At 35.0% G+C, this 144179-nt stretch overlaps 6 protein-coding genes, 2 long non-coding RNA genes and 1 pseudogene across 11 annotated transcripts in view; 7 read left to right on the forward strand and 2 right to left on the reverse strand.

Moving 5' to 3' along the window:
* Positions 1-10691: 10691 nt before the first annotated feature.
* LOC132619320 (uncharacterized) lies at positions 10692-11605 on the reverse strand. The gene is made up of 3 exons (XR_009574678.1): positions 11342-11605; positions 11090-11173; positions 10692-10914 (listed from the first exon to the last, which is right to left on the reverse strand). It is a non-coding gene; the product is annotated as an uncharacterized LOC132619320 (long non-coding RNA).
* A 21180-nt stretch (positions 11606-32785) lies between these two features.
* LOC132620242 (uncharacterized mitochondrial protein AtMg00810-like) lies at positions 32786-33142 on the forward strand. The gene has a single exon (XM_060334922.1). It carries the CDS (start codon positions 32786-32788, stop codon positions 33140-33142), a length of 357 nt encoding a protein of 118 aa, XP_060190905.1.
* A 632-nt stretch (positions 33143-33774) lies between these two features.
* On the reverse strand, positions 33775-53688 carry LOC132620243 (receptor kinase-like protein Xa21; annotated as a pseudogene).
* Positions 53689-58969: 5281 nt separating this feature from the next.
* LOC132619024 (probable LRR receptor-like serine/threonine-protein kinase At3g47570) lies at positions 58970-66003 on the forward strand. 2 transcript variants are annotated; one of them, XR_009574465.1, is made up of 4 exons: positions 58970-60244; positions 60596-60811; positions 63659-65648; positions 65744-66003. XR_009574465.1 is itself a non-coding variant. In XM_060334015.1 (3 exons), the coding sequence occupies exons 1-3, from the start codon at positions 59188-59190 to the stop codon at positions 64087-64089; spliced, it is 1704 nt and encodes a 567-aa protein (XP_060189998.1). In that variant the 5' UTR covers positions 58970-59187; the 3' UTR covers positions 64090-66003. The 2 variants fall into 2 exon arrangements, 1 of the variants encoding a protein (XP_060189998.1); XM_060334015.1 differs by having other exon boundaries at positions 63659-66003.
* LOC132620244 (probable LRR receptor-like serine/threonine-protein kinase At3g47570) lies at positions 64110-65420 on the forward strand. The gene has a single exon (XM_060334923.1). It carries the CDS (start codon positions 64110-64112, stop codon positions 65418-65420), a length of 1311 nt encoding a protein of 436 aa, XP_060190906.1.
* Positions 66004-88500: 22497 nt separating the features above from the next.
* Positions 88501-91987, forward strand: LOC132617923 (uncharacterized). 2 transcript variants are annotated; one of them, XR_009573869.1, is made up of 3 exons: positions 88501-89498; positions 89795-90001; positions 91672-91987. It is a non-coding gene; the product is annotated as an uncharacterized LOC132617923 (long non-coding RNA). The 2 variants fall into 2 exon arrangements; XR_009573870.1 differs by having other exon boundaries at positions 89818-90001.
* A 27761-nt stretch (positions 91988-119748) lies between these two features.
* Positions 119749-122506, forward strand: LOC132620245 (probable leucine-rich repeat receptor-like protein kinase At5g63930). The gene is made up of 5 exons (XM_060334924.1): positions 119749-120063; positions 120190-120585; positions 121241-121448; positions 121524-121739; positions 122439-122506. Exons 1-5 carry the CDS (start codon positions 119749-119751, stop codon positions 122504-122506), a joined length of 1203 nt encoding a protein of 400 aa, XP_060190907.1.
* An 8425-nt stretch (positions 122507-130931) lies between these two features.
* Positions 130932-137478, forward strand: LOC132616935 (shaggy-related protein kinase eta-like). The gene is made up of 12 exons (XM_060331713.1): positions 130932-131223; positions 132707-132799; positions 132912-132971; positions 133056-133328; positions 134069-134143; positions 134224-134280; positions 134950-135090; positions 135663-135713; positions 135788-135883; positions 136091-136174; positions 136284-136385; positions 136926-137478. The coding sequence occupies exons 1-12, from the start codon at positions 131209-131211 to the stop codon at positions 137016-137018; spliced, it is 1140 nt and encodes a 379-aa protein (XP_060187696.1). The 5' UTR covers positions 130932-131208; the 3' UTR covers positions 137019-137478.
* Positions 137479-143353: 5875 nt separating this feature from the next.
* LOC132617965 (uncharacterized) overlaps positions 143354-144179 on the forward strand; it is a 4123-nt gene continuing 3297 nt past the window's right edge. The window contains exon 1 of one of the 2 annotated variants that reach the window (XM_060333030.1): positions 143354-144179. This exon is cut by the window's right edge and continues 803 nt beyond it. The gene's annotated coding sequence lies outside the window, so the exon portion shown is untranslated. The other variant, XM_060333029.1, reaches the window with a different exon arrangement.

Genomic DNA, 144179 nt, shown 5'->3' on the forward strand with positions numbered 1-144179 from the left:
TTGAAAGTATAATTGGGGGTGGAGTTCTTTCTAGAAAGATTCTCCAAAATATCTTTTCTATCAATTTATCTAAGAAACCATTAGGTCCCTGTTATAAAAGTTGTCAACTTTATTTGTTCAACATCAACAATATTCCTCCATGATTCTTCATTTTTTCTGATTTATGTTAATCTACATTAAGTAATTCTTCCATAAGTTATAGGAGTAATTATTATGGTTTAAAACAAAGTTCTCCAATCACATTTATTATATACGTGACCTTTATTTCTTTATTGAAATACTAGCAAAACTTATTTTGTTATTACTTTTCTTTATCATTATCCGTGCATCGCGCGAGTACATATACTAGTTTTACTTATGAACCTTGTTCCAGAGCTAAAATAGGCTCATGCAAAACTCAATTGCCAAAACAAAAAAGACAACCTTTACATAAATCCACTAATTTAGCAAACATTTGCAACAAACAAGTGATTTGGAATAGGGACAAAAGTTTCCAAGAACATGCTCTAATCCGAATTTGTACCGCGTAAAGTTCATGTAAGGGGAAGCGCTCTCTATCGGAATTTTCTACATATAGGATGTGAACCCGAAATCTCTAATTAGGGGGAGGTATCTTATCTATCCCACCACAACCCTCAACACTATCTTTTGCTTGTTTTAGAGATGTTTTTATAAAAAAAAAATTCTTAAAAAGTACCACATGTATTTGTTTTGGTTGTTGTCTTTTGACTCTTCATTTGACTCTTCAGTTACTTGGTTCCCTAACTTATGTGGACTCCGAGGACTAAACCAACTTGCAACCCGTAATTAGTGCAAAATTATTCTGCTAATCAATCCTAAGATTGTGCAAGACTTCAAGAGTTCAAGTCAACCAATTCTTGCTTTTATTTTCTCAACAAAAGTGTGATGAAAAATAGTGATACCTGCCAGTAGCGGTGTTCACAGAAAACTGAAAAATCAAACCAAACCGAACGTTGAATCAAACCGAAGTAAAAAAACGACACTTTATGGTTTGATTTGATTTTGATTTCTAACTTTATAAACTGATAAAATTTAATTTGATTTTGATTTTAAGCAAAAAATAACCGAACCAAACCGATAATATATACTCACTCCGTTTCAATTTATATGAACCCGTTTGACTGGACACGAAATTTAGGAAAGAAGAGAAGACTTTTAAACTTGTTGTCCTAAATGAGTCACATATATTTTGTGTGGCTGTAAATCATTGCATAAAGGTAAAGTGTTTTCAAATATAGAAAAAGATCATTCTTTTTGACACAGACTAATAAGGAAATAGGTTCATATAAGTTGAAACGGAGGGTGAGTGTGTGTGTGTATCGTAAATATAAAAATTGGATTACCATAAAGGCAAAAATATAGATTATGAATCAAGAGTGCAAAAGGTTAATATCGTAAAATTTCAAACTTTTTCTAATTTTGTATTTACTTTCTAGTTTGATTTGTTATTTTTTATTTTGATACTTCTAAGACTCTATTTCTTATTCAAAATAACCTCTTTTTGAATACTTTAATTAATCATCAAGATATCTTGGTATATCACAACTAAATCTTTAATTTATTGCACAAAAATAAATTCATTGTAAGAATTTTTTTTTTATATTCCTTGAAAATGGCTAAATTCTTAAATGACGCATATAATTTTTTTTTTTAGAAAGTACATATATAACTTGATTACGTTTATATTTCTTTCTTTTCTCAAATAGGAATAATTGATTTAGTAGTGTTATGCTAAAAAATAGTCCATTTAGAGATGTTTTTATAATTTTTTGTTCTTAAAAAGTACAACATTTATTTGTTTTGGTTGTTATCATTTGACTCCTCCGCTACTTGGTTCCCTAACTTATGTGGACCCCGAGGACTTGACCAACTACTTTGGTTCCCTAACTTATGTGGACCCCGAGGACTTGACCAACTTGCAACTAGTAATCAGTGCAAAATTATTCCACTAATCAATCCTAAGATTGTGCAAGACTTCAAGAGTTCAAGTCAACCAATTCTTGCTTTTATTTTCTCAATAAAAGTGCAATAAAAAAATAGTGATACCTACCAGCTTGCGCATGATAATGTCCAAATTCATTCCAAAAAAAATATTTACACGGTTATATGCAATATAATTTATCAAATTATGAATCGGGTTGAATCAACAAGGAACAATATACTAGGAGTCAGGCAAGTAAGAAATTTTCGCTTACTAAGCTAAGACAAACACTTTTTCAATATTGATTTTTTTGGTTTAACAACTAACAAAGATAAAACTAACCTAGAAAGCAAGAAAAATGATCAATAGCCACAAACATGGATACAAGAAAAATATGCTCAAGTAACGATGCAACTTATTTCACGATTTCACAACTAAGAGAGAGTTTACGTTAATTAGATAATGATTTCTAAAATCTTATTGAAAGTCTTTCGATCAAATCAATGAATTTCACTTTAACCTTTTCCAAGCCTTACAGTATGATATCAAGCACAATCAACATAATCCCAAGTAACTTTTCTATTCCTAGCTCATGTTATTAGATGAGGTTTAAAGCCCTAAATTCTTGTTAATTAATTTTTCTCAATCTCAATTTTCCTCTTCGGAGCTCAAATTGAAGTGAATGGGCAGTCTTAGGGTTAGTTAATCCCTTAAGAAACATTAAAGAACAAGATCAATTAAAATAACATCAATTCACTTCATTAGCAATAAAAATCGTTCAATACATAAACAAAACAAAAGTTTCATCTAACACTTTAATCATAGAATATTTCCATAACACGATTCAAGTGAAGAAAATAAATACTACACACTTAGATATTCATTACAAAGCAAGGAATCAAAGAAGTTGAAAGAAGTTTAAGAAAACTCTTAACCCAATCTTCAACTCCAAAGGGTAGTGCAAAAACCATAACCTCCAAAACTCGTGTTTTCTGCCAAAGATGAAAATAATATTCCCCAATTCTCTAATTTGTAGCTCCACAATTTTCCAATTAAAAAATTGATGAAAATAACCCCCAACTTTTCAGATTTCAGATTTACAAATTTGGCCATTTTTTGCACTTCTTACCAATTTTTCCATTTACTTCATTTTAGCTCCTTTTGACTTGTTTTCACTTGGTTTATTCCAATGTTCTTCTCAAACATATAAAACCTATAAAATGGAAGTAAACAACATTAAATGCATAGTCTTCTCAATCAAAACATAGCAAAAATCTAAGATTAAAAAGGAGATAATTTGGTAATATGCCAACTTATCAAGCCCTCCAAACTTAAACCCTTGCTTGTCCTCAAGCAAATCAAAACTCAGAATTTCCTTCAAAGGACTCAACTCAATAGTGCACCAATATTATACCAAACTCAATAGTGCACCAATATTATATCAAGTCAAATTGGTCCACTTTAAGCACAAATACATAACTTTGATTGGTATCAACAATAAATCCAAGACATATGAATAATCAACAACTTCTCAAAAATTTCATTTCATTTCAAGTTCTTAAACACCAAGTCAATCAAAGTAGCAAATAAGTCATGACACTAAGGCTCCAAAAATTTGCCTCATTATCACAAAACAACTTTCTTTTGTTCATTCCTCTCACGACCCAATTTCACTAAGTCGTGCGGGCACTTACCTTTTCCATCTCAGTAGGCGAACTCTTAACCCAACATTCACAATTCTCTCTCTCTCTCTGTTTCTTTTTTTTTTTTGGTTTGGGGGTTGGGGGGGGGGGGGGGGGGGGGGGGGGGGGGGGGTTAAAGAGAACTTTTTATTAACTACCAAAGTGAACTTTACAAAACAGGCTCACACTAACCAGTTGGCCAATTTGAAATAACCTATGATCCTACTGAAGCTAGGAGCCATATAACTAGAAATTACTACTTCCTCCGTCCCAATTTATATGAGGGTTGATCTATTTGGAGAGTCAATCAATTTTTTTTTTTTTTTACTACGACTTTCACAACTCTTTTCATATATTTGAATTATTAATTATGGAGACTTATAGTACTTTTTATGTAGTTTTCAAAAATATGAATTTTATTATAAAATACTCAATGAATCTATGGAGCCATTTGGACATGATTTGAAATCATGTTTGGACATGCAATTTGGATTTCTTAAGTTGTATTTTTTCTTATAGACATAAAAACCCCACAAGTTGTGAAAACCATCAAAACTTTCCAAATTCTTATATAATCTTACCAAATGAACAAGTCATAGTTTGTAACAAAATTAATACGCTACTAGATGGTCTTTCTAAAATATAACATCAATTGATCAAACTTTAGTTAAAATAAAATAGAAAATTGCACATGAGTTGTAGTATAACTAATATTTAATGTCCATATAATGCATGATTCGGATTGTTGGTTTAAAATGAAGAGTTCTCTTGTTTCGGTCGCAATTGCATTTTTTCTCTGCTCGTTTCCAACTGTCATATAAGTGTAGTCAATTTAAGCTAACAGGGGTTTGGAAAGAAAAGTTTGTTATTTGCCTTTCTCGACTAAATAGGTACTTATTCTACTTTGAGAGAGCATAGAAAAAAAATACTCATCTTAGATTTATTTATTGATCATCAGGCTACCCTCCGATTCTTCTCTACATATATTAATGAGGTGGTTGGGAAGGATAGAGTATAAGAATATGGATATTCCTTGTCATTCTAATCTTAATAAAGTTCCAACAGGCTTATACTTTGACTCTCCTATAGATTATAGTATATTTTTTCCATCTTCCTGAATCCTACTAGGATAGGCATTGGAAAGGACATGCGATCTCTCTTTTATATTATTTGCCTATTTGTATTCACATTGTTAATTCCTATAACAATTTAGCAAAAAATCATTTTTGCTTGAAGATGGTTAATTTGGTTTCGTTAGGGGTGTTCATGGGTCGGTTTTGGGTTATAAACAAAATCAAACCAATCTAGTTGGTTTTTAAAATTATTAAAACCAAACCAAATCAGATATAATACATATCCATCGGTTTGGTTCGGTTTGGGTCAGTTTTTCAGTTTTTTTAATAAAATTAACGGTATTTCTCTTTTTCATGTTTTTTTTCCTACAATTAGAATAGAATTTTCTATCCTTTTCCAACTTATAATCCATTATTACCCTTTTATTGTGGTAGCTATAGTTTCTTGCATTATAGAGAAAATGTCTTAGGATTTATGATTTTAATTAAGTGAATAAAGTTTATAAGAAATACAAAAAATAAATCTAGACAAATCTCATGTAGTTGTTTCTTTGAATAAATGAGTTTGAATTCATGGATTTCTTTTTTAAAATCGGGTTAAGGTATAAGCTTCATTAGCCTATTAGAGATAAATAAAACTTTCCTTAAAAAGTATATAAATTATTTATAAAAATTAATATATTGTATATATAGAATCATAAAATTACGTATAAAATTTGTCGGTTCGGTTCGGTTCGATTTTTTCTTCGATTTGCCTTTTGTAAAACCAAAACCAAAACATACCTAACCCAAGTAAATATCGATTTGGTTTTGGTTTTCGGTTTGGATCGGTTTTTAACCAAACCGTGAATGCCCCTAGTTTTAGTTATTCAATTTATATTTACAATTTCCTCGTTGAAGGCTCTATAGAACTCTAAGTTTGAATTTAATACTATTACTAGTATTTTTGTGGATAGAATTTCTAGTTTGTAAGGATTTAGCTCAAATAAACTAAATGGCGAATCACCAAAGCCAAATTTATCTTGAACTGATGGGAGACAATAATCGAAGTCAAATTTGAGCATCAGACGAGAACTTCCTAGCTTTCATTCCAATGTTAACCAAGCACGGTTGCACTAACATTATAAAACACATTTACATTAGGGTTCCTTCACATTATCCGTGTAGTTAATTGCTAATAATTATACTTATCTTATTAATGTTACTGTCCAAATCTTGATTAACAAAGTGCAGGAGGAAAAAATATATCAAGTAATCTTGAAAACATTATTTTAAGAGGAAACAGTAAGTATAATTTATTTCAGCTAGCATTCATAAAGCTAAAACAGAATAATCTACAACCCAAGTGCTAAACTAAAAGTACATTCTTCACATCGAAACAATAATTTAGCAAACATTTGCAACAAAACAAGTAATTTGGAACAAGAGTTTCCAAGAACATGTCCAACATGCGAGAAGTTCAATCCTGATCTTCTCGAGCATCCCTACAACATCTTTCATATCATCCTTCTTGCAGGAGATTCAATACAACAATCTAATGCAACTAAAACATAGAAATGTCGTGACCTAGGTTTGCAACCCCTTAACCGCTACGCTAAGCCTTCAACTTGTGTTAAGGGGTGTCAATACTAGCATACATACCTATAAAACCAAAATTTAACCTATATATACAATGTAACTAGACGGCCTATGCCCGTGCTGCGCACAGGCCCAACACTTTAGATTATAGTGTATTTATGTGTATGTAGTTGTTTTTGAATAGTGATAATATATATATATATATATATAAAGTATATATTATGTTCAAAACACGATTAATATAACATTGTAGTTTGTGCTCCGTATCTAAAATTTTATTATATTAATGTTCGCTATGAACACAAAATCGACAAATTTATTAATATTTTTTAAAAGAGAAGACTTATTTAAAAGGAAACTATTTTCTTCTCTTTGAGATAAAACAATAGCAATATTTAAGCATCAGTTGATACTTTCAATTTTAATTTGATTAATTTAAAGGTGTAAAATACTTATTATTTTTTATCAAATTTTGATTTGGACAATTCTAATTCAAATTATTAAATTAATTTTACATGTTTAAAACGAAAAAAAGTAGAAATTTATTTTTTATTTAAACGAAGACATACTATTTTTTAATTTTTAGTAAATATTCTCGGTTTAGCTCATTTTACTTGTCATGTTGTCTTTTGCATGATTTTTTAAGAAAACGTCGATTAGAATTATAATTTGACTAATTTACCTTATTCATTATTTGATCTGCATTTGATATTTTTTTTACGACATTAATTTGTTTTCGCATTTATTAGAGTAAGAATAAAAATAAAAAAGTAATTAAATTCTATCTTATTTTAAAATATAAATATTTTAAGTATATTTATTTTAGTAAACATAACAAATAAATGACATGGCGGAATAGCAAATAAAACAGTTTAATATCTAGATTAGATCTCAGGCTAATATAAAAAAAGAAAGAAAATTATATGGTTTGACTACTTAACCTTTTGAAGAAAAGCAATTTCATGAATTGACACGCACGTGATAATGAATTCATCATTATTGACTTAATGAGATACATTGGAAATTACATGAATATTGTTTGATTTTTTAATAGAGGGTGCAACTTTTTTTTGGACATTATTAATTTGCACTATTTTTATGCATATATATATATATATATATATATATATATATATACACACACACACACTATGTTCAAAACACGATTAATATAACATTATAGTTTGTATTCCGTATCTAAAACTTTATTATATTAGTATTTACTACGAATACAAAGTCTGCATTTTTTTTGACATTATTGTTTTTTAATATGGGGTTCACTTTTTTTTTTATAGTACCTGATTTTGTTAATATGGAGTCAATTGTTTTTTACCGTGAGTTTGGAGAATGGTGGGATCCACTTTTTTTTTTTTTTTTTTATATTACTTGATGTCGTTTAGTATGGGGTCCACCCTTTATGGTGTGCACTTTTTTTTTTGGACATTATTAGTTTGTACTATTTTTATGCATATAATATATATACATATACTATGTTCAAAACACGATTACTATAACATTGTAGTTTGTGCTCCGTATCTAAAATTTTATTATATTAATGTTTGCTACGAATATAAAGTTTGCACTTTTTTTTAACATTATATTTTTTTTAATATGGGGTTCACTTTTTTTGTTTTTTTGATATTTCTTGATTTTGATAATATGGGGTCCATTTTTTTTTCCCATGAGTTTGGAGATGGTGAATTCCATTTTTTTTTCTTCCTTTTTTTTTATTGCCCGGTGTTATTTAGTATGCCCCCCCCCCCCCCTTTTTTTTAAGGGACAACAGACGACTTTATATAGTTTTTTTTTTATATTGCTTGGCGTTGTTTAGTATGGGGCCCACCCTTTTGGACATTATTAGTTTGCACTATTTTTATGCATATAATATATATATATATATATATATATATATACACACACACATATATACTATGTTCAAAACACGATTAATATAACATTATAGTTCGTGCTCTGTATCTAAAACTTTATTATATTAGTGTTTGCTATGAATACAAAGTCTGCACTTTTTTTTTGACATTGTTTGTTTTTTTAATATGGGATTCACTTTTTTTTTATATTGCTTGATTTTGTCAATATGGGATACTATGTTCAAAATACGATTAATATAACTTTGTTGTTTGTGTTCCGTATCTAAAACTTTATTATATTAGTGTTTTCTACGAATACAAAGTCTGCACTCTTTTTCTTTACATTGTTTGTTTTTTTAATATGGGATTCACTTTTTTTTATATTGCTTGATTTTGTTAATATGGAGTCCACCTTTTTTTTCCCCGTGAGTTTGGAGATGGTGGGTTCCACTTTATTTACTTTTTTTTTTTTTTTAAATATTGGTTGGTGTTTTTTTTTTTTTATATTTTAATATTGGTTGGTGTTTAATATGGGGACCACACTTTTTTTTTAAATGCTTAATTGGTTTGTGTTTTTTTGAATTTTTTAATATTGGTTGGTGTTTAATATGTGGACCACACTTTTTTTTTTAAAAGTATTTTAAGTATGTTGCTGTACAATAATTTCATTTGCTCCCACTAATGGGTTGATACGCATGTGGCAATAAATCCATCATTATTGATTTGATTTTTTGATTTTCTAAGCACTTTTGTATTTTAAGTATGTTGCTGTACAATAATTCCATGTCCTCCCTCTAATGGGTTGATACGCATGTGGCAATGAATCCATCAGGCTATATGGGCCCACAAATTGTTTTTTCAAAAATTGGAAAACAGATATATATATAAGTATTTTAAGTATGTTACTGTACAATAATTTCATTTGCTCCCACTAATGGGTTGATACGCATGTGACAATAAATCCATCATTATTGATTTAATTGTTTGATACGTTGTTGTACAATAATTTCATTTTCTCCTTCTAATGGGTTGATACGCATGTGGCAATAAATCCATCATTATTGATTTAATTGTTTGATTTTCTAAGCACTTTTTTTTTTAACATTGTTTGTTTTTAAATATGGGATTCACTTTTTTTTTTTAATATTGCTTGATTTTGTTAATATGGGATCCACTTTTTTTTTCCCGTGAGTTTGGATGTGGTGGGTTCCACCTTTTTTCTTCTCTTTTTTTTTTATTACTGGTTGGTGTTTAATATGGGCTCCACAATTTTTTTTTTTAAATATTAGTAGTTGTTTAAAAGTGAAACTTACATAAACAGCTACCTTTTAATAGCTTCTAACAATTTATAGCTACTTTTTCTATATTTACAAATCGTAGCTAATTTTTGTTGTATTTGGTTGTATTTCGCGTTTTTGAAATACAGGGAAATACACGAAAATACAAAATCTGGGAGAGTTCGCATTTTTGAAATACACTGAAATACAAAATCTGGCAGAGTAAAAATAGGCTGTATTTATGGAATAGATTCTCTTCTTTCATTTTAAATGGTAAGTCAAATTAAATCAACCATGTATGACGCATAACTGTTGAAGTTCCATAACAACCCACGTTTCTCTCTCCAAATTACTCAATTCCAAACTTTTAGAAATACTTCCAAATACAGAAAAATATACACTGAAATATGGTTGATTGTTTAAGAAATATAAAATTATAGTATGTGTATGTACAATGGAATACAATGAAATATATCAGAAACTGTTTCATAAATTAGAAATACATTGAAATACAACGAAATATACAACTGTTTCATTTCACTATTTCTAACCACCATCAATCATAGCTGTCCAACCAACATTATCACTATAACATTGTGTATCTATAGCTACGAAGTACGTTGTAGCTAATTATGAAAAATTTCGTGGCTAAACACTTTAGCCACAATTTTTTGTTCCGTAGCATTCGTAGCAAAATGTAGCGTAGCTAAAAGTTAGCTACAAACTTTACATGGCCCGTGGCTAAGGACTAATACTTATTGCTACAGATTTTTTTTGGTGTTGTAGCTGTAATGGTAAAAAACTTTTGTCACGAAAAATATACTTATAGCAAGTGATTTTATTCTATTGCCACGACAAATAAAATTTGTAGCTATCTTCATATTGTAGCCACAAGGTATTGTGTTGTAGCAAAATATTTAATTTATCTGCCACACAAACTCAAAATTTGTGGCTATTTTACATTCTAGTCTCGTGGCAATAGTATCCATATTTAGTTACGAATCAAGAAATTCATAGCTATGATTTGAAGTATTTACCACATACATTTTTATATTGTAGCTAAAAATATATACCTTTAGCCATGAAATAGATAAAATTATAGCTAAAATGTTTCTTCATTTGCTACGGAAGGTGAAATTTTATAGGGCAATTATAAATTTAGCTAGACACTCTACAATTCCATTATTACTACAAATTAAAGAATTTTCCACAATCATTGTTAGTAACAAGAATTTTATAAAAGAATTCATTTTTTTTTATTCCAAAACATTTTCAAGTTACAGATAATTGCACTTGATCCAAAAAAAAAATTAACTAATAATTGTATTTTTCTATTTCAACATAGTCATAATACACAATTTTTGTGACACCATTTTGTTTGAGTCCAAAGCTGCATAGTCTTCCTCTTTCTCTCCTTCCACGATCTTCAACTGCACCTTAACTTGATCAACATCTTGTCTTAGTTTGTTACTTATATGCTCTCATTCCACAAATCTGTCAGTTAATAATGATAAATTATTTTAGCACTCAGAAGCAGAAACAATTAAGTATTTGTGTGTGTACATAGAAATTCAAGCGAAAAAGAATGTCTTAGATAATTCTATTACCAAAAAATTTAATAGAGTAAAAAAAAGAAAAATGCAAAGCAAAAAAAAAAATGTATACAAACCTGCAGACTTTTTAACTTCTTAAAAAGATCTTCTCCCCAATATTGTATAGTCGCTTTGTTGTTGCAATCGACGAACTATGGCTCCTACCAGCATTATTACAACTTTAAAATCTTCAAAATCTCACTCACTACTAATAAAAAATAAGGCACGATATTAATAAAATTGTTGGAATAAGACTAAACTCAAAAACTTGAGTAAAATAGGTGTGAGCCAAGATTCAAAAATCTTAAAATATAAAGATATGAGCATACTTTGAATATAAAAGTGATGGATTCTGTCTTGCTTTCTTTTTATCTTTTTCATTATTCACTTTTTGGGACTTAAATCCGTAAATTCTCACGAACTAGTGGCCGTTGGGCCATCTAGGGCTTCAATTGATTTACTTTTATCAAGTGAACAGAGAAACCAATTGTTGAAGAAGGGTATGAGAAAGTGGGGAAGGGTATGCGGCTGGGGGGATTTAGGTTTGAGAGATTGGGCTTTAATTTGTGTTTCCTTTACCTTTCTTATTGCAAAGTAACGGAAGTAGGTAATAAAGAAAATCACCTAATGCAAAGTACTCCTAATTATGAATATATACTTTACTTTAAGTAAACGGAAAGAGTCAACTATTCATATGGAATAAATATTATTCTAATATATGTATTCCTTTAAAATTGTTTATAGTGCGATATTCAAATTTAATTAAATATACTTACAAGTGTATCTAAATTGTATTTGAAACTTAAAAAGAATACTTAATATGAATTATGATATACTAGTTAGTTTTTTTATAAACTCATAAATTAATCATATTAAATTATTTACTGTTTTGAAATAAATCCTAATAATACAAAAAAGTGCTATAAAATATCAAATTTTCATTTGTTAGATTCAGTGTATAATTTAATGTATGAAAATTAATAAGATAGTACATGACCATTACAGTGTAATTGGTAAAAAACTATAGTTGTTATTAATTAGATACATTCAAGCCTCTCTATAATGGCAGTGTTTTTCCGAAATTTCATGGCTGCTATAGTGAAGTGTTGTTATGTATGTGTACCGGCATCTGATATTTAGATCTCATTTAGCTGTTATAACCAAAAGCACACAAAAAATTATTTTTCTATATTTTTTATGTTATAAACGTAAACAAAATACTTGTTAAATTTAAAATCTCAATTGATTTTCATATTTCATTAATTAAAATTTGAAAAGACTAATAAATTACTAATAAATCCATAACTAGTTGTACTATACCAATAAAAAATTAAAATCTAAGAAACATGTGCATTTAAAATTAGTTGAAAATTTAAACATTTCAAGTTTGATGTAAGAATTCTACAATTGTAGGTTGTTTCTTAAATTTCAGTCTCTTAGTAATAATCTAATACTTGAAGTGATTTTAAAATTTTGTAAGACTAAACCAGATTACTGTGAGAAATATAATCTTTTTCCTTTTAGATATTCATACTTGAAATTTACTATGTGCATTACATCAATGATGATTATCATGAATATTTAAATATGTTATTTTTACACATAATATATTTCTTACAAAATATTATTACTCAATATTTGAGTATGACTATTATAGAGAGATGATTTTACAAAGAGTGTACCGCTATAATGAATGTCACTGCTGTTCTATGTAGAATGTTGTTATAGAAAAGTAAAATATAACATGAAAAATCGATTCCAGAGAAAATCAAGCCGTTATAGTCTGTTTTATAGTTAGAGATTCAAATTTAATTAAATATAACTACAAGTTTATCTAAATTGTATTTGTAACTTACAATCATTACTTTATTTAATATGAATTATGATATACTAGTTAGTTTTTTTATACACTCATATATTAACCATATTAAATTATTTACTTTTTTGTAAATAAATCTTAATAATATTAAAAAAAAAAAAGTGTTATAAACTATCAAATAATAGTCACAAGAAATACAAGATTATTCATTACATAAATCATATTAAATTTTCATTTGTTAGATTCACTGTATAATTTAATTTATGATAATTAATAAGATAGTGCATGACCATTATAGTGTAATTGGTAAACCGTTATTGTTACAACTAGATATAATTTATTGATTTTCAAAATTATAATTGGACTAACAACTACTATTTATTTAATAAGACTTATAATATAATTTGTTTTACTATTGCTTGGATATCAACCGTATTATTTCAAAATATTAATCTAAAATATGAATTCCTTTGTAGCTTTTTTCGTCCTCTATGATATTGTTGATTTTGTTATATACTCCCTTATTTTAAAATTTATGGTTAACTATGATATTTTATTATCTTCGACACTCTAAATTTATAGTTATTCATTTTGTCATGACAATTAATTGTAATTATTAAGCAGACTATTTTTCACTTTTATTCTCAAATATAATTTGAAGAAAAAATATTTTTAGCCACAAGATTTTGTTTTAGATATTTTAATGCGGCTAAAAGATTATTATTGTTACAGTAACTTTTAACTCGTAGTAAAAAATAAGGATTAGCTACGGAAATCTTAGCACAACATTGACCCTGTGGTTATATAATTTCTTGATGACAAACTATTGTAGCTATTAGTAGACTATTGCCACGGATGTTGGTACTCGAAGCAAAAATATTTATTTAGCTACAATAGTTTATTTAAAATAACTTTTTGTGGCTAAAAGGTTACTATTGCCACAATAAATTTCAACTTGTGGCAAAAATCAATGATTAGCTACGAAATTTTATTATAGCAAAAACTTTGTAGCTATAATATTTGACTATTGTCACACTTGTTTATAACTTGAAGCAAAAATATTTATTTAGCTACGACATATAGTTTCGAATAATTTATTGTAGCTAAAAGGTTACTATTGCTACACTAACTTCTATTGCGTGGCAAAAACTTATGATTCAGCTACAAAACTTTATTGTAGCAATTTAGGTAATTATTACCACGATTGTTAGCAATTATAGCAAAAAAGAGGAATTAGCTTTGTCAATTTGATTTTTATGGCTAAGAAATTTTACAAATTTGTAGATAGCCATGGAATTTAAATTTTTGTGGCTATTACTAGGTATTAGCCACGATTTTTGAATTCATGGCTAAACTTTCGTAGCTATATATGCCTTATGTTGTAGTGTATCCTTGGTAGAAACCAGACGAAATTCATCCATTGCCTTATTCACCAGCCCATGATCAAGATAACATGATATCGTAACAGTAGAGGCAACAATATATCTTTGAGGCATTTCATCAAATACCTTCTTCACATCATTATATCTCTGAGTGTCATACTTACTTGAAAAGATTGTAACTTGAGCATATGCATATCTTAACGAGAAGGAAAAAAAATATTAACAGGATTGAGATTGAGGAATAGTTGTCATTTGGTGCATTTGCAGGAGTAGTTGAGTTTCAACATATTTGAGTCGCATTTATATGTTGGTAATAACTCCAAGAAAAGTAGGGAATTGAAATCAACTTCTACTAGATCATTGAAACAGATATATACTGTGCAATCACAAAAGCTTAAGCTTTACGGTTGTGATGTTCATTATTCCAAATCCGATCAACTTGTTTGAAGGGAGCTCGATCTCAACCGATGGCAAGAGGAGAGAGAATTTTTTTCTGGCATCACCGACGGCAAGAGCAGCCTTAGCTGCGGTGGCACTAAGGAGATGTTGGAGCCGAGGCGGCAGTGAGGGGAAAGGGAAAGAGGAGAGAGAATTTTTTTAGGGTTTGGAGAAGATGATAAATATTAAATGTGTAGTGAGGGAGATCAAAGAGGTATGTATTTCAAAAGTTACTGGATTAGTTATGAAATGTAATTTTGGAAAAATAAAGCTACAAAAATTAAATTAAAAAATAAGGTAGTTATTATTCATAAATAAGTCTTAGAGGTAGGTATGACAGGTAAATTTTCCTGTTTAAAATATGTGGGCCCACAAACGGACGACGAAAAAGTGGGTGCCTGACGACGAAGAAGTGAGGAAACTCACTCTTCTATATAGTTAATAATTTTCCGGTGAAGGGGTGTCGCTTGACACCCCTCAAGCCAAGGTGGCTCCGCCCCTGACTATATGCAGAATAATGGTTGCCGAATTCCGTATGCGTAGGATAAAGGAAGCCTCACTTTTGCGGTAGATATCAGGCAGGAGGAGAACGGTGTGAACTTACACTGAAAGGGCATGACTTTTGAGTGTGTCTTTTGTCTTTTTATTAATTTTAAATCCAATACAGAATATTTAGATTGTGAAATGTCCAAAAAAAAAAAAGAGAAAATAGATAAATACAAATTATGTGATTCTGTGATGCCATGTCAGCGGACATTTGTCCTGCTTATATATATATATGATTTTGTCAAACATCCAACAATTTCAATTGTCTCCTCCTCTTAGCTAAAGCATTTACATAGTAATTGCAAGATTAAATTAATTTGAAAGAGGTTTACACAGTATCTGTCATACTACATTAATTAAAAGAGGTATACTAATCGTTTACTTCTAGTCTCCAAATTGTAATCCCTGAAATGTGTGCTCTGACATTGTTTTAGTGGTTATATATCACCTTATTTCTTTTCTCACATTCTTAATCAGCTCTTATCTATGTACAATGATATTTATTGTATTTATTCAACGTTTTTTGCGAAACTGATGATATGACTAGGTCGAAAGACTAATTAAAAGTTTCACTAAACTTTTTACTTCGCGCAGTGAATATCACTAGTTTTTATAAGAGGCTGCAAGGCGCAAGTACACAACTCTACTTATTACCAGATGTGGGGGTTTTCTTTATTTTACTTATCTAAATCAACCTTTTTGTATTTTTGTTTTTCTTTCATTAAATCTATGATATTTATATTTATAAAAGATTTTTTTCTCGACCGCGTGAAGCGCGGGCAAATACACTAGCATATAATATAAAGATAAGCATAGACAAAGTGATGTGGCACCTCTCTATGACCACCATTGGTATTTTTCTTTTTTCGCAAATTTTTGACATTTTTTCTATTTTTCTTCACCTATGTGCCATTAAAAGAAAATCAAAAATCACTTCTACTTTAATTCTCAATTTACGTTACTCAATTGCACTTACTTTTCTCTTTTATTTTCTTAATACATCAAAACCCAACCGTCCTAAAAAGAATGTTAACTGCAAAGAGGAAGCAACATTTCAAATGCCTTAATAAAAATAGGCAGCATATATAGGAAGTTTATTGCTGATTTATTAACGTAACAATTGCGTCTTTTTTAGTAAAAAGAATTTGGAGAGGTGGCTGCTCCAATGAGAAAATGGATCAATACCACTCTGTGTAAATATAACCTCCAAATCCTTTAATTTCTTTCCTTTGTTGTATTTCAATACTTGCATGTACAATACAAGCTTAGGGTTTAATGTGGTTGTTGCCTGTTTATGTAATTGATTAATTTCTACTGGAGGACTATTTGCTATAACATGATTAGAAAACAATGTCCTGAAATGACAGTCAAATGGATGTTATTTTCATCTTTTTTCCTTAAAATTCTTTACGCTGTGTTTCTTGGGTTGCAATACAGCTTCAAGATACTCCTCCAAGGAGTAGATTGCCAGAGCTACTGCTACCAATGAAGTTTCATGGTCCTGTGAATAGCAAAATTAGTAGCTAATCTTTTTATAGAGGAACTCTAAAATATAATCGAGTTCTTGCAACCATGACTGGAAAAAGAAGAAATCTAAAGTTGTAAGTCTTCAAAGTTTTTGCTTTATGTAGTTCAATAGATGTTTTTTGCCTTTTACTTAATTTTTTTTTTCTTTTTCTTCTTCTTCTTCTTCTTATGTTTCTTGAGTTTAAACTTATTTGAAATGACTTGAATTGTACTGAATATTAACTGGGTTCTGATTTAGTGTTTGATTAACTTAAAGAAGATCCGCAAGAAGAAGCCTCCAAACAAGCAACCTAATTATGGGAATCCTAGGCCTCATTCTAGAGCAAACAGTGCACAATATGATGAAGGACCAGACAACTTTCAACATACAGCCAATAATGTCCAATATGTTGGGGGGAACATACAACTTGTCTTCAGGAAACATTGGTCACATTGCTTCATCAAGTGGCTTACCTGTGACTGCTCCTGCTCCTTCAGCTAGCTCATCATTCCCTCCTGTGAACATCAGTGGAGCACCTCAACACTCCCCAGATCAGTACCAGCAAGTGTTACATCTCATTGAGCAGGATACCACCAAAGGCTCAGTTCCTCCTAATGCTGCAGTCAACATGGCAGGTATATATCTCAATTCTTCTTCTTCCGCAGTCATAGAAACACAACCTTGGGTGATTGATTCTAGGGCCTCTAACCACCCTGAACTTGTTACTTCACTCAGATCCTGTTCCTCCCAATTCCAGGAAAATACACCTTCCAAATGGACATACAACTAATGTCACACATGTTGGAACTATATCCCTATTAGATGATATCTTACAAAATGTACTTTATGTTCCTAACTTCCATTACAACCTTCTTTCTGTTGCTAAACTAACAAAGGCTTTACATTGCATGGTTGCTTTCTATCCTGCATTTTGTCTCTTCCAGGACCTATGCACTGGCAGAGTGAAGGGGATTGGTAAGGAGAAAAATGGCCTATATCTACTTCAGCCTACCGAGCAACCATCACCTGTCCAAGCATCTGATCTCCACTCTGCAACATCTCTTACTTCTCATTGCTTTTCCTCAACACAATCATTACAATGTTCTACATGGCACCAGAGATTGGGTCATGCACCTACTTCAGTACTTCTCAGAATTCCTCAAATAAAAGACTTAGTTACAAAGGAATCATTTTATTGTACTATTTGTCCTTGAAATAGCCAGGGCACTTAGGTTTCAAGCTTATGCACCTTTAAAATTCTTGGGGGAATACATTCTTATAGCAGTTTACCTTATTAACAGATTGCCATCTAGCCAGGGCACTTAGGCTTCAAGCTTATGCACCTTTAAAATTCTAGGGGGAATGCATTCTTACAGCAGTTTACCTTATTAACAGATTGCCATCTAGCATTCTAGGAGGAAAATCCCCTTTTGAAGTCTTTCATGGTACTCCACCTACTCTTACTCAAATAAGGGTATTTGGTTGTCTTTGTTATGCCACCACACCTCACTACTCAGACAAATTCTCACCCAAGGCAGTCCCTTCTGTTTTCATGGGCTATTCAGACACTCGAAAGGGTTACAAGCTATACAACATCTCTACTGGATCCTTCTTTGTCAATAGAGATGTGGTGTTTCATGAAACAGTGTTTCCTTTCAAATATCCAAAATCATCTTTTTTGCCTCCTACACCTTTTACTTATCTAGCTTTGGACCCTCACTTCTTCTTCTTCTTCTTCTTCTTCTTCTTCTTCTTCTTCTTCTAACTCTTCTATTCCACCTCCTTCCCACATTCTTACTCCTACACCTATTCAAACCATTCCTAATTCTCCTTCTGTTTCACCTACTTCACCTATTCTCAACCCAAGTCCTTCTTTTATCTCACCTGTTGCTTCACCTCATATCCCTTCTCCTAATCTTGCCTCTTCTCCTCCTCCACCTCCTTGTCCCACTCTTGCTCCTACTAGTGTCACGACCCAGCTAGGGGCCGCGACGGGTACCCGGGGCTAACCACCGAGCACCGCTCGTGCTATTGCTCATCATACTTATTTACGCTTTTCCATCAATTTTTCCTCAAATCATAATCATTAGGCAATCGTTTTTCATAAGAAGACATAATTGATTTTTACATACATACGCCCTGCGGCTATCAAGATAATAACATATACACCATAGTGTTATCGTGAGACCATGTTACCTACACGTACGTATCTACGAGCCTCTACTGGAGAACTAGACGTATACATATATACACAAAAGCATAGCCCGACTGGCACCTCCGAAATAGTGGAGTGCTCCTGTAGCTCTGCTGATAGCTCCTAGAGGTCTGCGCCGTCTCCCCGTTTACCTGTGGGCATGAACACAGCGTCCAAAGAAAACGGACGTCAGTACGAATATTGTACTGAGTATGTAAGGCAGAATTGAAATAAACGCGATAAAGAATCATAAGGTGAGAGTCAAACCTGCGCGACCCCTAAGAATGAATACATCACATACATATATATCATATATCACACATACACACTCGTCGTACACATATCATCATAACATGTCATCAACCTGTCCTATAATTCATCACCATAGTACTGCATCTGCTCGTACATGTCAAACATAATCATGATGCAACACAACCACATACTCGGCCGTATAGGCTCGATATCAGTCGTACTCGGCCCTCTCGGGTCTCGATAACATGCGTACTCGGCCCTTCCGGCTCGATCATATACGTACTCGGCCCTTGTGGGGCTCGATACTATGCCCAACTGATCAGTGGGATGTAATGCATACATACATACATACATATACATGAAAATACATGAATGAAATCAACATCATCTTACATTCACCCTAACACATACATATACATCTCATAGTACCGTATCTGTTTATACCCATCTGGTCACTGTCCGTACTCGGCCACGTAGTGGTACGATGGTATCGCTTACATGCCTTCCATACCCGACCATGACAAGGCTCGGTATATTTCTTACCGTTACATACATATTGTAAGCCAATCGTAACCTTTCAGTAATGCACACATTTAAATTTAATGACAATTTATGAAAATCACCCCACATTCATAGCATGGGCTTCGTGCGAGTATCATAGGATAGACTTTATAATCTCTAGGTTTGACCTCAACGTTTCCACTATCGTTTATATAGCATATCTCTTACCTTTTTGTCTCATATGAAATCCTCTAGGAATATAGACTCGCAACTTTGCGGAACATTAGTCATAAGACATGCATTAAGGCTTGTGGTTAATCTATAGCAATGTCGGGGTGACATAAGGTCGAGAACCCCCCCCCCCCCCCCCCCCCCCCCCGAATCCATTATGGAGCATTCATAAGCATTATGCCTCACCTTGATGGAGCTAACATATAAGGTGAGTGTAGTCAATGAACAATATCAATGGATCGTAATATGGATCATTAGCCTTGTAGAATCATGAGATTATAGGCCTTAGTATCTTTAGACTTAGACTCATCGTCATCATTACTACATTCGTATCGTGTTTCTTTTCCTTACCTAGTGATGCTCTTTATAATCGTAGACTCATAGTTTTTGATGCGTAGGAAAATCATGAAGAAAGAAGGAATACCATATCATTAGATTCATGCCTTAGAAATAAGGGACTAGCCTTACATACCTTTGTCGTTTACTATCCTTATCGCTTTCTTGTCCTTCTTCAATGCCACGTCGTCACCTTCACGATTAATTCATATTACATTAGCCAAGAAATCATAAGAACGTACTTCTTGAAGCTAGGGAAAATTGAGCAGCGCTTCCTTCGTTTATACTACCTCCCACCATGTTCCATATCAACTCCCCACATTCATAATGACACTCACAAGATCGTATCAATAATCTTCATCCATCTACGTTTGGCAAAATCTAACATTTTCTCCAATTTCTTCGTATTCATGATTATGGCTCATCATCGCGCTTTCGCATATCTAATACTTATTTCATGGTCTAAGTATCATTTATAACGTGTTTGTAATCTCAACATATTCATTTTCATGATTTCATTCAACTACCCTCCAATTGTGACACTATTCATCCATTTAAGACCCATTTTCTATGTCTCTGTACAACTCAAGCTTCTTAGTCTCCTAATACCTTAAATAACATGATAGAGTCATGAAACATACCTTAGATTATAGTTGAACAAGTATTGAGTTGAATTGCTTCCTTTAGACAAAACCCTAGTTCCACCTTCTAGGGAATTTCTTGAGTTAGATGAACAATGAGGAGATTCACACTCTTGATTTCTCTAATTTGGTTGTTATTGATCTTGATTCTCACTTGAATTCTTGGTTTGAACGTGTATGGAAGGTTCTAGAGAGAGAGGGAGTCGTGTAGTGTGAGTGGGAAAATGAAAAATGAAACTTTGGATCATATTTTTATAAATACACTTTCAGTCCCGATGCCATTATACGGTCCGTATAAACTTATACGGTCCGTATAAACTTATACGGTCCGTATAACTGACCGTAAAATGGGCTCAGTGATCACCCCTTCCTGTGACCATTTTAAGGGCCGTATAATTCACCGCAAAACTGACCTTCCCTCGACTTCATTCTGTGACACTTTGACGGTTCCTTTTTACGGACCGTCAAACCGTTATACGGTCCGTATAGTATACCGTAAAACTCACCCTTCAGCAGTCTCTCTTCTGTGATGCTTCTACGGTTCGTATAATGGTCCGTAAAACACTTTTACGGTCCGTATAAGGGACCGTATAATCCTTAGTTCACTGAATCTTATTTTCTTCACTTTGTTTCATCTCCGATCCTTATGGAACCTTCTTGACACTTATTTAACACCTCAATATCAATCTTAGGGACATCATTACACTTCTATAAGACATCGTTATACTACCACCAATTCGTTACTCGTTATTCTTTTCCCGATACACGACATATGGTTCGTTTTACTTAGCAACTTTCTTTCCTTGCATCGTATGCTTTCGAAACCTCGTTGAGGGTCATCTAATACCCCTCCTTACTTGCCAAACCATCGTATACGCTACGTCCTCAATTAGCTTATTTACTGTACATGTACGGGGAATTTTCCGAGGTGTAACATTCTTCCCCCCTTTAATACATTCGTCCTCGAATGTTAAAACACTCTGGAATTCTAGAAAAAGTTCGCCAGAGTTTCCTCTGTAATTTGTCACTACCAACCTGTCACAACGGCCCACAATATCACTACCTCACAGGGCTACAACACAATATCTATATAATTGGGCCACACACGACCCATTTGCATAAAAGGAAAGCATACATACTTTATCATCTCGCTGTCTTATCATAGATCCCTTCTGGGGGCTGAAATAATTGCAGATAACCCCATAGGGTCCAGTATATCAAGGACTCAAATTTTTTTCCTTTCTTACCGTATCTCTTCGCACCTCTCATTGGAAATTCTACATTCCGTCGATCCCTTTTTCTTGCTCAATAGTGATATTAAGTCTTATATGGTTTGCAAATCCATCTCGCTTGGTTTCATTGGCGAAGCATAAATACCTGCAAGTTACATAGTCGTCCTCGAGTAATTCGTGTGCATACGCACTTTTACATATACCTATATTCATATCCGCATACATATTCGTGGTCGCAGTTATGTTTTTATTCATGCTCACATTCATCTACATATTCATCTTTATAGCATTTCGTTATTCATGACATATTTACACTCGTATTCATGTCTCATACATATTACACATATTACATATACCCAGCATATTCGTACTCACGTTGATTTCACACACATAGCATTTACATATAAGATCATAACATCTCTTAACACCATAACTACGATACTTGTGTTCCTTTTTCTCACTTCCCCCCTTTAAGGGTTTTACCTATACCATTTTTACCCCTATTATCTCGCTTTTAAATCTTTGCTTCTTGTATCCCTCATTATACTACATCTTAGTCATGCCGTCTCTCGTGATCCATGGCTACGCTATTCCGTGTGCGAGGGCTTAACATACTCATATCTTACCTCTTTTCTTTACGTTATACATAAGTAACTCCTTATAGTCATAGGCCCATCGTCATCACTAGCTTGGTTGCTCTACCTTTTATACCTTGCTTTCCTAAACTAAAAAAAAAAACACAATACCACATATCATTCTTTATTTATTAACGTCGCTACATAACATAAACCTCTCAATTTATACTCGCTTACTGATATAATTATTTTGCCCCTGTTTTAACATATAATCAACGATGCAAATATATATACCTGTGACGGCATCGGGGAATGATTCTGGATCCTGTTGCTCCGCTAAAGCATATATACGGGGCTGAGTGGCACCTGAAGTAGATGCTCCTCCTCTACTTCTACCTCGACTTGCTGAAACCGAGGAAGTCTGTCCTACCGAGGAAGAACCCACCGCTGGTCCTGCGGGCTGAGTCACATGCCCACCGCCTCGATATGGGCATTCTCTTATAATGTGACCTGACTGGCCACAACTATAACAAGAATCCGAACCCAACCGGCACGATCCCCAATGTAGCTTACCGCACTGGGCACATCGCGGTATAGACGATCTCCTCGGGACTGATTTACCCCTATATCGAGAGCCCGACTCTGTAAAACTCTTGTCCGGTCCGGGATGACTAGAGAAACCGGACTCCTGGCCTGCAACTCGTGGGGGTACATTAGTCACCGACTGGCCCGAGTGCCTAGAATGCGTCTGTCCCGATCCCTTTCTATGGTCTTTGTCAGCACCCGTAGATCTGACCCTCTTACTTGGCCCCTGGTTCATGTCACGCTCGCCCCTTTGCTGATGTTGTTGCTCTTCTAGATTTTGAGCATGGGCTTGAATGCGAGATAAATCCATCATGTCCTGCAATGAAGCCGTGAGGCAATATTTGTACAAATGCGGCCCTAGGCCACTCACAAATCTATGCACTCTGTCTCCCATATCGGCTACTATAGCCGGGGCGTATCTAGCCAATGAATTTGTTACACCTCGGAAAAATTTTCGTTCATGCACAGTGAATTGACTTACTAAGGGCATGATGCATACGATGTTTTGATAAGTAAGAAATAATATTTAATGATTCTAAATGATATTTCAAAGACATTGGAGGTAGGAGGCGAAAGCTGTTAAGGAAAGCAAGGTATATGTTGTGTATCAGGAAAGAATTTCAAGTATCAAATTAATGATGGCTTGATGACATTTTGGAGAAGAGTTATAATGTCCCTTATATTGGTAATGAAGTGTAAAGTAAGTGTCAAGAAGGACCCATAAGCCAAATATGGGCATAAGCCATCCAAAATGGCGAGTTAAGGAAAACATTTTCGGATGATCTGGTTTGGAGAGGCCACAACGGTATTATAAAGTTGGAATTTGGGAAAACTACCACAGGATGAAAGTTATAGATAATTGAAAGAGCTTTCTAACCATAGGTCGTGAGCCCTCACAGCATATCGGGATCAAAGGTTATGGGCATTCTACGACAGATTGTCTGAGCAGAGAAGTTCTACGGACCATTTGACGACCCGTAGAAATTTTTGACGAACCGTAAAACATTTTTACGGTCCGTAAAATGGACCCAGACCAGCGTAAAACGGTCACAGAAACTCATATTTTGCTGGGCAGTTTTACAATCCATTTTGACGGTCCGTCAAACAGTCTGACGGTCCGTAAAAATGGGTGTAGAATTGCCCGAAGGATCAGATTTCAAGCTTTTAAATAAGAGACCCAAGTTCATTTTTTTTCATTCCCATTTCTCCTCCACGACTCAAGGGTTCTCTAGAACCTTCCAAACACTTAATATGCAAGAATCCAAGTGAAACTAAAGATCCACTTCATCAAACCCACAAAATTAAGTGTAAGAAGCACATCAAAGTTCATCTACACCAAGAAATCCCAAGGAATGTGAAGAAGGGTTTTGGTGCAAAAGGAGGAATTCTACTCCAAGCTTATTCCACTATCATTTGAGGTAAATTTCATGACTTTCCCATATTATTTAAGGTATTGGAAAGCTAGTATACTTGAATTGTAGAAAAGCATGGGAAGTGGGTCTTGAATGGATGAATAGTGTCACAATTGGATGGTAGTTGAATGAAATCATGAAAATGGATATGTTGAGATTACAAAAACGTTATAAATGATATTTAGACCCCGAAATAAGTATTAGATATGCGAAAACGCGATGATGAGCCATAATCATAAATATGAAGAAATTGGAGAAAATGTTAGATTTTGCCAAATGTAGATGGATGAAGATTATTGATACGATCTTGTGAGTGTCATTATGAATGTGGGGAGTTGATATGGAACGTGGCGGAAAGTAGTATAAACGAAGGAAATTCTGCCCAATTTTCCCTAAAAATAGTAGTCCGTTCTTATAATTGTTTAGCTAACGACGGCATGAATTCTCTTGAAGGTATACATGAGTGCATCATAGGGGAAGCAAGCAAGCGATAAGATTAGTTAAACGACAAAGGTATGTGAGGCTAGTCCCTTCTTTCTATGGCATGAATCCGATGGTATGATTCTCCTTTCTCTACATGAATTCTCTATATATATGCCAGAAAGTCAAGAGTCTATGATCATGAATAGCTATATGAGATAAGAGATATGTTATGAGTACAATGATGATAAGCTTGAGTTTAAAGACTCTAGAGCTCATGTTATGACGTTCCTATAATGCTAATGATGTCGTATGTTGTATACACTCACCTCATAATTATTCCCTCCGAGGTGAGGCAGAATACCATTAAGTTATGTATGTCATGTATTGTATACACTTACCTTATGTATTGTCCCTTCAAGGTGAGGCAGAACACTATTAAGCTACAGATATCTGTTATGACATACACTCACCTTATACACTACTTCCTTCATGGTGAGGCGGGATACTTATAGATGTCCATAATGAAGTCGGGGGATCACGACCCTACGTCACCCCGATAAGGTATAGTTGTCCTTGAGTTCTTATGCATGTATTATGATGAGTATATTATAATAAGCATATTATGATGAGCATATTATGATGATGATATTACACCGCACCTATATGGTCGGGCAGACATACACACCACTATAGTGGGCAGCTTATACCCCGGACGCGGGAGGCCTGGACGCAGGCTATGATTATCACATCGATCCGATATGGACGGGCAGCTTATACATTATTACACCGTACCTATATGGACGGGCAGCTTATACTATTACATTTATGCATATATGATATGATGACAAGTATAAGTAAGACAGCATGATCTATTTCTTTTATGATTCACAGTCAGTTACAGATTGCTTCTCATTTGATGCCTTCCCATTCTATTGATGCTTCATTATTGTTTATGCCTCTCATACTCAGTACAATATTTGTACTGACGTCCGTTTTCTTTGGACGCTGTGTTCATGCCCACAGGTAGACACGGAGGTGAGCTTGATCCAGACTCATAGGAGCTAGCAGCTGATTTGAGAGCACTCCATTGTTCGGAGGTGTTTATGATTATCTTTTTGTATATATGTATTTTGGGCATGACGGGGTCTTGTTCCGTCCTTATGTTTAGTACTCCAGTAGAGGCTTGTAGATACGCAGTGTGGGTTAGATGGTCTCACGAGATGCTATTTAGTATAAATGTTATTTTGATGGCCAAGAGGTATATATATAAGTATTTATGTTTTATATGGAATATGATTTTCCTACGATTTGAGTATAAAAGTGATGAAGGAGCATTAAATGAGTATGGTGAGACATGGAACGATTGGTGCTCGGTAGTTAGCCCCGGGTACCCATCGCGACCCCTAGTCGGGTCGTGACAAAAGTGGTATCAGAGCAGTTCAGTCCTAGGAAGTGTCTACGAGCCGTGTCTAGTAGAGTCTTGTTTATGGTGTGTTGCGCGCCACATCAATAAACAAGAAGCTACAAGACATTTAGGAAAAACGACCATCTTTCTTGTTATGAGATCGTGCGATAGAGCTAAGCCATAGGAAATGAGATTCCTTGTACTAACCCCTAATTGCAGCAGAAGAATGGTAATGATAGAAGGAAGCGATTGATAACAATGAAGGCTACGGAGGTAAGCCCCTTCGTTGAGGTTACGTTATCGAAATATGTAATACTATGATGATGAATTGATTGTTGTGAAAGTAAGTTATTGTTCATATGATAGAGGAATTGATTAAGGAGGAAATGACTAAAGACGTGACATGTTCTATATGAATAAAGAGTGAATGCAAGTGTGAAACCAACAAGCGAGCCCAAGAGCAGTAGATGAGAAAGCTTATAAGACCTTGTTAAAGGAAAGTCCAGCATAGAGGTTCTTCAATGACAAGAGATGATAGAAAGCAATGACAAAAAGGGAAGCCAACTTGAAAAATAAATTAGAGAAAAGTGATATGGCAAAGTCGTAGTAGTTTGTGATTGGTATAATCAAGAGTAAAAGAGCATGGGACATAAGGGATATATGAATTAAATATTTGAAGGTGAGGTAACGGATTTGAGAATGGTACAAGTAAAATCCTAAAAGGGGGGAAGCGAGTAAAGGTAATATAAGTGTAGAGATTGAAGTAATGGACTCTAAGATGTGACAGATATAGACTCTAAAACAAAGAGTGAGAGAGGTGCAGAAATAAGTCTAATGATGGGTAAATGAGTACGATTACGAATAAAAATACGGATGTGGATACTTGTATATGTATAGAAATGTATGTACACGAATCACGCAAGACCTATTATGCGACTTGCAAGTATTTATGCGTCGCCGATGAAACCAAGTGAGTACTAAAAAAAAAAAAAGGGAATATGAGGTAAGCAAGAATAGTGTGCTCATGACACTCTGAGTCAGTTAAAAAAAAATATGGCAAAATTTCGTAGAATCCCGAATAGTTTAACATTCGAGGACGAATGTTCCCAAGGGGGGAAGAATGTTACACCTCGAAAATTTTTTCGTTCATGCACAGTGAATTGACTTACGAATGGCATGATGCATACGATGTTTTGATAAGTAAGAAATAATATTTAATGATTCTAAATGAGATTTCAAAGACATTGGAGGTAGGAGACGAAAGCTGTTAAGGAAAGCAAGGTATATGTTGTGTATCGGGAAAGAATTTCAAGTATCAAATTAATGATGGCTTGATGACATTTTCGGATGATCTGGTTTGGAGAGGCCAAAACGCTATTATAAAGTTGGAATTTGGAAAAAATACCAAAGGATGAAAGTTATAGATAATTGAAAGAGCTTTCTAACCATAGGTCGTGGGCCCTCACAGCATATAGGGATCAAAGGTTATAGGCATTCTACGACAGACTGTCTGAGCAGAGAAATTCTACGGACCATTTGACGGCCCGTAGAAATTTTTGACGAACCGTAAAACATTTTTACGGTCCGTAAAATGGACCCAGACCAGCGTAAAACGGTCACAGAAACTAATATTTTGCTGGGCAGTTTTATGATCCATTTTGACGGTCCGTCAAACAGTCTGACGGTCCGTAAAAATGGGTGTAGAATTGCCCGAAGGATCAGATTTCAAGCTTTTAAATAAGAGACCCAAGTTCATTGTTTTTCATTCCCATTTCTCCTCCACGACTCAAGGGTTCTCTAGAACCTTCCAAACACTTAATATGCAAGAATCCAAGTGAAACTAAAGATCCACTTCATCAAACCCACAAAATTAAGTGTAAGAAGCACATCAAAGTTCATCTACACCAAGAAATCCCAAGGAAGGTGAAGAAGGGTTTTGGTGCAAAAGGAGGAATTCTACTCCAAGATTGTTCCACTATCATTTGAGGTAAATTTCATGACTTTCCCATATTATTTAAGGTATTGGAAAGCTAGTATACTTGAATTGTAGAAAAGCATGGGAAGTGGGTCTTGAATGGATGAATAGTGTCACAATTGGATGGTAGTTGAATGAAATCATGAAAATGGATATGTTGAGATTACAAAAACGTTATAAATGATATTTAGACCCCGAAATAAGTATTAGATATGCGAAAACGTGATGATGAGCCATAATCATAAATATGAAGAAATTGGAGAAAATGTTAGATTTTGCCAAATGTAGATGGATGAATATTATTGATACGATCTTGTGAGTGTCATTATGAATGTGGGGAGTTGATATGGAACGTGGCGAAAAGTAGTATAAACGAAGGAAATTCTGCCCAATTTTTCCTAAAAATAGTAGTCCGTTCTTATAATTGTTTAGCTAACGACGGCATGAATTCTCTTGAAGGTATACATGAGTGCCTCATAAGGGAAGCAAGCAAGCGATAAGATTAGTTAAACGACAAAGGTATGTGAGGCTAGTCCTTTATTTCTATGGCATGAATCCGATGGTATGATTCTCCTTTCTCTACATGAATTCTCTATATATATGCCAGAAAGTCAAGAGTCTATGATCATGAATAGCTATATGAGATAAGAGATATGTTATGAGTACAATGATGATAAGCTTGAGTTTAAAGACTCTAGAGCTCATGTTATGACGTTCCTATAATGCTAATGATGTTGTATGTTGTATACACTCACCCCATAATTGTTCCCTCCGAGGTGAGGCAGAATACCATTAAGTTAAGTATGTCATGTATTGTATACACTCACCTTATGTGTTGTCCCTTCAAGGTGAGGCAAAACACTATTAAGCTACAGATGTCTGTTATGACATACACTCACCTTATACACTACTTCCTTCATGGTGAGGCGGGATACTTATAGATGTCCATAATGAAGTCGGGGGATCACGACCCTACGTCACCCCGATAAGGTATAGTTGTCCTTGAGTTCTTATGCATGTATTATGATGAGTATATTATAATAAGCATATTATGATGAGCATATTATGATGATGATATTACACCGCACCTATATGGTCGGGCAGACATACACACCACTATAGTGGGCAGCTTATACCCCGGACGCGGGAGGCCTGGACGCAGGCTATGATTATCACACCGATACGATATGGACGGGCAGCTTATACATTATTACACCGTACCTATATGGACGGGCAGCTTATACTATTACATTTATGCATATATGATATGATGACAAGTATAAGTAAGACAGCATGATCTATTTCTTTTATGATTAACAGTCAGTTACAGATTGCTTCTCATTTGATGCCTCCCCATTCTATTGATGCTTCATTATTGTTTATGCCTCTCATACTCAGTACAATATTTGTACTGACGTCCGTTTTCTTTGGACGTTGTGTTCATGCCCACAGGTAGACAGGGAGGTGAGCTTGATCCAGACTCATAGGAGCTAGCAGCTGATTTGAGAGCACTCCATTGTTTGGAGGTGCTTATGATTATCTTTTTGTATATATGTATTTTGGGCATGACGGGGTCTTGTTCCGTCCTTATGTTTAGTACTCCAGTAGAGGCTTGTAGATACGCAGTGTGGGTTAGATGGTCTCACGAGATGCTATTTAGTATAAATGTTATTTTGATGGCCAAGAGGTATATATATAAGTATTTATGTTTTATATGGAATATGATTTTCCTACGATTTGAGTATAAAAGTGATGAAGGAGCATTAAATGAGTATGATGAGACATGGAACGATTGGTGCTCGGTAGTTAGCCCCGGGTACCCGTCGCGACCCCTAGTTGGGTCGTGACAGAATTGAATCGGAGACTATACTCTCGGGCGCTCATATTCCCTTGCCTTAGATTTAAAAACCTATCCGCTCTAGATCGGCGGACCTCAGGTGGTAAGTAGTGGCGGATGAAGGCATCTACGAATTCCTGCCAAACCGAAGGAGGCGCATTCTTCCCCCTTGATAACCTCCAGTTGTTATACCATAAGACTGCCACATCCCGGAGTCTATAAGATGCTAACTCTACCGATTCGGTCTCCGAGGCATGCATGATATCCAGTGTTCGCAACATCTCATCAATGAAACTTTGCGGGTCTTCTTCTGGCTTTGACCCGAAGAACTCCGGGGGATTTAAAGTGAGGAAATCACGGGCTCTCGTACTGGATGGACAATCACCCGGACCTGTATTTTGCCGTTGTGCCTGGGTGGCAACTAACTGTGTCAATAGGTGTATGGCCTCGGTCACTTGCTGACCCGAAGCAACCGACGGAGGAATTGGAGCTGGAGCTCCTCCTTGCTCTTCCGCATTGGGCGGGGTAGAAGACGTATTTGACAAAGCCTCATTGTATGATCCACCTTCCTCTATATTCCTCGGAGGCTCTCTTTCTACCCGCCTCTTTGGTGCATTCTTGCCCTTCTGGGCGGCTGTAGCTTTTCCCTTTGGCGGCATTCTGAAATCATAACACACTTATTAGGGGAGAGTAAAATCCCACACAAGGCTCTATCGCACGATTTCATAAGAAGAAGGATGGTCATATTTCCTAAATTCCCTGTAGCCTCCTGTTTATTGATGTGGCGCGCAACACACCATAAACAAGACTCTACTAGACACAGCTCGTAGACATTTCCTAGGACTGAACTGCTCTGATACCACTTTTCAGGGCGTATGTATGTAAAAATCAATTATGTCTTCTTATGAAAAACGATTGCCTAATGATTATGATTTGAGGAAAAATTGATGGAAAAGCGTAAATAAGTATGATGAGCAATAGCACGAGCGGTGCTCGGTGGTTAGCCCCGGGTACCCGTCGCGGCCCCTAGCTGGGTCGTGACAACTAGGAAGTCTAGCAGGCCTCACAAACCTTCTATATGGCTTACAGATTATGCTCATATTTCTTCCTCCTCTACTCCTTACCCCACTCTGATTCCATTTCCTACTCCTCCTTGTCTCCTTCCTATATCTCTTGTCTCAACTCTTATTCTTCTATATCTGAGCCCACAAATTTTCATCAAGCTGCTCAGGATCCAGCTTGGGTTCAAGCTATAAACCTTGATTTACAGGCCCTCATTGACAATCACACTTGGATGTTGTTGACTTACCTGCAGGGAAGAAGCCCATTGGTTGCAAATAGGTGTACAAGGTGAAATATAAGGCTGATGGTATTGTTGAAAGGTACAAGGCAAGAGTGGTTGCCAAATGTTTTACTCAGCAAGAAGGTTTGGACTATCAAGATACCTTTTCCCCAGTTGTGAAGATAGTCACTGTCAGATGTGTCATTTCCCTTGCTACTCAGTCCTCTTAGCCCATTTTTCAGATGGATGTTTATAATGCTTATTTGCAGGGTGACTTACATGAAGAAGTCTATATGTCTTTGCCTCAGGGATTTGATAGCCAGGGAGTTTAAGGTATGCAGGCTACTCAAATCACTGTATTGATTCAAACAGGCTAGCGGACAATGGAACATGAAGTTGACAAATGCCTTGGTGCAGTCTGGTTTTCATCAAAGTAAATCAATTGTTCCTTGTTTTCCAAGACATATGACACTGATATTGTAATCATCCTAGTACATGTGGATGACCTTCTTATTACAGGCAGCAGCATCATACTAATTCAAGAAGCCAAAGATATTTTGAATCACAGTTTCAAGATGAAGGATTTAGGAAATCTGAGATTCTTCCTTGGGATTGAATTTGCCAGGTCAACTAAAGGAATACTCATGAACCAAAGGAAGTATGCATTGGAATTAGTCTCAGAATGTGGTCTAGGAGGTGCTAAGCCAGCTACTACTCCTTTAGAGGAAAATCAGAAGTTGACAAGCATAGAATATGACCAGGCCTTTGATATTGGTAAGGACAAGAAACTGCTAGACAAGGAAATAGAAGACAAGGGGATATACCAAAGACTTATTGGGAGATTGTTGTTGTGAGGATCCGCAGGTGTTACCCATACATGCTGCGGGTTGCCCTCCATGACATACATGCTTGACATACTTGGGCATTGTAGCAAGGATCACAGACAGTTCGCACAATAAACCATCTCCACGCTGCAGCGCTATGGGTATCGAACCCGTGACCTCTTGCCCTTTGTCTTCCACAGAGGGAAGCTCCTCTTACCAATTGAGCTGCAGCTCAATTGGTAAGAGGCGCTTCCCTCTGTGGAAGACAAAGGGCAAGAGGTCACGGGTTCGATACCAGCCGCTGCAGCGTATATCGAATCGTCTGTGTCTCTTGCTCATACAATGCCCAAGTATGTCATGTCATGTACGCATGTTCATGGGGTGCGGTCCTGGGTCATCCAGGCGTACCTTGAGGGTTTCACAGTCGTCTGGTCGCATCCATACTGTGGGGTCCTCACAGTTGTACTTGGCAACTACTAGACCAGACATTTCTTATGCAATACAACACCTCAGTCAGTTCATGCATGCTCCAAAGATGTCACATTATGAAACTGCTTTACATGTAGTAAGATACATAAAGGGTAATCCTAGACTTGGACTATTGATGACCAACAAACAGTCAAATAAGATCACAGCACACTGTGATGCTGACTGGGCATCCTGCTTGTTGTCAAGGAAGTCAGTCACAGGATTTTGCATCAAGTTGGGAGACTATCTCGTTTCATGGAAATAAAAAAAACGAAGCACGGTGTCTAGAAGTTCAGCTAAGGCTGAATATAGAGCCATGGCAAGCACAGTTGCAGAGTTGGTATGGCTTGAAGGATTGTTGAAAGAATTAGGACTGAAGTTAGAGTTACCAATGGAACTGAAATGTGACAGCAAAGCTGCCTTGCAAATTGCTTCTAATCCTATGTATCATGAAATAACTAAACATATAGAGATAGATTGTCATTTTATAAGGGAAAGGATACAGCAGGGAATAATCAGAACTGAGTTTGTTCCCAGCAAAGAGCAAATAGCAGATGTATTGACTAAAGGACTGGGGAGGAAATTACATGATGATATGGTGTGCAAGTTGGCTATGCTGAATGTATTTCATCCCTCAACTTGAGGGAGAGTGTAGAGATAATAAGCAGCTTACATGTCTTGTACCTTGAGTATGCAAGCATGAGTTGTACATAGTTAAGTTAATGCTCCATGATTAGGTGATTTAGTGCTTAGCTGTCAATAGCTACAGGGGTACATATATATATATATATATATATATATATATATATATATATATATATATATATGACATTGTACAGATTCATTTACAAGTTTTGATGAAATAAAATTACACAAAATTCTCCCCAATTCTCAGTCTCATTTCTCTCTCAATTCTTCATCTCCTTCACTGTGTTCTTGCTTGATTTTCCCTTCAACAAAAAATAGCTAATTAGAACAAAGCAGTCAAAATATAATTAGATAAGTCCTTCAAATACAAAACAAACAACAACAAAAAACAATTAAAAAAAAAATCAGCATTTGGCCTTAACTCATCGGAATGAAACTCCTAAATTGCTTCAAGAGAAAACCTGTCGTCTAATTGCGTTCCGGATTTCAAAGTGCTTGTTTGATCTTGGTGCACATCAAACTATCATGTCGAAAAGAAAAAGAAAAAGAAAAAAAATCATACCAGCAATGGAAGAATATAAAAAATATCATTTGCAAAATTAATAGAACGGAATGAACGACCAGTTCATACTATTGGAGGCTATATCCACAAAAGTTGATCCAAATAATTTTTGGCTTTTGCTCTTCCTTTCTTCCCCAACGTAAGTATGTAACCTCTACTCCTCTGTTCCCCAATGTTTTCTTTTCCAGATTGAACTATTAATTGCCACATTAATCTATACTAATGATGCAGCATTCTAACTATATAGAAGAGCCGGTTGGGCTCCTTTTTCGTCGTCCGTTGTGGGCCCATAAAAAAAATTATGGGCCTCATATATATTAAACAACAACTAAAATAAATAAAAATAAAAAATTGTGAGCCCCATATATATTAAACAACAACTAATATTACAAAAAACAATGTGAGCCCCATATTAAACACCAACCAATATTTAAAAAAAAAAAAGGTACAACAAGTGGAACCTACCATCTCCAAACTCAGGGGAAAAAAAAATTGAACCCCATATTAACAAAACAAGCAATATAAAAAAAAAAAAAAAAAACGAATCTCATATTAAAAAAAACAAACAATGTCAAAAAAAAAGTGCAGACTTTGTATTCGTAGCAAACACTAATATAATAAAGTTTTAAATACGGAGCACAAACTACAATGTTATATTAATCGTGTTTTGAACATAGTATCCCATATTGACAAAATCAAGCAATATAAAAAAATAAAAAAATAAAAAGTGAAATAAAATCAAGCAATATAAAAAAAAAATGAAACTCATATTAAAAAAAAACAATGTCAAAAACAAAAATACAGATTTTGTATTCGTAGCAAACACTAATATAATAAAGTTTTAAATACGGAGCACAAACTACAATGTTATATTAATCGTATTTTGAACATAGTATCCCATATTGACAAAATCAAGCAATATAAAAAAAAAAAAGTGAATCCCATATTAAAAAAACAAACAATGTAAAAAAAAAATGCAGACTTTATTCGTAGCAAACACTAGTATAATAAAGTTTTAGATACGAAGCACAAACTACAATGTTATATTAATCGTGTTTTGAACGTAGTGTATATATATATATATATATATATATATATATATTATGCATAAAAATAGTGCAAACTAATAATGTCCAAAAGGGTGGGCCCCACACTAAATAACACCAAGCAATATAAAAAAAATAAAAAATAAAAAGAAACTATATAAAGCATGAGTTTAGACCCATGCTTCGTCGTTCGTTGTCCCTTAAAAAAAAGGGTGGGCCCCATACTAAATAACACCGAGCAATAAAAAAAAGGAAGAAAAAAAAATGGAACTCACCATCTCCAAACTCATGAGAATAAAAAAGGTGGACCTCATATTATCAAAATCAAGCAATATAAAAAAAAAAAAAAAAAAACTGAATCCCATATTAATGTTAAAAAAAAAGTGCTGACTTTGTATTCTTAGAAAACACTAATATAATAAAGTTTTATATACGAAGCACAAACTACAATGTTATATTACACGTGTTTTGAACATATATATATATATATATATATATATATATATATATATATATATGCATAAAAATAGTGCAAATTAATAATGTAAAAAAAAAAGTGCACTCCATATTAAAAAATCAAACAATATTCATGTAATTTCCAAAGTATCTCATTAAGTCAATAATGATGGATTCATTGCCACGTGCGTATCAATCCATTAGTGGGAGCAAATGAAATTGACTTTCTTCAAAAGATTAAGTAGTCAAACCATACAATTTTTTTTTTTTTTTTATACTAGCCTGAGATCTAATCTAGATATTAAACTGTTGTATCTGCTATTCCGCCATGTCATTTATTTGTTATGTTTACTAAAATAAATATACTTAAAATATTTATATTTTAAAATAAGATAGAATTTAGTTATTTTTTTATTTTTATTCTTACTTTAATAAATGTGAAAAGACATTAATGTCATAAAAAAAATCAAATGGAGATCAAATAATGAACAAGGAAAATTAGTCAAATTATAATTCTAATCGACGTTTTCTTAAAAAACCATACAAAAGACAACATGACAAGTAAAATGAGCTAAACCGAGAATATTTACCAAAAATTAAAAACTAGTATTTCTTCGTTTAAATAGAAAATCAATTTTTACTTTGTTTCGTTAAACATGTAAAATTAATTTAATAATTTGAATTAGAATTGTCCAAATGAAAATTTGATAAAAAATAATAACTATTTTACACCTTTAAATTAATCGAATTAAAATTGAAAGTAGCAACTAATGCTTAAATATTACTATTGTTTTATCTCAAAGAGAGGAAAAATAGTTTCCTTTTAAACAAGCCTTCTCTTTTAAAAAATATTAATAAATTTGCCGATTTTGTATTCGTAGCAAACATTAATATAATAAAATTTTAGATACGGAGCACAAACTACAATGTTATATTAATCGTGTTTTGAACATTATATATATATATATATATATATATATATATATATATATATATATATATATATATATATATATATATATATATATATATAATCATTATTTAAAGACAACTACATACACATAAATGCACTATAATTTAAAATGTTGGGTCCGTGCACATCACGGGCATAAGCCGTCTAGTAAATATTAGAGAGTGGAGTGTTAAATCAGTATGAAAATTAAACGGCTGCTACATTGAAAGGCGAGTAAGGAATGAATTTGATTCACAGGCATTGCTTCATATTAAATTTTGTGTTGCTAGTTATTAAATTCCCACGTGTTGCTTCATATTTAATTTGTGATTATTATCAATGAATTTGGTCCATGTAACCATTAGATGTAACTTTTCAGATTCTCCTGAAGAGAGCTTGCTTTCATGTGTTGACTTCTAATACTGTCTTTACGTAAATAAAATAATTATAAAATTAGATTTTAATTTACTGTAAAGGCAAAATTGTAATCCAACTTTGAAGGTAAGAGTTTTCTATTTTTAGTATAATATGAACGAATATGATTAACATTTATAAAGCTAAAATAGAACAATTTACAACCCAAGTGCTAAAATAAAAATACATTCTTCAAATTGGTAAAATAATTTAGCAAACATATGCAACAAAGCAAGTAATTTGGAACAAGAGCTTCCAAGAAAGTGTTCAACATGCGAGAAGTTGAATCCTGATCTTCTGTAGCATCCCTACAACATCTTTCATGTTTGTCCATCTTGCAGGAGATTCAACACAACAATCTTGTGCCACTTTCATGATCGATGCCACACAATCTAACTTTAAGTAATTATCAATTGGTATTACCAAGTTAGCATCTACAACATCCATTACTGCCTCGGGGAGTGAATTACTTACCCATTGCTTCAAGCTAAGATCTCCCTCGAACATTTCATCATTAGGCTTTTTTCTTGTTAATGTTTCCATCAACATGATCCCGAAACTATGAATATCACATTTTGTTGACACCAATTCATCCAGCCCATACTATATAGTCAAATAATTAATTTAAAGATATAACATCATTTCTTGTTGGAAAAAAAGAAGGAGGAAAAATCAATGGTCAAATTAAAGCAAAAGAATGAGACGTACATGGTGCAATATAACCCAAAGTTCCTACCGTTATTTTAGTGTATAAATCAGTCTCATCGTCACGAAGTAATTTTGAAATACCAAAGTCACTTAGGTGGCCTACCATATCCTCATCCAACAAGATGTTACTAGGCTTCAGATCACAGTGAATCAAGGGCAATGAGCACCCATGGTGGAGATATTCTGTCACGACCCATTTCAGTCTTGGTCATGTGGGCACCTACCTTTCCCACCTCGGTAGGCGAACCCTTATTTCACGTTCACAATTAAATAAGATAATAGCGGAAGAAGTAAAACGACATAAGTCTCATAATGTAGCATAACATAGATAAGTGCGGAAATAACCGAATCCACCCCAGTATCAGGTCTGGTTATACAACAACATCTAATCCAAAAACTAAGTCTGAATAATAATACATAATTGTCTCAAATGATGTCTTGAAAAAAAGTAAGACACAAATAGTAGAGGAGTCTCCGAGGTCAGCGGACGCCATGCCACCCTGGGAACTCAAGTAAAAGGCTGAGAAGTCGACCAACCACGAGTCAGAGAAGTCGATCCGACCTGGTACTCTGCATTCATAAAAGAATGCAGCAAGTGCAGGTTAGTACAAACACAGTACTGGTAGGCATCATCGGCCAGCCAAGCATAGATGACATAATTCAGAACATAAGCAGATAGCAAAGAATTCGATAAGTATAAGATAATACAATCACAACCAATTAGCCATCATCGCCTATGTAAAACATCTAACCCCAATTGTACCGAGTCTGAATAAGTCAATCCAATTCAATCATACCAGTAAATACCAAGTCATCCCAAGTAAATGTCAGATCTTCGTAACAACCATAAGTGCAATGCAATGCCCGATGCGTCAATGCAATGCAATGCAAAATGTATGAATGTAATGCCGTGCCATGCAAAAAAGGTGTACACATGTACTCCGGACGGAAATATCAATGTTTCGGCAGCACAACCCAGCGTGACTCGCGAAGTGTAAGTGCCACCCGTCTCGGTTCTTTGCCCAACAGACAGACGGGACCCCGGATCTTTGCTCACGGGGGGAATCCTCTCCAACACCACCCTGGGGGACCTGCGGAGTCCATGCACCAATAACGATTCCGGGACAACATCGGAACTCGTCCATACAACAATGATGCCAGCACAGATCATCAGTCATCGGCCTCTCACAATCACTCAAGTAAAATAGTTTATCAACATCAGTTCACTCAATCCACGATACCGGGTATTCACCGACTATCGGCCATGCATCATGAATATGTGAGAATGAATGCAATGCATATATCACGTACCAAAAACCAAGTTCAATAACACAAGTACCACGAGGGAAATATGTCAACAATGTATCATAATACAATACCAATAGTGGTCTGCTATCAACATATATATATATATATATATATCATAAGTACCATAAGGGGTACGCCAATCATGCATTATAACGCAATACCAACACAGTGCATAATCCATAACTCAGTCACATTCAGTCATGACATTAACATAGACTCAGATATCTATCGCTACTAGTAGCGTCAATCGCCAAATAAAACAATTGAGCACACACAACGGGGTAGCTAGTCCCAACACACAACAGAACCTAACCTAAGGCAATATCCAACCCAACTTCATACCCGAAGGTTCGCATGCTGTCTCCGACATTACATTCTAAATATGTGATTCGCTATGCATAGTCTCACTAGAGGTAAACCATAACCTACCTGGACTGCCGAACCGCTACACCAACAAGTCACTCTTTTTCCTTGCCCTTCCTCTGAATCTCAGAACCAAAGTAGTCTAAGCATAATTGAATTCTATATTAGAAATCATGAATATTGATACTAATATTGCTATGATATTAATTAGGTCCAATTTAACCCATGAAATTGGGAAAACGAGCCCGCAAGGGCAAAACGGGAAATTCGATGGTCAATTATCAAATTAAATTCTAGATGATCATAACCCAATCATTAATTGTTGATTTAACTCAAGAATTATCTCAAATCTGATTTCAATAGAAAACCCCCAAATTAGGTATGAACCCTAATTTCCCAAAGCCTAACAGTACTTTAAAAAAAGGGCGTTTTTGACCAAAAAATTTAGACCACATTTTTGGTCAAAATAAATCGACCACGCGCGGTCAAAAAATCAAGAATTTAATTTTTATTTTATTTTCAGTAGGATTTCGACCACTCGGGGTCGATTTTTTAAAATGAAAATATAATTTCGACCACGTGTGGTCGAAATTAAATTTTATATAAATAATAAATGGGAAACGTTTAAATTAAAAAGTAAAAAAAAAAACAATTTTCGACCACAAATTGGACCACGTTTATACCACATCTGCTGGTAATTCACTTTCCAATTGAAGCTTTTTCTCTCTCTCTTTCCTCTTTCCCTCTCCTCTCTCTACCCACACACACCACCTCTCTCCTTCTCCTCTCTACCCACACCACCAGCCCACCGCCCCACTAGCCCAGACCCTCAACCCACCGCCTTCCGACCATCGCCAGTCCACCGTCGGCGGCGCAACCCATTATTTTCAGGTACGTTTTTTTTTTTCCAATGTCATGAACACTTACCAATGCATAACAATCTCATGTTATTAGCTACATTACATTCTATATTTAGTAGATTTGATAACTTTATTTAGTGTTCAATATTTGTTTTAGGGTTTATATTATGTTAATTGTTTTTTGGATTTTGAATTGAAATTGAATAACAGGGCTGTTTCGGTCCCTTTTTGGGACTATTTTGATTCTTTATTTATGTGCTATTTATTTATTTTGGTTCTTTATTTATGTGCTCTTTATTTATTTTATGTTCTCTTTATTTATTTTTTCTTTCCATTATGAAGTGCTAACATTATTGAGGCTACTGGGTACTTAAGCACGTATTGTTTTCCGCCCAATATTATATTTTTTTGTTTGGAAGCTAGCAATGACATATAAAGATATTGTTTAAGCACCGAATCTTACAATGTAATTATAGATTAAAGGTGGTTGAGTGCCTGCAACTTAAAACTTCTAGGTCCGCAAGACTCTGTTGCTCCTCTACCTTCTTTCCGTTCTTTTTGGGCGCTTAAGTTGTCAATTAGCAAAGTTTTCAACAATGCAACTAGTCAATGGAAAATAATAGAAGTATATTTCAGTAGCAAAGTTTAAGTTGTCATTCTTTTTGGGCGCTTAAGTTGTCAATTAGCAAAGTTTTTGGGCTGTTTTGGTCCATTTTTTTGGAGTATTTTGGTTCATTGTTTTGGGACTGTTTTGGTTCAGATTTTGGGACTGTTTTTGTTATTTTTTGGGACTGTTTTTGGTCATTTTTTGGATTGTTTTTTGGGACTGTTTTTTCGGAGTGTTTTTTTTGGACTGTTTTTTGGGACTATTTTTGTGGACTATTTTTTGGGACTGTTTTTTGCGGACAGTTTTGAGAGACCATTGAATCAAATGGAGTATAAATCATCTTTGACACATATCTTGTTAAATTGCCCAGAAGTTCAACCTTATTATGAGTAAGTTTACAAAAAATTGCAAATTTTCATCATTTAAATTGAGAATAGGGGCTAACCTAAATTCCATTTTGTTGAACAGTCTCTTTGTGGAGATACATGGCCAAGAAACAGTGTCCGAACAATTTGGGACTTGGTTTAAAAATTATGTAAGTTTTATATATAATTTTCTAACCTAATGTAGCAACATTACTAAGTTTTGAGTTCTAATATTTCTAACTTTCTAATACTTAACTTTTAATAGGTTTACAAAAATCTGTGTGGTTTTCATCAACAATTTTTGATGGACTTATCTTGGGGACCAACTAGTGTCCATTGTATGGACAAATATGTTGTTAATGGTTTCAAATTTAATACCCGAGAGTGTGCTAACCACATGAAAACTAATAACAGTGGTGTGTGGGTTAAAGGTGCTGATGGTGTTGATTATTTTGGTGTAATTGAAGAGATCTTAGAGTTAGATTATTCTGGTTGGCCTCTCAAAAAGATTGTTCTTTTCCTATGTAAATGATTTGATCCAACCCCAAAAAGAGGTACGAGGGTACTGGAGGAGTGCAATATAATTGAAGTAAAGCACAAGCGGCGGTATGCAGGTTACGATCCTTTCATCATTGCACACAATGTTAAGCAGGTGTACTATGTCCCTTATCCATTAAGACCAGATAATTCTGATTGGTGGGTAGTTATTAAAACCAAGCCGATTGGTCGTGTGGAAGTTGAGAATGATTTGCCTGCTGCCTTTCAGACTGACGACACATCACATGTTAACCAACTAGTCAACTCAGAATTAGAAACTGAACTGGAGCATCCAGAACATATATTAGAAGAAGTGGATGTAGCACAAGTTATTCATGAAGTAGAAGAAAATGATGAAATTGAAACAAGCGATGAGGAAGAATGGTCAGACGAGGAAGAAAATGATGAAAATTAGCTTGTATTTCATCTTAGAACTATTTAATAACTGTAGTTTTATTTAATTGATTGTAAGACTTATAAGTATCTGAATCTTAATTGAATGTAAGATTTATAAGTGTCTCATATTGTTTGGGTATTTGGTTGGTATTTTATGTTTTGCATATTTACTAACTTCAGTAGTTCAATGCTAATGTCATTTTGGTGTTTTTTGTTTTGTGTGTTAGTATTTACCATTAACATTTAATCTTTGTTTCATAATTTAATTGCAGTACTTACTTATATTTATTTTGTAGATGGCAGGTGATAAAAAGGGTAAGGCTATTGCGAAAGCCCCAAAAAAGTCAAAAAAGAAGGGTTTGTATATACCACCAGAAGGCATAGAGCCAGGTCCCCTTCGGATTGGAGCTAGAGATCCTGCACCTTGCCTTCCACCACTTGGACCGCCGATGTCAGGTGTTGCAGATGGGTTGTCATGGAGTCAGCCGACTGGCCATGTCGCAGTGCCACCATATTTTTGGCCTCAGGGCGAGACATAGCCACATGGACGACGATCTCAGTCCCCTATCACACCTTCCACGATCCCACATGGCCTCCCTGAGTTTTATCATATGTCACAGCGAGCGGCTAGAAGTGGTACTCCGACAGTTACTCCTAGCTCGACTGTGTCACAGCCATCGACATCATCTACTCCACATGTTGGGACGTCGGAGCGTGAAGAAAGTAGCTCTGATTCTGACGAAGAACGTCCCAAAAAAGGAGACCCTCCACAGGTTTTGAATTTTGATATGAATGGTCGTCTCATAATCGAGCTAGTTGGATACACGTAAGTTTATTTAGTTTGCATAACTTATTTATTTTATTATAAGACATCTAATTTTATAGTATCTAATTATCTTATTGTTTTAATGCAGCTTCTATCCAGGCAAAGCAACTAAAAGGATTTCAAAGACGATCAAAGGACTCTATAGAGACGTTGTTCCGTCTTGGGGCAAGGTGCCAGTGAAAGTGAAGAAGCAGATGTTTTTCGAGTTTAGGGTATTTAATATTTGTAGTAAAATACTATATGTTGATTGTTTATGGGATATTCCTTTAATATGCTCCCTACTCATATTAATTTCTTTGCAGACAAAGTTTTCCTGGAAGCCGGAACATCATGATTTAGTAGCGCAGAACTTTGAGAAAAAAGCGGCGAAAATACTTAAGGAGGCGTTACTTAGAGCTCGTAATAATTGTGTGCAGCCTGATTGGATCCAAGATGAATGGTGGAAGGACCTGCTGCACTACTGGGCAACTGATCCGACTTTTTTGAAACGAAGAGAAAATAGGAAGGCCGCTAGAGCCTTAATGAAGGGTGGATCGCTACACACTAGTGGCGCCACAAGTCAAGTGGACTTGATGAAGTGGCTGGTATGTCTCCTTCTTTAGCTTTGTCAAGTGACATTTTTTATTCTTGTTGGTTCAGATTTTTGAGACTGTTTTGGTTCTTTATTTTTTTGGACTGTTTTGGTGATTTTGTTGGATTGTGTTGGTTCAGTTATTTGGGACTGTTTTAGTTCAATTTTGGGATGGTTTTTGTTATTTTGTTGGACTGTTATTTTGAACAGTTTTTTAGGGCTGTTTTTGGACTATTTTTTTTCGACTGTTTTTTTGGACTGTTTTTTGTGGACTGTTTTGTGCGGACTGTTTTTTCTAGACTGTTTTTTTTTTTTACTGTTTTTGGTCATTTTATTGTACTGATTTTTGGCACTGTTTTGTGGACTTTTTTTTGGGACAGTTTTTTTTTTTTAACAGTTTTTTGCTGACTTTTTGTTGGGACTGTTTTTGCGGACAGTTTTTGCGGACTTTTTTAATTGTTAATTTTGATTTGTTTGTAGGAGCTCCAGAGGAGTCAGGCGGTACCTCAAGATGAGATCTTCAAGATTACTCACACGAGGAAGGAGAAGAACGTTGATGGTACAGACCGATGGGTTGAGCCAAGGGCTAAGCGAACTTGGGTAAGTCATTAGTTAACAATAATAATATATGTTTTGTACTAAATTAAACTATTAACATTGTATCCTTCAATTTTAGAACGAATTTCAACAACACTTTGGGGATTTTCGAGCCACTCAGCCAAGTACCACGCAAATGGCTGACGAGTTAATACAGCAACAATGGATTGAGAAGGTTGCTCCCCCAACAAGGCATGGGACTGTTTATGGGATGCCTAATCGAGCCTTTCGTCGATACCCGTCGGCCCTTGAAGCCGTAGGTGTTACTGTTGATGGGACAGTTGATCTTAAGGAGTATGAAGCTATGAAACATCAAGTTGACCTGCTAACAAGAATACTTAATTCCTCGGAGGCCAGGATGTTGGGTATGCAAGCCCAGATTAATAGCTTACTTAATTCGCGGCAGTTTCTGATTCCCCCGTGTCCTGGGCATGCTCGTAGGTTACATCCTCCTAGACAACCCCGACCTTCCCAAGGTAGACGACGTTGGTCACAAGCTGACATAAATCATGCTGTTGTCGATGAGTCTAGTGGGGAGGATACGGATCATGTCTCTAACACCGAACATTGACCTTTTTTATTAATGTGCTTTTGGATTCTAATTCTGCTATGTTTAAATGGATATGTATATGAATGTAGTTTTAATTTGAACTAGAAGTACTTTTAATTTTAAGATGTTTAAGTGTTTGAACGTAGTTTATGATGTTTAAGTGTTTGAATGGACAATGTTTAAGTGTTCAAGTGTTTGAACATTGTTTATGGTTGTTGTGTTGCATTGTTGATGAATTGGATGACTGTTTTGGTTGATGAATTTGGTTATTTGAAAATTTGCAGGTGGGATGTCAAAAACAGGCAAATGCTGGAAAAAAATATTCCAGAATTTCGACCACAGGTGGTCAAAAATCATCCCAGATATTTCACAATTTCGACCACATGTGGTCGAAATTATACCCAGAAAAATACAATTTCGACCACGTGTAGTCGAAATTTAGCAATATGGTTTTCAGATTTCGACCACATGTGGTTGAAATCTGGGCCCAATTTACAATTTCGACTACATGTGGTCGAAATTGTGAAAATAATTTTTTTATATTTAAATATAAATAGTGTTTTCGACCACACGTAGAAGAAAAAGTTAAATATATAATTTAATATAAAAATAATTTTTCGACCACATGTGGTCGAAAATAGTTTTCCCTTAATTTCTGTAGAATGTGATTGCGACCACGTGTGGTCGAAAATTTCAACCACACATGGTCGAAAAAAAATTTCGACCTACCTGTTAGCGACCTACGCGTGTGGTCGAAAAATTGGTTGAAATAACGACCTTTTCGACCTCGTGTGATCGAAATTTTTGGTCGAAAATTCTGATTTTTTTAGTAGTGTAAATCCAACGTTAAAAGTGGAAGATATGGTGTTACTAAGCTTAGATTCGTCACATTTTAGTGTTAACAACATAAATTTTATCAATTATAACCCTAGGGAGAAGTTTCCCAAAATTCTACTTCTAAAGGATTGAAAGGGGAAAGGAACGATTCTAAGATGAGAATGATTAAAGAGAAGTAAGTGATTAGACAGAGCTTTACCTCCAAGAAATTCCTCAATTTCTCCTCAAGAACAACCCTGCTAAGCTCCAATATCGAGTTATAACATAATGAGGGTCTAAGTCTTGTTTTATGGTACATTTAATGAATTTTCCTTGCCCGTGACCGCCACGTCGAAGGAAGGGCCGCTACAGCGGTGCTGCTGCGGCGACTTGGTCACTGCTGCAGCGATCCAGTGCAATTCTCGTATGATCGCCCCAGCGGTCACGATACTGCCATAGCGGTACCGCTGGGGCGGGTCTGGTGCCGCCGTTGCGGGCACCAGACACGAGAAATCCTGCATTTCTCTAAGTCTTGTCTCGAATTTCTGGGTTATTCCTGAGGCGATCTGCTCACATCCCGACCACCTAAACCTATACGAAAATATGCTACGAACGCTCTCGTGGTCTCAGAATTCCCAACGGAGGTCCTGTTGACCGAGTCAACCACCGGTGTTTACTTCCCATTTCCCGCTTAAGGTCCCGAAATGCACTTCAATGCATTGGGAACCGAACCACTACACATACAAGTTCTAAATAACCCTCCGGACCTCTCAGACTTGATGAAACTCCGAAAAAAGTTCATTTGCCCAAAAGTCAACCTCGGGCCAAAATGAGTCAATAAATTCTCGAAAGTGGTGAAAGTGCCCAAAAGAACTATAATGACCAAATGGGTCGTTACATCAGATACCAATTGAACCATAGCTCGTCCCCGAGCAAAGAAAAGAAAGAAGGCAGGGGAAATACCCGAATCATGGAACAACTGGGGATATCGGCTACGCATATCGGACTCAGTCTCCCAAGTAGCCTCTTCCATGGGGGGGGGGGGGGGGGGTTTCCATTGTACCTTCACAGAAACAATCCCCTTGGACCTCAATTTCCGAACCTGCCTATCCAAGATCGCAATAGACTCCTCCTCATAAGTCCAATTCTCATCAAGTAATATAGAATCCCAACGAGTAATATAAGTACCATCGGCATGATATTTCTTCAGCATCGAGATGTGAAACACTAGGTGAACTCCTACCAAGCCTAGCGACAATGCTAACTCATAAGCTACATCACTGATACAATCCACAATCTCAAATGGGCCAATGTATCTAGGGGTCAACTTGCTCCTCTTACCAAACCTCATAACAGCCTTCATGGGTGAAACTTTCAATAGAACTTGGTCCCCAATAATAAATTTCAAATCCCGGACCTTCCGATCCGCATACATCTTTTGCCGACTCTGAGCTGCCACAAGCCTAGACTGAATAGCCCTCACTTTATCAAGGGACTCTCTCAATAGATCCGTGCTCCCAGGTCGAGCCTCGAAACCATCGAACCAACCAATCAGAGATCTACACCTCCTCCCATACAAGGCCTCAAAAGGCGCTATGCCAATACTCGAATGATAACTGTTGTTATATGCAAATTCCACCAAAAGCAAGTGTTGATCCCAATGACCACCAAAGTCAATAACACAAGCGTTCAACATGTCCTGGAGCACCTGATTGGTCCGCTCGGACTGGTCATCGGTCTGGGGATGGAAGGTTGTACTGAACTCCAATCGGGTACCCAACTCGTCCTAAAATGCTCTCCAAAATCGGGAAGTGAAGATAGTACCTCGATCAGATACCCCGAAAATAGGGATTCCATGCAATCTTACAATATCCCGAATATACATCTTGGCTAACTTTTTCGCGGTATAAGAAACCTGAACCGGGACAAAGTGAGCGGACTTAGTCAGTCGGTCCACTATTATCCAAATAGAATCAAACTTGCCAAGAGTCTTCAGAAGACCCGCGACAAAATCCATGGTAATCCTCTCCCACTTCCACTCGGGAATGGGCATCCTCTGAAATACCCCATCAGGTTACTTGTGCTCATACTTTACCTACTGACAATTTCCATACTTGGCCACAAAGTCAACTATATCCCTTTTCATACGCTGCCACCAATAGTGTTGTCTTAAGTCTCGGTATATCTTAGTCGCTCCCGGATGAATAGAATAGCTAGAGCTATGGGCCTCAAATAAGATCAATTGAATCAGATCACTAACACGAGGAACACATACGCGCTCTCTAATCCTCAGAATACCCTCAAAATCAACCATGGCCTCCTTGGCCTCCCCTCTAGACACCCTATATCGGATCTTTCTCAACTGAGGATCCTCGGACTGGCAAGCCTTGATCCGATCTGATCTCGCCTCTATACAGCCCAAAATCCGACCCAGGGCCGAGATGTCGAGACGGACAAAACAATTGGCTAGATTTTGAACCTCCATGGCCAACGGATGCTCGGAAACAATCAATCGAGCTAAACTACCCATATTCATCGCCTTGCGACTCAACGCGTCACCAGGGTAGTATAGAATAGAGATGTCATAGTCCTTCAGGAGCTCCATCCATCGGCGCTGCCTAGAATTTAGATCTCTCTAGGTAAATGCATGCTAAAGGCTATGGTGATCGGTAAAAACTTCACAATGGACACCGTACAAGTAATGCCTCCAAATCTTCAAAGCGAAGACTACGACCAACCGCTCCAAATCATGGGTGGGGTAATTCGTCTCGTGAACTTTCAACTGACGGGAAGCATAAGCTATCACCTCACCCTCCTGCATCAATACGACACCCAAATCTATACGGGATGCATCACAATAGACAGCGAAGTCCTTGCCTTCCACAGGTAAGGCTAGGATCGGGGCTATAGTCAAAAGAAGCTTGAGCTTTTGAAAGCTCTCCTCACAATCATCCGTCCATTGGAAGGGTACGTCCTTTTGAGTCAATCTAGTCAAGAAAAAAGCAATGGATGCGAAGCCCTTCACAAAACGACAGTAATAACTAGCCAAACCCATGAAGCTACGAATCTCGGTCTAACTGAGCATCACCTCTATGAGAAGTCCCTCCTCGACCACCGGATGACATAAGAGTCCTCGACAGCTGATAATACCCCCTCAGTCGGGGACACTTCCTGGAAATATGTCCAATCTCCCCACAGGAGAAACAGGTAAGGGGGGTCGAGTGCTGAAACACTAAAGCTGAAGAACCGGATGAAGCAGTCCTGTCCACTGGTCTAGAGAATGAACTCTCAGGAGCTCTCTGCCTAGGTGGCTCACTAGAGGAAGCCTGTAGTGTTGAATGTATGGGACGACCGGAATACGGCTGAGGTGGCCTCGAAAACTGACTGGCACCCATCATACCAGAACCCCCAAAGCTGCCAGTCTGACGCGGCCTCTTGTCACCACCACCAAAAGCACGAGTCATAGCGCCCTCCACCATAGAAGCATGCTCAATAATGGACTGGAAGGAAGCCCCCATAGACTCAATCTGTAGACAAGGAATTTGTAGAGAGCCCACTAGTCCTCCAATAAAGTGTTTGATCCTATCAGCCTAAGTAGGGATCAACAGAGTAGAGTATCGGGCAAAATAGAGGAAACGGGTCATATAAGACTCCAAGGACATGCCCCTTTACTTAAGGTGTAAAAACTGCTCCCTATGAGCCTCTCTCAAAGATCGGGGCACATACTTCTCAAAAAAGGCCCGGTAGAACTGAGTCCAAGTCAAAGAGGGAGAACCCTCAGGTCTGCACACCACGAACTACCTCCACCACTTCTTCGCGTCTCCGCGAAACTAGTAGGACACATAATCCACGCCATGGGTCTCCACTATCCCCATACGGTGTAGTAACTCGTGCATATCAAGAATGAACTCATAGGCATCCTCAGATGAGGTATCAGCAAACCTCGGTGGATCTAACTTCCGGAACCTCCCAACCAACTCTTGGTCCGAAGCAACCATCACCGCGCCCTCCATAGGCCTAATCTAATCTCCGGGAGTGGGTATCACATCTATGCAGAGAGCCATGGCTACCGCGGGATGTACTACCCTCGGAGGTCTCTGCTTAGGGGTTTGTACCCCATCTCTAGTATGGGAGCCACCACCGAGTGTAGTACCACCGGCAGCTGCTTGCTGGGCATCAAGGTGAAGTAATACTCTAGCCATAGTATCATGCATGACTTGATCAGAAGTAACCTCGGGCTGGGTCCGAGCTGGAGCCACATACTCAGGCTCGAGGGACGGAGATCTCTCTCGGCGTTACCCTACCTCCTAAGCTCTACCCCTGGCTGGGGCAGCTCCGCGGCCTCTTGCTCTGCCGCACCCCCTAGTCATCGCTAGCCCTTGCATACCAGTTGTAGCTGTGTGCTCTGACACTTGATCGCGGGCCATAGTAGCTCGAGTCTTCACCATCTGTGAGAGAAGAGATAAGAGTCAGATACCAATTTGATTCTTCCAGATACCAATTTGAAATAAGTAGCATGACGGAAATAAAGAAAGTAAAGTTTCCTAAATGTCTTATATCCTCTCGCAGATAGGTACGGAACTCATCGTACCGATCCACGAGACTCTACTAGACACGCTTTTGTATTAAAGATCGAGTAACCTAGGGCTCTGATACCAACTTGTCAAGACCCATTTTAGTCTTGGTCATGCGGGCACGTACCTTTCCCACCTCGGTAGGCGAACCCTAATTTCACGTTCACAATTAAATAAGATAATAGCGGAAGAAGTAAAATGACATAGGTCTTATAATGTAGCATAACATAGATAAGTGCGAAAATAACCGAATCCACCCTAGTATCAGGTTTGGTCATACAAGAGCATCTAATCCAAATACTAAGTCTGAATAATAATACATAATCATCTCAAATGATATCTTGAAAAAAAGTAAGACATAAATAATAGAGGAGTCTCCGAGGTCAGCGGACGCTATGCTTACCCTGGGAACTCAAGTAAAAGGCTGAGAAGTCGATCAGCCACGAGTCAGAGAAGTCGATCCGACCTGGTACTCTGCATTCATAAAATATGCAGCAAGTGCAGGTCAGTACAAACATAATACTATAGGAATCATCAGCCGACCAAGCATAGATAACATAATTCAGAACATAAGCAGATAGCAAGGAATTCGACAAGTATAAGATAATGCAATCACAGCTAATTAGCCGTCATCACCTATGTAAAACATCTACCCCCAATTGTACCGAGTCTGAATGAGTCAATCCAATTCAATCATCACCAGTAAATACCAAGTCAACCCAAGTAAATATAAGATCTTCGTAACAACCATAAGTGCAATGCAATGCCCGATGCATCAATGCAATGTAATTCAAAATGTATGAATGTAATGCCGCGCCATGCAAATGAGGTGTACAAATGAACTCCGGACAGAAATATCGACGTCTCGGCAGCACAACCTAGCATGACTCGCAAAGTTTAAGTGCCAACCGTCCCAGATCTTTGCCTAACAGACAGGCAGGATCCCGGATATTTGTCCACGGGGGGAATCCTCTCCGGCACCACCCTGGGGGACCTACGGAGTCCATGGACCAACAAGGATTCCGAGACAACATCGGAACTCGTCCATACAACAACGATGCCGGCACAGATCATCGATCATCGACCTCTCACAATCACTCAAGTAAAATAGTTTATCAACATCAGTTCGCTCAATCCATGATACAGGGTAATCACCGGCTATCGGCCATGCATCATGAATGTGTGAGAATGAATGGAATGCATATATCACATACCAACAACCAAGTTCAATAACACAAATACCACGAGGGAAATATATCAACAATTTATCATAATACAATACCAACAGTGGTCTACCATCAATATATATATATCACAAGTACCATAAGGGGTAGGCCAATCATGTATTATAACGCAATACCAACACGGTGCACAATCCATAACTCAGTCACATTAAGTCATGACATTAACATAACTCATATATCTATCGCTACTCGTAGCGTCAATCTCCAAATAAAACAATGAGCACACACAATGGGGTGGCTAGTCCCAACACACAATAGAGCCCAACCTAAGGCAATATCCAACCCAACTCCATACCCGAAGGTTCGCATGTTGTCTCCGACATTACATTCTAAATATGTGATTCGCTATGCATAGTCTCACTAGAGGTAAACCATAACCTACCTGGACTGTCGAACCGTAGCACCAACGAGTCACTCTTTTTCCTTGCCCTTCCTCTGAAGCTCAGAACCAAAGTATTCTAAGCATAATTGAATTCTATATTAGAAATCATGAATATTGATACTAATATTGCTATGATATTAATTAGGTCCAATTTAACCCATGAAATTGGGGAAACGGGCCCATGAGGGAAAAACAGGAAATTCGATGGCCAATTATCAAATTAAGTTCTAGATGACCATTACCCAATCATTAATTGTTGATTTAACTCAAGAATTATATCAAATCTGCTTTCAATAGAAAACCCCCAATTAGGTATGAACCCTAATTTCCCAAAGCCTAAATTCAACTTTAAAAGTGGAAGATATGGTGTTACTAAGCTTAGATTCATCACATTTTAGTGTTAACAACATAAATTTTATCAATTATAACAATAGGGAAAAGTTTCCCAAAATTCTACTTCTAAAGGATTGAAAGGGGAAAGGAATGATTCTAAGATGAGAATGATTAAAGAGAAGTAAGTGATTAGACAGAGCTTTACCTCCAAGAAATTCCTCAATTTCTCCTCAAGAACAGCCCTCCCAAGCTCCAATATCGAGTTATAACATAATGAGGGTCTGAGTCTTGTTTTATGGTACATTTAATGAATTTTCCTTGCCCTTGACCGCCACGGCGAAGGAAGGGCCGCTACAGCGGCGACTTGGTCACCGCTGCAGCGGTCCAGTGTAATTCTCATATGATCACCCCAGCGGTCACGATACTGCCATAGCGGTACCGCTGGGGCGGGTTTGGCGCCGCCGTTGCGGGAACCAGACACCAGAAATCCCACATTTCTCTAAGTCTTGTCTCGAATTTCTGGGTTATTCCCGAGGCTATCTGCTCACATCCCGACCACCTAAAATTATACAAAAATATGCTACGAACGCTCTCATGGTCTCGAAATTCCCAACGGAGGTCCCGTTGACTGATTCAACCACCGGTGTTTACTTCTCATTTCCCGCTTAAGGTCCCGAAATGCACCTCAATGTATTGGGAACCGAACCACTACACATACATGTTCTAAATAACCCTTCGGACCTCTCGGAGTTGATGAAACTCCGGAAAAAGTCTGTTTGCCTAAAAGTCAACTTCGAGCCAAAATGAGTCAACAAACGCTCAGAAGTGGCGAAAGTGCCCAAAAGAACTATAACTACCAAACTGGTCATTACATATTCCAACGCACATGCCACATCTATCATTATGCTTAGTCTCTGCATGATGTCTTAGAAGTAATTGTGCGAATATAAACACTTCTCAAGACTCCCATTAGGCATATATTCGAGCACTAAAGCCTTAAAATCAAGGTTGGAACAACTAGTGATGACTTTTACGAGATTCTTATGGTGAAGGTTGTGTAAAACTTCACATTCTGTATCAAAACTCTTGAATGCCGCTTCCAGTTGCAGATTGAATACTTTAACTGCAATAGGAGTCCCACTTCCAAGAATGCCTTTGTAGACAGAGCCAAAACTTCCAGAACCAATCAAATTACTCTCGCTAAGTGCATCAGTTGCTTCGAGCAGCTCATAGTATGAAATTCTTCCTCTTGTTGCGATAGACAATGAATCAGCTCTTTGAATAGCTCTTGTACCTCTTCAATACCTTATCCATACAGACACAAAGGTGATTTGTGCTTTGATGAAGTGGGGCATGGCAGGACACTAAATCTTGAAGGACCACACAATGCTTCATTGTAGATGAAAAACTAACTCGAAAGGTTCTTAAAAGGACCCACTGAGGGTATTTCACCATACAATTTGTTGACATAAACATTGAAATACTTGAGGGTTTGAAGTTTCTCCAAAGATTTGGAAATGATTCCCGATATATTATTATCAGAAAGGGCTAGGAATTCCAAACCTACCACGTTGCTCATTGAACTAGGTATAGATCCTTGTAACTTGTTGTGTCTCAAAAAAAGTTTCTCCAAATTTTGTAATCCTCCAATTTCTCCGGGAATTTCATTTGAAAATTGATTCATTAACAGATTCATTTGTGTCACAACCTTTAGATTTCCAATTTCGAGCAGTAAGAACCACCCATGCTATTTGACGATAAGTCAAGAACCAATAGATCTTTAAGATTCCATAAGCTTGTTGGCATATTGGAATTAAATTTATTAGAACCCAGATGTATCTCTCTAAGGGAAGTAGCATTCCCTAAACAATTAGGAAGAGATCTTTAAAGTTGATCATGACCCAAGTAAATAGCACCCAAATGCTGCAATTTACATACATTAGCTACAACTGTAAGTTTGTTATTAGTCCATTCAAGATCTTGAAGTTTTCTCATGTTGCCAATTGATGTGGGGATCGATCCAACTAAGTTGTTTCCAGAAATATCAAGGATTAATAAGCTGCTTAAGTTCCTAACTTCATTTGGAATCCGTCCGTTGATTTTGCAACCATGGGCAATAAAATTTAAAAGAGATGCGGAGAAGTTCCCTATAGAGACTGGAAGCATACAATTTAGAGGGTTGATAGATACACTAAGTTTAAGTCTCTACAGTTTGTTACAGAATTCAAGAAGCTTAACGATGAGTCACTCCTTAAATTGTTCAGTGCAAAGTTAAGGTACTGTAGATGAGTAAGATATCCAAGGGAGTTGGGAATCAAACCATTGAGTTTGTTGTGTGAAAGGTCTAAATGAGTAAGTTTTGAACAATTGGAGATTGAATGAGGCATAGACCCAACAAGATTGTTGCCTGTATGAGAAACCCTATCAGCCTTGATATGTTGAAGATTTCCATTGCAAGTGAACCACTAAAACTATTATCCCCAAGACCAAGGAACTCCAACTCCACGAGATTGCTTATCTCTTTGGGTATTTCACTTGGATACATATGATGAATGAATGAATACTATTTAGTTTTTTTTTTTTTTGGCAAATTTATACCACTAGACAGTGTGTCTAGTGGTCTTCTATTAATAATATATATTTATATATAGGGTCTTTCTAACCTAGTATATGAATGTAACCATTTTTAGAATGTAGTAGGTTAGATATGTACCCATTTTTTAATTCTCCAAAACACTCTTGCTATTTATTGCGAACACATTAAATATAAGGGCCTTTTTGTCTTCCCACAAAATCCCCCAATTTCTTCTCTACTCAATTTGACAAAAAGTTGTTCTGAACCTGAGAATTAGGCAAACCCACTTCAGCTCATCTCATTTTTATTTATCCATCTCTGCCTGAGGTTAGATTGTTGGTAGGAAAAGTTACTATTCCACAGAATTTGATTGAAATATATAATATGATTTGTTCTGCAAAGAAATGTTTTTTATGTAGATAAATCTCTAGAAATCAAGACCCATTTTCAAGAAATCTTGACTTGTTCTCAAAGATAAATCAATATTCATTATCAGCTGCACGATTGTTCATCTACAATAAATGACTATGGCCTCCAGGTCCAGCGGATCAATCCAGAATTGTAATAATGTTAAGTTTTTTGTAATAATTAAATCTCTAATTATATCTCAATCAGATGATTTTAGAATATATGCATGAATATAGAACTATAAATATTCAGTATGCAAAGCGTTGTCCAAATACTAGTTATTCTAAAAGTGGGAACCAAAAGGTTTTAAAGTTGAATTACCAAAATGTCTATCAAATACTGAACGACTTTTTTTTACCTTGTGAGCCAACATTATTTTAAAAACTTATTTGTAAAAAGATGTAAATACACATTTTACAAATATAACAAAAAGAAAAAGGAGAATTTTTTGTGCTTTTCACCTTTCCGCCAAATGAGAATGAGAGCCAATCAGGTCAACAGAATGTCCTTATTACAAAGCGCTATGACATTCTCAAGTTAGTCGATCAGTTTCGAGTAAAATATGAAGAACTAGAATATTCCACCTCTGAAAAACACCTGGTCAAACTAGTTTATAAACATTTTCCGCTTATCTACGCATTTGGTAAACATAAAAATGCTTATAAGACAAAATCAACCATACGTAGGCCAACCCCAGGTCCAACTTGTGATTTTACCGCTTATAATCACGTTTAGTTCGACCAAGCTTTTTATGATTTTAATATCTTTTGTAATCTCTAAAATACCCTTCCTAAAACATAGCTTTTAATTATTTCTCTATTATATTTTCGTCTTTCGTCCTTTTCTTTTTATGTAAAAAGATCTTTAAATTTGTATTTTTTCGAAATAGCTTTGACGACAAACTTTAATTATTTTAATAGAACAAGTGTTTATCAACATGTTTTTTACCAAATACATTAACCACTTATTATCAGTTTCAACACTTTTATCCAAACACGTTATTACTTGTTTTCAAAATCAACTTCAACACCTAAAAATGCTTTTCAGGACATGATACTTATCAGATAACCCAAATGGGTTGTCAATGCAATTATAGAAATATAATAACCTAAAGATGATGACACTTGAAAAATAAAAAGGGCTTCCAGTTGGTAAGAAATGAAACACAAGTCAGAGGTCAAAAATATGATAAAAGAATAATAATGAGATGTCACTACAACAACAACAACAACAACAACAACAACAACAACTCAGTGAAATCCCACATCGTGGCGTCTGGGGAGGGTAGAGTGTACGCAGACCTTACTCCTACCAAGGTAGGACGGCTGTTTCCGAAAGACCCTCGGCTCAATAAAAGCATAAAAGCATAAAAAGAAGTCAGATAAGGTTAAGAGATTCGGATAAGAGATTAGAGATTAGAGAATAATGAGATATCACTATATTAGGAAAACAATTTAGCCAGAGGTCCTTCTCCAGTCCAGTTATCCCAGTGGAGAGAGACATCCCCAGGTCCCACCTTATCTCGCCTTTCCCTTATGTGCAACATCCTACTCCAAGTACATCCCGTCTCATATTATTTGTTGTGATTCTCTTTTACACCCCTTCAAGAAACATTATTTAAGAGGGATCAATCATAACATCACACCCATAATTTAGGTATTCGTAGTGTTCAAGAACAATAATTACCAAGGGTGAAATGAGAATAAAATAATTAATTCTGCTTTGAACATCTAAAACGACAAATAATTTGAGACAACTACATTTAGAAATCAGATATATAAGAAGTAGGGAATATGAGACTGGTTAGGTCCTATTTTCTTGGCACGAGGGTGTGTTCTTTGAGTGAACTTGGCTTCCAAAAATATTTTCAACATGGCACCATATTTTGGGAGAGAAAAGAGTCACAGACCTCTTGCAAGGATATGAACCCTACATCCCCCTCACCAGTAGGAAAGCACAAACTAGTCCAAGCAATCCAATGCTTCTTTCTTCTTCCTGAATCATCACTCTAATAAGTTAGCAATGCAACTCTCAATCACAGAGATGGTGTAACTAGGAGTTGATTTCTCTTCAACTATAGCAATTGTAACACAAAAGGCACTTAACTTTAGTTTGTAACTGGAAAGTCATTCAACTCTCATCTTTATAACACAAAAGGCACTTAACTTTAGTTTGTAACTGGAAAGTCATTCAACTCTCATCTTTATAACACAAAAGTCACTTAACTTTATTTTATAACTGGAAAGTCACTCAACTCTCATCTTTGTAACACAAAAGCCATTCAACTCATTTTAGTCAACTTTTGTTGACATTACATTTTTTAAAAGTTAAATCCTTATTTAATACAATCTCACCCATTTTTACCATTTAGTGATCCGCTATCTAATGAATTTAGTGTAGGACTTGATGAGGATGTCTGAGAACTGTTGTAAATTTTGTAGAGCAGGGGATTAATATAGTAATTTTGAACAAAATCACTACTTCCTGCATTAACTAAGTGAATTGAAACGTTGATTATCGATGTGGCATTTACTTTCCCCGTAATCACGACCACTTCTTATGGTATTCTTTTTAAAATTCAAGCTGCTTACTCAAGGGAATTATATTGTGAATTCTGAATACATCATAGATGAAAAGAAGAACAAAGGTAAAACTAAACCAGTTGATTTGCGTAATATTTTGTGAATAGAATGTATAAATTTACTTGAAGTACTGTTACTACTTGCAAATAGCGTAGCAGTAGTGTCATAGTAACCAGATGAACTTGAGGCAAAACTTTAAGGCCTGAGAAGGGAGGAGAATCCAGCACGTTACCAGTAAAAAATTACAAGTAAATTTTCAGTCCTTAGTGTTTTGATTTAAAAATTTGGATATCGGGTCCGTTTAGTGGGGCGGATCACTAAATGGTAAAAATGAGTGGGTTTATATTAAATAAGGATTTAACTTTTAAAAAAATGTCACGTCAGCAAAAGTTGACTAAAATGAGTTGAATGACTTTTGTGTTACAAAGATGAAAGTTGAATGACTTTCCAGTTACAAAACAAAGTTAAGTAACTTTTGTGCTACAAAGATGAAAATTGAGTGACTTTCCAATTACAAAACAAAATTAAGTGGCTTTTGTGTTACAATTACGATAATTGAGTGACCTTCTGATAAATCAACTCCTATAAATAGGGATGACTTGTAAAATTGCTTTAATAAGAACACATCTACCCCTATAAGACAATAATTTTCCCTGTCATCCTTGTAACTTTCAATTGATCTTGGCCACTATCTCAATAGAGTATGCCACCTTTTCTCTTCCCAAGTTGATTGGACATTCAAGATATTTAAAAGAGTTAATGGATAAAACAAACCTAATCTATAACTATAACGCGAGTTTCATACATCAACTATTCATTGTTCTCTTTACCTACCTAAACTATCAAAGCAGGTAAATGGAATTGAGGTATGAAACTCGTATAAAGATGATAGTTTAGGTCTTTTTTTTTTTTATCATTAACTCTATTTAAAAGGGAAGTTGCTGTTGTTAAAGCCAATGATTTGGTTTAATTCCTCAATTGTATCAGCATAAGTGTTTGGAGCCAACAAACAGCTAGAGAGGTGAAATTACCCGAGGAAAAAAGAATATTATCATCAGCATGGCAGAAGTGAGTGATAATAGGGCATTTATTATGAACAGAGTAATGAATAAAATTCTTTTTTGAGTTAAATTATTCATCATTATTGAAAGTAATTCACTGGACAAAACAAGACGAGAAGGTGAAATTTCCAAATTGGCAAGACTTGGTTGATTGTTGGTCCTCAGGGCCCACATGACTTGGAAAATTTCTCTAAAATGAGTAGCTTTGATGCATGATAATTCCATATGAGGAAATTAAGGTAACACTACTACTAACCACACAATTCTAGAGAATATGAAAGCAAGACTTGGATGACTTGCACAAGTCTTTGGCTTATTAGAGGAATTTTTGCACCATATTTATAATTCTGATTGAAACGTGCAAGACTTGTTGGTATTAGTATTGATATGACAGAATGAATGAAGAAAAGTATTTTTTTTCCTTTTTTCCTTAAAAGAGATTTGAATGAAAAATCTCATAAAAAGATATTTTTAAAATCCTGAAAACCCAAAGGGAGATCTCATTGCTATTTATAGTCTCAAAAACACAGGTTACTAGCCATACCATCATCCTACTAATTTCTGCACTTATGGAGAAAGCCTTCGCATTTTTTCTCTTAACTCTCTTGTTGCTTCATTATGTTATGGCTAGTTCAGCCATGACTCATACCAACATTACCACTGATCAATTAGCTCTTCTTACATTAAAATCCAAAATTAGTTCCGACCCTTCTCACATCTTGGATGAAAGCTGGTCTCTAACAACTTTTGTTTGCCATTGGGTCAGAGTCACTTGTGACTCTCGCCACCAGAGAGTGAAGTCCTTGAATCTTTCCAACATGGCTCTTACAGGAACAATTCCCCATAATTTTGGAAACCTCTCATTTCTTGTTTCTCTTGACTTGGGAAGCAACAATTTCTATGGCAATTTGCCTCAAGAAATGGCACGCTTACGTCGGCTTAAGTTTCTTGATTTAAGTTTCAATAGCTTCAGTGGGGAGGTTCCTTCCTTGTTTGGGTTTTTACACCAACTTCAAGTTCTAAATCTTAGAAATTGTAGTTTCACTGGTACCATCCCTTCTTCATTTTCTAATATTTCCACACTTGTTACTTTGATTCTGGACTTCAATTCCATAGAGGGTGAAATCCCAAAAGTGATTGGAAGTCTTATAAACCTTAGAGAATTAATCTTGCGGGGTAACAAACTCATAGGCTCTATTCCTCCATCACTCTCAAATGCCTCAAGGTTGGAGGTTTTAGAAATATCTTACAATTTACTTCAAGGGAATATTCCAGAAGGGATCGGCAATCTACACAACATGAAGGCGTTGTCCATACAACATAATCAACTTACGGGTTCTATACCATTCACAATTTTCAATATTTCTAGAATCGAATACATTGCATTTTTCAACAACAGTTTATCAGGAAATCTTCCCAATGATTTATGCAATCGTCTCCCAATACTCAAAGGGCTTTATCTAGAAATGAACAAGCTTCATGGTCATATGCCTACAAGCTTGTCAAATTGTTCGGAACTTCGAATATTGGGCTTATCAGACAATGAGTTTGATGGACCAATACATAGTGAAATTGGAAGTTTAACTAATCTGCAGGAATTGACTCTTGGATCTAACCATTTCGCTGGTATGATTTATCTTATGAATGCTAGTAGTATTTGAAAGCTCCATTAATGGAGATTGAGATCAGTCGAATTGAGCAGAAATAATAATAATAAGAAGAAGAAGAGAGAAAGAGGGAAAAATAGTTATAGAGAGAGAATTTTACATTGATTGAACAAAATATCTTGTGTTAACTTTACATTGTGGTGGACTCAATCTTATATAAGATTTTCCACCGACCTTAACTAACTTTTACTAACTAACTTATTTTGACTAACTACCCTCTAACAACCACACTCAACCATAGTTACTTGCTAACCACCTATCTAGTCACGGTATTGTATCTAATTACTTCGTCATTACACGTGAATTGCAGGGATAATTCCACAAGAAATCGGAAATCTTGTTAATTTGGTGAAGTTAGGCATGGAGATAAACCAAATTACTGGCTCAGTCCCGATCTCCATATACAATATCTCCTCACTGCAATGTCTTACACTATGGCAGAACAATCTCAAGGGATCCTTACCACGGGAGATTGGCAACTTTACCAAGATGCAGATTCTCGATCTTAGTAACAATACATTTACTGGTACGTATTCAGAGTGATAGCAAAAAATACAACTTATACTAAATTGGTAAGGTAAGGCCTAGCCCCCTTACTTTTATTTATCTATCCCTGCTGAGGAATTTTTATTTACTAGTTTCGACGTATGTGTGTTGCACGCTAATACCATATTAAAATATTTGCATTGAAGAATACATTTCAGCATCTTAGAGTGACTATTGACAAATGATTTTATCAAGTAGCAGTAAATCTCATCTTGGGAATATGCACATCCATACCCAACTCACAAGCATCTGAAAGCGAAAAAATTCCTAAGAAGAAAGATATGCGGATTTTAGTTTTTTATTGCTGCTTTGAGAGTAATAGCTAAGCAACAGACCAACTTCTATAGTAATTCAAAGTTCCTTTAGAGACATGAGCATGCATAGATCAATAGAGGCTATTTATTTTTGTTAATACTCCCTCCGTTTCATAATAAGTGGTGTTTTTAGTTTATGCACACCCCTTAAGAAATGGCGCATTCGTAGAAAAGTAGGGGTGTTTTTACTAACTTATCCCTAATGCAATTTTACCTCTTTCCTAAAAAAGCCACTTAATGATTCTTAATTATGTAAATAAGGGTAATTTTGAAAAAATAAGATCAATTTCTTCTTAAAATCCTAAAGCACCGCTTATTTCGAAACAAATTAAAAAGCCTAAAATACCATTTATTTTTTAAACGGAGGGAGTATCTATCTGGGTTCATTGCCAACTGTGGTCTTGGCACGTATGGCCAACTGCGGCAGGCAATTAATACCATGAGAACAATAGCAGTTAATAACATTCAAGACCACCAATTGTCTTTTAGTATTCAGGATATGATTAGAAGATGGCTGATGAAAGTAAAGCTTTGCAACTAAATAAAAAATATTATTAAAATTTTATGAATATTAATTAGGAGTAGAGGAAGAGACCGTGCAAAAATACTACTAGTCTCTATTAACCCCGACGGTGAAAGAAAGGGTAACTTAGTTATTAAATGAGGGATAAGTCAAACGTGTTGAATATTAACTTCCAATTCCCATTTTATGGTTTTTTTTTTTTTTTTGTTATTTGTATCAAACTTTTATTTTTGTTATATTTGTAAAATGTGTATTTACATCTTTTTACAAATAAGTTTTTGAATAATGCTGGCTCGAAAAGTAAAAAAGTCGTTCAATATTTGATGGACATTTTGATAATTCAACCTTAAAACTTTTTGGTTCCCACTTTTAGAATAACTAGTATCTTGACAACGCTTTGCATACTGTATATTTATAGTTCTAAATTCATGCATATATTCTAAAATCATCTGATTGAGATATAAAAATTAGAGATTTAATTATACAAAAAACTTAACATTATTTTTGAGATTTAATGAAGATTACCAATCGTGCAGCTGATGATGAATATAGATTTATCTTTGAGAACAAGTCACGATTGCTTGGAAATGGGTCTTGATTTCTAGAGATTTATCTACATAAAAATATTTCTTTGTAGAACAAATCATATTATATATTTCGATCAAAATAACTAGTATCTTGACAACGCTTTGCATACTGTATATTTATAGTTCTAAATTCATGCATATATTCTAAAATCATCTGATTGAGATATAAATTAGAGATTTAATTATACAAAAACTTAACATTATTTTTGAGATTTAATGAAGATGAACAATCGTGCAGCTGATGATGAATATAGATTTATCTTTGAGAACAAGTCACGATTGCTTGGAAATGAGTCTTGATTTCTATAGATTTATCTACATAAAAATATTTCTTTGTAGAACAAATCATATTATATATTTCAATCAAATTCTGTGGAATAGTAACTTTTCCCGCCAACAATCTAACCTTAGGTAGAGATGGAAAAAAAAAACGAGATGAACTGAAGTGGGTTCGCCTAATTCTCAGGTTCAGAACAACTTTTGTCAAATTGAAATTGAAGACAAAAAGGCCCTTATATTTAATGTGCTGGGATCTTTTTGTCATTTCAACATAAAACTCCCAAATTCTTTTCCCTCTCCTTTTTGTTTTCTGCCATTTTTTTCCCTCTTCGTTCTTCCATTATTCTTTTCCAATTCCAACTAACCCAATCTCTAATTTCTTCTTCTCTAAGCAAAACCTATGGCTTAATTCTTCCTCATATTCTCTTCTTGAATGAGGAAGAAAAAATATCTCTCAAATAAAGATTATTCATAAAGTTGAATTAATCTGGGTCTGATCTAAAGCTAAATCGAATTCTTTGTCCACAAGATTCATTGTCCATTTTCTTCTCTACAGCTTGTTCTTCAATCTTAAACCCGCAACATGGGTCAGAATAATCTGCTGAAGCAAATTAAAAAACATATCTACATATGCTGATTTCATTTTCAATCTATAGATGAAGATGAATAATCAGATAAAGAGATGCTTATCTTTTAAATTCCTAGGGCTTAAACTTAATTCCTCTCTCACCTGCTCTTTTTCAATAAGAAACCAAAAAACTTAAACAAACACAGACTATTCATGAACTCTCAATCAACTTGGTCTGATTTAGAAAGTAAATTTTAACAAAAGATTAACAATGTCGTTGATTATCCGATGGTCTGATAGGTGAGCTTCTTGAAGAAGATGAATTGGATTTTTTTTTTTGGACAAAATTGTCCATGAATTTAAAAGGAGCTTAAATAAGTTATAGGGGTATTTAAGGAAATTAAAAAATGGGTACATTGCTATCCTACAACCTTCACGTTGTAAGTTAGCAAAACCCTATATATATTATTAATAGAAGACCATTAGATACACTGTCTAGTGGTATAAATTTGCCAAAAAAAGAACTAACTAGTATTCATTCATCATGTGTTGCCAGGTGAAATACCCGAAGAGATAAGCAATCTCGTGGAGTTGGAGATCCTTATTCTTGGGTCTAATAGCTTTAGTGGTTCACTTGCAATACCCAAAGTGATAAGCAATCTCGTGGAGTTGGAGATCCTTGATCTTGGGTTTAATAGCTTTAGTGGTTCACTTGCAATGGAGATCTTCAACATGTCAAGGCTGATAAAGGTTTTTCTTTCAAACAACAGTCTTGTTGGTACTATACCTCATTCAATCTCCAATTGTTCAAAGCTTAATCATTTAGATCTTTCACACAACAAACTCACGGGCTCGATTCCAAGTGAGCTTGGATATTTGACTCATCTACAGTTCCTAAACTTGGAGATGAACAATTTAACCAGTGATTCATCGTTAAGCTTTTTGACTTCTTTAACAAACTGCAGAGACTTAAAAATCTTGGTCTAAGTGTCAACCCTCTAAATGGTATGCTTCCCGTCTCTATAGGGAACTTCTCCACTTCTCTTATAAAGTTTTATGCCCATGCTTGCAAAATCAACGGCCAAATTCCAAATGAAGTTGGGAACTTAAGAAGCTTATTAATCCTTGATATTTCTGGAAACAACTTGGTTGGATCAATTCCCACATCAATTGGCAACTTGAGAAATCTTCAGGTCTTGAACTTGTATGAAAACACTCTTACAGGACTTATTGGAGATAGTCTATGTAAATTGCAAAGATTGGGTAACATTTACTTTGGTCAAAATCAACTTCCAGGATCTCTTCCAAATTGTTTAGGAAACGTTACTTCCCTTAGAGAGATATATCTGGGTTCCAATAAATTGAGTTCCAATATACCAGCAAGCTTAGGGAATCTTAAGGATCTAGTGGTTCTTGACTTATCGTCAAACAACATGGGTGGCTCTTTGCCTGCAGAAATTGGAAATCTAAAGGTTGCGGTATACATGGATCTGTCAATGAATCAATTCTCAAATGGAATTCCTAGAGAAATTGGAGGATTACAAAATTTGGAGAAACTTTCTTTGAGTCACAACAAGTTGCAAGGATCTATACCTGACTCTATGAGCAACATGATAGGTTTGGAATTTTTAGACGTTTCTCGTAACAATATAACGGGAATCATTCCCAAAACCCTGGAGAAACTTCAAAATCTCAAGTATTTCAATGTTTCTATCAACAAATTGTATGGTGAAATACCCTCAGGAGGTCCTTTCAAGAACCTATCGAGTCAGTTTTTCATCTACAATGAAGCATTGTGTGGTTCTTCAAGATTTAGTGTCCCGCCATGCCCCACTTCATCAAAGCATAGATCAAATAGGAAAAAATTGTTAGTTCTATTTCTTATGATGGGAATTGCACTTGTATTTATTCCTATTGCCCTTATGCTCGTATGGATAAGGTATAGAGGAGGTAAAAGAGCACCTCAACAAGCTGATTCATTGTCTACCGCAACAAGAGGAAGAATTTCATACTATGAATTGCTCGAAGCAACTGATGCGCTTAGTGAGAGTAATTTGATTGGTTCTGGGAGTTTTGGAGGTGTCTACAAAGGAATTCTCAGAAATGGGACTACTATTGCAGTTAAAGTGTTCAATCAGCAATTGGAAGTGTCATTCAAGTGTTTTGACACAGAATGTAAAATTTTGCGCAGCATTCGCCATAGGAATCTAGTAAAAGTCATCACTAGTTGTTCCAATCTTGATTTTAAGGCTTTGGTGCTCGAGCATATGCCTAATGGGGTCTTGAGAAGTGTTTGTTTTCACACAACTACTTCTTAGACATCTTGCAGAGACTAAGCATAATGATAGATGTGGCATGTGCATTGGAATATCTCCACCATGGGTGCACACTGCCCGTGATTCATTGTGATTTGAAGCCTAGTAATGTCTTGTTGGATGAGGATATGGTTGCGCACCTAAGCGACTTTGGTATTTCAAAACTGCTTGGTGAAGATGTGAGTGATTTATACACTAAAACTTTAGCAACATTTGGTTATATTGCACCGGGTATGTCTCTTATTTTTGCTTTGAACATTGTTTTTTCCTTTTTCTTTTCCACCAAGAAATTATCATGTATCATTAAATTAATTGTTTGACTATAGAGTATGGGCTGGATGGATTGGTGTCAACAAAATGTGATGTCTATAGTTACGGGATCATGTTGATGGAAACATTTACAAGGAGAAAGCCTAATGATGAAATGTTCAAGGGAGATCTTAGCTTGAAGCAATGGGTGAGTACTTCATTTCCGGAGGCAGTAATGGATGTTGTAGATGCTAACTTGGTAACACCAAATGATAATTGCTTGAAGTTAGATTGTGTGACATTGATCATGAAAGTGGCATTAGATTGTTGTGCTGAATCTGCAGCAAAAAGGACAAACATGAAAGATGTTGTGAGGATGTTACAAATGATCAGGATTCAACTTCTCGCATGTTGAAATTTTCTTGGAAACTCTTGTTCCAAATTACTTGTTTAATAGCAAATGTTTGTTAAATTAATATTCCCAAATTCATTTTCTTGTGATTTATTTGAGTATGATTTAAATTAATTCTATTTAATAATGGCGAAGAGATTTAGACGTGGTGCCGGTAGTAGTGGTATTGTTAGGGGTGGGCTTAATGAGGAAACATTTGTGGAAGAATCACCTAATTTAGGTATTGATATTGGTGGAAATAATCCACTTTTAGGTCATAAGGCAATGCAACAACATTATACCGACACTTTTAATGAAATTGATGATGATGATGATGAAACACAACCCCCCGAAAATCCCATAGGAGATACATGTTCTGCACAATCACATACACAAGACAAACCGCCTAGAACTCGTAAGCCAACCGCTAAAATTTGGAAATTTATGACTAAGGATAGGGAAAGCCAAACAACTAAATGTTCCCTATGTGGACAAATATTTACTTTTAAGCAAGAAACTAGTAAGGATGGTGGAACGGGTACACTAAATGCTCATATGATAAAGAAACATATGGATGTTTGGGGAGAGCAAACGGGTTCAAATGTGAGGGGTATTCAAATGACGATAGACCCACGAACCGGTAAAAAATTTAAGTATGACAAGAAAAAAGAGCGTGTAGAAATAGCTAAAATGGTAGCTTATGATTGTTTACCATTTTCCTTTCCTTCGGGTTTGGGGTTTGTTACTTACATTCAACGTTGTTATAATCCGTTATTTGAGGGTATTCCTAGAAGTACTTGTAGAGCGGATGTTATAGATTTGTATAAAAAATATAGATTTTATTTGCGCCATGTATTTAATTCTTTAAATTGTAATGTTTGTCTTACCGCTGATTTGGGTCTTAGTCTTAACAAGTTAGATTTTTTTGCTATTACATGTCATTGGGTTGATGACAATTGGGTTATGCAAAAAAGAATTATAACTTTTTTATATGATGAAGGAAAATGTCGTCACGATGGAAAAATTTTAGCGAATTCAATGTCTACTATTATGAGATTTTTTAACATTTATATAAAAACACTTTGTATTGCTTTAGATAATGCTTCTAATAATACAAAGGCGATTGGTCTTTTAAAAAGAGAACTAAACCCTCCGCTAAGAAATTTTCATGTAAGATGTAGTTGTCATATTTTAAACTTAATTGTTAAAGATGGTCTTGTGCGTTTTGACGATTCTATTCAAAAAGTTAGAGATGCGGTTGCGTTTCTTTTTTGTAATGCTAATAGTGGAAGAATTAGAGATTTTAAGAATGCTTGTGTGGAAAATAACCTTAGACCTAGGAAAATTCAAGTAGAAATTGAGACTAGGTGGAACTACACTTACATTATGCTACAACAAGCATATGAGTATAGGATTCTCATACAACAAGTTCACAACAAATATAATATTAATAGTGATGATTGGTTAAATTTTACGGATTGGGAAGATGTTAAGAAATGTGTTGAACTCTTAGAAAAAATTTATAATGCAACTCTTGCTTTTTCTAAACAATTCTATCCCACGGTAACCGAAATTTTAGCCTACTTAGCGGAAATAGCTAGAGTTTTACAAGAGTATAAATATAAACCCGGTTATCAAGCAGCTATTTTTGATATGACAACAAAATTTAAGAAGTATTTTTTTTCCATTCCAACTTTATTTATATTGGGTTCTCTTTTAAATCCTTGTTTAAAAGTGTCTTATACTAAAGCATTGGTTGGTCAAATTTATACATTTTTAGAAATTGAAGAGAGAGTTCAACCATCTTTAGCTGAAGCCGAAACCGCTATTGATGACGAGTTTAGAAAAGTTTTTACTCATTATTCTAATTTGGAAGAACATGCTACACCCGTTGCTCCACGCCCTACTACTTCTCAAAGTAGCAAAAGGGCTTGTCGGGTTTAAAAGTTTTACATTCACATCCAACTCCTTCTTGTAATGCAAACTTTGATGAATATCACTTTTATTTGATGCAGCCAAATGTGGATATCAAGGAACTAGATGAGCTGGACGTCTTAGCATGGTGGAAGAAATACAAGGCAAGTCATCCAATACTTTCAAGAATGGCTCGAGATATCCTTACGATTCAAGTATCAACCGTGGCTTCGGAGAGTGCATTTAGCCAGGGAAGACAACAAATTGGAGACCATAGACACTCATTATCCGGCTTTAGCTTGCAAGTACTAGTGTGCATTCGCGATTGGATTAGATCGGAGCGACGCAACCAAAACTTAGAAGCAGAGGAAGGCGAAGAGGAAGAGATTGAAGATTTGATAGCAAGTGGACCGGACCAAATGGAAGACTTTGAAGATATCTCCATGGCTGAATATGATATAGGGGAAATTAACCAAATGATTGAGAATTGGTGATTTTATTATTCTACTATTTCTTTGCAGCTCATGTATTATTTGCAAGTTAAAAAAAACTACAACTTACAAATAAATGTTATCCAAGAATGAATAAAATATATGACTCATTGAGCTTTCTTCTATTTACTTGTGTTCATATTTTTACTTATATTAAGTTAGGAATATACCTAAAATATACTTATAATATACATATACTTAAATTAAAAACTAGAAAGTTATATACTTGAAAAATAACTAAAATATACTAAATATATAGTATACATATAACTTAAACATACATACATATATATATATATATATATATATATATATATATATATATATATATATATATAACTTATATAACCTAAGTATATTGATATATATAAGTATATTCTTATATATATATATATACACACACACACGTATATGTTGTATTGCTGTTAGCCTGTTAGTCAGTAAATATATAAACTTTACTTATAAACTTATATAACATATGTAAATTTACCTATAATATACTAATAAATACTATAATATATATATATATACTATACAAAAAACAAAACAAAAAAGAGGTTTTGGACGTTTTGAACCGGAGCGGTTCCGGTTTTGGGTTTTTAACCGGTAAACCGGAACCGGTGGCAAGTTCCGATTTTTAGACCGGAAACCGGCCAGTTTTATAACTTGTTACCGGTCCGGTTCTGGTTCAAACCGGTTGACACCCTTACTCTAAGGCCTGAAATGCTATTTATCATTTTTGTTGTTTTTTTGGCCTGTTCCCTAAATATTTCCCGTACAATAACTTTTTTTTTTTTTAAAAAAAAAAAAAAAGCAAACCCGCGCGAAATTAAACCCACCTAACCGTCCTCCCTCTCACAACCAAAGGAATAGTCGCTCCCCTAATCCTTCACTTGGAAATCCCAAAAACCTAAAACTTGCCCCCGTTTAACTTCAAAGGTTCGTGCAGATCCTCTAACATAAAAGAAACAGTCGCTCTGCTAAGGACAAGAACAAATCAAAGTTGCTGACAAATTTCTCTTCAGTAAATTGCATCGCATCGGAGTTATAGTTCCCTCGTATGTGAAAACAAGTCTCCATGGAGAAAGAAAAAGAAGGCAATGAAGACGCTGCTACAAGAGGACCATCACCAAAGCATCCATCTTAGGCAACATCAATGGATTTACTTTGGTGTTGGAGGACCTCTCCAAAGTTTGAAAAAGTCAAAAACTTTTCTGTGGTCAAATTCTAATGTAAAAAGTACTTTATCATAAAATTCTGGGTTGTTTCTCTGAAACTGGCTTTGGAGTTTCTGTTGGAACTTTAAGATGTAAGTTTTTGGCTTTTCACTCTGAGTGTTTGAGTATGTTATAATCATACTCCCTTCGTCCCATAATAAGTGATACCTTAGCATTAAAAAACCAATAATGTAATGAGAAATTTACTAAATTACACCTATATAATAAAAATAAACTAATTTTCCCTCTTAATTAGAGCATGTACAAATGGTAATCCTTTTGACATTGGGAATCCAACAATACTTAGTTATTATGTGGATTTTCCAATCATCATTTAGATGTTATTTTGACTTTTTCGGTTTTGTTTAAGGGTAGAGTTGAAAATAACAAGCGACGGAGTATAATATTTCTATCACTCTTTCAGGTGTCTGTTTTGAGTATGTGCTTTGATGCTCCAGTAAGTGTGACTCCAAAAAAAGGACCCCTGATAACAAATGCTCTTGACAGTATCTCTTTGCTGTCTTTTTGACTGACATCTCTCTAACTAATCGTGAGGATATTTTCGGTCTTTTATCTCCTTAATGTCTTGTACTTCTAATTTTTAAAATTCCTTGGTCGTGCCAATGTAGTTTACATATTTTGGTAATGTGTCCCTTTTTGAGATTCAATTAATCTCAAATGGCTTATTTTTTAGCTTTCATCCAACATCTCCAGCATAGCTAATGAGATTAACATGTTTTCTTGTATTTGTTTGTTCAATCTTCTTGACTTCTGCTTGATTTTAGGTTAGAATGTTCTTGATTTTAGGTTGGAATGTCGGTCACCTACAAGTACTTCTCTATTTCAAACAATCAGATTCTAACAGCTGTGTTTAGAGGGAAGCATTTGTCAATAATATCTAAGGTTTTGATGTTTAGTGCATTTTCATCACCGTTTCTCATGGTATTTATCCTCCACGAAACATATTTGACGTGCTTAGAGAAAAATACTTAGAGGACCACGTTTTAGCAACTTAATCCACCGTTATGACTTTCTTAGAAGCAGGATCAGAGTTTTCTGATTGATCACTTCTATATTCCATCCTTTTTAAAAAAAAAAAGTTAGTTTATATTATTTCCAAAAGGGGATAATTACATGGTAACTATCCAGCATAGAATGACAGGGCATTCTTGCTCAAGAGGGGTCTCCTCCTACACCAATAAGCTCACAAAAGAGATTTTGAACAAATGTTGAATCTGAGAAATAACAGATTCATCATTTGTTCCAATCTACTTAGCCTATACCAACTTTCTTTTTCCTAATTCTGAAGTTGGCCATTCCACTCTTATCAAGTCTATATGGACCAATTGCATCCTTAGGTAAGTTTTGTGGGTTTTGAATAGCATAATTCATGTCCTTAATAGAGCCTTGCTTTGAAAGAATATCTGCTACTGTGTTAGCCTCCCTATAGCAGGCCTCCTAGCTTGTTGAGCCATTCTTGAATTTCTTCAATCATGTTCTGAAATCTCCAAGAAGCTTTGCTGATTCCTTTGATCATATCCACCATGATTTTTGAGTCCATTTCTAGAATGATATTGTGCAAGTCTAGATTTGAATTGTATTGCAAACCCAAAAGTGCAACTTTGATTTCTGCCATATTGTTGCTACAATATTCAAGTGACTCTGAAAATCCAAGAATCGTTTTGCCTTCATGGTTCCTGATGATACCTCCTGCTCCTGCTTTCTTCAGTTCACCCATAGAGCTTCCATCTGTATTGATTTTGTACTGATTTGGTTGTGGTTTCTCCTAATACACTGGAAAGGTACTGATTGGAGCAGAATATACATCTGCAATGACACAAATATCTTTCCAAGACAAGTGAAGGTTAATCTGTGTAAAATGTCTATATAATAATATCTTAATATGAAAGTTAATCTGGTTTACTATTCTATATACTGAATATGCTTTTTGTCCATACCTACTGGCTCCTCTCCTCTTCCAAAGTTCCCAGGTAATATACATTGGGAGAATTTTACAAAGAGTTTTGTGCAAAGCATTAGAGCTATCATAAGCCCACCAAGTCCATATTACCTGTCTAATACTCCCATAATGAAGCTTAACTGCAAGAGGGTTAGCAAAGAAACTCCATCTTTTCTTAGCGATATCACCTTCAACAAAGACATGATTCATGGTTTCAGTTTGAGGCTGGTTACAACCAGTTACATCTAGACACAACCTGTTGGCCAAACTTGGGGAGAATGTCATCAAATGGGAGTTTTCTTTTGAGAATTCTCCAATTCAAAAACGCCACTTTGAAAGGCATTCCTTTATGCCAGAGATTACCGTAAGAATCATTTTTGTTCTTCCTTTGTCTAGTAATCTCTCTAGCAGAAGAACAAGTGAAATTTCCATCACTATTGTGGGTCCAAATGCAGGAATCAAGAGAGTTTTGGTCAGCAATCTTGATACTTTCTATCTGAATGAAAATAGAATATTCACATTAAATTAATAGAATATCGACCAATTGATCTCAAATCTTACCTTCTAACACATAAAATTTCAAACTTTCCGTCATAATCCAATCATGAAAAAGTAAGAAGATCAGTAACAGAGGGAAAATGAAACCGAATCTTGTAGCGGACCTGATCATGGAGAAAGAAATAAGCTTTTTGATAACGTCCAAATACACTCCTCAAAGAGAAAGTGTACACGGTCGTATGCAATATATTTACCCAACTATGAGTCGAGATCGATCCCACAGGGAACAATATGCTAGGCGATTAAGAAAGTAAGGAACTTTCACCAACTAAGCTAAAGCCAAACGATAGATAATATTTTGGTTTTGTTTGAGAAAATTATAACTAATGCGGAAATGTAAACTAACCTAGAAAGCAAGTAAAATGATCAATGGCCACAAGCATAGATAATAGGAGACTACACTCAAGTAACGATCCAATATATTTCATGATTTTACAACTAAGAGCGGGTTTATGTTAATAGATAATGATTTCTAAAATCTCATTGCAAGTCTTCCAACCAAATCAATGAATTTCACTCTAAGCTTTTCCAAGCCTTAGAGTGTGATATTAGGCACAATCAATTTAACCTCAAGTAACTATCCTCTTCCGAGCTCAAGTTATTAGATGGGTTTAATGACCCAAATTCTTGTTAATTAATCTTTCTCAACCTAGATTTCCTCTTCCAAGCTCAATCTAAGTAAATGAGTGAGTCCCAGGGTTAGCTAATCCCTTTGGAAACATTCAAGAACGAGATTAATTAAATCAACAAAGACCCACTTCAATAGCAATAAGAATCATTCAATACATAAGCATAACAAGAGTTTCACACCAAACTTTAATCAAGAATATTTTCATAAACAAGATTCAAGTAATGGAATAGAAAGCTACATACTTAGATATACAATACAAAGCAAGGAATTGAAGGAATGAATTAAAGGTTTAAGAAATACTCAACCAAATCTTCAAATCTTCAACCCCAAAGTGTGGTATAGAAACCTAGTCTCCAAAACTTGTAAAAAACTGCCAAAGATATGTATTACAAACCCTAAAAGAGTATTTATATTATTCCAAAAACGGGAACAAAATCTGGACCATAATACCCTCTTGCACAACATGCTGCACAACATGCTATTCGCATGTTCAACATGCTAACCGCATGTTGTGCCAAAACCGTAGCATCTGGTAACAATTTCTCTGTCACCACATGCTGCACAACATGTTGCTCGCATGTTGCACATGTTGCGCCATGTGCTACTCGCACATGGTGCCACTTTCTCTGGCAGCAGATGCTGCACCACATGTTGCTAGCATGTTCAACATGCTGCACCATGTGCTATTAGCATGTGGTGCCAGAAATGTTGATCTGTTCTATTTTTGCTCTATTTTGGTATGTTATGCTCTCCGGACATCTTTTCCTACAAAACAACATAAAAACACAAAAAGTAACAATAAAAGTGCTTAAAGAGTCACAAAAACTTAAGGAATTAGCATCGAATATCGCGTAATTTCACGACTCATCAACTACCCCCAACTTAAAGTCTTTGCTTGTCTTCAAGCAAATCAAAACAAAAATCTCAATGAGGAACCACTTTAAGCACAAAAACATGACTTTGGTTGATACCAACAATTAGGCTACAAGCATGTGAAGCTTCAACCAAATAACTCCCTCATTTCAAAATACAATTTCAAGAATGCAATAGAGATATAAAACTATCAAGTAACAACACTCAAGTCTCAATAAGTGACTCAAAACCACTAGTTTACTAGATATGCTCAATTGACTCAACTTGGAATTTTTGAACATCACCACTCTATCGTAATCCATATGCCCTCACAAGAAAGAAAGTCCCAAAATCACTATATTCACAACAATAACGCAAGGGACAAATACACAAAGTCACTCACACTCAACAAAGAAATTCTAGTGCTTACAAATATCACACCATAAGCTTGCCCTTATTTTCAATCATCACTAACTCAAGAACATTCGGTTGGAGATCACATATGAACTTTTTAGGCTTGTAATGTAGGCTTAGGGAAAGGTAGGCTAAGTATTTGGGATACAAGTGACTACGCCCTCCTTGAACACTACATAATACCTTCTGTCGACTTTCCTCTTCATTTCAAAACATCACTCCTTCCTTTGCATACTAGTTCCCCCAATTATTCCAACTTCTTTTTATATATTTTTTTTTTGCACAAAAAGTTTGCAACCTTTTTGTGTTTTTCAAATTTTCTTCCTTTCTTTTGACTTTTCCACAACACCAACCTTCACCACTCTCAGGCAACACTAACACCCCCAACTTAGGCTTTTGGCCTCAAATTCACAATTTCATGTTCAAGGAGGGAAAGGTTCAAAAGAGAGACTTTTCATCAAAAAGGGTAAAGGCTTGTAATGTGGAAATCAAAGAAAAGGTCATGGGCTCAAATGGGGTTACTAGCGATATTATTTATGCAATGGTAGGCTAGAAAGGCTAAATAGGCTTTTTCAAAAATCACAAAGATAGCCCAAGGTCATCTCTCCAACCAACATAATCAAAATTAGCATTGAACGACTAACCGGGCAAGTTCTAGATGATAAAAGTATAACACAAGAATTATTCAACAAACACTCACACACATGGCATATGAACTAGTCAAGATGGATCAATTTCACTTCCCAAGCAAGAACAACTAGTGCAATATCTCATAATCCAAAGTAAACTACAACTAGTAGGTAAAGAGTCACCAAATGAGCCAAAAAGTTATCACAAAGATCATTCTTTCCTATGCACCTTGCTTTATAACTTCCACGAAATAATTTGGAGGGGTATTCGCATTTCAATTTCACATGCAAGAGACTAACTCTATTAGTACCAAACAAGCCAAGAGTTTTCATATTTTTCCTCAAAGAAAATAAAAGAATAAGAGTGACTAATCCACAACATGTCAAAAGAACAAAATTTTCAAAAATTTTGAGCAAGTTTCAAAATATAATGTGCTACCACGTGCCACCCCCAACTGTAAACATTGCAGTGTCCTCGCTGCACATAATCAAAACAAAACATAAAAATAGAAAGGGGAAGAAAAAAAAATTACTGGCACAATGTGCGACCCCACCTGCGATTCGCAGGTATGACCTACGAGTCGCAGGTGATGTCACTTTTTTTTTTTTGCTCTCTGTCACCATCTGCGACCCGACCTGCGATTCGCAGGTATGACCTGCGAATCGTAGGTTATGACACCAGAAAACATTTTTTTCGCAACTTTTACTGGTTTTGGGGGCTTTCCGGATATCCGACATGCTCAAAACAACTCCAAAAACTCTGAAACTTTGCAGATTAGTCAAAAACCATAAACTAAACTATTCTAAAAAATAAAATTTCAAAAACGATTTAAAACTTTTAAAACGATGGGTTACCTCCCACCAAGCGCTTGATTTAACGTCGCGGCACGACGGTTACCTTTACCGCTTTTCTCGCCATTTGGAGCTTATGAATTGGGCACCCAACTTGGACTCACGTTTGTGACCACGAGCGGTGGGGGGTGGTAAGTAGATGAACAAGCCAAACGTTAATTTCTTCATTTTGCACTTCTTGGCTTTCAAATGAGGAATGTCATTTTGCCTTCTTACTCTTTCGAATTGCAAGATGTAAGACATTTGTCTTTCTTCTTCACCATCCAACATGGATGTATGTGGCTCAATTCCCATATCACCATACAAATCCAATGTTGAAAAATGCTTGGAGTGAGACTTCAACCTCCCAATTTGCAAATTTTTCCGGATTTTGACATTCTCATTTTCCCCCAAACTAGAGTCAACTTCCACCATTTTTCTCAAGACAACTGTTCACTCTAATTTCTTTTCTTCTTTGGCATCTCTAATGAAAATGGATTCGTTTGGAGGATTTTCAATTCTTGATTCCTCCATTTCATGATTGGCCTCCAACATGGGCATTCTCTCCTCATATTGAGCATTTGAGAATTCTTCTTGATTTTATTCAAATTCCCACAGAAGATTTTTGTATTCATTCATCAAGCCATTTTGGAGACTAGTTTCCAAGTACTCCTCCAAGGCTTTTTGCTTTTCATTTCCTCCTTCAAGTAGGCATTCCATCATGAGCTTGAACTCTCCATTTTGTCCATTCTCAACTTCTTCCACTTCCATTTCCCAATCATTGTCACAACAAAAAGTAGAATCGTCATAGTGGGGGTTCGGGGAAGGGAAGGACACATAAGCACAATTAGCCCAATGGCCATTTTGACCACCACATCTATCACATATGCTCCACTCATGGGTTAGAGATTGTGCGCACAATCCTCCCCCGGGAGACTTTAAACAATTTTGCCAAGAGTGGGGTCCTCCACAATAGGGACAAGGGTCATCAAAGTATGAACAACTTCCATCCGACCCATTTTAATGGAATGATGCCATATTTTTTAAAAAAATATTTTTTTTATATATATAAGAATCAAATAAAACAATGAAACAACAACACAAATATTCACAAGTTTGGACCAAAGCAAGCAAGCTTAAGATCCCAAACTAACCTAAATACGCCAAATTGTTCCCCGGCAACGGCGCCATTTTTGATAACGTCCAAATACACTCCTCAAAGAGAAAGTGTACACGGTCGTATGCAATATATTTACCCAACTATGAGTCGGGGTCGATCCCACAGGGAACAATATGCTAGGCGATTAAGAAAGTAAGGAACTTTCACCAACTAAGCTAAAGCCAAACGATAGATAATATTTTGGTTTTGTTTGAGAAAATTATAACTAATGCGGAAATGTAAACTAACCTAGAAAGCAAGTAAAATGATCAATGGCCACAAGCATAGATAATAGGAGACTACACTCAAGTAACGATCCAATATATTTCATGATTTTACAACTAAGAGCGGGTTTATGTTAATAGATAATGATTTCTAAGATCTCATTGAAAGTCTTCCAACCAAATCAATGAATTTCACTCTAAGCTTTTCCAAGCCTTAGAGTGTGATATTAGGCATAATCAATTTAACCTCAAGTAACTATCCTCTTCCGAGCTCAAGTTATTATATGGGTTTAATGACCCAAATTCTTGTTAATTAATCTTTCTCAACCTAGATTTCTGTCACACCCCAATTCCACTAGGGTGTGATGGGCACCCGGCCCCATATCCGGAGCCGAGCGAACCCACAGACCTTTAGGACATACAAAATCTTATTAGGCTTTTAAATCAAATAAAATAAAATACACAATAAACTCTCAAAATATGCTTGTTCGATGCTTTCCGAATCAAATGGAGTCTATAATCATACAGAATTTAACACATAATACAGAATGACATATCGGCTGATGAAGCCGCATACACAACTGACATACTATACCTACGACTCTGTCTGCAAAGTCTCTAACATCGATCCAGAGAAACATACATACAAACTCTGACTCGGCAGTACTCCAGGAGCAAATGGAGCTTGCCAACTCTGCTGGAACATCCTCTATAATACTTCACATCGTCTGGGTGTACCTGCGCGGCATGAAACGCAGCCCCCGAAGAAAAGGGGGTCAGTACAGAATATGTACTGAGTATGTAAAGCATAAGGTGCAATAAACAGAATCATAATCTGAACAGAGGATACAGAAAATAAGTGCAATAATCAGAATATCAGAAATGCTTACTCATATATCATAGATAATGCATGTCAAAACATATGCCATATCCGGCCCCATTATGGGACTCGGTGAACAGAACGTGGTCGCCACCCCGTCACTGGCGCCACAACACAGCATAACTCCAGAGTAGGGAATATCTCCGTAACATATCATAACATATCAGATGGCCATATCATATCAAATATCAGAGTGTGCACATATCATATCATATCATCATATATCAGAATGTGTGTACATGGCACAACATACTCCACAACCCATGTACATGTATAGTTGCCCCCTCACATCGAGGCACGGCGAACAATGCAGTGGAATACGCGTGATAACATATCCTGGCCCGGGCTCAGTGAAGGAAACATTGAGGCATCCACGAATGGAGTAGTGAGAAACTAATGCAATATAAAATATAACACATTTACGGAGACTCAATAGTATAATTCAAATGACAAACCATATAAAAGAAATTAAGTGGTGATCATAGTGTATGCTTTTCAGATGTCACAATGGTTTATGTCAAAGTACGCTTTCTGAAATCATTTTCATGTTTCAAAATGCAGTATGGGACATAACAAAATAATTCAAACAAATGTCATATGGTATCTAGAAGAGTAACCAAGAGTTTCCTTTGAATTCGGTTCCAAAATAAGTCAAACGGAACAAATAAGAAAAATCCGGGAATAGTGGGCCCACCTCGGGTCAAACGAGGTGACGTACATAATTTACGTATGTTACGCTTCATAACGTCGTTTGTGAGAGTTTTAAGGTAGTCGGGTCCTATTTGTGTAAGTTCTAGATGTTTAGACAATCTTTCCAACTATTCATAACATATTCAATTCAATTCTACTAAATGAAAAAGGGGCAAATTTAGGTGCGGATTTCTAAGAGTAGAGTCGTCCGCAAGGCTCGTATCAAAGCCTATCATACCTAGGACATGCCAAGAGAATGAAAAGCAAAGCTTTACATACCTTATTCGCCTTTTACGCTTGTCCAAATTCAAATCTCGTTTCGCCCAAAATCTACAATTGGTCACATTTACCAAATATTAATCATAAGGCTTTAAGAATTCAACCTTAACCAATACTTGTCTACAGAAATTTGGGCAGCATCTCCCCTATATATACAACATCCCCGAGATTTAACTCGGCTCAAATTAGCAACAACCATACCAACAATAATACCAACAACATCAACAATCGACTAGAAACGCATTCTAACATAAATAATCTTCTTTTCCAAATAATGCAACAACTTCCAATCCAACTTTGCACCTTCAAATCAATATCAATATTTCCATGTTTATATTTTAATTAAAGATCATTCAAACACAATTCGGAAGCATTTCATATCATTCTACAAAATATTTACAAAACATACAAAAATTCCACCAAAACCATAATTCATCCGAAATCTCTAATCTTCGATATAAATATCCATAACACATTTTTATCCTCCAACTTCATTAACAATAATCATAATTCACACCTTAACAATTTCATTTTCATCATTACATAAATCTTCCATAAAATCACAAAATTCCCCATAACAACTTACCAACCAATCTTTCATGCCAATATGGACTTGCATCCCTCCAAATTCACCATCTAACATAATAATTCTCATTTAGAACTCCACTTCCATAATTACATAGAAACTACATTGAAATCACATAAGTTCTTATAATCATTTTCAATCATTTTTCATGCCATCATAAACCATTTTCTTCCATTTCCATCACAAAGTTTCAACAACACAACTAGAATACTACATAAAATTCAACTCATATTGCCTATGCATCAATACATACACACGGCCATATACCCATATACACACCCACTTTGCAAACTTCCATATTTCCATAAATTCTACTCATTTCTACATACTACAACATAAACAAACCTTCATAACATAAGAAAAAGGAATTAATTCTTACCTTTTCCTCCTATCTTCTTCACTTGTCCAAGGTGCTAAATTGATGAAACAAGTGCCCTTCCTTCCAAAATAACTACACCAAGTTGTAGAGGACCCTTGAATTAGTAGGAATACCACAAGAAAACAATTTTTGGAACAATATTTCAAAGGAGCAAAAATTTGGAGCTATGGCCGAATGGCCTTCTCCTTTGCTCTTGTTTCTTTTGTTTTCTCCTTTGTCAATTTGTCTTGAAGCTTCTAAGTGATAAATGTTGACTAAATGGTCTTTTATACATTTATCACATGACTAATTTAAATGGGCTTGGGTCCTTTATTAAGGACCATGGCCAGCCACCTCCTCACTTGGGCCTCATTTTTCTCTTATTTTTTTTTTGGGCCTAACCCGGTTGGCCCCGAGTTGGGCCTAGCCCACTGACCTTTCGACCTTAAAACGTTCATATCTCCTTGTACCGACGTCACCTGGGAACCCACGACCTATGGTTGGAAAGCTAATTCAATTATCTACAACTTCTATTTCTTGGTATTTTTCCAAATTCCAAACTTATAATACCGTTTTTTCCCCTCAAAGTCAGGTCACCCGAAAACGTTTTCTTAAAAATATTCGTTTGGAGGGCTTCCACTTTGATTTGGCCCAAGGGTCCTTCATGAGTTGTGTTTAACTTTACATATGTGATTCATATAACTTGTCACATGTTCCAAAAAAAATCTTGACGTGTGGGCCCCACCTCAGCTTACAAATAATTCGACGTTCAAAAATACGGGATATAACAATTTCCTCTTCCAAGCTCAATCTAAGTAAATGGGTGAGTCCTAGGGTTAGCTAATCCCTTTGGAAACATTCAAGAACGAGATTAATTAAATCAACAAAGACCCACTTCAATAGCAATAAGAATCATTCAATACATAAGCATAACAAGAGTTTCACACCAAACTTTAATCAAGAATATTTTCATAAACAAGATTCAAGTAATGGAATAGAAAGCTACACACTTAGATATACAATACAAAGCAAGGAATTGAAGGAATGAATTAAAGGTTTAAGAAATACTCAACCAAATCTTCAAATCTTCAACCCCAAAGTGTGGTATAGAAACCTAGTCTCCAAAACTTGTAAAAAACTGCCAAAGATATGTATTACAAACCCTAAAAGAGTATTTATATTGTTCCAAAAACGGGAACAAAATATGGACCATAATACCCTTTTGCACAACATGCTATTCGCATGTTCAACATGCTAATCGCATGTTGTGCCAAAACCGTAGCATCTGGTGACAATTTCTCTGTCACCACATGCTGCACAACATGCTGCTCGCATGTTGCACATGCTGCGCCATGTGCTACTCGCACATGGCGCCACTTTCTCTGGCAGCAGATGCTGCACCACATGCTGCTAGCATGTTCAACATGCTGCACCATATGCTATTAGCATGTTGTGCCAGAAACGTTGATTTGTTCTATTTTTGCTCTATTTTGATCCGTTTTGCTCCATTATGCTCTCCGGACATCTTTTCCTACAAAACAACATAAAAACACAAAAAGTAACAACAAAAGTGCTTAAAGAGTCACAAAAACTTAAGGAATTAGCATCGAATATCGCGTAATTTCACGACTCATCACTTGTCTTAGGTCTTCTTTAGTACGTTTTTGTTTTGGGATGTCCCTTCACTCGAAGCATTCAATGAGGTGGCCGCTGATATTTCCTTACAAAGACTTTTGCTGGCTAACGAAAATCCATGAAGTTCATTGCCCGCAGACATCAACCTTTTTCTTTACTGATCACATTCAAGATTAATAAATCTCACCAAACGGGCAACAAAATCACCAAAACATGCAAATTTGTTTGGTACAATTAACTAAAATCAAGCAACAAATTTTGGTTCACTTTAGATTGAGGCCAGAAATATTAAATTTTGTCGGAACAATAGTAGAACACATAAATATATGAAACACCAATCAAACATGAATAAGAACTTCAAAAACTAAAAATATGAAAGAGCAGATTTACCTTGAGCGACCGTGGGAAAAGAGAGAAATTTTGCTTTGTAAGTGGGAGAAAGATTTTTCCTTTTGTTGTAAGTCTTGTTTATCTCAATCTGAACTGACAAAGACAACATCTGGATCTTATTATGTGTCCAAAAAGAATTAAAATGGAACATTAAAGAGAAATCATGAAGTTAATTGCACAAACAGATAGAACAAACGATAAACAAATATCTTATGTCATTATGAATGCATAAAAAGTTAGATAAAAAGCTGATTAAGTTAACAAATTCAAGAATAATTAACAGTTCTTGAATTTACAGTTCATGACTGGTAGTGTACTACTTTGCTTGTTCCTTTGTGCAGCGATCATATAAATAAAATTCCAACATAGAGTTTGAGCAAGTAAATGCAATGGAAACTGGAAAAATATGTCATTTTGAATATTACTAAGCGTACTTCAGAATAGCTATAGTAACATGTAAATGCTGCAAAGACGAATTGCAAATGCTATTCCTGTTTTCTTTTCACACTTTCTTTCTAAGCATCAATTCTATTCTCAGGAAACAATGTGAAAGTAAAATGGGCAGGGAGAAAAAGGAGAAGAGGAAAAAGTTTCACCAAAATCTCCGTGACCCGGTAGATTGTTGCTCCGGTTTCGATGAATGACGCTTAAAAACCGGGTAACCAAATATAAGGGCTGCTATGGAAAAAGTGGAACAAAAAGGAATTTAATACCAATACATGAAGTCAAGAATCAACGAAACATGAAACTTTGTACCTTCAATCTTTCTCACACATGATAAAGCACTCTCCCTTGTTGACTTCTTCCCACCCTTAGATGCAACAGATTTATCTATTTTCTCAAATTTTGGAGTTTCCCTTCTATTTTCTTAAAACAAAAAACCAACACCCCTATAAAAAAATGACCTCTTCATTGGTTTTATGCAGTTGCAGATTCTTTCTTATACTTTTCCTTATTGTGGCATTACTATTGATTTTTTGGATAGTTATGACTCCAAATTGAAGGTTGACACAAAATAACTTCAGTCTTCAATGAATATGTCACTTGTTCACGATTTTTCCATAGAAACAGTATGTCCCTATTTTGTATGAGTTTCTATGAAATTGAAGAGAAAAAATGGAACAAACAAAATAAGAAAGAAAAGCTTTGGATAATGCGCAGGCTTAAGGAGATCAAAATGTATTTCAAGAGTCAAGAGTACTCACTTCGACACTTCTGATGAACATGTTAAAAACTCCTCCTTTTTTTTTTTTTTTTTTTTTTTTTTGATGTTTGAGAGGGGATGTTAAAAACTTTTATTGAAGTTACATATCTAGATAAGAACTATTCTCATACTTAAATGAAAAGGTATTCAATATATAAACTTACAGGAACATTACAGATTTAAACTAACCCATGTATCCCAAAGCTATTTCAGTCGTTGTACATCAACATTATAGTCCAACAGAATTTTAGCCTAAATATTCACATTAGAAAAGTTGTGCAATTATGAGAAACTAAGAACTGACTGACTATCTTCCTTCTTGTTGTCGGAATGGCCAAGAGCCTAACAAACCAATAAGAGATAAATGTAGGAAGAATGGAAAAGTCAATCTAAGGGAGGGAGGAAGAATAACAAAGTAAAGAACGTAGATATTATGTGAAAGTCATACTGTAATAATATTGAAAACAACAGTTTTATTAAACCTTTAGACACTTTCGCCTTCTCGAAGCACTTGTTCAGCAAATGGTAGAAACTATTGGCTTTTGAGATTCTTAAAAAAGTGACAGTTCTTCTTACGAGGTTTGGGTTATTATGATAATAACATAAAATAATTAGAAGAATAGAAGGAAATTAGAAAAAAAAAAATTGAGGAAACATATAAATAAGACTCCTAAACCCCATCTCTCCTCCCTCCCCACTTCATCTCTTTCTTTCTTTTTATCTTTGTTCACCAAACTTTTCTACAATTGATTACTATTTGATTTTGACCGTGAAAGAGGACAGGGAAAGAGAAAAATAGGTCTTAACTGGCGTTATTTCTTCTTTTCAATGATCGCACAGAGTAAATAAACCAAAGTATACGCGGATAACAATATATCAAAGTTTCATTTTTGTGTTTTGTTTCACAGGTCAGATGAAATCTAAATAAAAAACAACTGCTTCCAAGAAAATAATAGTGCACTACTTCAGCCAACCATTGAGGTGCAACACCCAAAGAACCAAAACTTTTGAAATTGCTAATGATGGACTCTTGATAAACTATCAAAAAGTATAATGACGGAAATCAAGCAACATCAAAATATGTTGAGCACATGAGCAGATAATTACCAGTCAAAACCCGATGTGAAAAAAGGGAAAAAGAAAGATTAAATACAAAAACACATGAAATAAAACACCACGAAAATAAGAAGAATTTGTACCTGCGGATATTTCTCAACCATGATAAATTTCTTCTCTGTTATTGTTGAAGAAGTCAGCGAATAGAAGTTCGAATGTTCAACTTTTCCCTACAGACGCTATTAACGGAACCCGAATAATACTTTGAAGTTACGGCGCTAAATTATCGAGCAAACACATAAAAAAATGGCAAAACAAAAAAAGTTTGTGTCACTATCTATGCATAAAACATTAGATGAAAAATTCATTAAGTGAACACATTCAAGATTAATCAAAGCACACAAAATGGACGACAACATAACCAAAAGTTCCAAACTTTATTGCTACTAACCAACCTAAATCAAGGAAGACCAATAATATAAGATATGGAGATACATTTGTTAAGTTCAAATTGCAGAGGCAATCTTTTTTTCGTTATTTCTTCTGAATATAAGTCATAAATTCCACTATTAGGAAAAACAATGTGAAAGCCAAGTAGAAAGAAAGAAGAATGAACAGGAGGATAAAGTCACAGTGGAATCCCATGGTCGAATAAATTGTTTCTTCTCTAACTTGAATGAACTGAAATTGTAGTTTTTGTTTCACACGGGTGTTGGGTTGAATGTGTTTCCTTTGTTGATTGCTGGTTGTTGGTTTATTCTCTGATTTCAGGGATACTGAATCGGTGATAATTTTGATGGAAACGGGTTGTGGGAAATTTTGGAAAACGCTGCGATTCAATATTAAGATGGAGTTGTAACTGAACATTAACTTCTTCTTTTTTTTAAGATATAATAATTGAGTTTATTGTGTAAAAAATACAGGGTAAAGCCCAAAACTTTAACAAAATTGATAAATAGGTTTACTGATAGGGGCAATTTGCCCTTCGCTGGGGGTATTCTTTAATTTTTACCCCTCAAAATAGTGGTATTTAAACTCTGCCCTTCAGGCAGAATTTAGTCTGCACAGGCAGAATTTCTGCCCATGCAAATTCTGCCTTAAAGCAGAAATTCTACCTTCATGCAGAATTTGCATGGGCAAAAATTTTACTTGTGAAGCCCAAAATTCTGCCTTGCGATTTTTTTTTAACTGAACTGGGATTCGAACCCACAACCTTGGGGTGTTAGGCGAGCGGTAAAATTTAAAGACCACCAATTCTAAGGGCAAAAATTAAAGACCACCTCAAATAAAGGGCAATCCGCGCAAAATAAAATACGGATAATTGAGGCATGCCACGTCAGCGGGCCTTTGTCCTGGGGTGTTCTCTCTTTGTCGTAGCTTTTGGGGGGTAAAATGGCAGAAGCGGCGTGTTTAATTGGAGGAACTAATTGTTTATGTGTGGACAAATGGAATTAATTGTCAAAAAATCTATCTATATATAATATAAAGCTAAACATAAATAAGGTGATGTGATACCTCTCTATGACCACCCTTCCTATTTATCTTTTTTTTCAATTTTTTGCTTTTTTCTCTTCTAATTTTGCTATAAAATCTAGAATAATCTTGGTTTTTTCCTCTTTGCTATTTAAAGTTCATATATTACTTAACCCATGCTTTCTCGTCGTCCGTCCCAAATAAAAAAAAAATTGTGGATCCCATATATATTAAAATAACAACTAATATAAAAAAAAAAAAAAAAAAATTGGGCCTCATATTTCTAAACAACTAATATTAAAAAAAAAATTGGGTTTAACCCATGCTTCTATATAGTAGTAAAAAAAAATTGTGGGCCCCATATATATTAAACAACAACTAATATTAAAAATATAGTGCACCCCATATTAAAAAATCAAACAATATTCATGTAATTTTCAAAGTATCTCATTAAGTCAATAATGATGGATTCATTGCCACGTGCGTATTCGTAGCAAACACTAATATAATAAAGTTTTAAATACGGAGCACAAACTACAATATTATATTAATCGTGTTTTGAACATAGTATCTCATATTAACAAAATCAAGCAATATATATATAAAAAAAAAAAAAAAAAAAAAAGTGAATCCCATATTAAAAAAAACAAACAATGTCAAAAACAAAAGTGCAAAAAAAAAATTGTGGGCCCCATATATATTAAACAACAACTAATATTAAAAAAAAATGGGCCCCATAATTCTAATATATATATATATATCCGTTCCAATTTAATTAAAAAAAATTGTGGGCCCCATATATATTAAACAACAACTAATATTAAAAAAATAGTGCACCCCATATTAAAAAATCAAACAATATTCATGTAATTTGCAAAGTATCTCATTAAGTCAATAATGATGGATTCATTGTCACGTGCGTATTCGTAGCAAACACTAATATAATAAAGTTTTTAAATACGGAGCACAAACTACAATATTATATTAATCGTGTTTTGAACATAGTATCTCATATTGACAAAATCAAGCAATATATAGATTAAAAAAAAAAAGTGAATCCCATATTAAAAAAACAAACAATGTTAAAAAAAAAGTGCAAAAAAAAAATTGTGAGCCCCATAATTCTAATATATATATATATATATATATATATATATATATATATATATATATATATATATATATAGTGCAAATTAATAATGTCAAAAAAAAAAGTGCACCCCGTATTAAAAAATCAAACAATATTCATGTAATTTCCAAAGTATCTCATTAAGTCAATAATGATGGATTCATTGTCACGTGCGTATTCGTAGCAAATACTAATATAATAAAGTTTTAAATACGGAGCACAAACTACAATATTATATTAATTATGTTTTGAACATAGTCATATTAACAAAATCCAGCAATATAAAATTAAAAAAAAAAAAAAAAAAAGTGAACCCCATATTAAAAAAAATATAATGTTTAAAAAAAAAAGTGTTGGCTTTGTATTCGTAGCAAACACTTATAATAAAGTTTTAGATACGGAGCACAAACTAAAATGTTATATTAATCGTGTTTTGAACATAGTAAATGTATATATATTATATGCATAAAAATAGTACAAACTAATAATGTCCAAAAAAAAAAAAAAAGTGCACCCCATAAAGGGTAGACCTCATACTAAACAACATTAAGCAATAAAAAAAATGTGGAACCCACCATCTCCAAACTCATTGTAAAAAAAAGTGGACCCCATATTAACAAAATCAAGCAATATCAAAAAAAAAAAAAAAAAAACTGAACCCCATATTAAAAAAAAATAATGTAAAAAAAAAGTGCAGACTTTGTATTCGTAGTAAATACTAATATACTAAAGTTTTAGATACGGAGTATAAACTACAATGTTATATTAATCGTGTTTTGAACATAGTATATATATATATATATATATATATGCATAAAAATGGTGCAAATTAATAATGTCCAAAAACAAAAGTGTGCTCCATATTAAAAAATTAAACAATATTCATGTAATTTCCAAAGTATATCATTAAGTCAATATTGATGAATTCATTACCACGTGCGTATCAATCCATTAGTGGGAGCAAATGAAATTGTTTTTCTTCAAAAAGTTAAGTAGTCAAACCATACAGTTTTATTTCTTTTTATATATTAGTCTGAGATCTAATCTAGATATTAAACTGTTGTATTTGCTATTCCTCCATGTCATTTATTTGTTATGTTCACTAAAATAAATATACTTAAAATATTTATATTTTAAAATAAGATAGAATTTAATTACTTTTTTATTTTTATTCTTACTCTAATAAATGTGAAAAGAGATTAATGTCGTAAAAAAATATATATCAAATGGAGATCAAATAATGAATAAGGTAAATTAGTCAAATTGTAATTCTAATCGACGTTTTCTTAAAAAACCATGCAAAAGACAACATGACAAGTAAAATGAGCTAAACCGAGAATATTTACCAAAAATTAAAAAATAGTATTTCTTTGTTTAAATAGAAAATCAATTTCTACTTTGTTTCGTTTTAAACATGTAAAATTAATTTAATAATTTGAATTAGAATTATCCAAATCAAAATTTGATAAAAACTAATAAGTATTTTACACCTTTAAATTAATCGAATTAAAATTGAAAGTATCAACTGATGCTTAAATATTGCTATTGTTTTATCTCAAAGAGAGAAAAATAGTTTCCTTTTAAACAAGTCTTCTCTTTTAAAAAATATTAATGAATTTGCCGATTTTGTATTCATAGCAAACATTAATATAATAAAATTTTAGATACGGAGCATAAACTACAATGTTATATTAATCGTGTTTTGAACATAATATATACTCTCTCTATATATATAATCACTATTTAAAAATAACTACATATACATAAATGCACTATAATCTAAAGTGTTAGACCCGTACACAACACAGGCATAAGCCGTCTGTCCATTTGTATGTAATTTGTCGACAATCGGTTGAAGTTTAAGGGTCAAGTTGTCAACTCACGTTCGGTGCTGGCCTAATTCCTTTTTTTGGAGTGTTTCTCCATTTTCTTAATTGTCTTATTAATTATAAAAACCCAAATGTCTTAAAAGAATATATATTTATCTCTATATAATAGGAGAGACAAAAGCATCATGTGATGACAAGTATCATCACCACAAAAATTAAAATTTAAAAATACAAAATAAAAATTAAAAGTTAAAAACTACAACAGTTAAAAAAAAAAAAAACTGCAATGAGCAAATTACTCACTCAGTAAAATAAAAAAAATAAAAGACCACAAGGACGTGGTTCCTCAGCAAAATAAAGTTAAAAAGTTTAAAGAGAGTTGCAACTTCTAAATCAGAAAGCATAGTGTCTTTCTACATTCTCTGGAAACGTTCCAACCAATTTCTTGGCTTCCAATTTCTACTTTTGGTTCAACTCTAGAAATAGAGTAAATCAATCAAACAATCCAGGGAGCAGAAGCATTGAACCCCACAGTTTCAAATCCAATATCATGGATGACGAGAACATGTGCGTGGAAGGAACAGTTAAGAGCCCGTTTGGATTAGCTTATAAGTTGCTTATAAGTTGTTTTTAGTTTTTTTGAGTGTTTGACTGATCAGTTTAAAGTTATTTTGTGCTTAAAATAAGCTTAAAAAAATAATTTGGCCCATTTGACTTAGCTTATCTAAAGTAGCTTATAAGCTAGTTAGACTACCAACTTATTTTTTTTTAGTGTTTGCAGCTTATAGTCATAAGCCAATCCAAACAGACTCTAAATCTGAGAAGAATAAATTTGGGATTGTCGAAGATAAGAGATTTTAGATGAGATGAGAGATCTGAGGTTGAATCAAACAACAAACGCCTGATGTTGGTGTTTGTCTCTGAAATTTGTAGTTTGTGTTTGTCCTGTTTGGAGTTCGGTTTATTATTCTGTGTACTTCGTTCGTCAACGGAAATTGTAATGCCGCTCAGATTCCTCTGACTACCATCAATCACAATATTTATCATACAAGGTAAAATTTTTAGTTTTTATTTATTTATTTATTTTGCTTATTGAGTTTAATATTGTGATCCAATTTGGGTAGTGATTTGTCATAGTTTGTTCTGAAGGTTTATTACAAGTTGTTGAAACCAGGACTGTTGAATGATGTTTATTAATGTAATAAGTAGGTTAGCATATTAATTACTTAGAGTGAAAATTAACTTTTATGAATATCAATTTAATTAAGGTTATGCAATTAATTCAATTTCATAGAACTATATTAAGAAAGGTGATGACTTTCTTCTTCTTTTTTTTTCTTTTCATCAGTGCTCCGTTTTTTCTAAATTTAGATGGTGGTTGTGAGGCGGTGAAGAAGCAAAGACAAGAAAGCGGCTGGAGTAATGGTGGAGGAGGGACAACTGGGTTATTAATCCCCATCTTCATTGTAGTATATCTGCGACGAAGAAGATCCAAACGAGTGAATTGTTCTCCAGCAGAAACGTTAATGAAGATCACCCAAATTCTCACCCACAGGTAAATATAATCTTTTTCTCCTTTCTTGGATAAGTTATGTATTATGGTTTCTGAGTTTGTCGTTGGATCTGAATGTATTAATTTATTTGTCTTTATTTAAGATTTGGGGGTTGTTTTATTTCCACGTTGCATTTTTAGGTTTGGATTATGCTTTGTTAGTGAGTACGACACATTGTAATGCAATTTTCACATGGAATATGTGTACTCTGTTATTTGATTTTTATCAACCTGCTGTATTTATCTTATACAGGGCTAAAATATTGATGATTGACTTTTGTTTCGTCCTGTACTATGCATTTGTGCAAGGTTTCATTTTCTTTCAGAAAGTACATGAGAGATTCATTTAGCCAATTTAATTGGGAGATTCAAATTAGACTGCAGTATATGCGTGAGAAAAAGAACATCCAGAATGATGAATTCTTCTCCAAAAAAAAAAAACTAAATGAAGAATGATATGGGAATGTAAAAAATATTCTCCGACATTGTCTACTAAGTAATGACAATTGATTATTGAAGTTACATATGACTGCCAGGGACATGTCTAGGAGTTGTGAAGTAAAAAAAAAAAAAATAGTGTGGTAAATTTTGATGAATAATCGAGAGGTAACTTTGATGTTCTTTTGCATTCCTATTATACTTTCTTCGTCTCAAAGTTCTTGCTGATGCTTATGACCTATGCTGCTTGGACTCTTTAAAAATGTCAACGGGTGCGTGTCGGATCCTCCAAAAGTAGTACATTTTTGGAGGATTCGACACAGGTGCGGTAGCAATTTGGAGAGTCCGAGCAACATAACTTATGAATGTTTTGAATTTTTTAATGAAGAAGAGAGAAGTCAGAAAAATAGCTATGCAGGAGATGAATGAAGAATAAAAAATTGCATGCAGAATGAAGTTTTATAAATCTTATCCCGTGACCTCACCTGTTGCTCCTGATGTATCTCAGGTCAACGTGAGTAATCTGTTCATAACAATAGATGTTTTTTGCTTAATGTTTTCTTCTAAATAATATTGGATGATATTGTTGAGAATCGATTATGGCGACACATGTAGTATATACATAATATCAGCAACTTTAGCTTTGTCATTGCGCCAAGTGTCTCTATGAAAATATGACATTTGTCAACTTATGGAAATGGATTCACAATTCTGTTAGTAAAAGACTCCTATTTTTTCCTCAATATCACTCAGCAAAAACTTCCGAAAATGTCAAGAGCTTAAATTTACCTTGCATTTTACAGAGTCCTATTTTTTCTCAATAACCATGTACAAGTTGCTAGGCATTAGGAAAAAGAAATTTGTAAGTTGTAACTGTGGTTGGTGAAATTGCAAGACCACTCTTGCGGTTGAAACCGCTAAGAAGACTTTCTGCCACAAATCTCGATCTACATATTGTCTCATTCTCCCAGATTTTATTTTTAAGTAAATCATGTTCTAAAATTTAACTTAACACTCCTGTCAATCTACTGATTTTTTTTGCTTATAACAACTAGCTTATGCCATTTCAAGCATTTGGCAGAAAATTTGGTTTCCTGTGCTTTGGGCAGTACTCATAGCTTCTACTTCCCCGCCTATGGATATTCTATCTTAATTCATTTTCATGTTTGCAGCAGCATTTTTATTTTTACTTAATCTCGGAGGATTTAACTCTTGAAAATGTTTTTGCTTGCAAGGAACGATGAGTCAAAACAGAGATTCTGGTGAAGCTTCTACATGAGGCAACACCCCCTTTTGACGCTAAGAGATTTTTGTCCACTGTTGCTAAATTGGTCAAAAATCTGTGTATATTTCACATAGTTTTACCGTGTTCTGAAGATTTTATTTTTTCCGTAATTTTTAATGTATTTTGGTTCTCTTTGTTTTGAAAGTCTTGTTTTCCTTACTAATCTTGAAAATTTCCTTTCTTATGTGGTTAGAGATCACACTATGCTCTTTGTTTATGAATCAGGAGTTTTGGTTCTCTAACATCTTCATTTATCAATGCTATGGTTTATTTAGAGATGAACAAAGGCATTCTTTGTCCTCCTATCTCAAGCGGCGGATAAACAAATAATGTGCAGGTGAATGATGATTTTTTTTCCGCATACTCAGATGGTTTTAAAAGCTTCTGTGCTTAACTTTTTAACTTCTTCTCAAAATAAAAATAGAAGTATATTTTATGTTGCTTTGAAGTTTAGCCTACAAATAGCATGACACTGTATCATCGACTGTTTCTAATTGCCTAACAAAGAGAGATATTTTATGTTGCTTATAAGGTTAGTGCGCAAATAGCATGAAAATGAAGCATCAACCTGTATTTAATTGCCATAGGAAGAAGCACCTGAATGCCTAGATTGTTCTTCAAGCATATATCTATTTAGTATTTATAGACATTTCAACACCAAAGACCAATCTCCATGGCAATGAATCAAACACCCAAATCAACTCAGTGCAGCATTTGTTGTAGTATAGAGCAAGAATGGAACTATGTATTGTCAGGTATTACAGTAGTACATGTTTTGTTCGAAACTTTTCCATCATTTTTTTGTAAATATTTTCTTTATTTAATAGTGATTAGATTTCATTACTGGGTAGAATTTTTGTCTGCATGTGAGCTTATGTACTATTTTACTTTTTCTCTTCTCTATTATAGCCTATTTAATTCCAAAACCAAATAGTTTAGGTGGTTTCAACTGAAACAAGTGAAAAAACAAACGATCAGGTAGTATCCAAATCTTTTATTTCAATTTTTAGTTATTCAAGTTTTTTCCTGGATCTGATGTACGCTCTCATACTTTGAGAAGTCATAACTTCTTGAGGTAAAACGAATCAGCAGTATCATGATTTGAGAGACTAAAAGAAAAGATTACTTGAGAACATCCTAAAATAAATATTTATTTCAGATTCTTAGTTTGTTGAGTGAATTTAGCCAAACTTACTTGACGTTTCATCCTATCAGTGTTGCTGCCATGAAGATGAATTAGAGTATCAAACAAGGTCTTAAAATGCATCTGGAACTTATGTCAACGTGCATATGTCAGAGTTATGTGTGAACTTATGTCAATGTGCATATGTCAGAGTTGGATGTGTGAACCAAAAAAGATATTACAGAGTATTAAAGATTGTGATTAATTTTGTTGTACTTTTGAGTATGAACTTGAAGTAGTCATACAACTTTTATTTTTGACGCATAATATTTTGAATTATAATTTTTTTGTATTATTCGCGAATCGCGCGGGTAAGTATACTAGTATATATAAAAACTAGGCATAGACAAGGTCATGTGACGTCACCTCTCTATGGCCAGTATTTGCATTTATCTTTTTTTTTTCTCCTTTTTTTGTATTTTTTCCATTTAAACTATTTAATAAAATTGGAGTAATAAAGAAAGAAAATTCTACTTCATTTGATTATCCTAATTAATCCCAACAAGTAGCCAATAAAGTGCTGATATCCACCGCCCACGATGGGTGCGTTAGCATGGCATAAAAAAATGCTGATATCCGTCTTTTGCCCACGTACCTACAGCACTTATTACCATTTGCAATTATCTATCTCTCCTTTATTTGTTTTCTTTTCTCTCATTTATTTGCTTTAAAATTTCACCTCCATAACCCCCAAATATTTAATTTAAAAATTTAAGATGCCTTATGGTATTCCTTCATTTTTATCTATATAAATTCATACTTTTTGTTTCATGAGAACCTATCCAAAATTATCCTTTCATTCCATTTTTGAAGTGATAATTTTGTTATATTTATGCACTATTATATTTATGTTTTAGTTTGGTGTAAAGGAGAAGGAGGTGGTCGAGGTTCTTGAATGGTGATGGGCTTGTGGGAGTGAAAGTCGACAAGAGCTCGGAAAATTATGCACTGATTCCATACTTCTTCTTTCTATTTTTTAATGACTAAGGTCGTAAGAATGATGTGTATATTGTATTATTTTCTTCTTTACTCATCGTTTCCATATATTTTTTCTATGATTCCTCTTTAGTTTAATTTTTCCATGAATTTCTGATGTCGTAAGTCTGAAATTTCTTTTGGTTCAAATTAGTAACTTAGGACAAACGTAGGGATATATTTGAAAGGTTGTGAATTTATGATCACCAAGAATTTTCAAAGCTGAGAAATGAAAAGAATAAGGGAAAATATTAAATTTAAAAATCCATAACTTTTGAACCAAGAATTTGATAAATGGTAAAAGAAAAGGGAGATATTAAAATCTATATAAATTCATATTTTTCGTTTAATGAGAACTTATATATTCAATGTTTTTTTTCATTCCATATTTGAAGTAGTGATATTATCATATTTAGTGCAATATAATAGTCATGTTTTAGTTTGACTTGAAGAAGAAGAAGAAGAAGAAGAAGATTCTTGAACGATGATTGGTTTGAGAGAGTAGATCTCGATAAGACGAAAAATCATGTATTGATTTCGTACCTTTTCCTTCTATTTTTTATGATTAAGATAGTAAGAATGATGTGCTTATTATATTATAATTTTCTTCACTTATTTTTCAATATATTCTTTCTATGATTCCCTTTTAGTTTGATTTTTATTTTAATTTCTGATTGTCATAAGATTATAATTTCTTTTAGTCCAATTATAACTTTGTTGGAAGTCTGCTAACTACTAACTAAACGTTTTTCTCTACGAAATCAAATTGTACATCTGGGTATTTATATAGAAACGGCCAAGAGAGTGTAGTTCTTTTGTTGTTGTACTTTTCTATTTTGTATTATTTCTATGTATGGAGAAACTCTTAAAAAATATTTCAAAATCCTGACTTATCTATGCATATATGAAATATGTATTAGATAAAGACATTATTATTTATATAAAAAAGGATAAAACTTTTCTTCAAACTTCCAACATTTTAAGAAATCAAGCAAATAATTAATTAAGAAATACATATCAACTTTACAATATAGTCTACTTATTAAAAGTCGGCCTGTCTGTACGCTTTCATGGACAACTTCTAATTTATAATATTGATTGAAGTATGAAAATTTTCATCATATCTTTGAAAGTGATTTGTATTTCTGATTTAGTCAATTTACAAATATATATTTATTGTAAATACCTCTTCTATTTATATTAGTAAATTATTCGTGTCTTTTATGACCGCGCAGACAAATTCACTAGTTGTAGAAAAAGATAAATACAATCCTTGCTTCCTTGTTGAGCCACGTCATCGGGATTTTGTCCTGCTTATATATATATATATATATATATGATTGTGGTCTATGAAGAAGTAAGATGTCATCTTTTTTTCTTCTTATATATATATATATATATATATATATATATATATATATATATATATATATGATATATGATTATATGATTGTGGTCTATGAAGAAGTAAGATGTCATCTTTTTTTCTCCTTTTTTGTGATTTCCGTGAGATAATTTATTAGTCGTAAATAAATATGTAACATCTATGACTATTCATGCTCTGTTTAATGGTTTCAAACTTTTAGTTTTCCCGATAACCATTTTTGATTTATTTAGCTTCCAGTTGTATTAGTTGAAGAAAGTATTTGGCAGGACTTTTTCGATGCCAGGACTCTGCGCCAATCATTTCTTTTTTATGATATGGGAATCCGCAGCCGCTACCCTTCAGGTGCGCACAGTCAGCAATGAGTGTCACTATGTAACCGGTTTCTTTTAGGTTTGAGGCCGAGGGGGTTCGAACACACGACCTCCCACGCAAAATTGTAGCGCTCAACCACCAGGCAACACGCTACTTTGTGTATAAGCAGTGTCATTTTAGTACTTTTACTTTGTATTTTCGTTTTATTTATATTTTATATATGTATATCTAGTAAAAAAAAAAAATTACGAAGCAGTGTGTGACACCCCTCGGGAAAAAGGTAAATCCGCGCCTGCGCATAGGGTAAACTCAACTCCCGTGCAATAGCTCACAAACCACACAGGAGAGATAACCCGCACTAAGAAACCCCCGTGTGACGAGCTCGACCCAGAAAGCAAATCCCCTGCTGTCGTAGGCAGGGGGTTTCGAACCTGAGACCTCCAGTATGAAAGGCCCATGCTCAACTAACTGAGCCACCCTTGCGGGTGACTCTCCGCCAATCATTACAACCTCATTTTCCCAATTCTCTTTCTATAATACATATGTTAAATTTAAAAGGGGAAGGGACTCCAAGAAAAGAGTGTAAGATGTTGGCTAATAGCCTGTTTGGTCAAGCTTATTTTTTTCCCAAAAGTACTTATTTTTTCAATAAGTGCTTATTTTAAAAAAAGTGAGGTGTTTGGCCAAGCTTTTTGGAAGAAAATAAGTGTTTTTGGGAGTAGCATGCAGAAGCAGTTTTTCAGAAGCTAAAAAAAATAGTTTTTGTTCAAAAGCACTTTTTTGAAAAGTACTTTTGAGAAAAATATACATAGAAGCACTTTTTAAAAGCTTAGTCAAACACTAATTGCTACTCAAAAGTACTTTTTAAATTAATTGGTCAAACACAAACTGCTTTTAGCCAAAAGTACTTTTTAAAATAAGCTGTTTTTAGAAGTTTTTTGCTAATTATAAATTGCTCTATGCTATGTGCTGCACGTAGTTATATTTTTAGTTCTCTCTTTATCATTTCGGTGAAATATCAAGGATTGAGGATTGTATTAGAGGTTGTCTAATTTAAGTCCTCAAAGTTCTATGTAATCTCTTATGTGTACTGTTCTCACTAATCTTTTCAATTTAATTTGTTACCGTGTTATGCTTGAATCAATTATATCAATCCTTAAGTTAGATGAGATCTCTCTTTTCTATTAATTTGTTACCGTGATACGCTTGAATGAATTGTAATTGTATCAATTCTTAAGTTAGATGAGGTTTATCTTTTGTTTGATCTTAACAACGGTACTATTCTCAGTGATATTTTCCCTTTAATTCATTATGTGTTGTTTTTTCAATATTTCAATTATTGTATCTTAAAGTTGTCCCAATATTTTAGATGATATTTTTTTGTAAGGATTCGTTACAATATTTTCCCGTTCATTTGTAGTCTATGTAAAAGAAAAGCCCATTTTCATTTAAATTTAATTTTGTATCGGTGATGTTAATCAATCGATTGCTTTTTAGTCTTTTTCTTTTTCTTTTTTGGTAATTAGCAAGATTTCATTAATCACCAAAAGTGAAGCATTTACAAAACCAAAGCCAGCTTTACAGAACCAGCTTTCTCCTACATATACTGCTACCTCCCTACTCTGTCTAACAAAGCAATTTAAAAGCTACACTTATCTAACATGATTCTAACTGAATTTGGAGCTCTCATATTGCAGACACAAGCTACACTCCTAGCAATGTCATTTGCAGATGACTCATTCTTCTTAAAGACTAGTGTTTCTTTCTTTCCATATAGCATGAGTAAATTCAGTATACATCATTTTGAGGATTCTGGCCATCTGATTTTTGCCCTTGGTCTTTAATAATATCCACTGGTGCATAGTATCCCAGGTCTGTGCTGCCACACTTGAAATTTTTAACCGTTGCAACAGTCTCGGCGAAACAGTCCATACAAAGGACATTCTGCAAACACACGATTTCTAGTTTTAGGAGATAGTTTGCATAATGAACATACTGGATCCATCACCAGTCCCGATTTCAACAATCTATCTATTGTGAGTAGTCGACCCTGTTGCTGCAACCATAAAGTGAAAACAGCCTTCGGCCTTGACAGATTTTGAAATATGAGACTCCTCCACGCCACTTTAGGGTGATCACCACGTAGTTTAAGATAGACTTGCCTGATTATACTTCTCTTACCACTAGTAGACATATGAAAGAGGGGCAGAAGAGCTTTTGCACCAAGTATCTTTCTCACCATCCAGCTTGCCTATTGCGGCACCTTCAATTCCTCCATGATCTGATCCTTGATATAGTAACTATGGATCCATTTGATCCACAGTTTATCCCTGTTTAGTGGACAAGTCCCAACACATCTTGAATACTGCAGCTTTGTTCCAGATTTTAAGATTGTACCCCCCTACAGTTTTCGGAAGGCATATCTTATCCCATGAAACCAGAGTTTTCCTAGTAATGGCATTGGTGCCTGACCATATATAACTCCAGCAGTATGATTGAATGGCTTTCATAACCTTTGCCGGGATGACAAACATCTTAGCCCAGTAAGCCTATACTCCAAAAATCACAGTTTTCACCAATTGAATTCTGCCTGCATATGACAACTTTTTTGCTGTCCATGAAGCTATTTTGGCCACTATAGTATCAATCAAGGGTTGCCACTGTAGAATGGCCAACTTCTTAGTGTCCAACAGAATACCAAGGTATTTAAAGGGAAGGGCACCATGACTGTATCCCAGAGCAGTTTGTATCAGGATCCTTTCAACATAGTCTACTCCACCATAATAAATTGCACTTTTAGAAAGGTTTGCCTGAAGACCAGAAGCTGCAGTAAACACAGTAAACTTCTCATGAAGTAAAGAAACTGATGAAAGATCGCCTCTGGCAAACAACAGCAAATCATCTGCAAAGCTGAGATGGGTGATGTCTAACCTTTGGCACTTAGGGTGGTGTTTATATTTCTTATTCTTACTCAGATCCTTCAGGTTTCTACTGAGGTACTCCATTACTATAACAAAGAGAAAAGGGGACATGGTGTCCCCTTGCCTCAAACCTCTAGCAGCATCAAAAGGTGTGTAAGTTCTCCATTAATCAGCAGTGACTAAGAGACAGTAGAGACACATTCAAGAACCCGTCTAACAAATTTATAAGGAAATCCCAACCCTTCCATCACCTGCTCTAGGTATTTCCAATCAACTGTATCATAAGCCTTCTGTATATCTATCTTGATCAATCATCTAGGTGAGATATTGCTTTTTAGATTTTTAAGATAGTGATAATGTCACATTCAGTGGCGAAGCCACCCTTGGTCATTGCAATTTAGGACGTCTCTTCGTGGAATATATGGTATCAGATTTACCCATCGATCCTATGGCCACTTCTCAAAATTCCAGCAACCTGCTGTCACTTGCAAAACAGTCCAGTTCTTCCACCACTATTCAACTACCAAACCTTTCTCTCAAACTTGACCGAAACAACTATTGTCTTTGGAAAGAAAATACCTTGGACATACTCAAAGACTTTCCGCTTGATTCCTTTGTTCTCAGTTATAATCCTCCTCCAGAAACCATTATTGTCACCTCTACTTCAATCACTACCACTACAAATCCACCCTCTAATACAGATTCCTCTTCCCCCCAAGAACAATCAGTACTTACTTCTAACCCTGCCTACGAGGAATGGCGACGTAGCGATCTTCTTATTCTCGTTTGGCTTCGTCAAATAATTTCTGATCCTCTTCTTGGTCACCTAACTCGAGCTACCTCTTCCTATGATGGTTGGACCAAAATCGAGCGCATGTTTCAGTCACAGACACGCGCCCGACTTATGCAACTAAAATCCCAACTTCAAAACCTTCCTAAAGGCAATCTTTCCATCACATAGTACTTTGAGAAGAAGCACGCAATTGCTGACTCTCTAGCAGAAAGCTTGTACTTTGTACAAGATGATGACTTCATCTCATTTGTTCTTAATGGACTTGATTCTTCATTTGGCATTTTCAAGGCTGCATTCAATATGCGTTCCGGTCCTATCACTCCGGAAGAACTGTTTGGACTCCTCCTTCAAGAAGAGGAACGTTTAGCCGAAGAACTTCGCTCTACCACAGTTAACACTCACTTTGGCTCTGCTCCTTCTCATGCCCTCTTGGCACACAATTCATCTTATCCAGCTTCACCCCTTAACACCAATCAGTCATCTATTCTTGGCCCTCCCCCATTCTCTAATCACCTTGCCCATAATCCTCATAATCATGCTCAATCCACAATACCTCAACAATATTTACATTTCTCATTCTCTCGGTCCAATAATCGTCAGTCCAAGCGTCATGTGCAATGTCAAATATGTGGCAAAAATAATCATGATGCTCGTAACTGCTACAATCGTTCCAACGAAAAAGATTTTCCACCAACAAGGCAGCCACCGTCCCGGTCAACTCCTAAACAAGCACATCGTGCTTCTCCTTCAGCTATTGTTGATCCTGCTTGGTACTTCAATTTGGGTGCTACACATCATGTGACCTCCGACATAGCTAACCTCTCCTTACAGGCCGACTACACCGGCAATGATGGTTTGGCGGTGGGCAATGGTATGAAACTTCCTATTTCACACATTGACTCATCAATTTTATCTACACCCACTCGACCCATTGATCTTAACAATATTCTCCATGTCCCACAAATTTCCCAGAATTTACTCAGTGTTTCTAAAATAACTCGTGATAATAATGCCCATATGGACTTTCATCCTTATGATTGTTATGTGAAGGATTTGCACGGAAGGAAACTGCTTCGAGGAACACTTGATGACGGCCTTTACTGTCTTCAACTTTCATCACCTCATTCTCGATCTTCCCCACCTTCTGTCTTTCTTGGTGAACGCACATCTCTTGTTGGTTGGCACCGTCGACTGGAGAAAAGGCCATAAATAGTCCCTTATATATTCGTAGGTCTAAAATGGTCCCTTAACTATACATTTATCGGTTTTAGTCCTTCAACTATCTAAAAACTTATCAAATTTGGTCTCCGTCTATTTTTTTGTACAAACAGCGTATAAACTCATAAACCTTCGTGAGATTAATCGTTAAACCATTCCTCAGACCTATACTGCTTCTTTTTCCTCAAGTTCATTCTTTAACCTCAACTTTTTTCCTCAAGTTCTCTTTCGTAACCGACGGAAAACCGACCCAGTCCGTCGGTTTTGTTAAAAAAAAAATTTTAAAAAAAATCGACGGTTCGACGGTATCGTCGTTTTTTTTTTTTTTTTTTGGAAAATTAAAGAATGAAATGTAGGAACTTGAAATCGAACCCGGGTATGTTCCTTGGCATTAAAGGGCTTTACCACTAGACCATTGATATTTTTTATTCATATACTTACATTGATTTAATTTATACTGTTTTTTTCACTCTAAAAACCGACGGAGTCAGTCTCCGTCGGTTTTTTTATAAAAACAAATAAAAATAAAAAACCGACGAACTCCATCGGTTTATTTTAGAAAATAATATAAAAAATAATTATATTTTTTCGCGCATTTTTGTGCAAAAAATAACCGACGCAGTCCGTCGGTTTTCTAAAAAAAAAAAGATTTAAAAAAATTATTGAAAAAATCGACGGAATCCGTCAGTTTTTTCCATCGGTTTTTTTTCGCGGTTTTTACCAGTTTTTTAGTAGTGTTTGAGAAGAATTGTTACAGAAATTTTGTGCCTGAGTTTGTCTTTTCGAATTTTAGAGACTCGAGAGCGACACCAGTGCCAGAATGCTCTTTTTTTTTTCTTTTTTTTTAAACAAGAGGAACTTGAGGAAAAGGAAGCAAGGAGAGAGAAATATAGGTCTGAGTAATGGTTTAACAATTAATCTCACGAAGACTTATGAGTTTGTACGCTGTTTGTATGAAAAAATAGACGGAGACCAAATTTGATAAGTTTTTGAATAGTTAAAGGACTAAAACCGGTAAGTGTATAGTTAAGGGACCATTTTAGACCTACTCCCATAGATAAAGGACTATTTATGGCCTTTTCTCCCGTCGACTGGCTCATCCAAATGAAACTCTTCTTCGACGTCTTGTGTCTAACTTTAGGCTACTTGTTTCTAATTTTGATTTTCCTAATGTTTGCGAACCTTGTAAACTAGGAAAAAGTCGACGCTTACCCTTTTCCCATTCCCATGTTTCTAGCAGTAGTCCCTTTCAATTAATTTATTCCGATGTTTGGGGACCTTCCCTTGTTCCTTCTATTAATGGATCTTGGTACTTTGTTTTATTCATTGATGATTGCACCAAATTTATTTGGATATATTTTATGTCACATAAATCGCAAGTTTTTCAATTTTTCGCTCAATTTAAATTTTTTGTTGAGACTCAGTTTGAAACTAAAATAAAATCAGTCCAAACTGATTGGGGAGGTGAGTACCGAAATGTATCATCCTTTTTAAATAATCAAGGTATTCATCATCGTATCTCTTGCCCTTATACACCTCAACAAAATGGTGCATCGGAATGCCGAAATCGAATTATAATTGAAAAAGGACTCACTCTTCTTTCTCACGCTTCTCTTCCTTATCAATTTTGGGAGCATGCATTTAACACTGCTACATACTTATCCAACATAACCATATCTTCCTCTTTATCCTTTAAGTCCCCATATCAATTACTTTATAAGAGTTCTCCTGACTATGGTTTTCTCAAAGCATTTGGTTGCCTTTGTTATCCTTTTCTTCGACCCTACAATCATCATAAAGTTGATTTTCGATCTCTACCTTGTGTCTTTATAGGGTATAGTTCTCGTCACAAAGGTTACCTTTGTTACCATGTTGCATCTTCTCGGATTTATATTACTCGCCATGTTGTGTTTGATGAAAATATTTTCCCTTATTCCTCTATGTTGCCAACCGCAAAATCCTCCTCTTCCTCGTCATATTCTAGCAACTCATCTTTTTCTTTACTTGATCAAGCTTTTCAACATCTAGTGTGTTCTCATTCTCTCGCATACCCTGTCGTGTCAAGGCCATTATCAAATACTCCAGTTGCACCATCTATCCCCTCATCTGAGCATACTAATCACACAAACTTACCCTCTACTACATCCGGTACAACTCCTCCACAAATAGATCATTTACCATCTACAGACCCACTTGAACATCTACCACCATCTATTGGTTCCTCTTACCCGACCACAGCTCCTTCCTATTTTCGCCCCTCAAACACCTTTTGCCATCACATGGTTGTTCGAAGTAAAACTAATTCATTGAAACCAAAAGCTCTTATAGCATCTCACCATTCTCTTCCTCCTGATCCCTCTCACATTCCCGAACCTACAACCTATCACCAAGCCTTCAAATTTCCTGAATGGCACCATGCTATGCAGACATAATTTTTAGCTCTTATGCCAAATAGGACATGGACATTGGTTCCCCCACCATCTAACTCTAACATTGTTGGTTGTAAATGGGTCTACAGGATTAAGAGGAAAGTTGATGGATCAATTGAGCGTTACAAAGCTTGCCTTGTAGCTAAAGGTTTTCACCAAGAGGAGTGTGTTGATTACTTTGATACTTCAGTCCCGTTGTTAAGCCCACAACCATCCGGCTTATCTTATCTTTAGCTGTGACAAATAAGTGGCCCATTCGACAACTTGACATTAACAATGCATAGTGATCTCTCTGAACAAGAGTTTATGGAGCAACCAAAAGGTTTTGTTGATCCTCATCGACCGCATTTTGTATGAAAATTGAACAAGGCCTTATATGGCCCCAAACAAGCACCACGTGCTTGGTTCAACAAGTTAAAGGTTTTTCTCATCGGCCTTGGCTTCCGCTCTTGTTTATCTGACGCTTCTCTTTTTGTGCAGCAGGCTTCTGAGCATACAACATATATTCTTGTTTATGTGGATGATCTTATTATAACTGGCAGTGATAGTAATTTCATTACTACATTCATTCGCTCTCTTGATCAACAGTTCTCACTCAAAGATCTTGGCTCCTTAAATTATTTTCTTGGTATTGAAGTATCTCCAACATCAAATGGGATCCTTTTATCTCAAGGCAAGTACATTCGTGACTTACTTCGCCGAACCAACATGGCTGATGCTAAACCAATTTCTAGTCTGTCTGAACCTGGATCTAGACTTACTCTGTCTGGTGATCCCTTGCCTGATGCTCATTTATACCGTAGTGTTGTTGGTGCCCTTCAATATATTACCATCAGTAGGCCAGAAATATCCTATGTAGTCAATGAGTATGTCAATTTATGCAATCACCTACCATTACTCATTGGTCAGCTGTCAAACGCATACTTCGATATCTAAAAGGATCCATTAATGATGGGCTCTTACTACGACCTATGTATGATTCTAGCCTTGTGGCTTTCTCGGATGCTGGTTGGATCTCTGACCTTGATGATAGTCGCTCCCAACATGGTTTTGCATTATTTTATAGAGGTAACTTGATCAGTTGGTCTTCCAGAAAACAAAGGGTAGTAGCCTGCTCAAGGACTGAAGCCGAGTATCGTGCTTTAGCCTTTGCAACTACTGAATTAATTTGGGTGCAGCAACTTATCAGTAAGCTACGTGCTCCTCTCACTTTACCTCCCATAGTTCTTTGTGATAATCTCAGTGCACAGTTTTTATCTCGGAATTCTGTCATCCATCAACGGTCAAAGCATATCCGTCTTGATTATCACTTTGTACATGAGAAGGTTGACGATCAATATTTAGTGGTTCGCTATGTTTCATCTCAAAATCAAATAGCAGATATTTTTACTAAAGCTGTTGGAACAAGTCGATTCCTCAACCTTCGATCCAAGATCATGGTTCGATCCCGAACATGATCTTGCAGGGGGCTATTAGAGTGTATCATTTGTTTTGAATTCACATTGTAGTCTATCTAGAATTCTATTGTTGTAGGTTATCCATTGTAACAAAAGGATTACTCTTCCTTTAGAATAGGTATTAGATAAGGATTTCGAAATTTTATATTTATCTTCAAGATGTACAGAATCTATATAAACTAATAAGAATAGCAGAAGGATCATCTGCTCTTATTTTCCCAAACTCTTTCTCATTCTTAATCTTTATAGATCCAGTAGAGAGATTTACTATAACTATGGTTTGACGTGGAATATGAGCTCCGAAGATGCAGGCAAAAGGAACAATAATAACAATAGTAGCAAAGAGAGCAATAATAATGGATTTGTAGCAATCTGGAAGGTAGAACAAGAATGGTGGAAAAGAAGATCATATAAGAGTTATATTTTTCGTTCTTTTCTTGTTACTCAATATCTTTTGCTAAGAGAAACATTAACAATGGAGAGTTAGCCACAAGAAAAATCCAGAACCATGACAGACGAAAATGTTGACGGCAGTTAGTTTCAAGGATTAAATTAGCACACTTAATTTAATTAAAGGTTAAATGTGGTAGGTTGAATAACATAAGGATTAAAATCACAATATATCAATAACTCGAGGACTAAAACTATCATTTTCCCAATTAAAAATTTAAAATTAAATTGTTACTAAATATATAAAGGTACATTCTTTTTTAAACTGGCTATAAAGGATTTAGTGTCATACAAATTTTGAGGGAGGGAGTAATAGTCAGTGTCTCAATGGTAATTCAAATTATGAATTTCACTGGTGTAAAACAAAAAAACAATAATTAAAGAAGATCCTTTCAAGTTATGAATTTCATAACTGTCCCTTAAATTTCCTCTTTTTTTTTTTTTTTTGGAGCCCACAGCCTTTATTTTCTGTCACCTGTAGGGATATGAGGAAAATTATTTGTAGTTTACGCAAGAAAACATTTTAAAAATGAAAGTCTTTCTTATGATATTGAAATTATGGGTTCACCTAATTATAGCATATATTCCTACGTTAATTCAATTCATTCTTATGTATGGTTGTTAAAGTTAGTGGACGACTACTTTTCGAGTCAAAAACTAGTTATATATCTTTCTTGGTCTGCCACTTGACAGTGCCGGCTAGACTATGAAGTCATTCAAGCAATGGCTTGGGCCCCCAAAAAACTTTTTTCTTATATTATATGTATTATTAAAAAATAAAGTTTGTTTTGTTAAATTTGAAGAGAAATTTTTGAGGAGAAAATACAATAATTTTTTATTTTTAATGTGGGGATCATTGTAATAAGTAGGGAATGAAATAATTTTTAGAAATTGTTTCCATATGTAGGTAATTGGGTATCTACTTTATTGCCTCATTTATATCTTAACAACTAAAATGGACTCACATTATTATCCTACATTTACCTTTTTTCATTATTCTCAATATTCTGAATTCTCAAACGGTTGCAAAATTACTACTCCTTACAAGTTACAAGAGATCAAAATTTGCTTGTTGATGTCTTCTTCAAAATTTCAAGCATTGCAACAAGTAATCATTATATTGAAGCAGTACAACACCATTTCGATATCATTATATCAACTTATCAATTTTTTGAGTCGTCATATTCTATTATTCTAGCTTTATTTATATGTTCATTAAAAATTTATCGTTGTTGATATTCTTACTCCATAACTATTTCAATCTTTCCTTTTTTAAAAAGAAATTCTTTTAGGCCTCTCTCCGAAGTTTGACTTTTGGCCCCTAATTTTTATTGAGACAACCCTCCCACTTGAACAAATTAAAGTCACTTTTCTGTTTCTTTGAGCTCCAATTTAGTTGTATTATTAGTCATCTGAGATGACATAATCAATTAGGAAAAGTTTTTCCTGTTTCCTTAAAAGATGTTTGAATGAAAAAATCGGACCAAAAAGGAAATCTCATTGCTATTTAAAGTCTTAAACCCACATCATTACTAAACCATATCCATATTCCTACCACTTTATGCAATTATGAAGAATGCATTCACCTCTTTTCTCTCACCACTCTTTTTGCTTCACTATGTTATGGCTTAGTTCAGCCATGACTCATACCAACATTACCACTGATCAATTATGTCACGACCCATTTTAGGACTATGCGGGCACCTACCTCAGTAGGCGAACCCTCTCATTGAATACAGAACAATTAAATAAAGACGATTCATTTAAAACAATAGATACTTAGAAATACAGCGAAACTTCATAATATACTCAATAAACTCAAGATTTAATATAATTACAACGATGTAATAAATACATACTTGATCTCACTTCCCATGACTTGGTCTAGACTAGTACAAGAGCGACTAAGTGAATTCCAATTTCCTTTATGTTCTAAGACTCAACCTCCGTCCCGAAATGAAGTGGGAGGAGGCCTTCCAGATAAGCATCGCGCATTTTCGCTTCATACCACAACCAACCACCTGAAACAATCTACACCTAAAAAGGGTGTAGCAAGTGCAATATCAGTACAATCCACGCGTACTGAGTAAGTATCATAGGCCGACAATGGTTAGTACACACATATTAGTAATAGAATTCACAGATAAACATGATAATACCCAGAACAAGCCATACGTCTATCTATCACGCATCATAACATCAGTAACCTTTGGTCATTAACTTTCCTCTAACAATCACAAGTCAATTTTACAACAATCTCGCAACTCACATATCATTAAATCGTTCGTTTTAGTGTAAGGAGTCAACTCTTCATATAACACCTTTTACCCTACCTCACTTAGAGGCCACACATGTAATTGATCCTACGGACGATCCAAGGATTAATTCAACAAGCACAATCAACTGTTACCATGCCAAGCGCATGTCATCGCCTAAGCAGAGCATCTAATCCCAAATGTGTCAAGTCTGAATATATCTAGTCCGAATCCAACATCACAATACAATACCAAGACATCAATAAATCATAAACCATGATGCAATGCAATGCATTAATGTATGGATGCAATGCAATGTCATGCAAATGTTGTGTACATATGTACTCCAGACGGAAATATCGACGTCTCGGTAACATAACCCAGTGTGACTCGTGAAGTCTAAGTGCCACCCGTTCTAGATCTTTGGCCAACAGACAGACGGGACCCCGAATCTTTTCCCACAGGGGGTTCTCACCGTCACCACCCTGGGGGATCTGCGGAGTCCATATACCTCATGGATTCGGCACAAACCTCAGAAACCGTGTCACTCACCAGATGTCGGAACAACCATTGGATATCAGTCCTCACATCACTCTCATCCAAACTGAGTCGAGCTCATCACAATGTTTCCTCAAGTACCAACAGTGTATTACCACTATATTATGAATGGATGAGAGTGTGTGCAATGCCTGTATCAACATCAATAATCATGCTCAATATCACAAGTACCAACAAAGGGTTACGTCAATAATGTATCAGTGTCACAAGTACCAACAAAGAGGTACGCTGACAATGTATCAGTGTCACAAGTACCAACAAAAAAGGGGTACGCCAACAATGTCAGGAAAGACTACACAAGTCATATAGAACTCTATCCTCATATCAACATCAACCCGTAAGATGCTACAATATCACAACCAAGATAGAACAACAGATTCTAATATTTACTAACAACACGTGGCATCAAGCCAACACAATAGAACAATCAAGTCACAACACAACAGGGTGGCTAGTTCCCAACATCCAACAGATTAATCAATCGATATACATTATTACCACTTCCCTAGATCAGTCTATTAGCTTAGAACAAGTAATCTCACCCTACACTCATAATAATTCGTCACAACTCAATCTAGAACTCAGTCACAATCGTTGGTGCATTTTATCCTTCCATTTATCAACTAGATTCACTATTGATGGCATAACACAAATAATCACATATTACAGGAATTCTCATCATTAGAAACAGAAAATAGGTATCACCCGCCACTCCCAAGTCACATAAAATCCATCGATTTTCAAGAAAGCCACATCATACATCGTAAATAATCTACAGGCCATAAGCCCGAACACACAATCACACATCAATACCATCCCAAATCTTCAATTCCTACACATGCATTCTCCGTTCCTTCTAATACACGAATATGAGAAAATAATCGGAGTCTATCGAAAGGGAAACCATAACTTACCTGGCAGCCAAACAGGTGCCACTTTAAACCCACACGTTGCCTTATCTTTCGAAGCACCTCCAAATAATCAAACTCTATCACATATGAATTCTATGTAAAAAACCATGAATAATGATACCCATATTGGCTACTTTCTATTCAGGTCAAATTCCAACCCTTAATTTAGGAAAAACAGGTCTCAAGGGCAAAACGGGAATTTTATGACCAAAATACTAAATTCGATACCAAAAGGTCAAAACCCATTACTTTAATCATAGGAATATTCAATTAATTCTCAAAATCATCATTAATATGAAAATCTCCAAAATTGGGTCTAAGAACCCTAACTTTAATTCATGAAAATCAACTCTAGAATCGATGATTAATGATTAACAAGCCTAGATATGACAGTATCTAGCATGAACAACAACAATTTCATCATTAAACATCATCTAAGAATCAATTTCATTTTTAACCCTTCTTCACATGAAACCCATAAAAACCCTCTTTGATTCTAGTCATTACAAAGTTGAAACCATGTTTAGAAGATCATAATGGATAGATATAAGGTTAGGACAATTACCCTAGGAAGAAAATGGCTCTCTAGACCTTCAAGTTGCCTCCAAGAGTGCTTACACGAGTTTAGAAGTTATGGGAAATGTCTAAGGGTTTTAGAAAGTTTTTAAATAGAAAATCTGGCCCGTCGACCGCTCTAATGGCTCGGCCAGCGCTGCCGTGCGACCGCTCCAGTGACTCGGCCAGTGCTCCAACACGACCGCTCCAGCGGTTCGGCCGCGCTTTCGCGCGCGTGTCATGGGCGCACCAGACACCAGAAAAATCTAGTGTCTTCCAAACTTGAAATTGACCCTCAGAACCATCCCGAAACCTCCCGGACACAAACCAAATATGCAAATATACATAAAAATGTGCTATGAATGCCCTCGTAGCCTTGAAATTCCCATCAGAGGTATCGTTGACCGAGTCAACCCCCGATACCTCAAAATTAACTTTCCAACCTAGGTCCCAAAATGCACCCGAATGCACTGGCAACCGAAACGAATATGCACACAAGTTCTAAACGACCATCCGGACCTCTCAAAATTGAAGGATTTCCGAAAAAGGTCCGTTTACTCAAAAGTCAACTTTGAGTCAACTCATTTTCACTTAAAGACCATTTTTTCTAGAAAACATTCTAAAGCCCGCAACAATGTCTAGGAAGTCATGCCAACTATCTCCTTGGGTCAAAATAGTTCTAACGAGACTCAGGAACAGGTTAACGAGGGCAAAAACTGAATAATCACGGTAACCACAAAACGGGTCGTTACAAATTAGCTCTTCTTTCCCTGAAATCCCAAATCATTTCGGACCCCTTTCACTTCTTAGATGAAAGTTGGGCTCCCGCTACTTCTGTTTGCCATTGGGTTGTAGTCACTTGTGGATCTCGCCACCAGAGAGTGATGTCACGCCCCGAACCATGGCCTGGACGTAACACGGCACTCGGTGCCTGACTGCATGTGACCGAGCAAACCACATGGCTTGTTGAATCATCATGATACATAACATATGCGGAATATAACGTGAATGCATGATGAGCCTTTATAAAACATGTTAAGTCATAATACTTAATAAAATACTTGTTTAAACATAAGTGAGCCAAAATGGCTATACGTTTCCAAATGTCTGACATGACATAACTGACTTGTCTAGTCTATGAAACCTCTATCATGAGTCTGACTGAAAAACATACTTACTGGGACAAGGCCCCCAGCATACCTTTAGATGCATAATTAATCATAAAACAAAAGTTGACTAAACCCCGAATGAGATGGGGCTCACCAATAAGCTGATACAAATGTGGTCCTACTGAGCAGTTGTGTCGTCCTGTATATCAGTACCTGCATCGTGAAATGTAGGCCCCCGGGCAATAAAAGGGGACGTCAGCACATTGAATGTACTGGTATGTAAAACAACTGAATGAAATAACATGGGACATGAAATAACATGATAAGAACTGAAACTGAAAACCTGGACATGAACATGAGCATGAGCATGAGTACATAAACATGAAATTGAAACTGAAACTGAGTACTGGAACTGAACATAATCATGAGTACTGTAAGCATGAGATAATCTGTAATAATTTGTAATAATCTGTAATAATCTGTAATAATCTGTAATGATCTGTAATATTCTGTAATATTCTGTAATATTCTGTAATACCGACATGAACCACCACGGGGAGAAACGTGGAGTCTGATCTCTGCCCGATCAGCTAAGCCATCTCGTACCTTGCCGGGGCACGAGACATGAACATGACATGAATGGATCCAAATTCCCTCAATGGGGAAAATATGAAGGAATCGTCCTAACTAGGCGGAGCGATCCTTATCCTACGTTGGCATACGTAGTTTCAGGCTATCTGAGCCTTCTCGGTATTAATACAACTCCCGAACATGAAAATAATATAGTTGGCTAAGAAGCCCATGACTTTCGTGAATTAACTTGTACTTGTCTTGAAATCATGATTTCACGAAATAACTTGTAAACATGGTTTCATGAAATAGCTTGTAAACATGCTCTTGATTTATGAGTAATACAATAGTTCATAATCATATATTTGTAATTGACTTGAAAACATGCTTGTAACTTGTAAAATAAAATCATACCGTTTCATATGAACATAATGAGAACACATGAGAAAGAATTCATGATTCATGGAGTAAGCTAGGATTCCTAATATCCGTAATGGAAGGTTAGGAATACAATAACGAACATAGATACAAAATTTATGTACATACATACGTAATTACGGGCTACCAATATGTTGGGTTTAATGCCCTAGGATTTGAACTTCATAGATTTTAAGAAACGGATCATGTGGAAGAACGTAGAGATTCCCACATGTGGATGGAAGTTCTACATACCTTAACTTCCTGCTTTTGAGTGTATCACAATGTCCTTCAATCCCTTCAACTTTAATCTATAGCAATACAGGTCATAGGGACTCTATATTAGCAACAATATCCATGTTTTGTTCATCTAAGCATTTTATCAAACACTTGGTGGGCATGAAGCTCCACAACCTTCATTAATGGTGATTTCTTCACCCAATTCCCATTCTATTACTTCTAGGTGATTCGACAATCTTAATTAGATGTAATTAACATCATTCTTCATTACCCATATGAATACAACAATCCCAAGTCAACAATCCAAAAACCTTAGCATAGTTCATATAATTCTCTTTATCAAACCCATTTACTATTCTCCCAAGAACTTATCAACACTTTAATCATCAGGAAACATCATAAAACTTACCTTAGTTATTGTAGGAATAATCCTTGAGTTGAAATGCTTCACTTGAACAAAACCCTAGTTCCACCTTCCATGGAATTTCTTGACTTGAATGGATTTGATGTGTTTCACACACTTAGTTTTGTGGATTGATGAAGTGGATCTTTAGTTTCACTTGGATTCTTGCATATGAAGTGTTTGGATGGCTCTAGAGAACCCTTGAGTCGTGTAGGAGAAATGGGAATGAAAAAAAAATAGGTTTGGGTCTCTTATTAACATCTTAAAATCTGATGGTTTTACGGACCGTATAACTCACCGTAAAACCATTCCAGTGATTTGGACATTCTGTGCTCATTTTACGGTGTTTTTTACGTCCCGTATAATGGTTTTACGGACCGTATAACTTACCGTAAAACCATTCCAGTGATTTGGACATTCTGTGCTCATTTTATGGTGGTCTGAGTCAATTTTACGGACCGTATAATTGTTTTACGGACCGTAAAATTGAACCGTAAAACTGACCAACGAAATATCATTCTCTGTGACCATTTGACGGACCGTATAAATATTTTACGGACCATCAAAATGTTTTACGGACCGTCAAATGGTCCGTCAAAATTCTTCTGCTCGGACAGTCTGTCGTATATTGGGCATAACTCTTTGCACAGATGTCCGTTTGAGGCCCATAATATACCGTTGGAAAGCTATTTCAAAGGGCTACAACTTTCATCAAGGAAGTTGTCCCAAATTCCAAATTAATAATGGGGTTATGGTCGTTGGAAGTAAGACCATCTATAAACTCACTTGCGAACATGCCCCGTAGAGTGGTTTTCAACTTTGGTTTGCCCAAAGACTCTTCTCATGTCTTGATTGGGTTTCAAACACCATTTATACACTACTAAAATTGGGTTCATTATACCCCCCATCTTATAAGACAAATCTTAACCCGAATGCACGAGGTGTTACAATATCTCCCCCTTGGGATCATTCGTCCTGGAATGATGGGTCTTGGTTAAGAATATGGCTGGACATGGCTTGACTATTTGAACGTGAAGGAAACATGACATGCAACATGGAGACTGAACTAACATGACATAATTACATGGAATCGTGAATACTGAGACATGAACATGGGCACTGGATAGCTGACATGAGCGTGGAACATGAGACATAGCATGACATAAGGCATGGAAACTGACATGACATAGTTTCATGAAAGCGTCAGTGCCTAAACATGGACATGAGTAGCGAATACATGAACTTGAGCGTGAAACGTGAGGCATGAATACATAAGGTATATTATAACTCTTCTCCAAAATGTCATTAAGCCATCATTATGTCGATACTCGTAATTCTTGCCCGGCACGCAACATATACCTTGCTTTCCTTAACAACTTTCGTCTCCTACCTCAAATGTCTTTGAAATCTCATTTGGAATCATTAAATATTACTTCTTACTCGTCAACATGTCGTATACGTCATACCCTTCGTGGGTCTATTCGCGATATGCTAACGGAGAAATTTCCTAGGTATAACATTCTCTCTCTCTGTTGGAACATACGTCCTCAGATGATAACATTCAGGATTCTACAGAAATTTCGCCAGAGTTTCTCCTGTAATATGGCACTACCAACCTGTCACAACAGCCCATAATATCATTGCCTCACAGGGCTACATCATAATAGCATTATAAATTGGCCACACACGACCAAAAGCATGAAAAGAAAGCTTACATACCTCAAAATCTTGGTGTTTCATCATAAATCTCTTCTGCGGGCTGAAACAAGTGCGGTACATGGATTTCATATCCTCCTCGGTTTCCCATGTAGCTTCCTTAACTTTCTAACTCCTCCACAGGACTTTCACTGAGGCTACTTCCTTAGTTCTCAACTTGCTAACTTGACGATCAAGAATGGCTACGGGGATCTCCTTATAGGTGAGGCCATCCTTATCTATTAGAGTATTAGCAGGAACAACCAACGATGGGTCTCCTACACACTTCCTCAACATGGATACATGAAACACTGGGTGTACAGCGGCCAAATCTCGTGGCAACTCAAGTTCATAAGCTACTAGTCCGACCTTTCGTAGAATTCTGTAAGGTCCAATATATCTGGGGCTGAGTTTGCCTTTCTTGCCAATTCTCATGACACCCTTCATGGGTGAGACTTTAAGGAACACCCAATCATCTATTGAAAATTTTAAGTCCCTTCGCCTCACATCTGTGTAAGACTTCTGGTGACTCTGAGCCGTTTTCAAACGCTCCTGTATTAACTTAACTTTCTCCATAACCTGGTAAACCAAATCTGATCTTAACAACTCTGCTTCACCAACTTCGAATCAACCAATTGGTGATCTACACCTTTTGCTTAAAAGGGTTTCCAACAGTGTTATCCCAATACTAGCATGGTAGTTATTTTTGTAAGTAAACTCAATAAGAGGCAGGTGGTCATCCCAATTACCATTGAAATCAAGGACACATGGTTACTGAACTGAATGAATACATGACTACTAAACTGTTGAGATACTAGATTGAATGTCTATTGAACTGACTGAAGACTGGCTGACTGAATACTGAGCTAACTGAATACTGGATTAGCTGAATACTGAGCTGGCATGAATACGTGAGTACTGGATTGATATCTGAGTACTAAGATGACATAAATATCTGAGTATTAAACTAACATGAATATCATAACATGAGATCTGAATAGCGTATCTGTCTGACCATTTGTCTGAGGATGAAAAGTTGTGCTAAGGTTCACCTCCGATCCGTACCCAATCCTTTCTGAAAGGATTTTCAAAAGTTCGCTGTGAACTGAGCACCAAAATATGAAATAATGGACACTAGGGTCCCATACAATCCGGAAATTTCATTAACATATGACTTGGCATAATCTTCTTGTTCAATTTGTGGTCTTAACTGGCAAGAAGTGCGCTGACTTCGTAAGTCTGTCCACAATCACCCAAATTAAATCATTCCTCCTAGGTGAACGAGGTAGACCTGATACAAAGCCCATACTGATCATTCCCCATTTCCAGACAGGAATATCAACAGTCTGAGCCAAGCCGCCAGGCCTCTAGTGTTCGGCTTTCACCTGCTGACAAGTCGGGCACTTAGCTACAAAATATGCCACATCTTTCTTCATATCGTTCCACCAGTAAATCCCATTGATATCATGATACACCTAAGTGGAACCTGGGTAAATGGAATACCTGGAATTGTGAGCTTCTGACATAATTCGCCCTCTGAGTCCATCAACATCTGGAACGCATAATCTGCCTCGATATCTCAAAGTACCATTATCTCCCTCCTGTTCAAAAGCTAAGGCTTTCTATTCGTGAATCCCCTCTTTTATCTGCAGCAAGTAGGAATCACTAAACTGCTTCTCTCTAACTTAAATGACCAAGCAGGAATGCCATGTTCTAGGCAATAACTCCACCCACTTCGGAGTCTGAAAGTCGAATTCCTAGCTTGGAGAAGTAGTGAAATTCTTTCACCTTAGTTCTCTTGTCTGCCTAAATCATGAGTTGTACTTCCCATACTCGTTTTTTTTTTTTTTTGAGATACTTCCTAAAATACTCATAGTACGGTTGTGCGCTAAGTCTTTTACGAGCACCTTAAATATTAGAGTCTTGTGCAATGGCACTACCCTTATGACACATAACTGGGCATGATCTTATAGCTTTTCTGTGATCGCCTAATCTATAGTAATTGAACTTTACACGATTCGTTCGACGATCATTCTACTCACTTCGGGTTTCCTCTAAGATGAGGCATACTCCTTATGGAGACTATCTCATTATGCCAACTTAACTGAACTGAGGTTCTTCATATCTCATACTAACCCTTCGGGTCTCCAATTATCTCACTGGACTTACTGGCGATTTATGCATCTCCCCCTTAGACTAAGGCTAACATCTTATACTTACAAATTATTCCCTTTTGATGGGATCAAATTAACTTTCCTTATCTTCTGTAATTCCTTTGTACTCTACAACACTGACGACTCTTTCGGCTTAGCTGGTTTCTTCTTCCACTAATCACTCTTCTCTGAACTTAACTTAAGCCCTTGGTTTATAACACACATTCGGATGTATCCGAACTATCACCCACTCAAGGTGTTCATCTGAATAGGAAATCAAATTATATTTCTCAAGGTCAGTCGTACTCGTAACTTAGTCAAATCTTATCATTACTGTTGATATGACTTTTCCAGATATATTACGAACTTATATCTTATTCTCCTTCTATTTCTAGGAAAAATTTGGCAGCGTTTCCTCTGTATTTCTTACTATCCCAAAACCTGCACGCAGGAAATACCAACAATGCCTCACAAGGCCAACATATATACATATATCATATCATATCGTATCCACACAGGGCTCCCAATTTCAACAACAGTATAAAAATGATAAACTTACCTCATATGTCCAACTCAAACTGTACCTGTTACACTTTCCTGTTTATTTTCCCTTTAAATCTTTAACTGCAGATGGAGTGGGTCCTGATGACCTCCGGTAGAAAACTGTCTACCACCACTTCCTTAAGATCCTCCATGATTTACCTTTTTCCTGTTGACTTAGCTCCTTTTCTAATTCCTCTGATATCCTCTCCCTGTTGTATTCCATTCTCCTTTCTCGAGAACATCATTATCATTCAACATACCATTCATTCCACTACACCCCTTCTCGGGCAACTTACATTGTATTCCACTTTCAATAGCACTTGAAATCTCATTCGTTACCAGTAAGTACTGCACAATTGTACCCCCTATGGGTAAACATCCCTACTTGGACCTTGAATTTTCTGTTCATTTCCTGCGCATTCGAAACGTACGAAATTTGAGAGGAAGAGAAGTTTCTTATTGCTCTAAGCTTCATGGCACGATCTAGAGTAGAAAGAAATGAGACAATCCTGAATGTCTTGGTGGTCAACTGTTTATATGTGTGGCGCGCACACACATATAAAAGTGACCCCACTGGACACGGTTTCATAGACTCCCTAAGACACTTGAACCTAGGCTTTGATACCAAGCTTTGTCACGCCCCGAACCATGGCCTGGACGTAACACGGCACTCGGTGCCTGACTGCATGTGACCGAGCAAACCACATGGCTTGCTGAATCATCATGATACATAACATATGCGGAATATAACGTGAATGCATGATGAGCCTTTATAAAACATGTTAAGTCATAATACTTAATAAAATACTTGTTTAAACATGAGTGAGCCAAAATGGCTATACGTTTCCAAATGTCTGACATGACATAACTGACTTGTCTAGTCTATGAAACCTCTATCATGAGTCTGACTGAAAAACATACTTACTGGGACAAGGCCCCCAGCATACCTTTAGATGCATAATTAATCATAAAACAAAAGTTGACTAAACCCCGAATGAGATGGGGCTCACCAATAAGCTGATACAAATGTGGTCCTACTGAGCAGTTGTGTCGTCCTGTATATCAGTACCTGCATCGTGAAATGCAGGCCCCCGGGAAATAAAAGGGGACGTCAGCACATTGAATGTACTGGTATGTAAAACAACTGAATGAAATAACATGGGACATGAAATAGCATGATAAGAACTGAAACTGAAAACCTGGACATGAACATGAGCATGAGCATGAGTACATAAACATGAAATTGAAACTGAAACTGAGTACTGGAACTGAACATAATCATGAGTACTGTAAGCATGAGATAATATGTAATAATCTGTAATAATCTGTAATAATCTGTAATGATCTGTAATAATCTGTAATGATCTGTAATATTCTGTAATACCGACATGAAATAATCTGTAATGATCTGTAATATTCTGTAATACCGACATGAACCACCACGGGGAGAAACGTGGAGTCTGATCTCTGCCCGATCAGCTAAGCCATCTCGTACCTTGCCGGGGCACGAGACATGAACATGACATGAATGGATCCAAATTCCCTCAATGGGGAAAATATGAAGGAATCGTCCTAACTGGGCGGAGCGATCCTTATCCTACGTTGGCATACGTAGTTTCAGGCTATCTGAGCCTTCTCGGTATTAATACAACTCCCGAACATGAAAATAATATAGTTGGCTAAGAAGCCCATGACTTTTGTGAATTAACTTGTACTTGTCTTGAAATCATGATTTCACGAAATAACTTGTAAACATGGTTTCATGAAATAGCTTGTAAACATGCTCTTGATTTATGAGTAATACAATAGTTCATAATCATATATTTGTAATTGACTTGAAAACATGCTTGTAACTTGTAAAATAAAATCATACCGTTTCATATGAACATAATGAGAACACATGAGAAAGAATTCATGATTCATGGAGTAAGCTAGGATTCCTAATATCCGTAATGGAAGGTTAGGAATACAATAACGAACATAGATACAAAATTTATGTACATACATACGTAATTACGGGCTACCAATATGTTGGGTTTAATGCCCTAGGATTTGAACTTCATAGATTTTAAGAAACGGATCATGTGGAAGAACGTAGAGATTCCCACATGTGGATGGAAGTTCTACATACCTTAACTTCCTGCTTTTGAGTGTATCACAATGTCCTTCAATCCCTTCAACTTTAATCTATAGCAATACAGGTCATAGGGACTCTATATTAGCAACAATATCCATGTTTTGTTCATCTAAGCATTTTATCAAACACTTGGTGGGCATGAAGCTCCACAACCTTCATTAATGGTGATTTCTTCACCCAATTCCCATTCTATTACTTCTAGGTGATTCGACAATCTTAATTAGATGTAATTAACATCATTCTTCATTACCCATATGAATACAACAATCCCAAGTCAACAATCCAAAAACCTTAGCATAGTTCATATAATTCTCTTTATCAAACCCATTTACTATTCTCCCAAGAACTTATCAACACTTTATTCATCAGGAAACATCATAAAACTTACCTTAGTTATTGTAGGAATAATCCTTGAGTTGAAATGCTTCACTTGAACAAAACCCTAGTTCCACCTTCCATGGAATTTCTTGACTTGAATGGATTTGATGTGTTTCACACACTTAGTTTTGTGGATTGATGAAGTGGATCTTTAGTTTCACTTGGATTCTTGCATATGAAGTGTTTGGATGGCTCTAGAGAACCCTTGAGTCGTGTAGGAGAAATGGGAATGAAAAAAAAATAGGTTTGGGTCTCTTATTAACATCTTAAAATCTGATGGTTTTACGGACCGTATAACTCACCGTAAAACCATTCCAGTGATTTGGACATTCTGTGCTCATTTTACGGTGTTTTTTACGTCCCGTATAATGGTTTTACGGACCGTATAACTTACCGTAAAACCATTCCAGTGATTTGGACATTCTGTGCTCATTTTATGGTGGTCTGAGTCAATTTTACGGACTGTATAATTGTTTTACGGACCGTAAAATTGAACCGTAAAACTGACCAACGAAATATCATTCTCTGTGACCATTTGACGGACCGTATAAATATTTTACGGACCATCAAAATGTTTTACGGACCGTCAAATGGTCCGTCAAAATTCTTCTGCTCGGACAGTCTGTCGTATATTGGGCATAACTCTTTGCACAGATGTCCGTTTGAGGCCCATAATATACCGTTGGAAAGCTATTTCAAAGGGCTACAACTTTCATCAAGGAAGTTGTCCCAAATTCCAAATTAATAATGGGGTTATGGTCGTTGGAAGTAAGACCATCTATAAACTCACTTGCGAACATGCCCCGTAGAGTGGTTTTCAACTTTGGTTTGCCCAAAGACTCTTCTCATGTCTTGATTGGGTTTCAAACACCATTTATACACTACTAAAATTGGGTTCATTATACCCCCCATCTTATAAGACAAATCTTAACCCGAATGCACGAGGTGTTACAAGTGAAGTCCTTGAATCTTTCCAACATGGCTCTTACAGGAACAATTCCCCATAGTTTTGGTAACCTCTCATTTCTTGTTTCTCTTGACTTGGGAAGCAACAATTTGTATGGAAATTTGCCTCAAGAAATGGCAAGCTTGCGTCAGATTAAGTTTCTTGATTTAAGTTTCAACAGCTTCAGAGGGGAAGTTCTGTCCTGGTTTGGATTTTTACACCAACTTCAAGTTCTAAATATTGGAAATAATAGTTTCACTGGTTCTATCACTTCTTCATTTTCTAATATTTCCACACTTGAAACTTTGAATCTGAGATTCAATTCCATAGAGGGTCAAATCCCAAAAGTGATTGGAAGTCTTATAAACCTTAGAGAATTATGCTAGAGGGGTAACAAGCTCGGCTCTATTCCTCTGTTACTCTTGAACGCCTCAAGGTTGCAGTCTTTAGATATATCTTTTAATTCACTTCAGGGAAACATTCCAGAAGGGATTGGAAATTTTCACAACATGAACTTGTTGTCCATACAATATAATCAACTTATAGGTTCTATACCATTCACAATTTTCAATAGTTCTAGAATAGAATTCATCACATTTACAAGCAATAGCTTACCAGGAAATCTTCCCAATGATCTATGCAACGGTCTCCCAATACCCAAAGGGATTTATCTATCTTTAAACAAGCTTCATAGTCATGTACCTACAAGCTTGCCAAATTGTTCAGAACTTCAAAAACTGTCTTTATCATATAATGAGTTTGATGGACCAATACATAGTGAAATTGGAAGATTACCTAATCTACAGGACTTGGCTCTCGAATCTAACTATTTCACTTATATGTTTTATCTTATGAATGCTATTAGTATTGTATCTAATTAATTCCACAAAAAATTTATTACACATGAATTGCAAGGATAATTCCACAAGAAATCTTAAATCTTGTTAATTTGGTGAACTTAAGCATGGAGGGAAACCAAATTACTGGCTCAGTCCCGATCTCCATATACAATATCTCCTCACTGCAACTTCTTATACTGTCGAGGAACAATCTCAAGGGATCCTTACCACGGGAGATTGGCAACTTAACCAAGATGCCGATCCTCAATAGAGTTTGGTTTGGGTTTTTACACCAACTTCAAGTTCTAAATCTTAGAAATAATAGTTTCACTGGTACCATCCCTTCTTTATTTTCTAATATTTCCACACTTGAGACTTTGATTCTGAACTTCAATTCCATAGAGGGTCATATCCCAAAAGTGATTGGAAGTCTTATAAAAATTAGAGAATTAAACTTGAGGGGTCACAAGCTCATAGGCTTTATTCCTCTGTCACTCTTGAATGCGTCAAGGTTGGAGAATTTAGAAATATCTTACAATTTACTTCAAGGGAACATTCCAAAAGGAATTGGCAATCTACACAACATGAACATCTTGTCCATACAAGATAATCAACTTACGGGCTCTATACCATTCACAATTTTCAATATTTCTAGAATTGAAGTCATTGCATTTTAAAACAATAGCTTATTGGGAAATCTTCCCAATGGGTTATGCAATGGTCTCCCAATACTCAAAGAGCTTTATCTATCCAATGGGTTATGCAATTGTCAAATTGTTCAGAACTTCAAACATTGGTTTTAGCAAAAACTGAGTTTGATGGACCAATACATAGTGAAATTGGAAGATTGAGTAATCTACAGGAGTCGGCTCTCGGATCTAACCATTTCACTGGTATGTTTTATCTTATGAATGCTAGTAGTATTGTATCTAATTAATTCCACAAAAAAATTATTACACATATTGCAGGGATAATTCCACAAGAAATCGGAAATCTTGTTAATTTGGTGAAGTTAGCCATGGAGGGAAACCAAATTACTGAGTCAGTCCCGATCTCCATATACAATATCTCCTCGCTGCAACTTCTTATGTTGTGGGGGAACAATCTCAAGGGATCCTTACCACGGGAAATTGGCAACTTAACCAAGATGCAGGATCTCGAACTTGGTGAAAATGCATTTACTGGTACGTATTCAGAGTGTAGCAAAAAATACAACTTATACTAAATTGATAAGGTGACTATTGACAAATGATTTTATCAAGTAGCAGTAAGTGTTTTCTTGGGAATATTTCACGTCCATACCTAACACACAAGCATATGCGGAAAGGAAAAAAATTCCTGAGAAGAAAGATATGTGGATTTTAATATTTTCTTACTGCTTTGAGAGTAATAGCTAAGTAACAGACCAACTTCTATAGTAATTCAAAGTTCCTTTAAGTGTTTGGTCTTCTAGCTAGAGAGACATGAGCATGCATAGATCAATAGAGTCTATTTATTCTTGTTAATACTCCCTCAGTTTCATAATAAGTGGTGTTTTTAGCTTATGCAGACCCCTTAAGAAATTGCTCACTCCTAAAAAAGTAGGAGTGTTTTTACTAACTTATCCCTAATGCGATTTTACCTCTTTTCTAGAAAGCTATTTGAGGGAAATTTTGGAAGAATAAGGTCAATATCTTCTTGAAATCCTAAAGCACAATTTATTTCGAAACAAATTAAAAAGCCTAAAACAACATTTATTTTTTAAACGGAGGGAGTATCCATCTGGGTTCTTTGCCAACTGTGGTCTCGGCACGTATAGCCAACTGCGGCAATTTTTTTTAGGCAATTAATACCATGAGAACAATAACAGTTAATAACATTCAAGACTACCAATTGTCTTTTAGTATTCAAGACAAGATACGATAAGAAGATGGCTGATGAAAGTAAAGCTTTACAACTAAATATAAAATAGAATTAAAATTTTATGAATATTAATTAGGAGTAGAGGGAGTAGGGGTGGGCATGGTATGGCAGATACCGATTACTATATCGAAACGGAAATTTTTTATACCGCGATTTCGATATTATGGTATTTGGTACGGTATTTAGTATGCATTTTTAAAAATTTTGGTATTCGATATGGTATTTGGTATTCATAAAGAAAATACCGAAATACCGAATATCATACCGAAGTATATAATTACATATACAATTCATATATCTTAGTTTTATAATACTAACAAATATATAAACTAGTATTATTAGAAAACTAATTGTTTAAACGTTAGAACTTTGACTACTCTATCTTGATTTAAATGCTTTTTTTCTTGTGTAATTGATTTACGAAGGGGATTGTTTGTACTTTCTTTTGAATATTTTTATGTGTAAGGTGCTTAGTACATAATAATTGAGACGTTTCTTATGTAGCGGAAATCATAATTCTCCCTGATATGAGTATATGTAAATCGAAGTCACACAAATATGGTACCGATTTACCGTATCATTAAATACCGAAATAAAACTTTAAAATACCGAACCATACCGAATTAATTTGGTACGGTAATGATATAGTATTTTTAGAAATCGAAAATCGAAATTACTGTATCGAAATTTCAAATACCGTACCATGCCCACCCCCAAGAGGAAGAGACAGTGCAAAACTACTACTAGTCTCTATTAACTTCGATGATGAAAAAAACAAACATATCTATGGGTAACTAAGAGCCCGTTTGGATTGGCTTACAGCTTAAAGCTGTTTGCAGCTTATAAGCTGAAAAAAATAAGTTGGGGTAGTCCAACTTATTTTTTTTTGGCTTATAAGCTGTTTTCAGCTTATAAGCTGCTTTAGATAAACTAAATCAAATGGGTCCAATTATTTTTTTGAGCTTATTTTAAGCATAAAATGACTTTAAGCTGGCCAGCCAAACACTCAAAAAAGCTGAAAACAGCTTATAAGCTAACTTATAAGCCAATCCAAACGGGCTCTAAGTTATTAAATGAGGGATAAGTCAAACGTGTTGAATATTAACTATAGGTGTACTAGGGTGAGGCGAATCCCAATACCTTTGTTAGCTAATAGCGTCGAGTTCAGGTACTGTACTGGAAAAACTGACTAATCCAAGATAGAGAAGCAAGAATCACTTCCCCCTATCACAACGAGGCTGAAAGAAAAAGAATTTCCCATGGCCTTATTCATAAAAAAAAAAAAAAAAAATCTAATGGATTACAAGTTCAATCTATCCTGTTCAGCAGAAAGATGGATATCAAGAAGTTTGACCCGCTTTATTTATTTTTTGTTTCCCTTATTTGATTTGCATTTTCTTTGAGAACTTAGATTCAAATTTAATGTGTTTCACAATAAAAAAAAATTAGGTGGTCATTTAGATTTTGGGTCTACGATGAATAGGTTCAAGAGATGAGAAAATTAAACCTACCAAGATGAAAACCAAAGATGAGTTTTGTAGGTGGACTTAATTTTCTCCCATGAACTATTTGTGTCAATATTAGAGTGTAAGTGATTACGAAGTTGATCAACGACCGCTGGTTTAAATCGGATCTCTATTTCGATACAAAAAGGTTTACTATGATCAGTGCATAAGCTTAGTTAAACACTCTCATGTCTTGAACTTATCAATGTTTACCAGTCAGAGCGTCTACTATTTGTTTTTGTTTGAAAAATCGTGAATATGTATATTCGTATTTCCATATTGATTTCCAAATGTTATGACTTTCCAATTGTACAGAAACAAAATTGGCATTCAATTCTATTTTAATTTGTCTAACCCTTTGGTCCAAGGTGTATTTAATTCTACATTTTGTGTAAGACAATTTGCTCCTCTAAAACAAGATAAGTGCCAGCCAAAAATGAATCAACTAGGATATTTTGAACACTTCCCACCAAGTCTACTCTGCTGGTATGGATAAGGTCCAACTTATATATAACTGACTCTGTTTTTTGGAAGCTTCTTTTTTGCTTAGAGAGTATACCTTTTTGGAAGCTTATTTTTCGCTTAGAGAGTATACCTCTCAATGTACAGTCATTTTACGTAGCTATTAGGACAATTGTAAAGTTTATGCAGAGGATGTTATAACTCTGCTACTGTACATCTTTTGGTTGTGAAATAAAGAAAGGCGCCTCCTACCGGCGTAAATTATATATAAAAAAAAATATTATGTACTGTAAAGTATTTTCCTATGTAACCCAAAAAAAAAAAAAACAATCCAGGTGAGCTAGCCTGGTTTTTGTTTTTGTTAAAGCCTAAAGGAAGTTAGAACTTTTAGTTAATTTTAATTTTTAGTCCTTGTGATTTTTGATTAATTATATTTAACTTCAAATATTTTATATGTACACTTTTGATCTCTCTTACTTTGAATCTTCAAAAACTTAACGAATTAACGTACCAAGTCATTCCATTGTCGATGTGTTATGTTAAGTTTTTACTATCACTCCACATATTAGGTAATATAATTCTCAACCTAGTGTATATATCACATAATTTTTACATAAAAAGACCACACAGTTTAATTATTTAAAGATTAAATAAACATAGCAATATGATATAAGGACCAAACTCAAACTTCATTAATAATAGAGGGACCAAAAGTACAATTATTCCATACTCTAAACATCACATATTATCTACATAACGAGATTAAAAAATTAATTCATTGAAAGTTAAATGTATTAGTCAAATATTATAAGAATTACCAACATGATTTGTGGTGGAGTGATAACTAATAAGTATTTTTTCATCTTTAATCAGAGGTCTCGGATTCGGGTTTCCCTGAGTACAAAGTCGCATTTTGTCAGGGAGCGTCTTACCACTAATGTGGACTTCTCAGCGCGAATCCAGATTTAGTCGGGCTCCAATGCAGATACCGGACATCAAGTGGAAAATAAAAAAAATATATTATAAGAATCAAAACTGACTTAAATGTGGTTACCAGTCACCGCGTGGGAAACCAAAAAACTAATATTATAAGGATCAAATTAAAATTTATCAATAATAGAAGGACCAAGAGTACAATTATCCTTTTCATTTCTTAAAGAAATTGATTAAACAGGCAAATTGGTAATTACCTAAAACTCCATGGGCCTAAATGAAAATCTAGAATGACTGAAAGAAAGAAAGAAAGACAGAGAGGAAGAAAAAAAACCCAGAGTTGTATTCACATGAGATACTAAAGATAGCATGACAAAGTATTCCTAAGAAGAACGGTAACAACACAACAACAACAACAACAACAGCAACAACAACAAACCCAATTTAGTCTCACAAAGTGGAGTCTAGGGAGGGTAGAGTGTACACAGACCTTAGTGGATAAACGAAACAATACTCAACTTCCTACTAGTCCTACCCTAATTTGTAGCCTCCGTAGCTTCCTAAAACTCCAGGGGCCTAAATGAACATCTAAAAAGACAGAAAGAAAAAAAGACAGACAAGAAGAAGAAAAAACCACTAAAGAAAAGAGTTGGGATTCATATAAGATACCAAAGATAGCATGACAAAGCATCTCAAGAAGAGCGGTAACGATAACAATTAACATTATTATCCAACTATAAGGAACGATAGATAATAACAGAAATCGAAGACAAGAAACGTAAAATTAATACTACGACTAGTAGTACAAAAGGATAAATGAGACAATACTCAATTATCTACTAGCTCTATCCTAATTCGTGCCCTCCGTAGCTTCCCAAAACTTCAGGGGCCTAAATGAATATCTAAGGAGACAGACAGAAAGAAAAAAGATAGAGAGGAAGAAGAAAAAACCACTAAAGAAAAGAGTTGTATTCAGATAAGATACTAGAGATAGCATGACAAAGCATTCTTAAGAAAAACGGTAACTACAACAAAATAATATTATTATTGAATTATAAGGAACAATAGATAATAATAGAAATCGAAGACAAGAAATGATAGAATTAATATTACGACTACTAGTATGGAAGGATAAACAAGACAACACTCAACAACCTACTAGTTATATCCTAATTCGTATCCTCCGTAGCTTTTTAAAACTTTAGGGGCCTAAATGAACATCTAAGAAGACAGAAAGGAAGAAAGACAGAAAGGAAGAAAGACAGAGAGGAAGAAGAAAAATCACTAAAGAAAGAGTTGTATTCACATGAGATACTAAAGCCAGCATGACAAAGCATTTTTCAAGAAGAACGGTAACTACAACAAAATAACATTATTATCGAACTATAAGTAACGATAGATAATAACAGAAATCGAAGACAAAAAATGATAGAATTAATACTATTACTACTAGTATAAAAGAATAAACAAGACAATACTCAACTACCTACTAGCCTTACCATAATTCGTGTCCTCTGTAGCTTCCGAAAACTCCAGGGGCCTAAATGAACATCTAAAAAGACAGAAAGGAAGAAAGACTGAGAGGAAAAAGAAAAAACCACCGAAGAAAAGAGTTGTATTGACATGAGATATACTAAAGATAGCATGACAAAGCATTCTTAAAAAGAAGGGTAACTACAACAAAATAATATTATTATCAAATTATAAGGAACAAAATAGATAATAACAGAAATTGAAGACAAAAAACGATAGACTTAATATTACGACCACTACCATAAAAGGATAAACTAGACAATACTCAATTACTTACTAGCTTTACCATAATTCGTGTCCTCTGTAACTTTCTAAAACTTCAGGGGCCTAAATGAACATCTGAAAAGACAGAAAGAAAAAAAGGACAGAGAGGAAGAAGAAAAAACCACTAAAGAAAAGAGTTGTATTCACGTAAGATACAAAAGATAACATGACAAAGCATTCCTAAGAAGAACGGTAACTACAACAAAATAACATTATTATCAAACTATAAGAAACAAAATAGATAATAACAAAAATCAAAGAAAAAAACGCTAGAATTAATACTACGACTACGAGTATAAAAGGATAAATATGACAATACTCAACTACCTACTAGCTCTATCTTAATTCGTGTCCTCCGTAGCTTCCTAAAACTTCAGGGGCCTAAATGAACATCTGACAAGACATAAAGGAAGAAAGACACAGAGGAAGAAGAATAAACCACTAAAAAAGGTTGTATTGACATGAGATATACTAAAGATAACATGACAAAGCAATCTTAAGAAGAATGGTAACTACAACAAAATATATCGAATTATAAGGAACAATAGATAACAACTAAAATCGAAGACAAGAATGATAGAATTAATATTACGACAACTAGCGAGATAACCCTCAACTACCTGCTAACCTTCTAACATAATTCGTGTCCTCTGTAGCTTCTTAAAACTTCTGGGGCCTAAATGAATATCTAAAAAGATAGAGAGGAATAAGAAAAACCACTAGAAGAAAAGAGCTGTATTATTATCGAATTACAAGGAACAATAGATAATAATGAAAATCGAAAACAAGAAACAATATAATTAATACTACAATTATATTACTAGTATGGAAGGATAAACAGGACCACACTCAGCCACCTACTAGTTCTACCCTAATTCATGTCCACTGTAACTTCTTAAAACTTTAGGGGCCTAAATGAACATCTAAAAAGACGACTCCTAACGGCGTAAATTATATATAAAAAAATATTATGTACTGTAAAGTATTTTCCTATGTAACCCAAAAAAAAATCCGGGTGAGCTAGCCTGGTTTTTATTTTTGTTAAAGCCTAAAGGAAGTTAGAACTTTAGTTAATTTTAATTTTTAGTCCTTGTGATTTTTGATTAATTATATTTAACTTCAAATATTTTATATGTACACTTTTGATCTCTCTTACTTTGAATCTTCAAAAACTTAACGAATTAACGTACCAAGTCATTCTATTGTCGATGTGTTATGTTAAGTTTTTACTATTACTCCACATTTTAGGTAATATAATTTTCAACCTAGTGTATATATCACATAATTTTACAAAAAAAACACAGAGTTTAATTATTTAAAGATTAGAGTAAACATAGCAAAATGATATAAGGACCAAACTCAAACTTCATTAATAATTGAGGGACCAAAAGTACAATTATTCTATACTCTAAATATCACATATTATCTACATAACGAGATTAAAAAAAAATTAATTCATTGAAAGTTAAATGTATTAGTCAAATATTATAAGAATTACCAATATGGTTTGCGGTGGAGTGATAACTATTAAGTACTCTTTCATCTTTAATCAGAGGTCTCGGATTCAGGTCTTCCTGAGTACAAAGTCGCGTTTGTTAGGGGGCATCTTACCGCTAATGTGGACTTCTTAGCTCGAATCTAGATTCAGTCGGGCTCCAATGCAGGTACTGGACATCGAGTGAAAAAATAAAAAAAATATTATAAGGATAAAAAATGACTCAAATTTGGGTACCAGTCACCTTGTGGGAAACCAAAAAAATAATATTATAAGGATCAAAACTGACTCCAATGTGGGTATCAGTCACTGCGTGGGAAACCAAAAAAATAATATTATAAGGATCAAATTAAAATTTATCTATAATGGAGGGACCAAGAGTGCAATCACTAAAGAAAGAGTTGTATTCACATGAGATACTAAAGATAGCGTGACAAAGCATTTTTCAAGAAGAACGGTAACTACAACAAAATAACATTATTATCAAAGTTTAAGTAACGATAGATAATAACAGAAATCGAAGACAAAAAACGATAGAATTAGTACTAAGACTACAAGTATGAAAGAATAAATGAGACAATACTCAACTACCTACTAGCTTTACCATAATTCGTGACCTCCGTAGCTTTTGAAAACTCCAGGGGCCTAAATGAACATCTAAAAAGATAGAAGGGAAGAAAGACAGAGAGGAAGAAGAAAAAACCACTAAAGAAAAGAGTTGTATTGACATGAGATATACTAAAGATAGCATGACAAAGCATTCTTAAGAAGAACGGTAACTACAACAAAATAATATTATTATCAAATTATAAGGAACAAAATAGATAATAACAGAAATCGAAGACAAAAAACGATAGACTTAATATTTACGACTACTAGCATAAAAGGATAAACGAGACAATACTCAACCACCTACTAGCTTTACCATAATTCGTGTCCTCCGTAACTTCTTAAACCTTCAGGGGCCTAAATGAACATCTAAAAAGACAGAAAGAAAAAAAGGGACAGAGAGGAAGAAGAAAAACCACTAAAGAAAAGAGTTATATTCACATGAGATAAAAAAGATAACATGACAAAGCATTCTTAAGAAGAACAGTAATTACAACAAAATAACATTATTATCAAACTATAAGGAACAAAATAGATAATAACATAAATTGAAGAAAAAAATGCTAGAATTAATACTACGACTACTAGTATAAAAGGATAAATCAGACAATACTCAACTACCTACTAGCTCTATATTAATTCGTGTCCTCCCTTGCTTCCTAAAACTTCAGGGGCCTAAATGAACATCTAAAAAGACCAAAAGGAAGAAGAAAAAATCACTAAAGAAAAAAGTTGTATTGACATGAGATATACTAAAGATAACATGACAAACCAATCTTAAGAAGAACGGTAACTATAGTAAAATATATTGAATTATAAGGAACAATAGATAACAACTGAAATCGAAGACAAGAAATGATAGAATTACTATTACGACAACTAGCGAGACAACACTTAACTACCTGCTAACCTTCTAACATATTTCGTGTCCTCTGTAGCTTCCTAAAACTTCAAGGGCCTAAATGAATATCTATAAAAAAAAGGGGGAATAGAAAAAACCACTAGAAGAAAAGAGTTGTATTATTATCGAATTACAAGGAATAATAGATAATTACGGAAATCGAAAACAAGAAACGATATACTCCCTCTGTTGCAATTTATGTGAACCTATTTCTTTTTTAGTCCGTGTAAAAATGAATGACCTCTTACCTAATTTGGAAACAAATTCACTTTATGAAGTGATTTACAGCCACACAAATATTCAAGACTTATTTTGAACCACAAGTTTTAAAAGTCTTCACTCTTTCTTAAATTTCGTGCCCAGTCAAATGGGTTCACGTAAATTGAAACAGAGGGAGTAACTAATACTACAACTATATACTAGTATGGAAGGATAAACAAGACAATACTCAGCTTCCTACTACCTCTACCCTAATTCATGTCCTTCGTATCTTCTTAAAACTTCAAGGGCCTAAATGAATATCTAAAAAGACAACGGAAAAAAGACAAAGAGGAAGAAGAAAAAACCACTAAAGAAAAGAGTTATATTCACAGGGGATACTAAAGATAACATGACAAACGAACATTAACTATAATAAAATAATATTATCATCGAATCACAAGGAACAATGGATAATAACATAAATCAAAGACAAGAAACGATAGAATTAATACCTCGACTATTAGTATGGAAGTATAAACAATACAACACTTAACTACCTACTAGTTGTATCCTATTTCGTGTCCTCCGTAGTTTCCTAAAACTTTAGGGGCCTAAATGAACATCTAAAAGACAGAAAAAACCAGTAAAGAAAAGAGCTGGATTTCACATGGGATGCTGTTTTTAGCTCTTTTCTTTCTCTCTCTCTTAATTCAACCGACAATTATGAGCTTTGAATCATAAACTTAAATTATTAAACAATACACTGAATAAATTAATTCTTCTTTCTTCTTTCCCTTTTTTTTTTCCTTAGAATTTTTTTTCTTTTTTCATTTGGAGCTTGGGAAATTATGGCTGATGATAAGGTAAACCATTTTTGCTTTCTTGGAATTTTTTTTTTATGTATAAAAAGTGAATAACTTTACTTGTTAATTTGTTTTTCTTTAAATTTTTTGGAAAAAATTGGTGTGAATATATTTTGGTGGTTGTTTCTTGAATTTTAGATCAAATTTCACTACTAATCTGAGTTTAATTTGCTTTATTTTTTTAGTGAACCTATGTTTTTTTTTTTTTTATGTACAAAAAGTTTATAACTTTACTTGTTAATTATTTTTTTTTTGGTGCTAGTTTCATTGTTTTGGAAAATTAATGGGAATTTATTTGGGTTGTTGTTTCTTGGATTCAGTACCATTTTGCTTTCTTGGTATTTTTTTTATGTACAAAAAGTTACATAATTTTATTTGTTAAACTGTTTTTTGGAAAATTTAGTTTGTTTGTTTCTTGGATTTTACTGATCTGAGTTTAAATACCATTTTGCTTTTTTTTTTTAATGTATAAAAAGTTCATAACTTTACTTGTTAAGTTATTTTCTTTAATTTTTTGGAAAATTTAAGAGTGAATATATTTGGGTTGTTGTTTCTTGAATTCATAAGTCTACAATTTTTTTTTTTTTTTTTGGTATTGTATTCCAGATTCGCTTGATATTGAATTAAAAATTGAATCTTTATCTAGTATGAACTTGTTTTTCCCTGTCTATGGATCTCAAAATAGCAATTTTGGTGCTTGTGAAACTAATTTTGCTTTCAGATATTGATCTTTTTGTCCTTCAAGATTGTCCATTTTGCTTATTTGGTAATCTTTTAGAAATTTAGCTAATGATAGTTGATCTGATCTTTAGTTAAGCCTTAAAGAATTTGTACCTAGTAAGTATTTGACCTGATCCGCAATTTCGCTAAGGTAGTGTAAATCATTTCTTGTTCAGATGCTTTAATATGGTTTATCTAAGTATATGTAGTTACAGAAATGTTTTTAATAGCAATTTTCAGATTTCTTCATATGTCATGCTTCAGAATTTGGGATTGTTTAAGTTTATGTGGCTTATGCTTCCCCAATGATACTTTTGTTCAGTTGTAGTGTCATTTGTTTTTAGTATGGTAATGTCGTATCAGGTTTTAGAAATAGCTCGTATGAGATTAGGAGTGGCAAACTGGCGGGTCAGATCGGATATGGGTGGGTCGAGAACGGGTTAAACAAAAACGGATAAAATATCCGACGCAGCCCATATTTAGCATGGATAAAAATGGATTAACCGACGGATAATATGGATATCATTTCAGGAATATTTAGATGAAAAGTACAAGCTAAAAGCCAAAATAAGCGTAGATTCTCAAAAACCAAGAACTCATGAAAAATAACAAGCAGACAAATGGGTATTATATCCATATTTGATCCATTTTTTATAAGTCAGTTATCCAACTCATGTCTAATGGGTTGGATTGGATGGTTACTTGTTTTTTCTTAACCATTTCGGCAGCCCTATCTGAGATCTACGTTTGATGTGGACTGTAGGAGATGTCTGCTCCTGTTATGGATGTGAATGGTGCAGTCACTGGCCATATAATTTCTACTACCATTGGAGGAAAAAATGGTGAGCCAAAGCAGGTAAGAATGTTGTCTTTGTCGATTCATGAACGTTCGTTATTGAGACGGTAGAGTAATGATTTCTTATTGAAAAATTGAAATTGTGTTTGGCTTCCCGAATAATTTGGTGCAGACAGTCAGTTACATGGCTGAACGTGTCGTGGGGACTGGATCATTTGGAGTTGTTTTTCAGGCAAGTGAGCACAAATCTTTTTTGTTTCACTAATTAATACAACACTTATTAACTTGTGATTGGCTTGGTACTTGTCTCATGTAGGCAAAATGCCTGGAAAATGGGGAGACGGTTGCGATAAAGAAAGTTTTACAAGATCGTAGATACAAGAACCGTGAACTGCAGTTGATGCGCACTATGGATAACCCAAATGTTGTTTCTTTAAAGCATTGCTTCTATTCAACCACTAGTAAAAACGAGCTTTTTCTCAATTTAGTCATGGAATATGTACCGGAAACTATGTACCGGATGTTGAAGCACTACAGCAATGCAAACCAAAGAATGCCACTCATCTATGTCAAGCTTTGCACATATCAAGTAAGTGACATACTTTCTTGAGGAGAAAATGACAGAAATGGTCCCTTATGTTTGAGGGCAGGTTCAGAATAGTCTTAAGTATGCACTTAATCATTTTTTGGTCCTTTAAGTTTGTCAAAAGTTAACACTTGTAGTCTCCGTAAAATATCAGTGGGAGAAAAAGGAAATTAGCGGGAACTTATTTTTAGAGGTACAAATTTGTAGTTTTTGCTATTTTTAATTTTGTATCTAGAGTTTGGTGCAGCTATTTGAGGTGTAGTTTCTGCTAATTCTTTCTTATATCAATTTACTGTCTATTGTAGTTTTTTGTATTGCATATTTTAGATTTTGATGGGACTTGCTTGGTGTTTGTAGTTAAGTCTTTCTTTTTTTTTTTCACTGTGTCCGTCAAATATGGCAGACAGTTTGGCAAAATATTTTACCGAGACTAGAAGAGTCCTATAGTTTACAACTCTTCTTTATATAGTAATTTGACCTATTCCTCTGCATCCCCCCATTAGTTTACTAAACAGATCCAAATGAAAAGGATCGAACTACCTACTCATTAATAGGAGGTGAATCATAGAACACCAAAAGCTGTGGTATATTATGGGACAAACTTAAAGGACCAAAACTGTTAAGTGCATACTTAAGGAACTATTTAGAACCTACCTTCAAACTTAAGGGACCATTTTTGTCATTTTCTCCTTTCTTGAGCAGGACTTCTAGTCTTGAGCTATATTAAGAGTGATGTTTTTCAGGTATTTAGGGGGCTGGCGTATATGCACACGGTTGCTGGCGTTTGCCACAGAGATTTGAAACCTCAGAATATTTTGGTAATGCGCCTTTCATGTTGCTATTTCAGCTAGTACGTTGTGGCCCTACATATTTTGATATCATTATTTGGCATCGACAGGTAGACCCTGTTACTCACCAAGTGAAAATTTGTGATTTTGGAAGTGCCAAAGTGCTGGTAAGTCTTAATGATAAGAGTGCTTTTCTGTGGCTATTCACATGTACCTTCCAAAGAATCCTTTTTCCCCTTTTCCATGTTTATCCTTGCCTCGTAATGAGGATGCGGACATTTGTTTGTGTTTAGCGGCTGTAACTCTAACCTATTCAGTACTCCCTCCATCCTGAATTAAGGAAAGACGTTTGACTGGGAATGGAGTTCAAGAACGAAAAGAAGACTTTTGAAACTTGTGGTCCAATGATATTTGAAAAAGTAAACAAATGTCTGCAGTCCCTAAAACTAAGGGAAACGACCTCCCTAGGTTGATCAGTTGTTTTCCTTGCTTCCACTAGGGAAGTCGTTTTCCATATGTTTAAGGAACTTGTTTTCCCAGAGAAACTCTCTTTCAAAAAATTTGATCAATCAAACATGGGAAAATTGGAAAATCCATACCAAACACACCCCTAATGTTTCAGCAGTCTCTTCATGATACCATTTTGAAACCAAAGGTTAGTTGACTTGGTTCCCGGTTACTATATGATGTAATTGTATCTTTTAATTTTTTTTTCAAGCATATGAGCATGAAGAAATTGCTACTTCTAAGAAACACCATTATATCATTTAAAAGTTGCTACATTTACAGATTGTGGTTTGTGTACTTATGACTGCACTGGGTTTAACATTCATCAGGTTAAAGGTGAAGCAAATATCTCATACATCTGCTCACGATTTTATCGGGCTCCTGAACTCATATTCGGTGCAACGGAATATACTACCTCTATTGATATCTGGTCGGCCGGCTGTGTCCTTGCAGAGCTTCTCCTAGGCCAGGTTCGTAGTGATATACTCCCTCTGTCCCAATTTATGCGGTACAGTTCAAATTTCGAAAGTCAAATTTCTTAATTTTGGCTGTGAATTCGGACACAGAATCTTTTATGTTTTTAATATAAAAATTTTATATTTGGAAACTGCGTAAGAACTATAAGTCATAATAATTAATAATTTAAAATATTTGAAAGGAATACAAAAAAATTAAGGCAAACAAATATCGTTTGACTCTCGATCCAGAAGTGTCACATAGGGGTGGCAAAATTAGCCCATGAAAAGATGACCCGCGTAACCCATTCCAGTTTGACCTGCCCATTTATTAGCTCAGCCCATTTTAGCCCACCCCGTTTCAGCTCAAGTAACAATTACCCGGCCATTTATTAACTTAGCCCATTTTGACCCGCCCAAATCTAGCCCAACCCGCCCATTTGACACTCCTAGTACCACATAAATTGGGACGGACAGTTTTTTTTTTTTTTTTTTTTTTTTTTTTAAAGTATAGTCTGTGAGGTTCTTTGCACTCCATACTGCTGCATTTGCCAAGACTTCAACTAATTTTGCAATTTCTTTTGTAGCCATTATTTCCTGGAGAAAATGCTGTCGATCAGCTTGTTGAGATAATCAAGGTACAGCTTGAATAATTGTAAATCTGATGCAAATGTTTCCGTACATTTGTTGTTTCATTTGTTTTATCTTCCAGGTACTTGGAACACCAACGAGGGAGGAAATTCGCTGTATGAATCCAAATTATACTGATTTTAGGTTTCCTCAAATTAAAGCACACCCTTGGCATAAGGTATACTTTCACTTGATTTCAGCTTTACCTAAGCAGCCTATCCGTTGAAGTGAAGGAAACAAAAAGAGGAAATCACAGAAAAATAACTCAGTTGAAAAGGAAACTTATAGTTAGATCATTATAGGTTTTTAGTGGATTCCTAGCTTTAATAATTCGTTGAAAAGGAATCTTATAGTAATTCACCATATTGCCTTGCTATGGTCTTAGGTATTCCACAAACGGATGCCACCTGAAGCAATTGACCTTGCTTCACGGCTATTACAATACTCACCAAGTCTCCGTTGCAATGCAGTGAGTTTTGATCTACTTATCTTTTATCAAATGTGAGTTTTATTCATTATGAAGGTATCTTGATTGTGTTTAAATCTAACTAGTTAGTGTTCTACTTTTCTTTCTGCAGCTTGAAGCATGTGCACATCCTTTCTTTGATGAGCTTCGAGAACCCAACGCACGCCTTCCCAATGGCCGGCCATTGCCGCCTCTTTTCAATTTTAAGCAGGAGGTATGACTTTCAGTCATGGTCATTCTGGATTAATAGTTACACTGTGTGCTTTCTTCTTCTCCCGAGCTCGGTCAGTTTTATTAGAAAACGAATTTAAAAATTTGGGATCAAACCGATCGAGTCGGTCGGTTTTCTTCGATCAGTTTCACGAGAAGTGTGCCTAAGCTTTCCAATCTCTATAAAAAAATGAAATTAGTTACAAACTTCGTCGCTAATCCGTCGCAAAATTTGCTCGTATCTAATAGAATTATTTGATAATACATCACTAATCCATTGCTAAAGCTGATTAGCAACGGATTTTGCTGTTTAGCTACATAATTTGTCCGTCTCTAATTCCTTTTTTTTTTAACCTTGTATATAAATCTCCAAGAACTTGCAAACGTTGCCCTAAGGAAATTTTTTAAACAACTTTACATTTAATCCATTGAAGGAACTCCTCTGCTAATCGAGCGTATTCTTGTTCAATTGCAAACGAACTTTACCAAATTTCTGTTAAAGCAACTCTTATGCTGATCCATCTATTATTTTTTATGGTTTCAGTTAGCGGGTGCCTCTCAAGACCTCATTAACAGGTTGATACCAGATCATATAAAAAAAGCAAATGGGCCTGCATCTTTTCACAACCCGCAATGACATGATTACGTAAACTTTATGTTTAGTAAAGTTTACCGGCTGATGATCTATATATGACGAGATCCGAGTTATGTTCTACCCCAACAGACTCCACCATGACAAGCTGCATCTCCTTGTCGACGAGGACAAAGTAAAGGGTTGCTGTGTATTTTAGTTCTTGATCGTGGTAGTTTTTTTTCCGTCTACTTGTAGCGGCCTACTAGCGAAAAGGAAGTTCTTTTTTGTACATGTTTGGTAGTAGTAAATTGACCAGAAAGCTCCCAAAAGATGACAAATGAAATGTATGAAGAATATCAAGAAATTAAGGGGCTGTCCTCTTGTGAATTTGATCTGTGTTTTCTTTGTATTTAGTGTTGTAATACTTTCTGCTAACATTTGTTCCTTTAAGAAACGACATGCAAGCAAATGATGGTTACTGTATGGGCTTAAAATTAATGGATTTTCCTATTTTATTGCACTATTCATTTGCTTTCATTCCTTTGATAATAGTGATGTTTGGGTAAGTATGCGTGCACCATTTGCTTGCCAAAGTTTTACTTCATATTCATGTGTCAAAGACAAGAATATAACTAAAATAAGGACACACTGCTACTAATGACTGATGGCTTAATTTACTCGTACTTCTGTTTGGCTTAACTAATGACTAAGGCTTAATTGTCGGTTCGAGTTTGAAATCTATAATTTGAACTTATTTAATGACCTTTTTTAAACTCTTATATAAAATCTAAGCCAAAACTAATAAGTTCGGATGAACCCAACTGTAAGTTGTATGGTAAATCCGCCCCAACTTGTGTCCAAGTCATCGTGGAGAGTTCCGTCTGGTCTATTTGTATAATGTAATATTTGTATAATGTATAATCATATCGTATATATTTATGTGTTGAATCTGATCGAAGTGCATAGATACCTGATTTTGAGATCACCATAATTAAGCCATATTCACGCGGTGCATAAAAATTTGCAGGTCTATCAATTAATTCCGAACCACTTTAGACATGCGGTGTCTAAAGTTTTATATGGTTGAAGTTCAAGCATTAAAGTTTAGTCATTTCTAGCTGAAGTGAAGTCATTTTTGCTGAACTTCAGCTACAACAACAAGAAGTGGGGTCTGAAGAGGATAGGATGTATGCAGACCTTAGCTCTACCTTTGCGGTTAGAGAGGTTGTTTCCGAATATAGCCTCGGCTCAAAAGAAACGTAGTTAATGCATGATTGCAAGAAAAATAAGACACAAAAATATCAAGATACAGAACAAATTGAGCAACATATAGTAATAAACGTATAAAGATAATGATCTACGCTATACTAATAGAATAATACTACTAAGAAAAGGAGAAGAGAAGATGGAAAGGCTAGCCCCCCACCCCTCTCATGCAAAGCGCGACAAAACTCAACTACCTACTAGTCTTTTATCCTAATCCTCGACCTCCAAATCTTCCTATCTAAGGTCATGTCCTCAGTTAGCTGAAGTTATGCCATATCCTATCTAATCACCTCCCCCAGTTCTTCTTCGGCCTACCTCTAACTTGTTGAAGAATGAAAAAAGTCCCTCATCGGTGGTTAATGAGATGAGTGATTTCCCCTCATAAGCTAGCTTTTGGGGTTGAATTAGACCCATGATCCATTTCTTTACATAACTTTCCTAACTCATGTGACCGTCAATCTGTCACACCTCCTAATTGGTGCATCGTCACACCTTACTCTTCACACCTCCCTCAACTTCAACTACAGTGGCCGAATACAGGTAGTTTGCTTGAGGTTCATGCACATATGGTTAAAATTCATCCATCACTTCAGTTATTTTGCTGAACTTGAGCCATATGAAACACCGCTAACTTCAGCTACATGTGGTTGAATACAATTATTTTTGCTTGAAGTTCATGTACATATGACTGAAGTTCATCCACTACTTCAATCATTTTTTGCTTAACTTTCGCCATATAAAGCACCGCATGTTTTAAGTTGTTTCAAGCCTAACTTAAAACACTGCTTTTCTAAAATCGTTCTGAATTCCCATCTGATAAATGTTCAAAAAAAAAAAAAAAAAAACCAGGTACATATTAAATAATGGTGTCCAATAGAATACCCCATACTTTTTTTTTTTTTCGGAAAAGGCTCATAAATACCCCTAACCTATTGAAAAAGGCTCATAAATACCCTCCTTCCACCTTTTGGTCTAAAAATACCCTTCCATCCACCTTTTAGGTCTAAAAATACTCTTAAGGTTTGTTTTTGGCTCAAATATACCCCTCAAACTAACAAGTTAAAATTAACTCTTTTAAAAAGCCAAATGGCATTTTGTAATTGGTCAATAATAAAATTCCGTAATTTAAAAAAAAATCCAGATTTTAAAAAAAATTGCCAATAATAAATTTCCAGTAATTTAAAATTCCAGATTTAAAAAAAAAATTGCCAATAATAAAATTCCGTAATTTACATATTTTTTTAAAAACAAATTGTGTGGAAAATTAAAAATTAAAAATTAAAAATTTTTAACGAATTAAAAAATTAAAAATTAAAAAATATGAACGAAACTGATTTTTTTTTGCATTTCGTGAATTAATCAACGAAATATGTTTTTTTTTTGCATTTCGTGAATAAAAAAACGAAATAGGAAATTATAATTTTTTTTTTTGCATTTCGTGTATTAAAAAACGAAACAGGATAAAAAAAATTATTTTCGTTCATATAAAAACGAAATTGGAAAATTGGACAAAATTATTTTCGTTCATATAAAAAAATTATTTTCGTTCATATAAAAACGAAACAGGACAAAAAAAAAATCAGTTTTGTTCATATTTTTTAATTTTTAAATTAAATAATATATGTGTCCAATCACAAAATGTCATTTGGCTTTTTAAAAGAGTTAACTTTAACTTTGTTAGTTTGAGGGGTATATTTGAGCCAAAAACAATCCTTAAGGGTATTTTTAGACCAAAAGATAGAAGGAAGGTATTTATGAGCTTTTTTTCAATAGGTTAAGAATATTTATGAGCCTTTTCCCTTTTTTTTTAGGTTGAATTGAATGTAAAGGTCTTGCATTGACTTAGGGAGAGACAACAAACCTCATTATCCAGCCATCACCACCCTGTCACAAACTGGCCACATGCTTCATGCATGCTTTGCCTGAAAAAGGTATACATACAAAAAACAAAGTGAAAACTAAATGATAATTTGCGAAAGATAACATCAATATTTGACTACATATATACTTTCAAAAAGATAAGACTTTCTATATATAATAATAGAAAGAAAAAACAAAAAAAAAAGTGGCTATAATATTCTAAGTTATTTCTTTGATAAATAATTTCTCTTAAACTACAATTCTTATGCTATGTTATGTGGTACTTGTACTGGTACAATGTTAGATATTCAATAAAATAGTTGAAATGCTTGAAAGTTATGTGGATATACCATTATAATTTTTTTAAATAATGACACTAATTGTACCAATGCAATTACTTATAATTTGGCAGTTTTTCAAAGAGAAAAAAGTGGTGGATTACTTACAACTTGGTCAACGTGTCTATACTACATTCCACATGATTAAATAATCATCAAATGGAGAGATGATCTTTAAGGTATAGTCAATTTGGAGCAACAAAGGCAAAGGCAAAGGCCAAGGCAAAGATCAGATGTGGTACTATTTAATGAACAATTTAGATCTCAACGTACTTCATAATTGACCATTATTTGTTTCCTAATAATTGCTATAATTAATTCTTCGATAATCTTTATTTTGGTAAATTTGATTAGGAATTTGTAATTAAAAATCTTAACGGCAGTGTGTTTACATCTTTCTTGAATGTAATTGGTCAAGTAACCAACTTATTGAGCCCAAAAGAAAAAGAAAAGAAAATCAAATTTGTTTAATTTTGGGTGATTTTTATTAGATACTGCAGCTATGATTTTATAGTCAATGTTGGGACTCATATAGAGGTAAGGCAACATCTGTCGAGTCCTGAACTAAAATGATGCAAAAAAATAATCTAATTACGAAAATGAATTGCAAAAACACCGACCACATAAATTTCCACAAGTGAGATCCGAAAAGAGTGAGGTGTACCGGTACCCAAACCTTACTTATCTTGAAAAATCGAATTTACTCATAAATTTTGCGAAATGGTCTGAATATGCTTGCCCTTAATAGTAGGTAACATGGACAACTACAAGTTAATCAAAGTTTAGATATTAATTAGATTTAAATAGTGCTTCATCTACCAATAACAACATATGTGTGTCATATTAGTAATGGCAAGGACATAAGAACAACAACAACAATATATCCAGCATAATTTTATAGGTGGGATCTGAGAAACATAGTGTATACGCAGACCTTTCTCCTACCTTGTGAGAGCAGGGAGACTATTTCCCATAGACCCTTGACTCAAGGAGAGCTGGAAAAGACATTTAGACAATTTCACATAATTCTCTCCTTAATAATCACTGCATACAATTATGCCTCTCTATAAAAGTCATCCTCAAAATAAGTTTTTTATTATTATCAAGATTTCTTTTTTAACCGATTTTTCATCTTATGGTATATGCTCTTTATAGAGATAATAGTTAAAAACATACCTGAAGTATTACTTTTTTGTGAGTTTTTCTATCTGAACTATCGGGTGTTTGTGTTTTCTACCTAAACTATAACCAACTATTTTTATCAAAATACAACTCAGAGTTGACTAGACCAAATGTTTGAATACAGTCGCCAAAAAAGGCGTGTGACAGCTTAATTTGCCTATAAAATTTCGTCCACATGGCAGTTGACTTGTAAATTTCGAGGTGTGTTTTGATAAATAGTTAGTGATAGTTCAGTTAGGAAACGCAAATATCTGATAGTTCAGGTAGAAATTTCACAAAAAAAGTGATACTTTAGGTGTATTTTTTACCATTATCTCTTAATTTTTTTAAAGTTTTCAATTAATTTCGTACTTTATCCCCATGGAATGCCATTTGGCACCATATTAAATTAAAAAAAAAATGCACACCACGCCCCATCAAATACTAGTCGAGATGTGTTTTAATAAATAGTTGATGATATTTTAACAAACGCAAATACTTAATAGCTCAAATAAAAAATCCACAAAAAGTGATACTTCATGTTTATTTTAACCACTCTCTCTTCTTTATAACAACATTTTGTTCAAAATTATTCGGACAAACTACGTTAACCAAAGGTTTTTTGACAATATAAGGCCTAACGGATGACTTAGACCTTTTCAAATATATTACCTTCATCGAGTTGTTGACACTGACACACTATGTTTACTGTTTCTTTAGATATCACATGATTGTTCGGCATGATCATTGATCCACTTGTATTGTCATTGTCACTACCTCGTAGTTAATGTCATTCCTATTTTTATACTCTTTCTTTACTTCTTTAACATTATGCAAACCAGTTTAATAATCAGTCCATCCAATTCACTCTTTCCATATAGAGGTCGACAGAACGTGCAAGACTTCAATTTGTTCCATTTTTCACTCTTCCATACTATTCCGTCTCTCTAAAAAAGATTGTTCTCTTTTGACTTGACATAAAATTTAAAAATAAAAGAAAGACTTCTGAAATGTGTATTTCAAAACAAACCTTAGAGATTTATGAGACTTTAAATTATCTCATAAAGTTAAATTGTTTTTAAATATAGAAAGGTGACAATTTTTTTGGGACAGACCAAAAAAGAAAGGAGGATAATTTTTTGGGACAAAGGGAGTAACTTTTTACCCTTATCTCTATTTATTAGTTCCTCCATTTCAATTTATGTGATATAATTTGATTAGTTTTGAAACTTGTGGTCTAAAACGAACTAAAGATATTTGTGTGATTGTAAATAATTTTATTAACGGTAAAAGAGGAAGTTTCAAGTTAAATTATTTTTGAGATAGACTAAAAAAAAAGTGTATCACAAAAATTAGAACAAAGAAAGTATCAGTTTCTGATTAGCTATCATTGCCTTGAACATCAAGTAATCCCCTTTAGTTTTGATTTTATACCAGGATTAGATATGGCACAGAGATAAGTTATTCTTGCCAAGCGACGGAATAACAGTACCTTGGATTAGTTTCCCTCAGATAAAATAATAAAAATGTCAAAAATACCCCTTAAGGCCCCTCAAACTCTTTTTCTACAAAAATAAGGTGGACGGTATTTTCGCAAACACACAACTTCTTCTTAAAAATTATATAGTGCATGTTATTTTTACTATAACAAATCAAATAATCAATAAAAAAATAATATCAAAATAACTAATACCGATATAATTAATCTCAACGTAACTTGTGTTCAAACCAAACAAACCCTTATGCAAAACCATTTTAATGACTTTCCATATATAAACAAAACAAAAAAGCTTACTTCCTTAATATAAGCTCTACAGAATTAGTCCACCCAAATTCACTTTCCATAAATAGTTCGACAGAGCATACAAGACTTCGATTCTCATCCATTTTTCACTCTACCTCTTATACCTATTTATATCACTTTCTGATTTGGCTACTTAGTTGCCCATAAAGTGTTTGATTAATTGCTTGAATGAAATTCTGAGCAAATCTAAGTGTTTGATTTTGTTTGTATTACATCATATTTGACGAGCCTTTTTTAGTGTTTGATTGAATTAATTCGAGCGACAAAGGGCTGAATATAAGGAGTTATGATTTTGCCTATTAGGTGTTTGATTAATTGCTTGAATCAAACTTTGAGGAAATGTTTTGTTTTTGTTTTAATTGTAAGGGATCTAAGTGTTTAATCTTGTTTGAATTACAACTGATTAGTTGACCATTTTTTACTGTTTGATTGAATTAATTCGAGCGATAAAGGGCTGAATGTTAGAACTTTGTGCTACTTGAGTTTGCACATAAGGTGTTTGATTGATTGCTTGGATGAAATTCTGAGGAAATTGTGGATAAAGAGACCTGATTTGTTGACCCTTTTTAGTGTCTGATTGAATTGATTTAGAGGGAAAGAGGGTTAAATTGTTGGATTTTGTGTTTGCACATAAGGTGTTTGATGAATTGTTTGAATGAAATTCTGAGGAAATTGTGGATAAAGAGAACTGATTTGTTGACCCTTTTTAGTGTTTGATTAAATTGATTAGAAGGAAAGAGGGTTGAATTTAAGAATTTGTAGCTGGTTGGCGACTTTATTTTTGCGCGTAGGGTG

This window comes from Lycium barbarum, chromosome 11 (genome assembly GCF_019175385.1).
Source record: "Lycium barbarum isolate Lr01 chromosome 11, ASM1917538v2, whole genome shotgun sequence".
NCBI classification, from domain to species: Eukaryota; Viridiplantae; Streptophyta; class Magnoliopsida; order Solanales; family Solanaceae; genus Lycium; species Lycium barbarum.

Coding starts and splice junctions, on each gene's coding strand:
- LOC132620242 (XM_060334922.1), top strand. CDS start 32,786: ATGGGGTGCGGTCCTGGGTCATCCAGGCGTACCTTGAGGGTTTCACAG.
- LOC132619024 (XM_060334015.1), top strand. CDS start 59,188: ATGGAGAAAGCCTTCGCATTTTTTCTCTTAACTCTCTTGTTGCTTCAT. Junction 60,245..60,595: donor TGGATCTAACCATTTCGCTG/GTATGATTTATC, acceptor CGTGAATTGCAG/GGATAATTCCACAAGAAATC. Junction 60,812..63,658: donor TAGTAACAATACATTTACTG/GTACGTATTCAG, acceptor ATGTGTTGCCAG/GTGAAATACCCGAAGAGATA.
- LOC132620244 (XM_060334923.1), top strand. CDS start 64,110: ATGCTTCCCGTCTCTATAGGGAACTTCTCCACTTCTCTTATAAAGTTT.
- LOC132620245 (XM_060334924.1), top strand. CDS start 119,749: ATGGCTCTTACAGGAACAATTCCCCATAGTTTTGGTAACCTCTCATTT. Junction 120,064..120,189: donor TAGAGGGTCAAATCCCAAAA/GTGATTGGAAGT, acceptor AATTCACTTCAG/GGAAACATTCCAGAAGGGAT. Junction 120,586..121,240: donor TTATGAATGCTATTAGTATT/GTATCTAATTAA, acceptor TTAAAACAATAG/CTTATTGGGAAATCTTCCCA.
- LOC132616935 (XM_060331713.1), top strand. Junction 135,714..135,787: donor AGCTTGTTGAGATAATCAAG/GTACAGCTTGAA, acceptor TTTATCTTCCAG/GTACTTGGAACACCAACGAG. Junction 135,884..136,090: donor AAGCACACCCTTGGCATAAG/GTATACTTTCAC, acceptor CTATGGTCTTAG/GTATTCCACAAACGGATGCC.